This window comes from Notamacropus eugenii, chromosome 2 (assembly GCF_028372415.1).
Source record: "Notamacropus eugenii isolate mMacEug1 chromosome 2, mMacEug1.pri_v2, whole genome shotgun sequence".
NCBI classification, from domain to species: Eukaryota; Metazoa; Chordata; class Mammalia; order Diprotodontia; family Macropodidae; genus Notamacropus; species Notamacropus eugenii.
Genome location: NC_092873.1, coordinates 342685421 through 342829599, shown reverse-complemented (window position 1 = coordinate 342829599; position 144179 = coordinate 342685421). Strand labels below are relative to the sequence as shown.

General features: G+C 41.2%; 3 protein-coding genes and 1 long non-coding RNA gene across 8 annotated transcripts; 2 read left to right on the top strand and 2 right to left on the bottom strand.

Moving 5' to 3' along the window:
- The first annotated feature begins 36289 nt into the window (after positions 1-36289).
- On the top strand, positions 36290-75417 carry PRPSAP1 (phosphoribosyl pyrophosphate synthetase associated protein 1). Of its 2 annotated transcripts, none has more exons than XM_072645795.1 (10): positions 36290-38019; positions 45539-45591; positions 48718-48784; positions 55559-55731; positions 56830-56945; positions 57434-57489; positions 58079-58224; positions 71403-71473; positions 72535-72681; positions 73649-75417. In XM_072645795.1, the coding sequence occupies exons 1-10, from the start codon at positions 37850-37852 to the stop codon at positions 73805-73807; spliced, it is 1158 nt and encodes a 385-aa protein (XP_072501896.1). In that variant the 5' UTR covers positions 36290-37849; the 3' UTR covers positions 73808-75417. The 2 variants fall into 2 exon arrangements, with proteins under 2 accessions (XP_072501896.1, XP_072501897.1); XM_072645796.1 differs by having other exon boundaries at positions 38017-38101.
- Positions 75418-77086: 1669 nt separating this feature from the next.
- On the top strand, positions 77087-105790 carry QRICH2 (glutamine rich 2). Of its 2 annotated transcripts, XM_072645789.1 has the most exons (20): positions 77087-77909; positions 80120-80209; positions 83604-83693; positions 84034-84135; positions 84510-86787; positions 87985-88070; positions 88407-88504; positions 89144-89258; positions 90214-90462; positions 92542-92664; positions 93004-93078; positions 93313-93477; positions 93794-93915; positions 95521-95586; positions 96310-96411; positions 100115-100315; positions 101282-101432; positions 102010-102094; positions 103757-103858; positions 105557-105790. In XM_072645789.1, exons 1-20 carry the CDS (start codon positions 77361-77363, stop codon positions 105661-105663), a joined length of 4956 nt encoding a protein of 1651 aa, XP_072501890.1. In that variant the 5' UTR covers positions 77087-77360; the 3' UTR covers positions 105664-105790. The 2 variants fall into 2 exon arrangements, with proteins under 2 accessions (XP_072501890.1, XP_072501891.1); XM_072645790.1 differs by lacking the exons at positions 102010-102094; positions 103757-103858; positions 105557-105790 and having other exon boundaries at positions 100115-100220; positions 101282-101423.
- Positions 82036-92571, bottom strand: LOC140528191 (uncharacterized). The gene is made up of 3 exons (XR_011975104.1): positions 92484-92571; positions 87926-88036; positions 82036-84657 (listed from the first exon to the last, which is right to left on the bottom strand). It is a non-coding gene; the product is annotated as an uncharacterized lncRNA (long non-coding RNA).
- An 11875-nt stretch (positions 105791-117665) lies between the features above and the next one.
- UBALD2 (UBA like domain containing 2) lies at positions 117666-129463 on the bottom strand. Of its 3 annotated transcripts, none has more exons than XM_072645792.1 (3): positions 128743-129418; positions 127907-127969; positions 117666-118997 (listed from the first exon to the last, which is right to left on the bottom strand). In XM_072645792.1, the coding sequence occupies exons 1-3, from the start codon at positions 129043-129045 to the stop codon at positions 118680-118682; spliced, it is 684 nt and encodes a 227-aa protein (XP_072501893.1). In that variant the 5' UTR covers positions 129046-129418; the 3' UTR covers positions 117666-118679. The 3 variants fall into 3 exon arrangements, with proteins under 3 accessions (XP_072501893.1, XP_072501894.1, XP_072501895.1); XM_072645793.1 differs by having other exon boundaries at positions 128926-129389; XM_072645794.1 differs by lacking the exon at positions 117666-118997 and adding an exon at positions 119004-121622 and having other exon boundaries at positions 128743-129463.
- Between the last annotated feature and the right edge of the window lie 14716 nt (positions 129464-144179).

Genomic DNA, 144179 nt, shown 5'->3' with positions numbered 1-144179 from the left:
AAAAACACAGAGACAGAAGATAGAGCAGAATATGATGAAAAGACAAGTAGGTGTTGCAGTAGATAGAGTGCCAAGTCAGGTGTCAGAAAGACCTGAGTTCAAATTTTGCCTCAGATTCTTACCAGCTATGTGACCTTAAAAAAGTTACTTAACCCTATTTGCCCCCTTTTCTTCATCTGTACAATGAGTTGGAGAAGGAAATGGCAAAAGACTCCAGTATCTTTGCCAAGAAAACCCCAAATTGGGTCATAAAGAGTTGGACCCGACCAAAACATCACTGAACAAGAAGGACACTTTGGATGGATTATAGCTTATGTGAAAAGGAGTAATGTGTAGCAAGGTTGGGAAGGTCAGGTGGGGCCAGGTTATGAAGGATTTTGCATGACAAAGAGGAATTTATGTTCAATCCTAGAGGCAAAAAGGAGCCACTGGAATTTATTGAGAAGGGAAATGACAGGATTAAACCTGTGCTTTAGGAATATTACTTTGATAGCTTCACAGAGCAGTGGCATCAAACTCAAATAGAAACAGAAGCCATTAATCCATAGATGGCAGCTACATGTTGACTTACTTTTAAACTATGATATTATCCATATTTTCTTGTGTTTGTATTTTGTTAAATATTTCCCAATTACATTTTAATCTGATTTTAGCCTGGGGAAAGGTTACTCACTCAGAAGTGTTGCACAGACATGTTTGAGAGAGTATGGATTGGAGAAGAGAGAGATGTTTGAGGTAGGGAACCTTATTAGGAGTCTACTGCTCTAGGCCAGGCAAGTGGTGACAAAGGCCTGAATGAGGTGGGTGGCCAAGGGAGTGGAAAGAAAGAGACAGATGTGAGAGAGGCGGTGGTGGCAAAACTGGTAAGACTTAACAACTGATTAGATGTGTGGGATCAGGGAATCAAGAAGGACTGCAAAGTGGCCAACCTGGGTGACTAGAAGGATGAGTGATATCCTAGACAGTGATTGAGAAGTCCAAAAGATAAGTAGGTTTAGCATGAAAAGATAAAGAGTTTTGTATGGAAATAAGGAGTTCAAGATGCCAGTTGGATATTCAATTTGAAATGTATGATGGGCAATTGTCAATGAGGAACTGGAGCTTAGAAATTTTTTTTTTATTGAGGGGGATGGCAAGGCAAGGGTTAAGTGATTTGCCCAAGGTCACACAGCTGGTAAGTGTGTCAAGTATCTGAAGCTGGGTTTGAATTCAGGTCCTCCTGACTCCAAGGCAGAGGCTCTACTCACTGCACCACCTATCTGCCCTCCCAATTTTTTTAATTAAAAAAAAAAAGAACTGAAACTTAGGAGAGAAACTAGAACTAGATATATGGTTCTGAGAATCATCCACTTCAAGTACATAATTGAATATATAAGAACTGACAAGGTCACAGAGAGACAGAGATATACACAGAGAGATAGAGGAGAGAGAGAGAGAAAGAGAGAGAGAGAGAGAGAGAAAGAAGAGAGAGAGAAGATAGCTAAGAAGAGATCCTTGGCATATACTCATATATTCCCACAGTTGGCATTCCCACAGTTGAGATGAAGGATATGGAGAGGATCTGGACAGAAGTCCCCACCAGTCCCTATTATGTGCCAAGCACTGAGGATATAAATACAAGCCAAAAGAAGTCAAGGAACTTACATTCTAATGGGGGGAAGACAGTATGTAAAAGAGCACTGAAAAAGAAGAAAGGGAGGGAGAAGATACTGCAGGGAGTATGGTGGTAAAGTCCAGAAGAGTTAGAAGCCTAAATAGGAGAGGAATGAAGCATGGCCACCATGGACTGGTCCCCAAAATAGAACTACTCACCAATGAGAAGAGAGGGCAAAAAGGAGACTAGGGAGTGGTCAGACAGGTAGAAGCAGAACCGAAAGGGAGCAGTGTCATAAAAAGTAAAAGAGATCCAGAAAGAAATGATGGTCAACAGTGGCAAAGGTAGCAAAGAAGTCAAGAAGGGTGAGGACTGAGAAAAGACCATTGAATCTGGAAATTAAGAGTTAACTGAGGACTTCCAGGTCACATGAGCAACAACATGGCACACTAGACATTTTCTCCGATCTCTATGACCTCTCAAACCTTCTTAAAAAGAGTTTGTTGATAATTTTGGAAAGAGAAATTTCATCTGTGATGTTGTTGAAAGCCAGATTACAGAATGAGAGGAGAGGAAGGAGAGGCATGTTACAGTGGGAAAAGAAACCAAGTAGTTACCTCCACACAACAATTTATTTAGCAATTCATGTGGCTGCAAAACAAACTGGGTCCAAGATTCTTGGTAGTCAAGAACCCCAGAGCCTGGATTCTACAGAGGTAATATGAAATTTGGAGAGAGTAAAAAACAGAATACTACAGGGATTGAAACATCTGGTTTCTTATTGCTGGAGGGAATCAGAAGATATTGAGGTGAGAGGGAGAGGGGACACTTTTGTGACTTTCCTTAAGTTGGGTGATCTTTGGGAGGGGGAGTAACCTTATGACGTCTCCAAATCAGTCAACTTATAAGAAGCTAAAATTTAGCTTCACAAAATGGTTGATAAGAGCAAAATAGAAGCACTAATGCTACTTTTTTAACCTAACAAGGAAAGAGTGGAGGCAACTTTTTCTAGGTTCAGATTCTTGCTCTGCCCATTAAAAGCACTGTAATTAAGGACAAGGTACTTAGCTCAGTTTCCTCATCTGTAAAATGGGAATAATACTAGAACTACCTATCTTATAGAGTTGTTTGGACAAAAGCCCTTTGTCAATCTTAAAGTGCTATAATAATGTATGCGGCGGGGAGGCCTCATACTGTGCTTGAGAGAGTGGTAGACTTAGAGTCAGAAGAGACCTGACTTCAAGTCTCACTCTTGATACTTACTAATTATAAGGGAAAAATCAATTCATCTCTCTGAATCTCAGTTTCATCATCTGAAAAATGGAAATAATATCTCCAAGGGATTGTTGTAAGGCTCAAATGAGAGGGATATAAAGCACTTTGCATACCTTAAAATGCTATATAGAAATGTCAGCTATTAATTATTACAACTATATTTGTTTTTAGTACAACTTAGAAAAAATTGCTACTGTTAGACCTACATATTGGAAAAGCTAAGCAGATTCTAACACTTCTGATTAAATGAGAGTTATCAGATGGGGGTAGGGGAGGTCAGGACTTTGAACCTCAGGGCATGATATCTGAGGAAGCACTCCATTAATTCTAGCAGCATCTTGGTTTGTCCTTCATTATCTGTCTTGATGACAGTCACATCTGTGCCACAGAGTATAAAATTGGGACAGCATTCTTTTCAACGAGATTTCTGACTTTGCTTTTGCAAGCTACAAGGTTAAGAAAGACAGATAAATGTCTTCCTCTCTTGTGCATTGAAAGGAATAAGTTGACTTCCAAATACCCACAGTTATTCCCAGAAAAGGTAAGTTTCTTCCTTAAGTTTTTCCCCATCCCCATACCTTGTACCCTTTTGTAGGCCTATCTTTCCCCACCTCCAACCCCTAAAGGAGTGAGGGTCAGGCTCTCCTCTCCCAATTGGACTATTTCCATGGTTACACTGCCCTTTGCCCTGCTGCTATCACCAGTCAATTGTTTTTGCCCTAGGTAAAAAAAATATATATAGTTACTGCTCAACCATATGCCAACATCCACAACTCCCTGAATTACTATTCAATTTGCAGAGACAGAACTTGAAGCTTTTAGGAAGAAAAATCCCTCAACAAATGCAAAATGTGTTTAGCAAAGTATTGTCTGGGCTCCTTCTTGTCTTTTGGCAGGCACAAGTGTTAATGCAAAGATGATCTCAATATTGAATTTTCACAGCTCCATAAGTAACTCCTATTTGCAGCCATTATCAGTGCAGAAGCCAGTCTGATTCTTGGAAAGCTGTGCAAGGCTTCCAGTGTCTTATATGTTAATAATTGTAACAATAGCAAACCATAGAGTACATACATCTTCTTTTGTGTGCATCTCCTATTCTGCAGCATATTAATATTGTGAGAGGTCCCAAGGCCAGCAAGAGTGTCCAGTTCTAGGTCTTATCCAGAAACTAGCACCTTGTTGGTTAATAAAATAACAATACAATAAAATTAAATAGTAACAAATTACTTTATTAATTATTATTGAAATAAAAACCTTAATTAAAAGGAGAAGCACAAAGCAATGCAACCTGGCCCTAGAGGAAAGCATCTATATCCTTGAGGAATTAAAAGAAATTTGATGTGTTAAGGAAAAAATTCAACAATAAAAGGTTCAGACCACTTTGGTCTGACCATAATTTCTAGCCTTGGAGAAGTAATTGAAATTCTGATTTATCTAAGAAAGGACAGTGTTCTCAGTCTCCATATCAGACTATCACATAATCAAGTTTTTCAAATTAATATTGGGTCAAATGTCTAGGAGTCAAGGCCTTGGGTAGCACATTCAGAGACACTAACTCTCAAGGATATTCTTTTAAGGAGCCAGTACCAGAGATGGGTGCAGTATGGAGCCATAACTAAGACTGGGTGATTGAGACTTTGTCCTAGGGTGCAGAAATTTAAAGGATACTGATAAGCATCCTCCAACAGCCTAGGAACTTAGCACCATACTTAGTAAAGATAATTAGTTAAGATAGGAAGGTAGGATAGTCAGCTGGAGTTGCCCCTCAGATAAAACACATCGGAGTTTTATGCCACTTGCCCAAGGTATTTTTCGTGTTATTTGCCTTAGATGCAAGAATTATGATGCAATCCCACCCACAAAGCATTGTGGTAGGGGATTGGGATGCAAAGACAGAACCCAAAAAACATTCCCTGCTTTCAAGAAACTCATGCTGTCCTGTAAATGCTAGACGCTCTGATTCAAATGATTTAGGAGATTTACCTGAGTAGGATGGCAGGGTGGGGGAAAGTTTCTTGCTTGTCTCAGTAAGTAGTGTTACATTTGGAAGCATTAAAAATACACCCTTAGAGTTTATAAAATGATTGGGAGTCAGAAATGCAAAGAACAAAGGGCATTTGGGGCTGGTCTGTAGGTATCTCTTTAGAGAGATGAGAATTCTAGCTTGGATGAGGTAATAGGCAGCAAGAGCATATCAAATGTGTCTTTAAAGGATCCAGTCTGATTCTAGGACCTATTGTTTAGCACCAGAGGAGGCTCTGTTTTCTGTTTTCTAGGCAGGCTACAAAATCGAGGAAAGCCTTTCGGCTATAAAAGGCTCATTTTCTTTAAATAGCATCAAATATTCGTATCACTGCAGTGTAATTGTCCCAGAGGCTTTTTGGAAGTGAATCAGACTGATTTAGCAAGCAATGACAGATATTATTGACATTCAGTCCCTCACCACCACATTCTCTTTAAGACACGGGAGAATGGTAGAACTCGTGACACACTGGCTGAAACCTTGGCTGGATCTCTTCCACGGAAGAGAATTCAGGCAGCTGCTAGAGCTCCCATGAACCCCAGCACATGGCCTCCACCTCAAAGAGCACCGGGCAGACCTGATTTTAAGTCATAGTTTGGTTCTTGAAAAGTGTAATGTCAGTTTCTGTAAATTAAATCACAAGTACTGACAATTTCAGAGATGACCGATTGATGATTGTTTAGCAAGGGAGGCTAACCTTTTAGATTTAAGTTTTCTGTTTCTCTGTACGATCTTGGAAAAATCAATCAGTTCCTTAGGATCTCATTTTCCCCACCGTTAAAATGAAAAAGAGGCATTAGATGAGTTCTAAAGCGCCAGATGATTCTATGCATTCTCACACAGGCCAAATGAAATTCCAAAGAATTGACCAAGCTTTTTAAAAATTGTATTATGATCCTGGTTTGAAATTTCTGAGAATCCAGCTTGTGTCAAGCATTCATTAAATGAGAATAGCATTATCAAAGAGGAGGACAAATAGAAGAAAAAGGGTAGAAGAGGAAAGGAAACTTATTTTTTGGGTTTTTTTGGGGGGAAGCAGGGAGGCAATGTGGTTAAGTGACTTGTCCAGGGTTACATAGCCAGTAAGTTTCTGAGGCTGGATTTTAACTCAGGTCTTCCTGACTCCAAGGCCAGTACTCTATCTACTGCACTACCTACCTGCTCCCAGACTTATTATTGTTGCATTATTATTATTATTAATTAAATACTTGAATTTTATATTTTTGTGTAGAACTCCCTAGGAGGGATTCTACAACTCCTCCAACTTGGCACTCAAAAAAATTGCAGTTTGGGTCCCCAGGGGGTTGGTTCTTCCCAAGTTTAAGGTTCAAAGGATACCCTATAGGTCTATACTTTTAAAACTATAACACTGAAGGCCCACTGGGCTGGGGAGGTTACCCATTTCTATTATTAAAGAATAGTCAGCTAACAATGAACTCAAAGCAAAGATAGCTTCTAAGATAAAATAGTAAGAACAGTACCTATAAAATATTCCCTCTTCCCCCATAAAGGTTACTATACTATTTCACAAACTTATATCCTGATTTTGAAACACAGATGTAGGGAATATATGTATCCAAAGAAAATCACATTTTTAACACTACAGAGCCCCTGAGGTCCTGTCTTTTCTCCTGGAACATTTGTGCTGTTAGAGTCTCTGTTTGGCAGGTCATTCTTCTAGAATCCTTGGGTCTGCCCTTCCCTGGAGGTCAGTTCTCAACTGCCAGGGCTAATTATCCTTGAATCCATCTTTGGTACTCTTCTCTGCTGCCAGAAGCCATGCTCTTTAAAGCTGTTTCCTGTCCTCAATTCTCTGTGACTGTGTCTCCCTTCAGGTCCTGAGGTCCCTGCTGGATATGATATCTTGTTCTGGGCAGGAAGCTCTGTTATAGGACACTACTGCTGCTAGGAAAGAGAAAAAAAATCCTCTCCCAAACCCACTGTCTGGTAGAGATACAGGAACCACAATCCACCAAGGTGGTCCCTACCTCAAACCTTGACTGCCAGACTGTCTCCAGCACCTGGCAGGTTTAGCTTTTTTTTAAAAAAAAAAAGAAAAAAAAACTCCAGGGCCATGGCCAATTGTTAGCTAATCAAGATCCCATTCCAATTCAATCAGAGAATCTTTTTCCAACTTTGAAAAGGACAACAGTGCATCGGTACATAACTCATTAACACACCAGTACCTAGTTACTATCTGTCCCTTATTTTCTGTGATTACATCCACTGAGCTGGGGCAGAGGGGCAGGGTGAGTGGGTGGGACCAGACATCCCCCCCTCAATAATATTGCTTGAAATATGCATTGGCATGGAAGGGAAGCTGGCTTCCTCTCCACACAGTCCTATTCCAACATGTGACAGTATGGAGTGACCCTGGTTTTTTGAAGTCAATGCCAGTGGATATGAAAAGTAGTGGTACGTTCTAGAATGCTGGAAAAGCTTCATGACATATAATATTAAATGTAGATTTTATACCTCACTTGGGAAAAAGAACTGATGTCAATGACTTTCTCTTCGTTTTCATATGTGTGATTCTCACAGATGCTTTTTGCCCCACTCTGGGTAATTGAACTGCAAAATATTGGCTCTTTGAACATCATTTAATTTTTCCACACTTTTAAATTTGCCTTTGATTTGTAGGCTATTGGAACTGTACCATTTTTATTACTTTCTAAGGGATAGAGACTGACTAAAAGTCTAATTTGTTTAGTTACTCTTGGTTTACCTGGTTTGTGGACTTTTCACAGGCTAAGCATTACTTGGGGAATTTTCAATTTCTAAACTTAGGTAAATTATGTTTAGTACCCAAGATATACTACTGTAACTGAAGGTTCATCATCATAGAAATTGTTAACTGGTTTTTGTTTTTTTTTTATGATTCCAGTGAACAAAATGCCTGCAAAAGTGATTTATTATTTAGGAAACTGGAGAAAACATGGTTATTATGTTACTTGGGTTACAAGATAATTGAAGATTTTCAGGGAAATTCTTTCTGCCTCATTTTCAGATATGCTTTATATTCACATAAAGTTCATATTTAGATTAGATTCTTGAATTATAATGTTGGGCTGCTGCTTTTTAGAATTAATTTTAAAATTTTAAATGAAAAGTTAATTACCATTGGATGGGAAAAAGTGAGGATGACAGAGAAAGAATTATGGAATTGGATCGCAGAATGAGGCAGAATATTTTCTCTTGTGTTATTTTTGCTTTGTTATGGTTTTCCTCATGGTTTCTCCCATTCATTTTAATTCTTCTATGCAACATGATCAATGTGAAAGTGTGTTTAATAAGAATGTATGTGTAGAACCCACATAAGATTGCACGCCATCTTGGGGAGGGAAGGGAAGAAAATCTAAGACTTATGGAAGTGATTGTAGAAAACTGGAAACAAATACATTAATAACAAAAAAAAAGAAAATAGAAAAGTTGAGGATGAGGAGAAATACAAGGGTGATATGGCACAGAATCTTTATGCCTTTATATCACAAACACTTTCTTTGAGAACAGAATTGGTAGGTAATGGATATTAGGAGTGCAAGATGATGACATAAAAATGAAATAGATTATATTTTAACAGACTTGTTATCGATGTGGGAATTATCACTGAGTCAGCTGATTGTGTAGTTGACTCATTGACCCGTCAAAGATAAGAATAAAATTAGTTTTATTTTAAAAAGTCCAAGAAGGAAGAATAATATTGAGAAAAAGATATAGTATACACTTTAAAAATTTAATCTTAAACTATTTAAACAAGTAATTTGCCATCAAAATGGGAAATGGACAACAAAAATTACATTAATGTCAATTAAAACATTTTTTTTCCTGAGGTTTAATCAATGGAAATTAATTTCCACAACAAGGAGTCCAAAGAGCTCTGAAAGTGCCTTACTCAGCAAGCATCTGACAATTTTATGGTTAGAAGATAAACTTGTTTAAAAAATCTTACAAAGAGCAGGGCAATATCCGATACCATATCACAAAACAAGAAGAATGAGGAAAGGATAAAATTAAAGAAAGCTTGTTATCTGTCTCCTGACACAATAGTGATGGACTCCAAGTGCAAAATGAGGCACGACATTTTTAGAGGTGGCTAATGTATGGATTTGCTTTGTGTAGTTGTGCTCACTTGTTACAAGGGGTTTGTTTTTAAATTTTTCAGTGTGGGCAGTGGTGGTGGGAGAGAGACTTGGAGGGAAGGGAGTTAATGAGAGTATTATCAAAACTAAAAAGAAAAGAGGGGCATTGAAACTTTTTTTTAAAATGCCCAAAAGAAACAGAAGGAGATTCAGAAGGAAAGACAACCAGGACATCTTTGAAAATGACTGTTCAATTTCTTACATACTTTTTAAAGAAGTAAGCTGTATATAATAGCAGTTTATACATTCACATATGTAAAACTGACTTTCACCCAGGTGAGGTAGGTGCTGGGACACTGGGACAGCCCTGCACTAAGGGAAATGAGACACTTGACTGGCTGAGAGAATGCCAAACACAACCTGGAGTACCTCTATTGCTGGATATTGTTGGAAGACAGGGAGAAGAGACAGGTGGAGAGAGAGGCAAGGCATGAATTTTTCTATGGCTAACATGAAACTCCAGTGCTGCACATATATGGGGAAGCCAGCCCCCGTTCTATCTCTTGACTCCCTCTGCTTATAAACCTAGATAGAAGAGACAGTTCCCTCTCTTCCTTGGTTGCACTGAAGTGTTTTATCTTGGTCCCAGTGAAAGGGTTCCTTTACCATTGTGTATTCTTTGATCTATTCTAATTTGTCTAACTTCTCTGACTTCTGTTTGTAATTTTGCTTGGATAAGTGAATTTACTCATTATTTGCTATTCATGATTGTCTTTTGTTTAGCCAGTTTTGGTGAGAAGAAGCTAAGGTTGCAATATTAAGCTAACTAGCATCTTTCATTTGAGAGTGATCATGGAAAGTGGTATATATCCTGGACCTCCCCCTCTCCCTAGTGTTGTACCTCTAGATTTACAGAGATTGAGGTGCAGTGGATAAATATAATTCTAATGAAATTCTATTCTCACCTTGAAGACAGGCAAGAGAAAGCACAAGCATCTATTACTATCCTCCTGCTCCCCTAAAAAGAAGAAATCACAGTCATCCTTGAAGAGGCATGGGCCAGCTTCCAGATCAGATCTTTATCAATGTCATGTGGGAGCCAGCCATCTTTATCTGTTTACACAGCATACATATTTCTAGTACACATATAATCTTTCTATTCTTCTTTATAGGGCAATGTTCTTATTATTTGATATTTGTTAAGTTCAAATAAAAACAAAAGTATTTTTTTAAAAAAGGAAAACTTTACAAGATATCCAACTATCTAAAATCATCCCAAGGTCAGTTAAGGAGAAAAATGGGAAAAGGACAACAAACAGCACAAAAAGAGAAAAGATTTGCAGACATCCATATCACAAACTTTCTCTATCAAGGACTATGGAGTTCTTGGACCCTAACATTGAAGTCCTTGTAGATGTGTTTATGGAGAAGGTAGAAATGGTACTAAAGAGAACAAAGCAATATTCAGTCATTTTTCAGTCATGTCTGACTTTTCCTGATCTCATTTAGGGTTTTCTTGGCAGATATGGGTGTGGTTTGTCGTTTCCTTCTCCAGCTCATTTTACAGATGAGGAAACTGGGGCAAAGAGGATTAAGTGATTTGCCCAGGATCACACAGCTAGGAAGTTTCTGAGACTGAGAAAAATGAGTACTTCCTGCCTCGAGGCCCAGAACTCACTCAGCCACCTAGCTGCCTAAAAAAAGCAATGGTATTAGACCAAATATAGAGAGAAAAGATGCATGCTGGAGATAACACAATTGTGAGGGCATTGAGGGACTTATATATCAGGTACCTAAAAAAGGGGAAAATACTAAAGATATGGAAAAAAACTCATGGACCTTAATGATGAAAAAAGGTAATGGAGATGATAGTGGTAACTTCTGACCACATGCTACTTCTCCCACCTACTCAAAATTTTTATAAGAATCACCTATGTATTCAACATGGATATCTTCAATGAGGGCATTAGTAGGGAGCAAGTAAACTTTTGTAAGTGGTATTCAACAACTCACAATTAACTGGTAAATATAGAGAATATGAGATCTCATTGTACTTATTCCTTGTTGATTACAAAAACGCTCTTGATTTGGTATGACAAAATCCTACCTTCATAAAAGTTTCTTTTACAAAAAGATTTTTCCAATTCATACCACTCCCATCAAAATCTTTCAAACTTCCTTTAAAGACACAACATGACCCTCTGACCCTAAACATTGGGTAGACAGAACACAGGAAGATATAGGCTTAAAAGTTATTCCCCTACGCTGTGATCCACCACAGAGTCCAATCTGAAGATTCTCCGTGAATGGTGAAGTTTTCCAGATGTTTCTGTTTAGGGGTGACATCATGCTGATTGTAATATGTATGTATATCAAGCCCCAAACCACTGCAGAGCCTCCCAGAAGAAATCTGTAATTATTCAAAGGAATTTTCCCTGACCATTAATGTAGGAAAGACGAGGTAGATGACTAATGTCTGTAGCCCATATTTCAAGACATGTTTGGATGGACAACCTATACAACTTGTACATCAGTATGTGTATCTAGAATAGATGGTATTATAGATGGACAATTAGTTGGGCCCATACTGGAACCAGGAGAGTGGTCTGTTGTCTTCCGGAAACTGCAAAGTTCTTTAACTGACCCCAAGCTCCTCATGAAAACAAAGCTTCATCTTTTTAATTATTGACGTTCCACTAAATGATAGTGAAACATGCAATCCACCTTTAAAAAATTCAAAACAAATATCACACAGACAATATCATATAACCAGTGAGGAACTCTGAAGAAAAACAAGAGTAAAAAATGTCATCCAATGCTTGTATGGTAGAAGAGGGTGGTGAGAGTGAGGGATGACAAATAGACAGCCAAAGTACTATTCTAGTTAACCCTTCCTAGCATGTGGCATGGTCTCCCTGTGGTAAATTTATGATAGAACATGGTTAAGAGTAAGTCAAAGAACTATTCGTTGCTATTGTGCTCACTATGTCATTTCAGGAGATGATTTTAATTGAGTTAATTGTAGCTTCACCAGAGACAAGGTAAACACATGAGTTGGGGTTCATTCACTATAGTGTTAGAAGTGCTGACCTACCTTGAAGTTGGGATAACTGTTTCTTGGAGAAATCAACCTGTGAGTACAAGTTAGATGGAAGGCAGTATCATACACATACTTATAACTTTTTTTGTGTTGTAAGCATTTTTAGTAGTAGAGGAAATAAACTGTAGCTTTGTACTTCATCTCTACGTACATTGGGTACTTTCCTGCTACCAACATTTTCTATTACCTATGTATTCCATACATTCTATTTCCTACATTCTGTTACCTATTATTTATTTTCATTACCTACATTTTATTACCTAGGCATGAACCCTACCTGAATTTTCCTTCAGAGATTTCCCAAGAGTGAATCCGGACTGACAATGGGTCAGACAGAGACTGAGAGAGGCCTGTCCCTATCTCTACCTCTACCCCTTGGGGAGCAGGAATTGCCATCACCCCCTACCCACTAGGATGAATCTGGATCTGGGTGAGTCCAGAGCCCAAGCTATTTGTAGGAAGTCCCCGAGTCACATATCACCGAAAGATCTCAGGCTCATTTGAATATTTCATGGTGTGTAAATCATCAGTTTGGGCTTTAAAAATCTTTTTGTTATACAATAACAATACACACACATATAGGATTTGTTGTTTAAAATAATGAAGACTTTAAATAGTAGTAATAAATAAAATCAAAATAATTTCAGTATCTAAATCTTCTATGGCCACCTCCAGTTTACCAGGCATGGAGACTTTTCTAGATAATTCTGGATATACTCTCACTCCTTGCAAGAAGAAATGTGGTACCATAAAAACAGCCCTGAATTTGGACCTTGGACAAAACTCCGTCCTAATCTTTAAGATAAAGGGATAGGACTAGATAATCTCTAACATTCTGTGATTCTGAAAATCACCACTGGCTTACTTCCCAGGACTCTGTATAACTATAAAAATATAGATATAAAATATATTACTCTATATAACTCTATAAAGGTAAGGGTAAATTTCAAAAAACTTTGTGGATACTTTTAAATGACTTTCGATGCCATTTTTTCTGTATATTCACTGTATAAAAGCATATGAAAATGAAAATATCTGCAGAAAGTTCAACCTTAAAGAACAAGTCTGAAACATGACTGTAGGTCAATGGTTTGAAAGTTCTTAGAAAAGTCCAACAAGGAAAACCCACAAGGTTAATTCTCCCTCTCTTTTTAAGCTGACATTCATGTAGCGCTCACTATGTGCCGGGCATGGTGCCAAGTGCCTCACTTGATCCTCGTAACAGCCCTGGGAGGTTGGTGCTGTTATTTTGCAGGTGAAGAAAATGAGGCAGACAGGTTAAGTGACTTGAAATGCCTACGGCTGATCTTCCTGCTCTGTGCACAATGGCACCACCTAGCTGCCGTACTGCTGAGGATGTTGGTTAATTGCTATAAGAGCAAGACAGGAGAGAATACATACCTATGTATTCGCTCATTCGACAGACTCCAATGATTCTGTATTGCTTTTAACATTAAATAAAACTCCCAAAAAGGGCATTAGAGATGTTAGCAGGGTTTTAGGCAGCAAAACTCCTCAGAAACCTCCTCCAGACAGATCTAGAAAATGTTCCAGGTCAATATGTTTAATATGATTGCACATGTGTAACCTATATCAGATTGTTTTGCTGTCTTGGGGAGGGGACAGAGAAGAATAAAGCTTAGAACTCAAAATCTTATAAAAGTGAATGTTAAAAAAAATTTTCCACCAATTTGATTCAATAAATATCAACCAAATGCTTTAAAAAAAGGAGAAAGAAAATATTCCAGATCAAATCCTGATGAGGAAATCCAGGGAAGAAAAAAGTTACAGTGAGTCATTTGTCTAGCCCACATCCACCAGGCCTGTGAACTCTGGGAAGGCAGTCAAGCCAGGAACATGTTCCAGGCAAATTCCCCAGGGCCCAGAGAGAGAAACAGCATGAGGGGCTGAGGAGGTCCCAGAACCGTATCAGGGCAGCACCAGACCCATACTGGGGCACTGTGATGGGAACAAGTGCTGACAGCTTTATTAGTCACTTCCCAGTTCCAGGTTTTAGATCCAAGGTGGAATGAGGAGTATGTGTATGGAGTTGGTAGGGAGGTCTTGGGAGATATATCTTTTTGATCTATTTTGAGAAAATTCAGAAGCCAGCAGCAGCAGTGGTGTGGTTTATACCCTGGGCACAAAACAGGGTGTCATTTCTAGCACCTAGCCCGACCTGAAGAGGAATAAGCAGGGCAGAAATCTCAGACCAAAGAAGAGCCCACAATTCTGCAACTGTAAACCAACAGAACTTTCCACCTAACTGACAGGGGCTGAGTCCAGTAGGCATCTATTGATGCTCAGGCCCAAACCCATTCAGAAATTTGCAGAGCTCAGACAGGAGTGCAGCGATTGGACTTTGTTCTGGACTAGACCACTCTGGGAGCACTAAAAGCTTGCAGGTTCCCAGTCTGTCCCTGAGATCCTGAAATAACACAACACTCAATATCCCAAGAAAACAGCTATGGGAATATAATCCTTTGTTACCTTCAATTGCACTTTTTTTACCCAGCCCAGCATTAACATCAAATCCAAAGACAGGAAGAATGAGTCAACAAAAAAGAACCCTACCACAAAGATCTATTATGGTCCAGGGAAGCACAAGACACAATCTCATAAAAAAAGAATGATTCCAAAATATCTATAAGTAATACCTCAGAGAAAAACACAGCTTGGGTGCAAAGTCAGCGAGAATCCTTCGAGGAGAGAAGCAAGAGTTGGGGTTTTTAAAAGAGCTTTAAATGTTTTTATAAAGGAAATGAAAGCACTTGGATGAAGATAATTGGGGGGAAAAAAGAGAGTTATGGGAGAAAGAATTGGAAGAGGAATTAACAGCTTGGTGTAAGGGGTACACAACCTTGCCCAAGCAACAAACTCCCTGAAAATTCGGATTAATGAAGTAGAAGCCAATGACTCCATAAAGCAACAAGAAATACTAAAACAAAACTAAAAACTAAACTAAAAAACTAAAAACTAAACTAAAACTAACTAAAAACTAAGAAAACTAAAAAAAAAATAGAAAAAATTATAAGCTATCTTATATAAAAAACGACTGACCTGGGAAACAATTCAAGAAGAAAAAAGTGTAAGAATCATTGGACTAGCTGAATATCATGACTAAAAAGAGAACATAGACATCGTGTTTCAAGAAACCTTCGAAGAAAACTACCCAGATCTCTTAGAATTGGAGGGCAAAATGGAAATGGAAATCCATCTGTCACCTCCTGAAAGAAACAACGAAATGAAAACTCCTAGGAACATAACAGCCAAAATTTATGGTTTCCAGGTCAAAGCAAAAATTACTGCAAGCAGCCAAAAAGAAAGAACTCAAGTACTAAGGAGCCGCAGTCAGGAACACACTCGATTTAGCAGCTTCCGCCATAAAGGACAGAAAACTTAGAATACAATGTTCTAGAAAGTAAAGAATATGCCAAGAATAATTTACCCACCAAAAGTGAGTATAATGCTACTGGAGAGGGTTAGGAATGAATTTTTAAAGAAATAGAGGACCTCTAAGTTTTCCTAATGAAAAGATCAGAACTGTGGAGAAATTTTGAAGTTCAAACAAAAGAATGAAGAGAAAAATAAAAAGATAATCATATCTAAACAATGATAAGGGATTAAATGAGGATAAATGGCTTACCATAAAATATGGAGAGAGGATAAATATGCCCCCTCTGAATTCTGCCATCATCAGGGTTCATTTCTATTAGACAAGGTCTGAAAATAGTACTGTTGTATCTTTTTTTATTTCCTCCAAATTAATTAATTAATTATTTTCAGTAATCACTTCCATAAGTTTCAGATTTTTATGTTAAGTCTTGATGACCTTAAAAGAAGGGAAAGAAAGGGGAAGAGGATTACTCAGCAAAGGTGGAGGGTTGCAGTTTGGGTGCGATTAAGGATGGAAGATCAGGGAAAATTGTCTTCCATAGTTAGGGTACACACATGTAGACTTCTGTACAAATGAGAAGGTGAAGGTGAGGGAAGTAGCTGATATTTAACTTCACTCTTATCTGGTCCAAAAAAGGAAGAATACACACTCTGACAGAACTGGAAACTCTGTGTGTACATTTCAATCTACAGGGAAATAGAGAAAGAGGAGAAAGAGGAGAGGGAAAGAGGGAGGGTAGATTGAGGCAGGGATTCATCCTAAACAAAGCAAACTTTAAGGATGGAAAAAAAGCATTTGTAGTTCATTGTGAGGCATCAAAGAATGGGAATCTGAGGGGATGCCCCAAATTAGGAAATAGATAAACAAGGTATGCTATAATTATTAACATAATGACTAACCAGAATTCCAGAGTACTAATGAGGAATCATGATATTCCCCTTCTGATATGAAGGTGAAGGACTCAGTATGCAGAATGAGACAAACATTTCCTAGCACATGGCTGTTGTGGAAATTTGCTTTGATTGACTATACATGTTTATCATGGGTTGTGTGTGTGTGTATATGTGTGTGTGTTTGTTCTAAATTGGGTTTGTGTGGGAGGAAGGGTAGATTTTGGCTGATTAAAACAAACAAAATATTAAAAAAGACTATAAGCTCCTCTGTTTGGCTTTTAAAATTTTTCCTAAGTTGGCCCCACACTATCTTTACAACTTTGTTATACATTAATTTCCTTCCTGTACTGGTCTCTTGCTGTTTTTCAGATATTACACCATCTCCCATCTCTCTGCCTTTTCACTTGCCAGGAATATGCTCTTTCCTCACTTCAACCTCTTATAATTCCTTGTTACCTTCAAAATTCAACTAAAACCTCATCTTTTACATGATGTCTTTATTAATCTCCTTAGATGATCTTCCTCCAAATTACATTGTACTTAATTTACATACATTTTGCATATATCTTATATGTGTAGTCTTTCCTAGCCAGATCATAAATTTCTGGAGGTCAGGGACAAAAATGATACTAGTCACTTCCCAGCTTGACCACTGGGGAACGCACTGCTGGTAAAGTGACTGATTCTATTTGAAGATGATGGTCAAAAACCTCCTGTTATATCATATTATGTTATGTTATGCTATGCTATGTTATATTGTATTGTATTATATTATGTTACATTATACTATATTATATATTGTATTGTGTGTGTGTTCGTCCTTCGTTGCCGAAGAAGACCATGCTATCAGAGAAATAATGACATGACTTGCACTTGACTTAGTTTTGAGTGAGGGAGGGCTGTGCAGGTCACCAGCCTCACTTCTCCTCCAGAGCCATCTGAATCCAGGGACCAGATATTCATCAGGATGACTGGAGATGACCCAGGATGGGGCAATTGGGGTTAAGTGACTTGCTCAAGGTCACACAGCTAGCGAATGTCAAGTGTCTGAGGTAAGATTTGAACTCAGGTCCTCCTGACTCCTGCACTGGTACTCTATCCACTGCATCATCTAGCTGCCCCAAACATATTGTATCTTATTATAGTATAGCGTAGTATTATATTATATTACATTACGTTACCTTAAATTGCCATGTTATGTTATGTCATATCATGTCATGTTGTCATGTTGTGTTGATCATATTATATTATGCTATATTTTGTTACGCTATGTTATATTGTATTATACATTACATTACATCACATTATTTTATTTGATTGGGCCCTATCAGTAAGTGAGAAGGAGCAATTTGCTTTTTATTTTGTAAACTTCTGGAATGCACCACTAAATAGCTGAAACCAGCCTGGCACGAGGCTTTGAACAGGCTGAGATCCTGGTTCGTCACAGATTGTCAAGAATACCTGAAGCCAAATCTGCTTTGAAAAAAAGCAGAGCTATCTCTGATACCCTGAAACACCAAGCAGAGTCCCCTAGCCTAGAGACTACCAGCAACCAAATGAGTTAATTCAGACTCCTTGCCATCCAAAGAGCTCATTGTGAAATTTATAGCAATTGTTAGGGGGTCAAGCTCTTTTAGATGTGCCAGCAGCATTCCTCCACCAGTCTCCTTGCTGTGTCGGGGTTAGGGTCACTCCTAGGGTTTTTAGTTCTGTTTGCCCAGTTTTTGCTCCTCTCCCCAGCATGGTTTCTGGTATCCTGTAGGGAGAATGGATCTGAACATCCAAGTTAATGTTATTTTTAGAAACAAAGATCATGCAAACCCAGCTTGCTGCATGGGAATGAAATCTGGGGGGAAAAGACCACATTTTTATTGAGTCCAATCCAGGGTAGCACTGAGTGATTCCTGAATCACTGTCAGACCCCTTCTCTCCATGTTGCCAAGACTGACCTTGGCTTGAAGATGGAGATGGCAATTCCCTAATACATCTTCCCTTTGTCTGATCCTTCCCTATTTGTGCAATGATTAACTTGATTTCTGAATTTTCTCCATCCTCTGTTCTCTAGATCATCAAACAACTGAGATTGTATTTCCATAATTCATGCTGAGCTTACAGACCAGCAAGCAACAGGGTCATTTTTTATAATGCGAACATTGGAAATAGGCTAGATACAGGGTACATTTAAAATGTCACCTTGTAGCCAGTTGAACTAAATTTACTTCTGCTAAGAGAACTGCCACAGCAGCACGATCTATCCCACGCAAGGTGAGGATAGTTTTGGGGTTTTTTCCCCTTTGGCAACATCATGGTCTAAGGTATAAGACCTAGTATCAGGAAGACCTTATTTGAATCCTACCTCTGAGACTCACTAGCTGCGTGACCCTGGGCAAGCAACTTAAAGTCTCTGAGACTCAGTTTCCTTAAATGTATTGACAGCTAAGTGATACAATGGTTAGAGCTCTGGACTTGAACTCAGGAAGATCAGAGCTTATGTCTCTCCTCAGATACTACTAGCTAGGTGAACTGAGCAAATCATCTAACCTCTCAGCTTCAGTTTTCTCATCCAAAAAAATGAGAAAGTTGGTCTTGGTGTCTTTGACAACCTTTTACAGCTGTAGATGCATGCTTCTATGATCCATAATAATATTAACAGTTGTTGGTGTAGTTTAATCATTTCAGTCATGTCAGACTCTTGATCTGACACGATCCCTTCATGATCCCTTTTTAGGGGTTTTCTTGGCAGAGATACTGGAGTGATTAATTTCCTTCTCTAGCTCATTTTACAGATAAGGAAACTGAAGCAAACAGGGTTAAGTGACTTGCCCAGGGTCACACAGCTAATAAGGATCTGAGACTGGATTTGAACTCATGAAGATGAGACTGATTCCTGATTCCAAGTCCAGTGCTCTATCTACTGTGCCACCTAACTACCTGATGGTAATAATAATAGTTAATGTGTATATCACACTTGCTGTGTGCCAAGTACTATGCCAACTGCTTTATAATTAATATCTTATTCAATTTTCACAACCTCTCTGAGAGGCAGGTGCTATTCTTGTCCCTGAAACTAAGGCAAATTGAAATTAAGTGACTTGCCCAGGGTCACACAGACAGGAAGTGTCTGAAGCTAGATTGGAACTCAAGTCTTACTGACTCAAAGACCAGTGTACTATGACACCAACTGGCTGCCCCAGAGGTACTGAACTCATCCTTGAGATGTCACTGCAAAGGGCTAAGTAAGGCTCAAGGCACTGATTGGCACAGCTTCCTGGAAGCCACATTAGAGAAAGAATCACTGAATTCTCAGACCTGATCCTTGCCTCTGACCAAGGCCAATTACAAGACAGCAAAGTTGCACTTGACCAAACCAAAGGTGTATTGTCGGAACATACTATCACTAATTAAACCTCCTTTTGTTAACAATTAATAGAGTACAACTGTTTCATTTTGCTCTGTTCTTATCCCTGAATTCCAGGTAGATAACAGAAATCACCAAACCTGGAACCCTCAGGATAAGCAAATTGTCTTTTGGTGTGAGAAAGATAGGAAAGTCTAGAGTGAATTAAGAAAAGTCAGAAATCACCCAAGTAAAAATGGACTCTCTATGTGGGAGGTGGGAGTAGCTAGGTGGCACTGCAGTAGATAGAGAGCCAGGCCTAGTGCCAGGAGCATTTATCTTCCTGAGTTCTAATCCGGCCTCAGACACTTACTAATTGTGTGACCCAGGCCAGTCACTTAACCCTGTTTGCCTCAGTTTCCTTTCTGACACCACTGAATAACAATGTAGGAATTGAGTTTCCCTATAAACTTAGAGGGTGCTGAGTCTTTGTGTCTCATCGATTAGGGTTGAATCAAATTACTGTAAATCAGAGCCATTCCTTCCAGCTGGTCTACATGCAAAACAATCTGGGTTTCTTAAAACCCCACCTTTATGTATTAAAAAAAAAGGCGGGTTCAATTACAAAGTCAGCCTTTTCCCTTTTCTGAAGACAGACCTCAGAACTGCAGAACTCAGAACAGAACTAGGTCCCTGACAGGGTGGGAACAGAGTGCATGTCCATAGTCTCCCCTACACCAGTTAGGAGGAGCTGCCAAGGTTGCCTTGTGGGTTGTTATGTACCCTCATCCTCATGGCCCAAGAGGACAGTTCCTGAACTCCAAACTCTGAAATCCAATGTTTTAGAATGAGGAGAGGGAATTCTGAACAGCACCAGCTCTAACAACCCCTCTCTAGCAACCCCAAGTTTAAGAGTTTATGGATCCATCTTTCTAAAGGGGAAGGTGGAAGGTTTCTTAATAGTATTAACCCTTTAAAAGAAGAAGGACACATATTTGAGGCTGCAGCTGGAGGAGCTTCTTAGAACTAAGCAATAATATAAAGAAAAGCAAGAGACTTGTCCTGCAACTCTTACTGTGAGTTTATTCAGACAGGGTAGATACAATGGGAAGAGAATGGTAGTACTACTGATGGAGCTGCTCTAACTACCCCAGGATTGTTTTCCTTTCAAAGAAGTTCCAGCCCCACATAAGGCTGGAGGCCTATATGCATTGTTAGGGTGATGTTGGGGGCAAGAAGGGTTGCTTTTCTAGGAATGATCAATTGACTTCCCTTCTAAGGGGAGCACAAATCACTGGGTAGTGCTATGAGGAAAAGGTGGAATTTAATAGACAGGGAGAATTGTAGTGACTGCTTACAGGTTACTGCGAATCTTTAATGTATATTCTGCATTTTCTATGGAGGCAAATAAAGGCTCTTCTTTATCCAATTACATCCTGTACCCTGTTATCCTGGGTACTTGTACAGGATCTGAAAATCCTTTTCGTCACATTTGTAGAAGACCTTGAAGGGCACCATATTCACTTTATAATCAGAGATTTCCCAGAAGCTGACAAGCTAAAGAGATATCTGGTTTCCCTCAAGATTAGATTTGTTCCTTGTGACCCCAAAACTGAAAACCAACAGTTATAATGATTTTACAAGGCAGATATTGAACTTACTACTCTTGTTCTTAGACTAGTGGAAATTCAAACCAGGAAGCCACAGTATATGTAAAATTATAAAACCTAGAATATAAGGGAGGTATGATGTAGTAGAAAAAGCTCCAAACCAGGATTCAGGAGACTGGAGTTCAAATTCTGGTCTCTGCTAAAAACTAGATTTATAACCTGAGGTAAGTTGTCTCCATTCCCATGGCCTCCATTTTCTTGGCAGTAAAATGAGGAAATTGAACTATGTGCTTTCTGAGTTCTAACATTTTATGACTAACAAAAACTGCTTGTCTTTAAGTGGACTTTTTTTTTTTGTATTTTAAAATTTTTATTCATTTTGAACTTAAGTATAAAAAGACCAAAAAAGAATATTTCCGTGTACACAGCACAACATAAAACAAAATTCAATATAAAACCATGAATTTCCATTTCACAGTTTACTTTTGAAAAATTATGTAATAAGTACTACAAAAAATTTTCAAAGCTCCCCTGCTCTTCTGTGCTTCCTTCTAAGTTTTTTCTTGTTCTCTGTTATGCACTTTTTTCTCCCTCCTTCCCCATCCTACCCTAAAGAAGGCTACCATTAAACACAAATAAGCATGTATATATGTAAAACCATCTTAGACATATTTCTACGTGTCAGTTCTTCCTCTGGATGTAGATAACATCTTCCTTCATAGGTTTTAAATGGACTTTCTATAAGTAGACTTTACTTTCTATAGTGCTTATAGAAAATGTCAATCAGATCATTTAAAAATACTTGAATTTATGTAGTTTGTAGTTTTTTGAGAGAAAAAGGAAAAAAAGTAGAGAAAGAGAGAACATAATCACTTGATTTAGCCACTAAGAACAAGGAATGTTTTTTAACAAATATGTTAAATTACCTCTCAATACCACATTTTTACTAGATTTAGGGGGAAGAAAGAAAAAGAAAAAAAGGGGGAAATGGAGAGAGACAGAAGAGAAGAAAGAAAGCAGTAAAAGACCAGCAAAGGTAAAAGGGGGAAAAGAAGGATGGATTAAACTGAGAAATAATCAGAGGGGGAAGAGTGAGACACAGAGTGGTGGAGAGATACACGAGAAGATAGAAGAAGAAAAGGAAAAGGTAGGGGGGCAGAGAGACCCCTAGACTAAGAGGAAGATGATATGGCCATTAGTCCTGGCTCTGTCCCTTACAAGCTATGACACTTTTGGCAAATCACTTAACCAATCTTGCCTTCATTTTCCTTTTCTGCAAAATAATTATCTTATTTGACCACCATATTATCTCCTTTCTAACTCTAACATTCTAGGATGCTGTTGCATGTGCTATAATATGGGTCTCTTGGGACTGCATGCATCAGTGGATTTCACTGTCTCTATTAAGGCATTCACGATGCCAAACAGAAGTGCTGCAACTAAATTTAACATCTGCTCTAGGGACCTAATTCCCCTTCCGGCTGCACTGAGAAATAACAGGGCATCTGCAGAGCCTTCTCATCACCTTGGAATGTTTTCCTCTGCACTGCTGCTTGTGTGGAGTTGGGGGAAGGGAGGACTTTGAGGGAAATGATTTGGTAGAGCAGTAATAATAGCTCCCATTTATATAACATTTTTAGGTTTTAAGAAAGTATTTTTTAAACATAGCATTCAACTATATATGAAATCCATGCATAGAGTCCTAGGTTGACTAGGTTGAATTTGTTTTGTTTTGTTTTGTTTACAAAATTATATCTTTGGTTCATGCCTCTGTCCCAAATTCTGGAAGCCTCAAAATTTATATCATTTTAGTCCAACCCAGGTTTTTTCCCAAAAATATCAAATTCTTGTTGATTAATATTACAGTTTAGTTCCAGGTGAGCTCTTGAATTAACTGTACATATCAGATAGGAAACAGTCTTTATTTCACCCCCTCCTAATTAAGAAAGCCAAAAAAAAAAACCCCAAAACCCTACAAATGACTGATAGGAGCCCAATAAACATGTAAAACATCCCTTTCTGCAGGGGATCTAGCAATACATTACCCTGTGATCAAAAATCCCCTGGAAGAGAAATGGATTTGGGATTGCCAAAGAAGCCAACCTTTTCCCATCAGACATGTGCCATCTGAATAATTTACAGCTGTTGGAAACTTAACTCAATACTTTGTCTTAGCAACTTAATCAAGACAGTCTTTATTACTTACAGCTGTAAGGGAGGAAGCATTTAAAACACAGACTTCTGAAGAAGGGGAATCCTCCCTCAGAATTAGAGCAAGGCTGGACTTTTATAAACTTTGAGAAGATTTTTAAAAATCAAATGGGGGTGGCATAAAGTTAGCTGGAAGGGAGGGATACAAAATTAGGGGACTGATGAGTGTAGATGATGCTGGGTCAGTCAATGAGGCTTGGCAGCTAAGTGGGGATCTAACAGCCCTTGGGGCTGCTCCCCAAACTTGCACTCATAATCTCAGGTTGGGTTAGGGTGGTGACTGCTCTTCGGTTCTTTAGGCAACTTTATGGGTGGCTACTCCTAACAATACAACTCCTGAGCCCCGACTGATATATAATTGATATAGAGTGAAGTGAGCAGAACCAGGAAAAGAATTTATACAATAACAAAAATGTAAAAAGAAAAACAACTTTGAAACACTCGAGAACGTGAAGACTTCAGAACTCTGATCAATGCAATGAACAAGTCATGATTCCAGAATAGCAATGGTGGAGTATGCTACCAACCTCCTGGCATAGAGGTGATGTTCTCAAGATGCAGAATAAGTCATAAGCTTCTGGACATGGCCAAGGTGGGAATTTATTTTGCATGATAATACATATTTGTCAAAAGAGTTTTGATCTTTTCCTTTTAGGGGTCCAGGCCCCTAAAATGATTAACCCATCATTTCCAGTTAAGAGTTTGAGGAGGGGGTGGAGATAACTTCCTACCACAAACAAGGGTTTACAATGTGTGATGATGAAGAGTCCCCTAATAGCTTCTTAAACTGGAAGAACTAATGGCTTTTTATAAAAGATAGATACTGGGCTTTTGTAGTTCTCTCTCTTTTCAGCTATGGACTATGGAAGTATGTGAACTATTTTGAAGTAGTTCCGAGACTTAGGTGGGTGTCACAGCCCATTTTCCTATATAACCTCTATAAAACTATGGGCATACAACCACCTCTGCTCCTTTGATATTTGTTTTTTCTTGATCTTGGACAAATAAATATCCCACGGTGAATGTGTCCAGAACTGGTAATGACCCTGTGTGTTCCAAAGGGTCCAATGGTCCTGGGAGGTCTTTAAGACAGTGGCTGATGACAAAGGAAGATACAAACTAAGAACAGGTATCGATGCAGAAAGACCGTCACTAGAGGAAGGAGGAGTTTTGGAGATCATTATCTCTTATGGCAGAGAGAAGTGTTAACTCTAACCTCAAAAAAGAAGCATATCCAATGGCCCATCCACAAGAGAGCTACATCCCAGGAGAGCAGTGTAAGAATTCTATCAAGGGAGAAGGAACTTCCAATACCAGAAGTTGTGAGTTATCCCTTGCCACACATATTCACTATATCTGTCCTCACTATCAGACTAAGTTCTATACTATAAGTTTTAGTCCACTTTTTCTGTGAAGAGAATGTTTTATAGTAACTATTCTTACTGTACCATCTTAGTAAATGCCTTTGCTAAAAAACCAAGTCTACAGGCTGATTAGTAATTTATTTTCAAGTTTTTGAACTAAACAAACACCAAACAAAATGAGTATTTATTTATATATAATAAAATAGAAGAAGGAGTGGCTAGGTGGTGCAATGGATGGAGTACCAGGCCTGAACTCAGACAGACAAGTTCAGATCTGTACACATTGTAAACCCTTGTTCATGGTAGAGACCCTCCTTGAGCTCCCCTTGAATCTTCCCACTTAATTTGGTCTTTCTTACTCAAATCCAATCTTCCCATTTGTTCCAGCAGTCTCAGGAAGCCCATGGGCTCTTCTTTACCACTGCGTCTCTGTGGCACCCCCCACCCTTGATCCCATCAAAAGCTCATTTCCCCAGGTTGCTGACCACTCCCATCAAGATCTGTATTCATTCCCATACCACACCTATCAAGATCTCTGGATTGCCCCACCTACTTCCCACCCAGGCCCTCCATTGTCTGATATCTCCTGATTGCCTCCTGCTGTTTCCAACCCTAGACCAGTCTTGACTCCTTTAGACCCTCCCTATACCCCTCCTTCCATCACCCTAGACTATCAGACCACCCCAGATCCCTCCTATAGTCTTTTCTGTATTTAGTTCCATTTTGCTTCCATGCAGTTGCTCAGATTCAATCCAGCTCAGACTCTGTCTAGCTGGGATTCTATCTGGACCACTTGTGAATACAAGTGTGACATGCTTAGGCTCCTCAAGAGCCAACCCAAGATGGCGAATCTTTAATAAACTTTGTTTTCTTTGGATTTAAGAAAGATTGAGTCGAATTCATTCGAGCAGTACCCGGACTGTCAGTATTTTGGAGTCCCCAGCACCCCTAAACCTCATCATCTCTACCCCTCTTTTCAAGCTCTTAACTAGAAATAATGGGTTAATGGGGCCTGGACTCTTAAAAGGAAAAGGCTGCCTTTGAAAGCAACCCAGTTCCTGAATTTTCCCATACATTTCAGTAGTCCAGATCACTAACACCTTGGCTCAAGGCATCTGGCCCACCCCAGCCCACCTAGATCTCTTAATAAGCTTACTTGACAGCTGCTTCACTGTTGCTCTCAGCCCACCCCAGACAACTTAATATTCCTTTCACTACTGCACCTGGCCTGCCCCAGACTACTTACCATTTCTTAATCTCATCCAGATAGGGAACATATACAGATTATCCAGGGAATAGCCTGGAAAGATTAGCTCACTTATAATATGGATATTTTGGAATGTTTTAAAAAGGGAAAATATGAGTGAGGATTACAGCAAATCGAGCAAATGCTTTTCCATTTTTCTACTTACAGATGGCAAGGTTTTCATGAGAAATTTTTCTCATCCCATAGGCTTTTTCAATAATTTTGAACTCTCTACAGGAGTAGCATTTTGATTCCATAGAGGATTAACAAAGGGTTAGCATTTTGATTCCCCAAAGGGTAAATTAAGGCGTTAATATTCAGCATCATTGCTCTTTCTTGAAGAGGACCAATGACACCAGAGGGGGATAGCTTGAGTTGTGATGACTTGACTTGTGTGTGATTTGGATTTAAATGAGGCAAAGCTTCAGTCCTCAGCCTCATTCTCTCTGCCAGAGTCATCAAAGGAAGTCAATATTCCATTACATTCGTATGACACAATTTATTCAGTCATTCCCCAATTGATGGGCACTTGCCCCACTTTTATAGTTGTTTTCATTTCATTTCAATCCATACCCCTGTCCCTTCCCCCTTAAGGATTATAAAAGTTTTTTCGTCTGAGGTTATGCCTTCCCTGGTATTATTCTCCTTCACTTTCTCCTCCCTCTCTGTGAAGGGCAGAAGGAAGGATTCACTATTATATATGCCCACTTGTTTCTCTACTGTGTTATGGATTTCTATATCAAACTATGTGTTTTCAACTCTCTTATCCATTTCGAGTAAGAATGGGGTCTGTCTGACACCACTCTCCAGACTTCTTTCTCTCTGTTTGTATACTTTTCTTCTAACACAACCTAATTATGAGAAATAACAAGTTCCACACCCTTATTCCTCCTTTCTTTACCACTGTTTTTCTCCTTTTACTCTCCTCTTCTCCCTCTCAAAATTTTCAGAACAGAATTATATCTTCCACCTCTAGATCTTCTTCAATAGAGTTTGAAGATGTTAAGGTTCTAAGTCTGTATCTGAGGTTGCTTCTTCCCCAACTATTAGAAAGGTGACACTGCATTATCATTCAGTCCTTTCCCAGTTCAAATAAGTTTTCCTTTCTAGGTTTCTCTAGACTCTTGTGTTTGTTTTTCAAAGTTACTGCCGAACCCTTATTCAAAATAAAACTAGCCTCAGCCAGTGAGATTCATTCTATTAAAAGGATAAGATCCAGGGATCACAGATCATTGAGTTGTCTGGCACCCAGGACAGGGCAACATGAGGACACTGCAAGAAGAGGAAGTACATAGGGCTCTGCAGTACCAAAGGTCAGAATAGCCTTGGCCACACCTGTTTCCTACATGTTTGCCTCACTCCCATTATATTCTTAAATTTGTCTTTACTCTTCCTACTGAAGCTATGTGTATTTTTGGGAGAGTGTGCCCCAGGTTTGTAGCAGAAAAGTTTTTTAGCTACTGTTCTTATTATACCAACTTAGTAAATGCCTTTATTTTGAGTTAATTGTGTCTTCTAGATTGCTATTAAAACTAAGTTTACCACTAGGGGCTTGTAAGTAATAATTTTAGGACAGGGTATGTGCAGAATACACTTTGAAGGTAGGAGTAAATATCTCCTTAGGGACCCAAACTGAAAACCTCTGAGTGCTGAGTTGAGGAAGTAGAAGAGAGGTTGCTACAAACAAAGACATCAAAATTGAATGCTATGAAATTATTATAGATAAACTTGGCACCTAAGAAGGGTTATAAAAATGTATATTCTTCCTTTCTTTGCAGCAGTTGGGGATTGGGGAGCACATAGTAATGCCTATAATGTCTGACTTGGTTGGTGTGCTGTGTAGTGTTGATACATGGAGGGTTTTTTTTTCTCCTTTTTTTGGAGTTGGGTATAAGGAATGACTCTTTGGGAAGGGATATGAATGTGATAAGTCAGTGAAGACTTCTCAGAGACCTAAGTCTAAAGTAAAGCAGACATAATGCCTGAGTTTCAAGTTATCAAAAAATCATATGATATGGGGAAACTTGAAGTTGTGAAACTGTCTGTCACCCCTCTCCCCAGTTTTGCTGACTCCCATTTCCCTGTTTCTGAAATAGAGACTGCTAGCTCAGGCTGCTGAGTCCCATTTCCTTATTTCTGAAAATAAAGACTGCTCACTCAGGCTCTTGACCAAAAGGGTAAGGGGGGATTTTGTGGTTTTCTGCTATATAACTTTGCATCTGCTTCTGTAAAATGCTTCTCCTCCAATCTGCTTGGAGGAGGGTAAAGTCTGGTTCTTGCAAGAACTGAATAAAGGACTTTATGTTTGTACTTTGAGATACCTCTGAGTAGTCAATTTGAGTAGGGCTCTGCCATCCCACACAGATATAAATGATGTAAACACAAAAGACATCAACAACATTTACAATAATTTACAATTATATTATCATCTGTTTAATATAGCAGTACTGAAGGGAATAGGTTCCCTGAGACATAAATGGAGAGTAAGAAAGCCTAAAAGGTAGCAGCAGTGGAGTCTTTGACCCTTTGTTTTTGCTATTGAAGGAAAAAATTTGGTAGTAGTCTATGTCTAAAATAAAACTAGACTTCTAAAGTAGTCTAAAAGTGCCTAAAACAATATGGTTTCTTTCATCTCTCTCACCTTCAATACTGATTAAAATATTGAACATTTATTAAACGACTAATATGTGCATGATGCTGTTCTCAGAAAGTGATTATATAAAGGCCATTATATTAAGGAGCATTTTAGTCACCTTAGTTGCCTAATTTCAAATCATTTTGTAGAAAGGTTGTTCCATTTCATAGCTCCACCAACAATATATGAGTGTGCCTATCATTCTATAACCCATTGACTACTGACATTTTTTCAGTTATTTTTGCCAATATTCAGGATGTAAGATGAAAGCTCAGGGTTGTTTTGATTTACATTTTTTATTGTTACTAATTTAGAGTACATTTTCATGTGGCTTTAAATACTTTGCAATTCTTTTTAAAAATAATGTATTTATTTTTTGTTTCAACATTCACTTCCATAAGATTTTGAGTTTTAAATTTTTTCTGTTCCCTTTCCTCCCCACTGCAACAGCAAGCACCCCTGCACACTCAGGATGGCCTGCTAGCCCAGGTTCTTTGATCTGCTTTTCTTAAAGGTAAGGCAACTTTTAAAGGGCTCAACAATCTACTTTAATCACATTCATTAGTTCAGGGGAAAGGTTAACACCCTGAAAGTAGAGAAAATCCTCATGCCCCAGCCCTTAATTGGAAACTCCCTGTATCCCACAGCTTGATTAGCTCTGAGCCAGAGCTCAATGTGCCTATTAATGGGCAGGAAACATCTTCAAATTCCCTTAACATTACACCCCCTTCCCAAGATGGTGTGTAATCTGATACAGGCTCTACTTATCCATTCATATTTTTACATTAGTCATGATGTAAAGAAAAATTAGAACTAATGGGAGGAAACACAAGAAAGAACAAAGCAAAATGACAAAAGAAAAAGAGAGCAAAGAGTGTGCTTCCATCTGCATTCAGACTCCAAAGCTCTTTCTCTGGATATGGGTAGCATTTTCTATCATTAGTCTTTTGGAATTGTCTTAGATCCTTGCATTGCTGAGAAGAGTTAAGTCATCAAAGTCAGTCATTGAACCATGTGACTATTACTGTGTACTGTCTTCTCCTGGTTCTGCTCATTTCACTCAGCATCAATTCATGTAAGTCTTTCTAGGTTTTTTTTGAAGTCCACCTGCTCATCATTCCTTTTTTTTTTTTCTTGAAATCAGAAAAGCTTTTATTAATCATTGCTTCCATTCCCCCTGAATGGTCAGGTAGCCTCCCCAGTAAGGTTACAGGATGACTACAACACATGCAGAAAGATGGGGTTTCTTATGCTGTTTTCCTAACTTTGTATCTCCTGCAATACCATCCCCTGTCCATGTGACACCATGTTCTCCTCTCTGATAGGCCCTTCCTCACACAGCTCCTGGGCCTGTATATTAGTTTCTGACCTCTAACCTGTCCATGCTAGGTCACAACCCTTATCACCTAGGAATGTGGACAACAGAACTTTCTTGCCTGCCACAAAATCCCCTCGTTTTTTCTTTATTAAATTTCTGTTTCCATACCTAAATCCAATCAATACTTCCTCACATTCTTTCCCCTATGAATTCTTCCCTTCAGCTCTCTCCCCTTTATATGAATATGGGAAGGGAGCAAAGTTGACCAATGCATTGACAAATTACAAGGGGGCAGTCCCCTGTCATAAGTACAAATACAGAGATTCAAAATACAAAAGTAAATCAATGAATTGTCCATTCGGAGATTCCATCTCATACAGCAGTCTGGGGAGGAACATCATCTGATGCAGCTTTCTGGTCTGGATGCTCATCATTTCTTATAGCACAATAGTATTCCATTTCATTCATACATCACAATTTGTTCAGCCATTCATAGGCATCTCCTCAATTTCCAATTCTTGGCCACCACAAAAAGAGCAGTACTATAAATATTTTTGTACATGTGAGTCCTTTTCTCATTTTTATGATCTTTTTGGGATATAGACCTAAAAGCAGTATTTCTGGGTCAAAGGGCATACAGTTTTATAGTCCTTTGGGCATAGTTCCAATTTTTCTCCAGAATGGTTGGATCAGTTCACAGTTCCACCAACAAAGCATTAATGTTCTAATTTTCCCACATCTTCTCTTACATTTATCATTTTCCTGCTTTGTCTTGTTAGCCAATCTGATAGGAGTGAGGTGGTGCCTCAGAGTTGTTTTGATTTGCATTTCTCTAATCAGTAGTGACTTAGAGCATTTTTTATATGATTATAGATAGTTTTAATTTTTTCCTCTGGAAACTTCCTGTTACTATTAATTGGGGAATGACTTGTATTCTTATAAATTTGCCTCAGTTCTCTATGTATTTTAGAAATGAAGCCTTCATCAGAGACACTGGTTGTAAAAATTGTTTCCCAGCTTTCTGCTTCCCTTCTAATCCTGGTTGTGTTGACTTTGTGCAAAACTTTTTCAATTTAATGTAATCAAAATTATCCATTTTGCATTTCATAGTGTTCTCTGTCTCTTGTTTGGTCATAAATTCTTCCCTTATCCATAAATCTGACAGGTAAACTATTCCTTGCTCTGCTAGTTTGATTATAGTATCAGCCTTTCTATCTAAGTCATGTACCCATTTTGACTTTATCTTGGTATAGGGTGTAAGATGTTGGTCTGTGCCTAGTTTTTGCCATACTATTTTTCAGTTTTCTGAGCAGTTTTTGTTAAATAGTGAGTTTTTATCCCAGAAGTTGGAGTCTTTGGATTTATCAAATATTACTATAGTCATTGACTACTGTGTCTTGCATTCCTAACCTATTCCACTGATCCACCACTCTATATCTTAGCCAGGACCAAGTAGCTTCAATGATTGCTGCTTTATAATACAGTTTAATATCTGGTACAAGTAGGCCACCTTCCCTTGCATTTCTTTTCATTAATTCCCTTCATATTCTGGACCTTTTGATCTTCCAGATGAACTTTGTTGTTTTTTCTACCTCTATAAAATAATTTTTGGTAGTTTGATTGGAATGGCACTGAATAAGTAAATTAATTTAGTTAGAATTATCATTTTTATTATATTAGCTCAGCCTGCCAATGAACAACTGCTATTTTTCCAATTATTTAGATTTGACTTTATTTGTGTGAAAAGTGTTTGCAATTGTGTTCATGTAGAACTGGGTAGACTACTTAATATTTTATCATATCTACAGAAACTTTAAATGAGATTTTCCTTTCTATTGGACTTTGTTATACTTTGCAATTCTTTTGAGAAATGTTTGTTCATACTCTTTGATCACTTATCTATTAGAAAATGGCTATTTGTATGAATGTTTTATTAGCCTATTTATTAATTTTTATATATCTTAGATACCAAACCCTTATCAGAGACATGAAACTAAGATTTTTTTTCCCATTTGACCACTTCCCTTCTTATCCTAGGTGCATTAATTTTGTTTGTGCAGAAGCTTTTCAGTTTCAAGTAATCAGTTATATTTTTTATCTTTTAAAATTGCCTCTATCTCTTGTTTGTTTAAGAATCTGTCTCCTACCTATAGCTGAGAGTTGTGTATGATCTGTTTCTCTTTTAATTTTTTAAATGGTGCTGTTGTTTGCCCTTCTTTTTCTAAGGGGGCCAATTATATCACAGGGTGATTTCTTGACTCTTGCTCGAATTGGATTTAAGGAAGGCAAAATTGCACAAAGTTGCATTCACTTTTCCAGAGTCATCAGAGTCCAGGATAAGACAAAAGTGAGGAAAAATGCAAATGGCCTGGAATGCAGTATATGACCTGGCATCTTCTAAGTCTGACTAAGCTCTAAGCTCTTCACAGTACCTGCTTCAGTCGCTTTCATGGCCCTTGGAATAAATTGTTCTCATCTACCCATTGCGGGGGATGGGGAAGGGGAAAGAGTCTTCACATCATTAAGGGTAGACATTCCCTTAACTTACCCATGGATTTCAGGAGTGTTGGTTACCATCCATCTGGTTTAGCCCATCACCGAGACGGTTTTACAGGTATGGTCACTGCACATGCTACAACTTCTTGGAGCTGCAGGTGAGAGTTGGGTGACTGGTTGGACAAAAAAAGTGGATGAGAAGTCCTGAAAACGGTTTGGCAAGCCCTCCCACCAGAAGTGTAGGCCTCCCTTAACAATCTATACACCTCATTTTAAAAAATATATTTTTTAATATTACTGTATTATAGAATATGGTATAAAGTGCTGGTCTAAGCCTATTTTCTACCACACTACTTTCCAGTTTTTTCTAGTATTTTTTGTCAGTTAAGGAGTTTTCCTAGGTAATTTATATTTTCCACTTTATCAATTACTGGGCAATGGATTTCTATTGTTTCTGAATCTTCCTTGTCTGGTCTATTCCATGGATCTATCTTTGTATTTTTCAAAAAATCAATACTATTTGATGATTTCTTCTTTATAATATAGTTTAAGATCTGGAAGTACTATTCCCCTTCATCTTTTCATCATTTTCCTTGATATTCTAGATCTTTTGTTTTTCAAAATGAATTTTGTTATTATTTCATCAAGTTCTATAAAGTATCCCCTTGGAAATTTAAGTGGTATAGCACTAAAAGTATATATTATATATAGTATATGACATATACTATATATAATATATACATATATAAGTATATTTGGCAGTATAGTAATTATTAGGCTATGAATATTCCTCCAGCTATTTAAATTGCTCTTATTTCTTCAAGATGCACTTTGTAATTGAATCTACACAAGTCTTTTGTGTGCTTCAGTAGGTTGGTCCCCAAGTATTTGATGCATTTTGTTGTTATATGGAATGAGATTTTTCCTTTTTTGTTGTTATTATATAAAAATTCTGTTGGTTTTTGAGGATTCTTTTGTTGTCTGCAACTTTACCAAAGCTATTATTTCATTTAGTTCAACGTTGTCCTATATCTGAGAGTTGAATTGTTACCTTAAGTGACTGTGTAGAAACTGAGGGCTCCTCTTACTCACATCTATGGAGTACTAGTCAATTATATTTGGAGATTTTTTCCGGAGTAAACTCTGAGCGGCATAATATGAGCCAAAGTATAGTTGACTTCGGGGCCAGCCCCAGGACCTCATGAGTACACAGTTTGCAGGGTACTGAGTAACAGTATATATATATACACACATATACACAAATACCTATGGTATATGGGAGGGTGTAATAATGACAAAAGAAAGACCCAAAGTGCTATGAAAATTTTAACAAGAGATTGCTAACTTTTAGTTATGGGGTAGTGAAGGTATTTTGGGAAAATGTCTGAAGGATTTGTTGTCATCTAAATTAGGCTTTGAAGGAGGGATTTCCATACTGGTAGGGGAATGAAAAAGAGTCCATTCAAGAAATGAATGAAGGATTAAGCAAAGGCAGGGATGAAAAGAAAACCAAGATTAAAAACCAGGAAAGGATCGTAGACCGATTTAATTAAAATGAAGAATATGGGAAAAGAAGTGATAGGAGTCAAGAATAGAGAGATTGAAGTTAGATTATAGAGGACCTTGAATCTCAAGCTCAAGAGTTTATACTTTGATAGGTAGGCAAAGGTAAACCACTGAAGGTTTTTTTTGAGTTCATATAGCAGGCACTTGCTATTTGTTGAAATGGAATCAAATGACCTGGGTTCAAATCCTGCCTCTGACACTAATTGTGTGATTTTGGATAAGTCACTACAATTCTCTAGGCTTGTTTCTTCATATGTAAAATGAGGGAGTTGGACTAGATTGTCTTTAAGGTCCTTTCCAGATCTAAATCTATGAGTATTTGTGCTGGAATCTAAAGAATAGATTGTAAGGGAAACAGAAGGCTGACTAGGAAATTATAACAATCCTCAAAAGAGGAAAGATGAGGATCTAAATTAATGTAGAAATGGAAAAGAATGAATTAAAAAACATATTTGTCTAGTGTGGAGATTGAATGGACTGAACATGGCACTTCTATTTCTCATACCTTGTTATATTATTTATTAATTTGCATCATCTTTTAAATAAACCTATTTAGAAAACAAACTACACTGTTGTATTCCGGTGTGTAGAAAACATAATGACAAGGAAGAAAGAGAGAACTGGATTATAGGAGAGCATTCAGATAAAGTAGCAAAGATGAATAGAAGGTGGATAATGAATGAATGAATGAGAAAGCATTTAGTCAATAGTAAAGAAACGTGCATTATGCACCAACTACATGCTAATGTTAACAATGCTAAGTCCTAAAGGCACCAAAACAAAAGTGAACTGCCTTGAAGGAGCTTAAGTTCTAAGTGTATGCAAACCAACAGCTGCACATATGATTATATGCAGAATATATTCACATTTTCTTCTATTTTTGTTCTTTTGACTTTGTTTTATTGTTTCTTGAAGTCTTATGGAGCTTCTACTTGTCCAATTCTAATTTTTAAGGAATTACTTTCTTCTATGAGATTTTGTACCTGTTTTTCCATTTGGTCAATTCTGTTTTTAAAGAAGTTCTTTTCCACAGTGAATTTTTGTACCTCTTTTACCATTAGGTCAATTCTGTCTTTTAAAGTGTTATTTTCTTTAGTATTTTTTGTGTGTGTGCCTCTGTTAATTCTCTTTTCATAACTTTCTCACATTACTCTCATTTTTTTTCTCCAAATTTTTTGTCTACCACTCTTATCTCTTTAATTCTTGGACTTGGATCCAATTAACATTTTTCTTTGAGGCTTTGGTTGTTGCTGTTTTCACGTTGTTATCTTCTTTTGAGTTTATATCTTTGTCTTCCCTGCCACCAAAGTAACCTTTTATGGTCAAATTCTTTTTTGTTGTTGCTTGCTCATTTTTCCATACTATTTCTTGACTTTGAACTTATGTTACAGTTAGGCACCTTGGAGTGAGGAGGCATTGTCTCAAACTTCAGGGTTTTTGAGCTTCTCTTTTCAGAAGTAGTGCTGGGTGTCTGAAAGTTTTTGGTGCTTTAAAGATGGTGTTATCCTGAGAGGTGTGGTCACTGCTCTCCTGTTCTGAACTGTGGTCTCTGCCCAGGAAAGGTTCATGTTCCCCTCCAGCCACAACCTCTCTTGGCCTTGGAACAGCAATCAGGGCCCCTGCTTCCAATGTTTTTCTCTACACTGGAATTTTGATTCAGAATTGCATATAGGCAAGAGTTGTCAGTACCAGCAAAGGGTCCCCCGTAATCTCTTTTTGGCCAGTTGTCTTACCCCTGTACCACTGATGCTGTGAACTTTGTTGCTGCAGCTGTTTTGTGTGCATGTGTATGTGAAGGGGTTTGCCTCTGGACAGGCTTCCACCTTGTGTGACAAACTTCGCCTCCTGACCTCCTAAGTTTTCTTAGGCTGGGAAAATGTCTCACTTTGACCTTTTGTTGGCTCTGTCTCTCCAAAATTTGATTTGAGGCATTATTTTAAAGTAATTTAGAGCAGAGTGTTGAGACAGTTCAGTTGGTTTGTCTCTAATTCACCATCTTTATACAGAACATATTCAAAATAAATGCAAGGTAGTTTGGGGGTGTGGATGTGTTTATGTGTGGGTGGGTGCCCTAGCAGCTCATGAGGAAGGTGGCACTTAAGCTGAGTTTTGAAGGAAACCAAGAATTCTAAGTGTTGGAGTCAGTCAATAAACATTTATTATGTGCCAATATATACCAGGAAGTGTGCTAAACACTGACATACAAAAGAGGCAAAAGACAGCCCTCGTCCTTGAGGAAGTTATATACAAACTGCAATAGAAATAAACAAGGGAGGGCGGACTCTAGAGTTAAAGGGGTTAAGAAAGGCTTCCTTGAGAGCAGCGGACTTGCAGATTAGGAGAGAAGTGTATTCTAGGCATGAGAGAAAGCATTGCAAGAAAAGGGCAGTGAATTTGGGGATTCATCCCTTTGGTCCAGGACAGGACAGCTGCGTGACCTTGGGCAAGTCAGAAAGTCCTCCGTGTCAGTTGCCCAGTTTCTGGAGCTGGGACAATGTTTTGCTGCCCTGATGAAATCAGTTTCTAAGCCTCAAAAGGGTTTTGAAACCCAAGTTTTTATGATGCTTTGGAAAGAACATCTCCCAGGGAACCAAGGAGCAGAAAACCAAGGCAAGGGGCTGGGCTGGAACGTCACCTAGAGTCCAATCCCGCTCAGGCACTTCTGTGCCCTTTGGCGAATCACTTCACCTGCTGGGGCCCCAGTGTCCTCACCTGTTAAATGGGTGGGACAACCGCAGAGCCAGCTCCAAGTGGAGCCCAATGTTAAATTTCCAGGGGAGCGCTTAGACCTCGGAAATCCTATAAATCGGAGCTTGATTTAGCGTTCTGTTGACTGGATGGAGAAAATGCTAAGGACGCAGATCAAAATTAAAAGTGTGTCCTCCCTCCCCACAAGCCGGACGTTAAATATGAACCAGCATGCCTCTGCTCCAAGGTCCCTCGTAGCTGTAAACCTACATTCCTATGACTACGCCTAGGACAACACCCGTGGGGTCTGTTAGTCAAGGAGCCTACTCCGGATTTTTAATCTATTCCCGGAGGTTCCGAGGGCACGGTAGGATGCTCAGCCAATCGGCTCACCGCCTTCCCCGCAGGCAAACGCGCATGCGCCAAGGCCCGCCGCGGGGTGGGACACGTATCCTGAAGAAAGTTCCCGGATCTACTCTCTCCCTCCAGTTCCCTCTATACAGCTAGTGTCCTAAGCTAGAATCTAAGAACTTTTATTGTTTTGGAACTCAGCCGCTGCAGTTTTTAAAACACAGTGGCCCTGGGCGTCGGCCATCTTGGGTGGGGGCAGAAGCGTTAACCATGGGACCGCTGCGCACAGCGCCGCCCGAAGCCCCGAGAAGGAAAGAGTCCCCCTGGTGGCCGGAAGTGGAAACGATGAGGCCCGGGCCACTTTCCATAGAGAATCCGCCTCGGACAGACCGTCGGAGGAGGAGGAGGAGACTGAGTGGACTGGGAACGACGCTCTGGCCGGCGCCTCTCCGACTCTAAAAGGGGGCTAGGCCCAGCTCCTTCCCAGGAGCTGGAGGAAGCGGGGCGGGCGGTCACCGCCTGAGGGCTTCGGAAGGAGACCCTCGGACTCCTCCCTTCCTGTTCCGACTTCGTCCCCTCCCCCCGGTCGCGTGAGCTCCCCGGGTGGATGCGGCCCGGACCTCGGCCTCAGTAGTTCTTCCTGCCTCCCCTGCGCTGGGCCGGACGATGCCCAAGAAGCTGTTGCTGCTGCCCCCGCTGTCCGTGTCCTCGACCTTTCGCGCCCTTCGCGCCCGACCCGCCGCCTTCCCCACCATGAACGCCGCCCGGACGGGATACCGGGTGTTCTCGGCCAACTCCACCGCCGCCTGCACCGAGCTGGCCAAGCGCATCACCGAGTAAGCGGGCGGGGGCGCGCATGCGCGGCGGCGGGGCGGCCGGGGCTGGTTTGGAGTATCTGGAGACGGGTTCCAATCCTGCGTGAGTTATCTCTCCGGCTGTGGGCCTCCGTTTCCCCATCTGTAAAAGAGAGGCTCTACTAAAGGGTGTCAGAGCCATTTTCCAGCTCTAAGTTCGGTATTCCAGCCTTGCGTTTGGGCTTGAGAGGGGAGGCAGATTTGCAAAAGGAGGAAGAACAGGTGCAAGGCCTACTTTGCTCGGACCCCCCGCAGTGTCTGGCTTTGGGTCTTTTTTTTTATCAGTTTTGCATGGTGACCTTTGAGGAAAGAAGGGGTTGTGTCCGCTCCGGCTGTTTCTTAGTTGGTAAACAAACGGACAAAAACCCAGGACCGACAGGAGATAGGGTGTCTGGGTACCCCGGTCAGCACCCCATTACTGTTGTTTACAGACTTTCCCTCAGCTTTTTCTTCCCCTTAGTGCTATTCCAATTCATCAAGCTGATCCAGATTCCAGTGACTCTGATTCGTAGCTCTGTTATTTTCTTAATTTCTCTGTTCTTCCCCTAAATTCTTAGTGAGGTCAGTGCCCTCAAGCTTACAATTCTATGGGGATGATTGGATCTGTGAAATGGGGACACACTGGACAAGGAAATGGCAAGCCACTCCATTATCTTTTCCAAGAAAATCCCATGGACAAAGCTCTTGGGGTTACATAGCATCAGACACAGCTGAACAACAAAGTTAATTCTCTATTCCATTCCTCCTCGTTGGGAGGAATCAGGCTGTTCCAGAGGTTGCCCTTCTCTTATCTAAGAATCTTTGATCTCACCCCTTTTCAAGCATATGGTTCCCACTATCTGCTTTCAAACACACCAAGTCTTCTTTAGATACCACCCTCCCAGCTAACTGGCATCCCATCTGGTGTTTCTACTTTATCTCCTCAGTCTCCTCTTAAGCCCATGTAATCTGACTTCCGTCACTCACCTGAGACTACTCTCTCCAGAGTTATCAATTGTCTCTTGACTTTTTCTCAGTCCTCAGTCTCCTTGATTGCCTAAACATTTGAGGTTGTTTACTGCCTTCTTTTTGTACTCTTATCTTATTTTTGTTAATACTACTCTTTCCTGGTTCACCTTCTCCCTGAGTCTCCTTTGATGATCTGTCATCCATGACACACTCCCTAACTGTGGGTGTGTACCAAGGCCTGACTTTTCTCTAGATGTGCGCCCTCACTTGATGATTTTATCAACTTCCATCAATTCTCTCATCTCTGTGCCAGTAACTCCCAAGTCCATATATCTAGCCCTAATCTCTGTCCTTAACTCCATGTACTCATAACAGACTGTCAGAATATCCCATAGGCACGTGAGTATCAGTGTGGGAGTCAAGATGGTAGGATGACAGGAAGCAGTGTATTTGGGCTTCCCTCCACAAATTCCTCCAGACAAATATAGACTGGATCTTTGTTGGGGAAATCCAGAAAAAGTCAACAGGTCATTTGTCTAGTTTATCTCCAGACATGGAGACAGGAAGATCAAGTCTATTCAGGGGCCTGTGGAGCACTCCAGCCCCTAAGGAGAGGCTGTGCACCAAGTCAAGAGGAGATCCCAACCCTATACTGAGGGAGGCACTGCATGCAGCAGGATAGGTACAAACTGGAAGCTTTGTTGCCTGCTCCCCATTTCTGAGTCACAGATTAAGGGTGGGCAGACTGAGAAAGGGACCTATGCAGGAGAGTGGCATCCCTGGGGAAGGAAGCCCTGGACTGTATCAGGGAGGGGGAGCAGGTAGAGAAAGGAAGTTCAGAAGCTGGCAGCAGCAGTGGTCTGGCTCGTACCCCAAGCTCAGAGCAGCATCTTACCTTAGTTTGCAGAGGAGTAACCAGGGCAGGAAACACACCAAAGGGGAGCCCACAATTCTTCCACTCTGAAACAGTAGAACTTTTCATCTGGCTGATAAGAGTGGAGTTCAGGAGCATACTTACTGCTCAGGACCAAATCCAGGTCAGGAACTTGCAGGGCTTAGACTAGAGTGTCCAGCAATCAGAATTTGCCCTGGATTGTACCACTTTAAAAGCCTTGAAAGCTTGCAGGTCCCTAGCCTGTCCCTCAGATCCTGGAATAAAACAGCATTCAATATCCAAGAAAACATCAACAGAATCAGGCCAGGTCTTGCTCCAGAAGTGCCTCCAAACCCAGTCTTAACATCTAGAGTGAGCAAGGAAGAATGAGAAAACTAAAAAAAAAAATCCCACCACAAAGAACTGTTATGGTGGCCAGAAACTCAGGACAGACTCAGAAGAAGAGAATGATTCAAACACAGCTTGGGCACATATCTAGAATTCCTAAAAGAAATTTAACAAGTGTTTTTTTAAAAAAAAAAGTTTAAAATATTTTTGTAAATGGAAGAAGAGCACTTGAGGAAAAAATTGGAAAAGAAATGAGAGCTATGGAAGAAAGAATTGAAAGGGGAATTAGTAGCTCTGTACAAGAAGTATAAAAATCTTTCCCAACCAGCAAGCTCCTTGAAAATGATATAAATGTGATGGAATCCTATTGTACTGAAATCTTGTCAATGTGTTGACCAATCAGGATTCTAGAGATCTAATGATATCCATCTGATAGAGGTTAAGGACAGAGAATGCAGAATGCAGCAAAAAAAAAAAGTATTCGATATATGGCCAATGCAAAAATTTGTTTTGATTAACCATACATATTTGTAATGTGTTTTGTTTTTCTTGTGTTCTCAGTTGGGGGAGGAGGAAAGTTGTAGGAGGAAAAGTAGATATTAAAGCAGATCAAAATTTTTTTTAAAACATTGTTAAATATTTTTAAACTTAAAATATTTATAAGCAAAACTCAACTTATCCCAAAAATCTACTTCCCTTTTTCTGCCAAGATCATCATCTACTTGTTGCTGAGGTTTAAAATCCTCATGTAATCCTCAACTCTATCTCACATCACAGATTCAATCCCTTGGTGAATCTTATTTGTATCTATCTCCACAACATCTTTAAAGGTCTCTTTCTCTTCACTTATAGGTACTCTGCTAATTTTGGCTCTCATCTCCTTTTACATGTACTATTCGATTAATCTGACTGGGCTCAAATCTCTTCTGTCTTCAGTCCATCTTCCACAAGGCAGCCAAATTTTCCAAAAGTGAAGGTCTTGTCCTCAATAAACTCCAGTGATTCTTTCATGTCCGTAGAGTCAGACTCCTGTTTGACTTTTAAATCCTTTTGCAACCTGTTCCCTTCTTACCTTTCCAGTTTGTAATTCAGCCATGTTGGCATACAGGACACTGTATCTACCATCTCTTGGCATTGACCATCCTCCATACCTGAAATGTGCTCCCTTCTCACCTCTTAGAATACAGCTTTCTTTCAAGGCTCAGCTCACCTTCTATGTGAAGCCTTTCTCTATCCAACTCCCTCTTAGTACCTTCTCTCCCATAACTATCTTGTATTTCATTTATATTTATACGTAAACTTGTGTTCTCTACTAAAATGGAAGCTCTTTAAGGTCAGCGATGATTTCACCTTTGGTATTTGTCTTTGTGGGTTGCCTGTGCCTGGCATATATATCCTTATAAATGTTTGTTGATTGTTGAATTGATTTGGAATAGTTGAATGATTTATAGAGTATCAGAATTAAAAGGGAACTTAGAAATAATCTAGCCCAATCCTTTCACTTTATAGAAAAGAACTGAAACTGTTGCAAGGTCATAGATCTAGGTAGGTTCCAGTCCAAGTCTTCTGACTCCCTTTTAGTTCAATTTGTTTAGCCTGCTACATGAAGGGTATTCCATTTAGGTGTTGTAGGAGGTACAGAAGTGAACAAGATAAGATCTTGCCTTCCTGGAGGAGCTGTCTGCATAAAATAAAACATAAATGCTTAAGAAAACATTTTTACTTAGTTTTTGCCTAATGTTATCTTGACCCCAGATTCTCTTAATTTTAGAGGTGAAATGGATTTTAGAGTCTAATCTAACTTTCATTTTACTTGATTGGGGAAGTGCTGACAGTAGTAGTACTGACCCTTTCTGACCTTTAAATTTTATTTTCAAAGATCAGGCTTCTCTTCCTCTTCCCACCCTATCTTTAGAAAGCAAGATAAACAAAACCCCTATCACAAACAAGTCAAGCAAAAGAAATTTTTACGTGGTCATAGATTTAAAAAAAAAAGTCATAATCTGCATTCTAAACTCTATTAGTTCTGTCAGTAATTAGCATGCTTCATTACGAGTCCTTAAGAGTTGTGATTGGTGATTTTATTGATCAGAGTGCATTGAGAAGACAAGAAAAATAAAACCCATTACAAACATGTGTAGTTCATCTAAAACAAATTTCCAGATTGATCATGTCCTAAAAAATATTAGTCTTATTTTGAATCTTTCACTTCTATCAAAGGTGGGTAGCATATTTCATCATTAGTCATCTAGAAATCATGTTTAGTCATTATGTTGATAAGATTTCAACTCAGTAGCATTCTCTCACATTTACTATAAGACATAACTTGTTTATCCATCTCCTGATTTACGGACATCCTCCAAGATTCCCATTCTTTGTCACTTTTCTTCGACAAGAAATGTAAATATTTTTCTATATCCTTAGAATTTGTTTTGTTTAGGACTTAATCTACCTTCCCCTGCCTTTCCTCTGATTTCCCTGTTGAGCGAAGTATATTTCTGTACATGTGTATTTGTATTCTTTCTTTTGACCAGTTCAGATGAGAGTGAGGTTTAAGTGTGGAGCTGCTCTCCTCATCCACTCTTTGCTATTATGTGAGGCAACATTCCCTTTCTTTACTTTGCTTTCCTCCTACCCCCTTCCCCAGTGTATTCTTTTTCCCTTCTCTTTCCATTTTTTTCTTAAGGACATCACAGCAGAAAGCTTGATTATTTTATTTTACCCTCCCATACATCAAATGGGAAAATGCTGTTGGACATTATGTCCAATTCATGTTAAGTTGTCTTTAACTTTTGGATATGACATCAAAATTATGACTTTATATTGTTCTAGCTCAGGCTGTAGGGCAATCAGGTTGGAGCATAAAAGGCTATCTAGTCTTACCCTATCATTTACAGATAAGGGATTAAGACTCAAAGAGTGCCCATGGTCACACAGCCAACGTAGGTCAAAGGTTGGATTTGACCACATGTCTTCCTGATGCTAAAGCCTGCTTTTTATCCACTGTGTTTCACGGGAATAACCATATAGTTTCTCATTTTTAGCCCTGTTTTTCAACTTATTTGGAAATTCTAGTGTCTTACTGAAAGACCTTACTTCCACCTCATAGAATCTATGTACCAATGAAATCACAGGCCATGATCCTTCTTCCCCCTCCAAAAGAAAACCAAAATTAAAGTTTCAGAATACGTTTTCTGATGTGTTTAAAGTTAAAGGGCAGACTTGTGATTGTGAGTGCAGTGAGAGGTAGTGTTAATGATCAGGTCTGTAGCGTTAGGCATGATGTGTGACCCTTAGCCTTTCCTTTCCTCACTTGAAAAATATGGGGTCAAACTTTCTCTTCTTTTGTTTCTTCTCTCTTATTGTGAGGCTTTTACAATATTGTAAAGCTCAAATTCTGACTGAAAGACTTCTTTCTGGAATGTGGGATAAAGCAGTTGGTGACCATTATGCCACTCATTAGGGTGTTTAGGCGGTGGAGCTGAAGAGATGTTGGATAGGGCTTTTGTGCCATCCAGACCCTCATGTCTGTTTTACCCTCATGTTTGTTTTCTTTGAGAATGGCTTGTGTCCACTCCATGAACAGTAATAGTTCCCTGTGTCCACTTTAGTAGAAGAACTACTTCACTACATCATTAAAACAAAAACAAAACCATGGATATCAACCACACCTGTAGTTAAGTGGTCAGTCTCTACAGCAAAGTAGCCAATCTTCACTTATCAATTGGAGGCCCCTTTAAATATAATTAGTTATAGAATTCATATATGAAATATATTCAGTTTCTGTGTATAAAGATGTGTCTGTATACACACATATTCTACTATAGTATACAGCCCTCTCCTAGCAACAGAATATCTTAACTATTGAATCTTTGGTGTTAGAAAGTAGTGATACTAATAGTGACCATTTTTTATAAGTATGGTTACCAAAAATATAAAACAAGAATCATTACACTGGTATATGGAGAATCTCATATTTCCTGACCATATGAGCCTTAAAGTAAATATGTGTGTGTGTGTGTGCGCGCGCGCGTGCGTGCGTGTGTGTGTGTGTGTGTGTGTGTGTGTGAGACAGAGAGCAGGAGTGCACGAGCACACATGCGAATGAGCACAGGTGAGGGTTATAAATTTCTATATTCATGTGTTCTCATTTGTAGTAATGGGTACTATACCTGTATCCTTTTTATAAATTGTTTTTAGGTTAAAAAAATATCCCTCTTCCATGTAACTTATATAGATTTTTATTACTAATCCAGTATATATTTAGTGTAGATATTGAACCAAATAACACTAAACCTTGGTTTTAGATTAGAATAATAGTAGAATAATAGTTTTATTAAAATATAGTAAGGCTTTTGATTGAGATGGAATCTCAGTTACCTGTAAATTTAGTTCTTAAATTGATTACTTTTGAGGAAAGCAATAGTCTCCATTTTAACTGGATGATATTTGGTATTCTTTACTTGTATGCCTTTTATATTACGTAAAAAACTAGTTGCTCATGAAACAAAAGCTTTTACATCAACAGGAAGAATACATTTTTGTAATAAAGAAAACTGGTGATGGGGGGGATCTTTTCATAAAATATCTCTAATATATCCAAAACATGTAGGAAATTAACTTAAATATGTAATATACCTAGGGCCATTTCCCAATGTGGTCAAAGGATATGAATAAATAATTCTCATAATAGTTGTAAACTAGTAACCAATCATATGAAAGATTGCTTCAGATCATTAATAGAAAAATGTTCATCAAAATAGCCCTGTGGTTTTACCTCACAACCCTACAAATTGGTAAAAATGGCAATAATGTTGAATGTACTCCAGAAAGAATGGCATACTGACAGTATAGCTGTGAATTAATTCAGCCTTATTTGGAAATACGCTTTCTTTAAAAAGTGCCTAAATTGTCTATACTCTGTGACCCAGAAATATTTCTCATACCCCAAGTTAGTTAAAGATAGAAATAAAACTCACATATATGCCAGAATACTCATAGTAGCTCTTTAGTGATAGCAAAAAACTAGAAACAAAGTAGATACTAATTGATTGGGGAATGATGTAACAAATGGTGGTACAAAAATGTAGTGGAATACTATTGTACCATACTAAGCCATAAATTATGAAAGATTCAGAGAAGCATAGAAAGACATGAATTGATGTAAAGTAATTAGGACTAGAAAAACAATGTCTTCAGTAAGTAACAATGTAAATGAAAAGCACACAAAAAAAGAAATGAATGTAGTATAACTATAATGACCACACAACTCTATAGAAGAATAAAAAGAATTAAGAAAAAATATTAATCTTCATTTTTTTCTTCCTGCAGGCGTCTTGGTGCTGAGTTGGGAAAGTCTGTTGTATACCAGGAGACAAATGGAGGTGAGAATTGTGCCTTTATTCACTAACTTAGCTTAGTTTAGGTAAGTTTGGTTAATCTAACATTTTTTAGAAGCCTTTCAGAGTCTTTTGCATACAGAGTTTTTCTTCTTTGATAATAGGGTTATCCTAGATGCTATATAGATTTATAGGATCATAGATTTAGAGCTGGAAGAGACTCTCAAGGCCAGTCCCCTCCTCATTTTAAAATTGAGGAAATTGGGTCTAGAGAGGTGAAATCTCTTATTCAAGGTCATAGACATATAAGTGGCAGAGCCTGGATTTTAGTTCTATGCTCACCTCTTGTCCTTTATGTTCTCTTTTTCCCAGTGTGTATCACTAGCCACCACTATCCAGGATCCCAGAAATATTTGCGTTTAGAAAATGTTAGCCTTTTATCGTTAATTCAACAAGCAGTTAAAAGCTGACTGTTTGATCCAATGTGCTGTGGACAGAAAGATGAAAAAAATGATACAGCTCTTGGCCTTCAAAGAGCCTTCAGTAGTGTACTCATGGTTTAAAAAAAAAATCTGGTGCATCCCACATGGGAGGAGGTTGTTTCAGTGTTACCGATTTTTATTTGAGTACCGTGTATTTCCAATGTAACAAAACTACTTTTCTTTTTTTCAGTAGAAGAAAAGCAAGCTATCAGTAACGATATGAAAAAAATACCCCAAATATCTAATTACAAATGAAACATAAGTTAATACAGCTTCAAGGTTATACCTCCCATCAAATTGTCAAAGATGACAAAAGAGAAATACAGAAGCGAAGCAATGTTTATTTTTTTATTTTTACATCACCCATATTTCCTAAGGCGTTCCACTCTCCTTTCACCCCAGAGAGCAGTCCCTGATAACAAAGGGAAAAAATAGTTCCACAAAACTAACCAATATATCAGAAAAGTCTGCCTTGATGGATCTACAGTACCCTCTTCCCCAGACAAAGAAGTGGGAGGAGACACCTTTTCGTATCCCTGAAGTCACTGTCACTTCACAGTATTCAGTTCCAATCGCTTGTTCAAATTGATGTTTCAGTTATTGTGTACATTGTTTTTTTATTTGACTGCTTCTCTGAAGTCTTCCCGTGCTCTATATTCATTGTATTCATTGTTTCTTAAACTGTAGTGATAAGCCGTTACATCCATTTTACCGCAGTTTGTTTAACCATTCCTCAGGAAATGGGTATACTTTGTTTCTAGTTCTTTTATCATTACAGAAAATGCTGCTGTAAAGAAACTAGACGTTTTGTCAGGAGTTTTGAGAGAAGAGGTACATTAGTGCTCTATTGTTGATAGAGCTCCAAATTTAATTATTCTGAATGAGTTTGGAACTATGCCCTAATGTCAGTAAACACACTACATGGCCTTTGAACTTCTGTCAGTCGTACACTCCAAGGAAGTCAAGGACAGGTAGAAAAATGATTATGTTCAAAAATATAGTTGTGTCAGAACAAAATAGATTTGTATCATTTGGAGAATAACAACAAATTGTATTATGATTTTTGTCAGAAAGGATTACATTCAAAATTATGAATGATGGGTTCAGAGAAACCTTTGTGACTTGTTTGAACTGCAACAGAGTGAAATGATCAGGCTCAGAAATTAGTTCATACCTTGAGTTCTTTATTATTGTGAAGGAAGAGAACTTTAAAAGACTGCAGAACTCTGATCAAAGTGAATTAAAAAAAATAAAAAACAGTGAACGATAGTGAATTCAGAAAGACTTGATAAAACATACTTCCTCCTTCTTTGGCAGAGGAGTGATAGGCTAGATATTTAGAATGAAATATGCCTCCTCTGTGGCCAATGTATTAATTTGTTTTGCTGAACTCTACATACTTGTTACAAGTGAGGGTTTCTATTCAGGAGAATAATGGGCATCATAGGTTAGTAGATAGTGATAGATAATATAAAAAAGCATCAATGAAACTTTTTTACTACAGAGAGGGAAAGTGTGAAAGGTATCATAAATGGCGACTTTGTTTCTACCTAATTTTAATGTATAGTTTTAAAAACCATGTAATACAAGTTCACAATGTTTTATTCAGTGCTTTCTTGTTCTTTGTATGTTGAAATATTTGTATTTGTTGACAATTAAGTTCACAATAGAAGAGGAAAAAATGAAAAAGGAATTAAAAAGAAGCAGAATAATGGATACCTACCTGCTTACCTTTCCTTTTTCTGTAGAGGCAGCACTATCCTCCCAGTCCCTCATGTCCGCCACCTAGGAGTCATCCTGAATTCATCACTGTCTCTTCCCCCCCATATCCAAGCTGTTGCTAAGGCCTGTTCACCTTTGTAACCTGTTTCAAATACATCTCCTTCTCTTCTGTGACCCTGCCACCACTGAAGTGCAGGCCCTCATCACCTCACACTTGGACTATTGTAATAGGCTACTTGTGGGTCCAACTGCCTCAGTGTCTCCCCAATTTAATCCATCCTCCATTTAGTACCTAAAGTGATTTTCCTAAAACATAGGTCTCATCATGTCACCCTCCTACTCAGTAAATTCCAGTGGCTTCCTCTTGCCTCCAAGAGCAAGTAAAAATGCTCCATTTGGCATTCAAAGCCCTTTCTTTATAACCTCCCTTCCCCCCGCCCCCTGCTATTTCAGCTTTCTTACACTTTACTCCCCAACATGTCCTCTTCAATCCAGTGATATTGGTCTTCTGGCTGTTCCAAAAACAAGACACTCATCTCTCATCTCTGAGCATTTTCTCTGGTTGTCCTCCATGCCTGGAATGCTCTCCCTCCTCTGCTCCAGTAACTGACCTCTTTGGCTTCTTAGTAAGTCTCAACTAAAATCCCATCTTCTAGAGAAAGCCTTTCCCAATCGTTCTTAATTCTAGTGCCTTCCCTCTGTAATTATTTCCTATTCATCCTGTATATAGCTTGTTTTTTATGTATTTGTTGCATGTTGTTTTCCCCATTATATTGTAAGCTCTGTGAGGACAGGGACTCTTTTGCCTCTTTTTATATCCCTGGCACATAACCACAGAACCAGGAACATAGTAGGCACTTTATAAATGTTTATTGACAAGAAAACTGCTTTTTTTAATACACTTTCAGCTATGTTATTTGAGCTACATCCTATCTGAGTTTAAAATCTTTTTTCCCTTGCTTTTCAGAAACAAGAGTTGAAATAAAAGAATCTGTTCGTGGTCAAGATATCTTCATCATACAGACAATACCAAGGTTAGAGCTCACTAATATGTCATTTTCCTTTCAAGGAACTTATGTGTAGTATTGTATAAATACTTCTTCCAAAATAGAATTTTTAGGTTCATGCAACTCTGTGTGCCCATTAATGCAAAATCTACTTCCCTGAGCAGTTCCTTCTGGTTGTAGGAATTCTGCTGTGGGGCTTTCTTGTTAAACACTGTGCCCATTTATGTATCCCCCTCTTATCAGTGGATCTCCATTTTCTCAGAACTAGCAAAACAATGCCACTTCTTCTGCCTCTCTCTTACTCCAGATCAATCCTTCTCTTCTATACCACTGAAGACAAGTGCAAGGTACAAGTGTGTGTGAATTTACATGCTGGGGATGACAACATTCCTATTGCCATTCAGGGTCATATCTCCATACTGTCTAGTGTTTTAATTTTTATTTACCCTGGAAGGCAGCATTTTCTGTAATACTATCACCAGTTGTTTAAATTTTAAAAAATTTTAAATTATAAATAAAAGTCAATAAGAAGAAATTCAGTTTAATTCAAACATTTATTAAACACTTCTTATGTATGAGGGGCTAGGAATACAAATACAACATAAAGGAGAGACAGCACCTTCTCTGAGGCAGGGGTTCTTAACCTGCAGTAAAGGAACTTGTTTTTGAAAATACTTTAATATCTGTATTTCAGAATATTTGATTCCATTGTAATCCTGTTTTATGCATTTATAAATATCATTCAGAGGGGACCGTGAAACACAAGAAAGGTTAAGAATGCATGGGCAAGATAGCAGCTGACATTTAAATAGTGATTTAGAAGACCAGACTAGATCACCTCTAACATCCCCCCCTTGCTCTGACGATTTTGATCTGTGATGCAGAGGTTATCTCTAGCTTTTTCATTTTATATACTTGTAATCAATATGTATATAGTTCTTGTTTTGCTGAGTATCTCTTCATATGTCTTTCCATGTTTCTTTCATATTTTCATTACATTAGTAATAGTAATGATGGTAACAATAGTCGCTAACATTTGTTTTGCTTACTATACGCAAGGCACTGTGCTAAACACTTCACAAATATTATCTCATTTGATCCTTACAACAACCCTGGAAGGTAAATGCTGTTATCACCCCAATTTTATAGATGAGGAAACTGAGGCAAACAGGGGTTAAGTGACTTACCCTCTGGGTAAGTGTTTGAGGGTGGATTTGAACTCAGGCCTTTCTAACTCCAGTCCCATTGCTCTTCTGTCTGCTGTACTACCAATTGTTGTGCTAAGCCTTGGTGGAGATATAAGAGATAAATACAGTCTCATAGATCTCAGTCTCTAGAGACCTTTTTTCTCCGAATGACCTTGATCAGGTTATACATTTCAGGAATATTTAATTCTTTGCCAACATGGCACCTCAGTATATTCTTTAACCAGACTACATTCCTCTGGTGGTTGAATTTGAGTGAAATGGAATTCATGCAATTGAAGGTTTCTTTACCTCATTGACCTCCCAGCTGATTGATATTCAAAGCCTTTATCATGTTTTGATTTGGTTTAAATAAATTTAAGCAGTTTTAATGCACTTACCCCCAAAACTGTACTATTTACATTAGCTATATATTATTGTTGTAATTGACATGTACAAACCTGACAACAAAACTTCTTTCCATGAACCAACCTCTTTAAATACAAGAGAAGCTCATCATCAGTAGGCTGGCCATTTGGTGATAAACTCTTGAGCCTCTACAACCCAGGGAACAAGGAACAATATAAACAGTCAGTCCTGTTCTCCAACCTTTCTTCCATTCCCACAGTGACAGTCAGTTGTGGTTGGAAAAGGGATGGAGTGTGCCAAGAATCTCACCATTTCTAGCGTCATTCACTTCCCTGTTGATACTTTAAATAGGAGATTCTTGTTCAGTGACCTTCAAGGAGATAGTGACTCAGCCATCTTGACCTTGTTGTAAAGTAAGCAAGTATAAGAAGTGATAGAGAAGATGTCATCAAAGAAATGTATGACCAGAAAAAAAAAAGAGAACCCTTAGTGAGAACATGAGATAATGAATCAGTGGACAGAACACAAGACAGAGAGTACCTGTGAAATAGGAAGAGGATACAAGGAAAGACTTTTTAATAGTTATATGAAGATGTTCTGTCATATTAACTAACATGTTACTTTGCTTAGCCACTCCCCTATTTAACTATGTATGAGGTGTTTCCAAATTTTCCACTGTTAGCATTACTGTGAATATTTTTGTATAAATTGTGTTTTTTCTTTTAGCAGCTGATATTGAGATCCAGTTTAACAAAATATTTCTCACTTTTAAGTGTACCAGATGCTGTTGAGGACTCAGAGGCTATCTCTCACTCAAAAGTTTCTTCATCTGGTCTAAAAAGTGGCAGTTAGGTAGCTCAGTGTAGAGAGCTCTGGGCCTGGAGTCAGGAAGATCTGATTTCAAATACAGTCTGACACTTAATAGCTGTGTGACCCTGGGCAAATCACTTAACCTCTATTTGCCTTAATCCATTGGAGAAGGCAATTGAAAATCACTCCAGTAATCCTTTGCCAAGAAAACCTCAAAATGGGTTCTCAAAGTCAGACATCACTCAACAACAACATAAATCCTGTAAGATTCCTAACTTTAACTGTAATTTCAGGAATATTTTGCTATTCCCAAACTGTTGAGCACCTAACAAGAGCCTTGATGACTAGATGTCAGAGACAAAATCCATCAGTGGCATTCATGGTGGGCTAGAATTTGTTTCCAACATTTTAATGCATTCTTTATTGTGCTATAATTTAACTGATTTGCCTCTTGTCACCGTTTTAAGATTTTGTCTTTTATGTATCATGATTTATTGATTCATCTGTATTCAACAAACCTTTGAATGTTTACTACATGTGAAGCACAGAATATACTATAATTCAATTAGCAGTGTGTCCCTTGGGCAATTCATTTAACTCCTCAATTTCTTTACCTGTTTGAGAGTGTGGCCTTGATAATTTCATAGTCCCTTTTTTCTCTGAAATTCTGTGATATTCATAAGGCTGCTTACTTTTATATACTAAATGGTCCCAAACTGCTTCAGTTTTTGAATTCTTAGTCTGGGTTTTTGTTTGTGGTTTACTGGTGCCTCTTGTCTTTACATCAGTTATTTCCCATTTTAGATTGAACCGTCTTGTGAGAAAAACAAAATAAGCAACAACATCTAAAAGAGTGACTATTTTTGACATCCCTCACCAACAGAATGTCAACTCTGAGTTGAGGGCAGGAACTTTTTTACTTTTGTCTTTGTTTCTGCAAGTCTTAACACATGGGTGCTTGATTTTTTTTGATTGTTTTTTAATGTTGAATGGCTCTTGCACATCTGGTATGAACCTAACTTTGTTTTGCTGAATTTGTTTTCTAAATATGTCTCTCTAGTCTTTAGTGTTTTAATTCTTTTTACATCAGTGTTCATTAGTGAATTCTATAATTTTCTTTCTCAACTTTGTTTCTCCTTGTTTTGAGTAGCAAGACTATTATTTGCCTCATAAAAGAGTTTGGTAGAATGCCTTCTGCCTCTGAAAATATTTGAAAAAAATTCACTTGCCCATGAATTTCTTTTCCTTTGGCAATTTATAGCTTGATCTTCTCTCCACCCCGCCATACACACTCCCTCCACCTCCACCCCCACCCCCAGATTGAGCTATTTAAGGTTTCTCTCAATTTTTTTAGTTTGGGTTTTTAAACTTCTATAAATACTCATCATTTTCTTTTGAATTGTGTTGTGCTGCTTCATAATTGGCTAATTGTTTCTAATCTTTCTTTTTTATTCCTTGCATTTGGGGCTTATATATATTTTTTATACTTTCCTTCTTTAATGGATGTTGTGGTTGTGCTGCTTCTGGTAGAAACATAATCTTCCTATAGGTCTTCTGCTTGTTGCTTCTAACACCCTTTAAGCTGGGAAATCAAGAAAAATAACATTTTAAACTTATATGGCAATGTAAGATTTACAAAAAATTTCTATCAACCTGTTGAGGTAGTGTAAAAAGTATAATAATTCTCACTATATAAAATAGAAAATAATAATAACTAGCTTTCTTATAGCACTTTTAGGTTTACAAAACCCTTTTATGTCTACTGTCTCAGACTCAGAGTTTGACAGCTATTTTGTATTCATAGTTTTCATGATTTTTTTTTTTGTACGTATTTGTATATGTACCTGTCTTCTCCATTGGAATGTAAGTTCTTTTCTAGTAGGGATTGTTTTATTCTTTGTCTTTTTAACTCCAGTGCCTATATTTTCTTTTCCTCCTTTGTTCATACTGTCCCCCTTGGCTGAAATGTTTTCTTTCCCTCTTTTTATCTCATGAATTCATACCCACAAGACCTCCTCTGGTCTTCCACCTGTGTTAATAACCCCTCTCCTCTTGAGTTTCACATAGTACTTTGTTTTATAGCTCTCTAAGGCATTTTGTTGTTCAGTCACTTCAGTTGTGTCTGACTCTTTATGACCCCATTTGGGGTTTTTTTTGGGCAAAGATACTACAGTAGTTTGCTCTTTCCTTCTCCAACTTGTTTTACAGATGAGGAAACTGAGACAAAGAGGGTGAAGTGAGTTTCCAGGGTCACGTAGTTAGTAAGTGTCTGAGGCCAAATTTGAACTCAGGTCTTTCTGACTTGAGACCTGGTGCTTTGTCCCCTGGACCACCTGATTGCCCCAGTGCACTTACTAATTAGTAATTAGTACCCCTAATGCACTTACCATGTAATATTGTATATGTTTGAGTCTTATCCCTCTCCTGTTACTTATGTAAATTCTATGAGTGCAAGGACTTAGTCTAGAATTAGATCTTCTGTAGCATCTTCCCCAGTAATTTACATAGAGGAGGAACAGATAATAAATATTTTTTGAATTTGATTGCTCTGGAAAGAGGGCAGTCTCATACCAACTAAAAAAGGCAGTGTCCAAAGGAAGAGGCAAAAATATATTACCAGTAGAGAAGAGGAATATGCCAAAGGGTCCCCATTCTGTTTTTCCCCTTTGAACATGAAACCAATTACAGTTGTGGTCAGCTCCTGCAGGGAGTAGCAGTCCAGAATCATTGTTAACAGGATATAAATTTCTTTGTTATCTTTGGTCTATTTTTTTCTTTTGAGAACAGATCAAAATGTATATGAAGTGACAGGGCAGATCTGAGAACTTTCTCATTCAGGACAACAGTGCAATTGGAGTTTCCCCCTGGTGGAAGCTCTGGGGGTGGCAGCTAAAGTAATGCAGTGTGGCTTGGAGAATGCCTAAACAAATTGTGGTGTGTGAATGGAATGAAATACATTCACATATATGAAATACAATGTTAGCAGTAAACAGATGGCATTCAGAGAAACATAGGAAGATCTGTATGAGCTGATAATAGAATGAGGCAAGCCAAACCAGAAGAACAGTATATACAATAACTCATTTGTATAGATGAAAACATTAGTATGTGGCAACTGAATTTTGATTCGTAACAATGTTCAATCTTAGTTCGAGAGAACTGATGATAAATCAGATCTCTCAATAAAGAGGTGGGGGACTATGGGCACAGAATTTTGCATGTGCTATCTGACTTGGTCTCTGCATCATCTGGTTTAGTGTTTCTTGTTTGTTTTTCTTAAAAGTTGGAATATGTATCAAGAAATGAAAGCTGTATAAGAAAAAAACAGATCATATTTTTCCCTTGAATTCAGAAATACACACACATACACACACACATATTTATATATATAAATGATATAGAAAGTAAGAGCTGTGCTTGACCCCAAAGGATATGTGATCATCCAGTTGGAGGCTGACTGTTCCCCCATTGTTTTGATAACCAATCATGGTTCTTATTTCCAATATAACCATACCTGTCCTTATCCCCAACACTCCCCAACTCTATGCCCACTTCTTAGCTGAATATGTACAGGTATTATTGGGCAAAATTTGTCCCTACCTCCTGTCTCCCGTATTATAATCTTTGTGGCTGCAGAGGGTATGTTTTGTGTTTGAGGACAGTGACCATTGAGTGAAGGCCCTGCTGTCCTCTTTTCATATGAGATAGGATAGGATGAGTCAAATGAATTATGGTCTGGATCACAAATGTCATTACATCCCCCAAAAACAAAACCCACTTTCAACCTTCCCATGTTAGTGTTGAGGGCACTACCATCCTTCCAGTCACCATGGTTCTCAAACCTTGTTTCTGATTCCTTATTTTCTCTTATTCCCAAACCATATATCCAGTCAGTTGCCAGGTCTTTGTTCTCCTTCCCATCTCATACATCTTATCACTTCTCTCTTTTCTTCCAGCAGTCCAAACTTTTACCATCTGAGTGTTAGAAATAAAAAAGTAAAGCTTATCCCTTAGAGAAACAGCTCTTTGAGTTCAACTGTGATAGTATTTTCCTTTTTCTTTTTGACAATTTTTTTTTTGTCCTTGGTAAAAGTAGTTCAGGTGCTATAAGATCTGAGGATTCTACAAGCAGGTGACTGTTGGTGTCACATTATAGTGACCACAGAGACTAGTGGTTGGGGTCTGAAATGATCCTCACAGTTAGATATATAAGTGCCAGAGACTGTTGGTTGTGTTGTGATGTCAAATATTCGGAAATACTTAACATGAACTGCTAGGTGGGTGGGACTGGTAAATCTTCCCTAGAAGATTTCCAAATAAACAGAAGAATTCTCATGTAATAGCTTAGCACCTGGATGCTTTGATTGGTCAGGAATTGTAATGTCTTTCAGGATTAAAAAATGAAAACTATTCTAATGGTTAGATTTTAATGTTTTAGGGATGTGAACACAGCTGTTATGGAGTTATTGATCATGGCCTATGCACTGAAGACGGCCTGTGCCAGAAATATTATTGGAGTCATCCCTTACTTTCCCTACAGCAAACAAAGCAAAATGAGAAAGAGAGGTTCCATTGTATGCAAGCTCCTAGCTTCCATGTTAGCCAAAGCAGGTAAGTACAAGCAAAAATAAAAGAATTTTATATTCCTTCATTTTGGCACACTCATTATTGAAGGTGGATCAAAAGGCAGGTATTTGGATGTGAATCTTTGGATGTTCCTCACTAACTTGTGGGTATGTGTGTCTCTCTGTCTGTAAATAAAGGAATGAATAGATAAATGAATAAAGAGAATAAAAGAAAGTGAGTTTTGCTGATCATTTGCATAGTATATCAGTCCTTTGCTGGGTTTCTGTAGAATTTGTATAGGGCTCTAGTGATAATTTTGGCACAAACTCTTCTTTTTTCTCTCCACCAATATTTCTCTTGCATAAGTCTTTAGATATTAGTCTTGTTATTCTACTAGTTTTTTTATCTTTTAGTCTGGCTGTGTATTTCTTAATTTGCTAATTCAGTTCCTGTTCAAATTGTCTTTCTTTTAATAGTTATATGACTGAACTAAAAAAAACAAAAACAGAGATGTCTTTCATTCCATATATTCCGTATTTCTGGTGTTTCTGATTCTTTTTACCAAGGTAGTTTTTTTTCCCAGCATTAATTTGGTTTCATGTTTATCAGTTAGCTTTTCTTCTATATCAGACAATCAGGAATAACAGAATTCGTGGTTAAACCTATAAATCACTTTGCTTTTGATGTTTTCACTTTGCTGTTTTATTTCCCCAGTTTGCTATTCATTCTGGCACTGCTTCACGTTCTTTCTAATTATCTTTTAGTCAAACTGTTGTCATCTACATCTCTTAGTATTTCAGTATATATTGACTCATTATTTAAATTTCTTCTTTTATCTTCTCTGTTCTTTGCTGAGTTTTCAGGAACAAGTTCAAACAAACCCTAAGTAGGAACAAACTTATTTTGCTTCTCAGTTCGGCCTGGTGCATCCTTGTGTCAGTAATTCTCATTGAGGTGTGATGTTTAAAGGACCTGTGTGTAACTGACTTGTTGAAGCCACCTTTGTTGAGCTGCCAGCATCACTCGGCCACTCTTTATGTGGATAAAGAGATCTCAGGGATCCTTAGTTAGACCAAAGGATGTTGTCCAGTGTATCGCTATTTGTAGGTGAGAACATTTTAATTTTTTGTTTTAAAATTTCAGGTTTAACACACATTATAACTATGGATCTTCATCAAAAGGAAATACAAGGCTTTTTCAGCTTTCCTGTGGACAACCTTAGAGCATCACCTTTCCTACTTCAGTATATCCAAGAAGAAGTGAGAAAATTCTCCTCTTATGCCAACAATCAAAAACATAGTAGTCCTCTTTAAAATGTTATTTTTTTTTTCTTTTTCTGGTGTAGGAGTTGAGCATCTAAAAGGCAGAACAGATAATGTTTCTCACAGAGGTGTCTTCTAATTATTTGAGTAAGGCATAAGCTATCTCAGCCTCCCTGTCAACAAGCCATGTGTGTAGCATTATGTTATTTGTAAGACAAAAAGGATTGCCTTTTCATTTCATTTGGCTATCTTTTTACTCTTTCCAAACATGAAGATTCAGAATTTTATTATTTTTATCTCAAGTGATATAATTGCAGTTTTTTTTGCTGCTTTTAAATGACCAACATGTTTTAAAAGTTCTTTAGTTGTCCTACTATGTTGCTCTCTTTTGTTTCACATGATTTTTACATCTGATTTTTTATTAAATGCTGCGACTGGTAATTTCCAGTAATATTTTTAAGATTATTTTTTTATTCCCAATTCAGATTCCAAACTACAGAAATGCAGTCATTGTGGCCAAGTCTCCTGATGCTGCCAAAAGGTAAATAAGTCAGAAATGTTTGGGGTATCTCTGTTGCTCCTTTTATCATATCTAACTATAATAGAATTCAGTGGCTCTTGTACTATAGTCAGTCAAGTTTTCAAATTGGCACCTGCTATTTCCACCCTTTAAAGAGATCATTATCTATGTGCTTTTGAGAGAGCGTTAAGTTCTTCAAAATTCTCAGAAAAAGGAAAGCAGCTGGAACAATAAGCATTTTTCTGACTTGTTTTCAGGACACTTCTGGTTGCCCACCTCTTTCCCCTGGGGGTGGTTATTGTATCATAATATTGAACAGAAATTGACAACATTACAGTTAGTGTAAGCAGAATTCGTTTAAGCATACTTTATTGAACCCACAACACTTATGTTGATATGGTTTTCCTATGCAGTACCAAAAGAATCCACCATTTTCATAAAATATGTTAAAATTGAGGGCTAGCCAGGCCATTTATTTTTGGAAGTATTGACTATGTTGGTACTTAATGTGGTGGTAAAATTCATGGGAATGTTTTCTTCATGACAAATAAATATTGATGAAGTGATTCTTAGGGTTCTTTTTCATGAATATTCTTGGATTTTCTCCTAGGGCCCAGTCATACGCTGAGAGACTTCGCCTGGGTTTAGCTGTAATACATGGAGAAGCTCAGTGTACGGAGCTCGATATGGATGATGGACGTCATTCTCCTCCAATGGTCAAAAATGCCACTGTACACCCTGGTCTTGAGTTGCCTTGTAAGATTATCTTTGTTTTTACATGTTTTGAAGGGCAGTAAAGGGTACTAAACCAAGACAGTGGGGGGCTTTAGTTGTTACTTTCCCTTGCTGGGCCTTAGTTTCCTCTTCAGTGATTTGAGAGGGTTCTGATCACTTTCCAGTTGTGTGGTTTTATCACAATGAATAGCCCTATAGTGGGAAACAGTAGCCTTCGGTTAACATGAATGCAGCCTCAATTTTACCACTATTTAATGTACATTTGAAGGAAGCATAATGACAAATGAGCCAATATAGACAGCATTTAGCACCTTAAGGGCAATATATTCAAAACTTTAAGATGAAATAATATGAGTTAGTTTTTTATTTCAGTAAAATGGGCAGTTTTTAAAAGAAGGGGAAAAATGAAATCGAAACTATGGTCTAGTGATCTGGTGACTTTTTCCTACCCCTACTTTAGTCTCTGGAAATTAGTGAATAGGTGCATGTTGCATGGTGTCCAACTAATACCTTAATATCAGTCAGCAAATAGTGACTTTGTTTCACAACTAGGTCCTAATTATTGAGACTAAGCAATCCCATGGAGTGATCATCTCATTGGAGTTCACACTATTCAAAATTGTTATTATTTACATATCAGCTTTGGTCATTAGTTTCAACCCAGGAAAAATTTGCAATAACATCAAACAAAAAGAAAAAAATGTATTTCTTCAAGTTTATTACAAAGTTATTAGAGTAATTAGAGAAAGCACAATTTTTAAAAAATTCCTCAGTATTGTACTGAAGGATGTCTGCATTGGATTGTTTGAAATATATAGCTACATAGACAAACTTGTCTTCTCTAAATTTTCATATGTATGCTGGTAGATGCAGAGAGCTTTATCTACATCTTGGCTATTTGTTCTCATGTTCTCACAAGATAGCCAGGTGTAATTGGATGACCTAGGGCATTATCTAAAATCATGAATGCTTTTCACCAATAAAGAACTGGAAGCAACCAATGAGAGCAAATGTATTTCCAGACCCTTAAGTATTCATTTTAATTTAAAATCCCCTTCAATGTTACTTCCTAATAAAAGTGTTAGGAGGTCTTTAGGCACTTTAAATCTACGTTGAACTTTTTCTTTCTTAGAAATGTAAGTTCTAGAAGGCATCCTTTCCCAGAATAAACCTGTTTTATTCATGTTAAAATGTGTTGATCAATATATCCACCTTCATTTATTTTCTTCAAAACAGTGTGGGTATTTTGCAGCTATATCCTCATCTGTGTTGGCTGCATCTCTAGGAATTTTAGCATTATTCAGTCAAAATCAACCAACCAACCAAAATAAACCAACCATAATTTAATAGTAAAAGTTTCTTCACCATCCACCTCATTTCCATTTTCTTGCACTTATTTAAATGAACTTGAAGATAAGTCTGAAGGATTGTACAACTAAGAGAAATGTATTTTTTATTGCAACCTTCAGTTACAGCTGAAAAACTGGTTGTTTGCAAACCACAAAAAAGCTGATGGATCTTTTGACCTTTTCTTTTATTACTCCTTTATGTTTTATAGTATTCCATGCTATAGATTTGAGCATTTTGATACCTTGTCCTATTTTAAAGTTACTGTGACCACATTCATGCCATTCATTTAAATCACATTTTTTGTTCTATTGTGATATGTATTCATCCGAAGTGTTCTTTTTTTGTCCATTTTGATAGGAGTTCCTTTAAAAAAAAATTAATATAACTGTTGTAAATATGATCCACAGCAGCATATTACATCTGCACAAGACTGTAGGCAGGTGTGCACTATACATTAATCATGGCCTAGCTATAGTCTTTGTCTTTTTGGAGAATGCTTAGGTAGTTCAAGTACTGATCCTAGAACATATGTGCTTTAGTAAGTACTAGCCCAAAAACCCCTACAAAAAGCCAACCAACTACATGGGAAAGAAAAACCCCAAACCAGGTAGACTTTCACTCTCAATGATACTGTTCTGCAGATCTCTGTAAAAAAAGAAGAGATAGGAAGAGAGCCAGATAGCAAGGGGGGTGGGCTGCACAGGATTCAAGGACAGTGTTAAGCACAAGTAAAACAGCTGAACAGGCAGGTGGGTGGAAGAGACAAAGTTCTCCCAGGAAGTCTCAAGCCATACTGCAGTCCGCATCCAGCAGCAGCCATCTCTCTGCTCTTCTGCTTTCACTTGAAGGGATTTTTTTTAGTTTTGTATTTTGGTGAGGGGGTGGGAGGCTGCAAGCAGAGGGGCACAAGAGCAGAGAGATAACACACAGTACTGTACAGTCAAGTTAACATAGGTGTTTTTTTTGGATTGCGGATTTCTTTCGGAATTTTCCATCTGAAGTCAGGTTGGGCTAATGCAACTTTGTAAATCGAGAATTGTCTATAGACTTTTTAGTCAAGTCTACTTAAGGTAGTTTAATAACTAGTCAGAAAAACAGGAACATAAGGAATACCCACCATCCTAATATTTTTGCCATGTAGAATTGCTTTGCCTTGACACATTCTCCACCTGGGAGAAATCTTTCATGGAAGTATAAATGAATTCATTTATAGGAAGCAAAGTTCATAGTGGTGATGGTAATAACTTTCTCCTCCTTAAAGTGACATGATTTATTACCAGGGTTATTACACATGATGGAATTTTGTTTTGACTGGGTTATTCAGGTACCAGCTTTCCAGAGCATATCATAGCTTAAAGGTGATTCTTTTTTACACATTTGCACAAATTGAAAAGGTTCCAAAAAACATTAACTTTGCAACATGTGGAATTATGCTTTCCAAAATTAAGTATGTTTCAATACCAGTTGTTATTTGGGGTGTTTCAGTGAGATGAGTTTTAATAACCAATGTATTTATTGTGATACTCCTCCCTGCGAGAAGGCAGATGATTGAAATAGTGTATGTGACATTTAGTGACAGTCACACAGTGGTTTTATCCTATTTCTTCCTACATCTGTAGACCTACCTAAGACATCACCATAGAAAAGCACTTTATTTGGAGTCAGGACTTCAAATTCAGAGACCCTTATTTTAAATCCTATTTTATGTTTTTTTTTTATTGTTGAAATGTTAAAGGCTCTGAGTCTGTGTCAGAATTATCACACGGAAAGATATTCAGCTGAGAGCTTTGTGATTACCTTTAGGTTTCTTCCATATTCCCAACCTTAATAAATCTACATTGGTAATGAGATCAGCCATTAGTTTGGCTCTAGAAAGGTTTTTTGATTCAGTGTTAAATAAATTCACCTGAAAATTTCTCTCTTCCTCCTCCCCCTCTTCTTCATTTTTTTCATTTTTTTTTTTATTTAGCTTTTAACATTCATTTTCACAAAATTTTGGGTTACAAATTTTCTCCCCTTTTCTCCCCTCCCCCCCCAAACGCCAAGCATTCTAATTGCCCCTATGACCAATCTGCTCTCTCTTCTATCATCCCTCTCTGCCCTTGTCTCTGTCTTCTCTTTTGTCCTGTAGGGCCAGATAGTTTTCTATACCCCTTTACCTGTATTTCTTATTTCCTAGTGGTAAGAACATTACAGTTAATCCTAACACTTTGAGTTCCAACTTCTTTAGCTCCCTCCCTCTCCACCCCTTCCCTTTGGAAGGCAAGCAATTCAATATAGGCCAAATCTGTGTAGTTTTGCAAATGACTTCCATAATAGTTGTGTTGTATAGGACTAACTATATTTCCCTCCATCCTATCCTGTCCCCCATTACTTCTATTCTCTTTTGATCCTATCCCTCCCCATGAGTGTTGACCTCAAATTGCACTCTCCTCCCCATGCCCTCCCTTCTATCATCCCCCCCCACTCTGCTTATCCCCTTATCCTCCACTTTCCTGTATTGTAAGATAGGTTTTCATACCAAAATGAGTAGGCATTTTATTCTTTCCTTTAGTGGAATGTGATGAGAGTAGACTTCATGTTTTTCTCTCACCTCCCCTCTTTATCCCTCCACTAATGAGTCTTTTGCTTGCCTCTTTTATGAGAGATAATTTGCCCCATTCAATTCTCCCTTTCTCCTCCCAATATCTTTCTCTCTCACTGCTTGATTTCATTTTTTTTTAAGATATGATCCCATCCTCTTCAATTCACTCTGTGCACTCTGTCTCTATGTGTGTGGGCATGTGTGCATGTGTGTGTGTGTAATCCCACCCAGTACCCAGATACTGAAATGTTTCAAGAGTTACAAATATTGTCTTTCCATGTAGGAATGCAAACAGTTCAACTTTAGTAAGTCCCTTATGACTTCTCTTTGCTGTTCACCTTTTCATGGTTCTCTTCATTCTTGTGTTTGGAAGTCAAATTTTCTTTTCAGCTCTGGTCTTTTCATCAAGAATGCTTGAAAATCCTCTATTTCATTGAAAGACCAATTTTTCCCCTGAAGTATTAGACTCAGTTTTGCTGGGTAGGTGATTCTTGGTTTTAGTCCTAGTTCCTTTGACTTCTGGAATATCCTATTCCATGCCCTTCGATCCCTTAATGTAGAAGCTGCTAGATCTTGTGTTATCCTGATTGTATTTCCACAATACTTGAATTGTTTCTTTCTAGCTGCTTGCAATATTTTCTCTTTCACCTGGGAGTTCTGGAATTTGGCCACAATGTTCCTAGGAGTTTCTCTTTTTGGATCTCTTTCATGCGGTGTTCTGTGGATTCCTTGAATATTTATTTTGCCCTCTGGTTCTAGAATCTCAGGGCAGTTTTCATTGATAATTTCATGAAAGATGATGTCTAGGCTCTTCTTCTGATCATGGCTTTCAGGTAGTCCCATAATTTTTAAATTGTCTCTCCTGGATCTATTTTCAAGGTCAGTTGTTTTTCCAATGAGATATTTCACATTATCTTCCATTTTTCCATTCCTCTGGCTTTGTTCTGTGATTTCTTGCTTTCTCATAAAGTCCTTAGCCTCCATCTGTGCCATTCTAATTTTGAAAGAACTATTTTCTTCAGTGAGCTTTTGAATCTCCTTTTCCATTTGGCTAATTCTGCTTTTGAAAGCATTCTTCTCCTCATTGGCTTTTTGAACCTCTTTTGCCAATTGAGTTAGGCTAGTTTTCAAGGTGTTATTTTCTTCAACATTTTTTTGGGTCTCCTTTAGCAGGGAGCTGATTTGCTGTTCATGCTTTGACTTCATGTCTCTCATTTCTCTTCCCAGCTTTTCCTCCACCTCTCTAACTTGATTTTCAAAATTCTTTTTAAGCTCTTCCATGGCCTGAGCCCATTGAGTGGGCTGGGACACAGAAGCCTTGATTTCTGTGTCTTTGCCTGATGGTAAGCATTGTTCTTCCTCATCAGAAAGGAAGGGAGGAAATGCCTGTTCACCAAGAAAGTAACCTTCTATAGTCTTATTTCTTTTCCCTTTTCTGGGCATTTTCCCAGCCAGTGACTTGACCTCTGAATATTTTCCTCACACCCACCTCACCTCCTGATCCTCCCAGCCAGTGTTTGGGGTCTGAGATTCAAATGCTGCTTCCAGCCTCAGGGCTTTGGGCGGGGGCAGGGCTGCTATTCAGTGTGAGATTAAATTCAGATGCTCAGGTGAGGGCAGGGCTGCCTCTCAGGCTCAGTTCCCTCAGGGAGTTTATGCACAGACCTTCAACAATGGATCCAGGCTCCTGCCTGCTTGGAGAGCCCTGGTCTGCCGCTGTCCCTCAGCTTCTGTCTCCCGAGGGGGCCCGAGCCATGAGGGCACCCCACTCCCCCCTCGACCCGCCAAAGGGACTCTCTCACCGACCCCCGTCACCTGTGGGTGGAGGTACTTGTGCGGCCGCTGGAGATCCCGTCCCTGAAGCCCGCTCGGATCTGTTCCTCTCGGTGCCGCGGCCACGGCAGGGCTGTACTCAGCTCCCAGTCCCGGCGCCCAGTCCGCAGCACGAAGGACCTTTTACGAGAGGTTTGCAGGTCTCTCCGGAACAGAAATCTCCCTCGCTCCAATGTTCTGTGGCCTCTGGGTGCAGAATTCGCCATGAGTTACTTCTTTGTAGTTGTTCTATGGGTTGTGGGTTCGGAGCTATGTGTATGTGCGTCTTTCTACTATGCCATCTTGGCTCCGCCCCTCTCCCCCTCTTCTTATTTGTTGTTTTCCCCCTCTCTTCCCCTCTTCTCCCCCTGTCCCTCTTGGGTTCTTATCATTGAACTTAAGAGAGTCATCTTTTGCTTTTGGAAGCTTTAAACTCACTGTGATCTTTTATTCTCTTAAAGAGTTAGTTGCCCCAAACTATGCTATAGTAAAAGGCTTCCAATCTTTCTGTTATTTGATGTATATACAGTCACTGGAAAAGATAGGTTATATGGCAGGCTATTCTCATCTTTGTAAACAACATTGTTGGATTATGTTTATTAATCCATTCTGGTATCTGCCTCCGTTTTATGGGAGAGTTCATCCCATTCACATTCACAGTCATGATTACTATCTGTATCTTTCTTTCCATCCTATTCTCTCCCCCCCCCTCCATTTATGCTTTTATTTCTCCCTTCTCCCTTCCCTTCCTCAAAAGAAGTTTGCTTTTGACTACCGCCTCCCCCAGTTTTCCCTCCTTTCTGTAAACCCCTTTTCTTTCCCCTCCTACTGCCTGTAGGGCAAGTTATATTTCTATACTTAACAAAGTATGTTATTCCCACCTTGAATCAAATCCGATGAGAGGAAAGCTCAAGCAGTGCTCATTTCCGTCCCTTTCCCACTACCATAATATGTTTTTGTGCTTCTTCATGTAGTGTATTTTATCCTTTTCTGCCTCCTCCTTCCCTCTTCTCCTATTACAATCTCTTTGTACCTCTTATTTAGGTTTTTTTATCATCACATCTGTTAATTTATGCCCACCCCCTCTGTCTATGTATGTCTTTAAATGACCTGATAAATACATCATTCTCACGATTAACAAGTATCATCCTCCCATATAGGGATGTAAACAGTTTGCCCTTGTTAAATAACAAGGGTTTTTTTCCCCCTATTTACCTTTTTATGCCTTTCTTGAATGTTGTATTTGAAGATCAGATTTTCCATTGAGCTCTGACCTTTTCATCAGGAAGGTCTGCAAGTTCCTTATTTCATTGAATGTCCATCTCCTTGCTTGAAAGATTATGCTCAGTTTTGCTGGGTAGTTGATCCTTGATTGTAATCCAGCCTCCTTTGCTTTTTGGAATATCATATTCCCATCCCTCTGATCTTTTAATGTAGAAGCTACAAGGTCCTGTGTGATCCTGACTGTAGTTCAGCTATATTTGAATTGTTTCTTTCTGGTTGCTTGCAGTATTTTCTCCTTGACCTGATAATTCTGGAATTTGGCTACAATATTCCTTGGAGTTTTCAGTTTAGGATCTCTTTCTGGAGGTGATCTGTGGATTCTTTAAGTGATTATTTTACCCTCTGGTTCTAGGACTTACGGGCATTTTCCTTGATGATTTCTTGGAAGATACTGTCCAGGTTTTTTTCATCATGGCTTTTGGGTAGATCAATAATTCTTTATCGCTTCTGGTTGTATTTAAAGATTTGTTTTCTTTGGTGAATTTTTTTTCCATTTTGTCCATTTTGTTTTTAAAAGAATTGGCCACTTTTTCTTCTGCCTCTTTTTGACTTTTAAAATCCTCCTTGAGCTCTTCTTCCAAGAATACCTTTTGGGCTTGAGACCTGAGTTCATATTCCCTTTTGAGGTTTCAGATGTGAGTATAGTGTCAATGCTGTCCTCTTCTGAATTTGTATTTTGTTCTTTCCTTTCCCTGTAGTAAGATTCTATGGTCTTTGCCTTTCTAGTTTGCTTCTTGTTCATTGTGATTATCTTTTTCATGGCTTTTAAAGTGGATCTTCACATCTGAAGCATGGGATCTCTGTCCCATGCTTCTTGTGCTCATGGCTGTGGGCCTGGTTACTGGCTTTGTGTGCTGTGGCCTAGAAGCAATATAATGCTGCAGCTTACCTGGTGCTGAATTGGAGCTAGCTGGTGTGTGCCACGGCCAAGGCCAGGTGAAGTTTTTCTGAAGTTTTCCCAGGGTTATATCGAAGCTCTCAGCCTGAGGTGTGGGGGAGGGGTGGTCTGCCTGCTGGAGGTCTTCTCCTTTTTCCTAGAGCACAGTCACTGGTGGAAAATGGTCCCCTTGTTTCTGCCAGATTCCTCAGTTATGCTGGTGTTGGTACTTGCTGGCTTTATGCCCCCCACCCCCGCCCCAGGGCTCAGGATCTCCTGCTGGTCCTCTAAGATGGAGCTTGCTAGACGCCTCTGGGCTTGCCCTGGTCCCCTTCAGCCACAGCAGGAGGGACCCTTCCCTTCAGTTTCCCTAGCTTCTCAAGCTAGAAGATTACTGAACTTCTTCTGCTGGCTCCACTATTCCAGAATTTTTCCTGGGGTAATATTCTCTGGGTGTTTCAAGGTCAATAAGGGGGAATGAGAGCATTTATGGTTTCCTCCGCCATCTTGACTCCTGGAAGTTCAAGTTGTTATTGTTGTGTTTGTGGGACCATGACATCAAGATGATGACATAACTTGCAGTTGACTTTGATTTGAGTGAGGGAAGGCTGTACAAGGTCACTAACCTCACTTTCTTATCCTGTGCCATCTGGGTCCATTGGCCTGATATACATCAGGATGACTGGAGGTGGCCCAGGATGCAGTGTGAGACCCTGGCCTTTTCAGGCTAAAGTCTTATAGCATTCTCACTTTAAGTGAGATACATCCATTCAATGAATAAGCTTCTTTAAGTAGTTGCTCAAGGGATGGCCCATTTAATTAAAAAAAAAAAATCAAACTGGGAGAAGACCCTCAGGGTTCCTGGGTAAAAGAGAAACAATAACTATTAAATATTTAAGTATCAAGTGGGTGACTTTCAAACAAACATTTAATCTGGGCAGAATAGCCCCAGGAGTAGCTGCTGCAGCTGCCATGGGCAGCTCACCTAGCTCTGCCAGAATCTCGTCCTGTGCTGAGAGGTTTGGGAATTGTCAGTGCACTAGTGATGCAGTCTGCCAGGACTAGCTCCAGTATAGTTGGGTGTAAACCTGCAGTGCTTTGCACTTTACCAGGCCAGATTCTCTTGGGCTGGAAACCTGCCACATTCTGTCTCCTAGTGGGTTCTGCCAATCTCAGATTTGTTCAGATTCACTTTTATCTGAAGGAATCTGAGAGAGCCCAGTTGTGTCCCTGCTTTCACTCTGCCATCTTGGCTCCACCTTCACGCTATTCTCATCCTAAAAAGATGACTTGTTCCAAAATCTGCTTCTCAGATATTGTCATGCCTTCTTGCCACCGTGACTCCCAATTTTGTATGTAGCACATATTCGGTACAAAATTTGCTTGAAATGTTTTGCTTTATAAGCAGTCTTAACAGTGCAACTACTACTTATGTGTAACAATAGTTCCTATCAAAGAGAATAAGAAATGTAAGCATTTCACCATTAATATGGATCAGTCTCAAATATATGGCAGTCATTGATTGGAAAGGCACTGCTTAGCTTTAGAACATTGTTTTGTTCAGAAAAGTTACTATTCTAGTAGCAAGTTCTGCCTAAAGAATGAATTTTTAGGTAATGGTGTGTTCATGTTTATAGAAATAGTGTCACCTCCACTTATTCCAGTTGCTTTATTCCTTTAGCATGACAGCCTTTAAAAAAATTTTTTATTGAGCATAAGTGAGACTGGAGGTCATTTCTGATTTTAAGAAAACTAAACTTGCTGTGGACTGGTCTAGTTATTATATACATACAGTGGTAAATTTTAGTTTACAGAAGGGATGATAGCTATCATTGGGGCCCATGTTTTCTGGGTTCATATATATTTTGCCTTCTTTGTCTGAAGCTATGGCTGGTTCTTTCTTCTTTTCTTTTTTTATATATTAATTACATTTTCAGTGTTCTGCAGTCACTACCATATAACTTAGATTTTTTTTCCCCGTCTCTCCCCCCTCCCTTCTCCCTGCCCCCCAGAGACAGCATACAATTTTATATAGGTTCTACACATACATTCCTATTAAATACATTTTCACCATAGTCATGCTGCGTAGAAGAATTAAAATGAATGGGAGAGATCATATAACAAGCCAAAACGTAATGCAATAGAAAATGGTCTGCTGCATTCTGCAGTTGAATTCCATAGTTCTTTCTCTGGATGTGGAAGGCATTTTGCTTCAAAAGACCATTGGGAATTTTTTTAAGTCTTTGCATTGCAATGAAGTTCCAAGTCTATCAGAAAAAACTCTTGCACACCGTGGTCATTGCTGTGCACAAAGTTCTTCTGGTTCTGCTCCTTTCATCATCAGATCATATAAGTCTTTCCAGGCCTCTCTGAAGTCTTCGTGTTCATCATTCCTTATAGCGCAATAGTATTCCATTACATTCATATACCATAATTTATTCAGCCATTCCCCAATTAATGGGCATCTCCTTGATTTCCAGTTTTTGGCCACCACAAAGAGAGCTGCTATAAATGTTTTTGTACATGTGGGACCCTTTCCCATTTTTATGGTCTCCAGAAGCAATATTGCAGGGTCAAAGGGTATGCATATTTTTGTTGTGGCTGGTTCTTGACCTGTCTGTGTTTTATCTTACTTAGCATCAGACTTTTGTTGGGTATAGTTGTCTATTAAACTATAAATGCACCAAGCTTTTCCTGTCATCTTTTAGTACACGGCTGTGCTGGTATTTCAATCAAGTTCAGTCTAATCCAACAGGCATTTATTTTGCTCTAATGAAGGAGTTGTGAATGGGTTGTTAGAGTTCTTGATCCTCTGGGTGGCTAAGTTACCCATCTGTGACTGTTACATTTTCTTGGAGTCTGGCTTACAAGTACTACCTTAAACTCTTCTAAAGAACGTTGTAGCCACTTCTGCTTATTGACTTAGTTTTAACGGTAGTTTTTGGTCAAAAATGAACCTTCAGAATTAGCTTTGTTCCTTAAAAAGCCTTGTTTTTCTGAATGAAATGGCAGGCTAGAAGAAAGCCTTAAAATAAGAGCTTCTGGTGGTTTAGTATTTTTTTGCTCATGGCATTTCTTTAATCCTATACCTTTAAAAAAACCATTAATGTCTATTTCGGTTATTAAGGAGAATTGTTTTTTAATGTGAAATGTCTATTGGTTCCCTTTTCTTTATTTCTTTTTACATTGATGCCTTTTATTTTATGCCTTTTAACAGTTATTCTTCTACCCTTTTCTAAAGGTTATTTTGAATAGTTCTTAGAATTGTCCTAACCAATTTTGTCCAGTGTTTTCTTTTAAACCATAGATGAATTGTGCTTTTGGGAAGAAGCCATTTGTTCACAGGCTTTTTCTTTATTTTGTTTCCCACTCTATTATTGAATTTCAAAAAATATATTGGGGGAAGAAGAAAAGAATATTTTTTTAGTAGAAAATTGACCACACAGTTGACTGTCATGTTTTCTGCATTACAGTGGAACAAAGTTTCACTTCTGCTGGCATTTGATGTGGTTATGGGTAGATTTTGGCCTGGAATTTCTTTTTTTTTGCAGAGAAAAAAATGGTCAAGAAAAGGGATCACATCTCTTTTAAGAAGTTGGTGGGTCAGCATAACCCCTATCTACCTGTGGTTTATCTTAAACACAGAATTAAAGGAAAGACAGTTTAACTGCTTCCTTTGATAGCTTTTCCCCTTTGAAAATAACTTTAATGTACTCTAGAACACAGGAAATAAAATTACTCTTGGCAATTTTTTCTTCCTATAAGTTGGGAAATATCTTAAATTTACCAGTAAAATGCTCATTTCTTTTCGGCTTATTTACCATCTGAGTTCAAAAGACTGAATTGTAGATTAAAATAGGCTTAGATTCAACTGTTATAATCTCTTTGGTAGTAAAAGCAGACCTCCAAAGTTTAATGACTTGTGACTATAGTAAAAATATTTCACTTAACTTTGAAATCAAAGGATTTTTCTGTCAATCTTTATGTTTTATGCAAGGTCAGAACTTATTTTAAATTTCTACACTCTTTAATTTCTATTCTAGTTATTGTTAGCCTAAGTGGAACTGATTCCTTCTCGGGGAGAACTTCAAATTCTGTTACTTGATTGACCCTTATGAGAAATCTTTTTAAAGGGTGGTAGTGTAGTTCTTATGGACTGTGACTGTGTGATTGGGAGCATGGTCATTGCCTCAAAGATGCAGTCAGGGACAATCACGTTAGTCCTTCTCCTGGCTTGTCTTCTTATTAATTTTCTGGCTTTATGTTCAAAGACAGTTTGTATATATGGTAATATTCTCAATAAATTCTCAAATTTTCAGAAATTCTTTCTCTGATGAGCTTAACCTCCCCCAGGGATAAAACCTAGAACAGGTTTCCCACCTCTGAAGAAGATACCTTCTCCTATGGGGTGCAGTTTTTTATTTCTCAGACTCAGATCATGAGTTTACAGGGTTAGTTAGAATCATTGCTAATGTCTATATAGTTTATTATTGAGGGAGGCGAGGTGGCATAATAGATAGCTGATCTCACAATACATAACTGACAGTCACTTTATCTCTCAGTGCTCCCGACAGCTCTCAGATGGGAGTTTCAGAGAAGATGGTCAGCTTTCCTGTTAGGTGAAGTTCCTCACCAGGAGCTCCCTACATTACATGCATGAAATCCCAGGGCCTTTAAAAATAATTTATGAATTGCATCAAGTAACTTAGAAATTCAGACCAGGTACAGGAGGCCACAGTGATACTTAGCTTTCTCTGCTACATTCTCCTCCCTGCTTGTCTGAGGCAAGGCTTTCAAAAACGGGGGGTAGAGATTTAAGCTCTGAGGAAAAGAGTATTGTCTGGTCTTCACTCAGCCTGGTCTCTGCTCTGTCTCCTCCTGCTGTGCACCTTGTTGTCTCATCTCTTGTTCTACGGTCTGCCCTCATAATCCATTTTTGTCTTGACCCAGGCCTCTCTGCTTCCCATATGCAGCACTACAAAACTTAGGCACTGTTCCTTTCTTTAAAGCTCTACAACCCCAGAACAAACCAAGCTCTACTGAAGGGTGGAGACCGGATTCTTTTTTCATCCTGAGAAGTCTTCCAGAGCCTCTGAACACAGGGGGGATCTTCTGAGTTTTTCTGGGTCTTAGCAGCCTGGGGCCACACTAGGTTTGACAGTGAGGAAACTTTGAGAATCTTCTTAGTGGCAAAACCATTTTATGAAGTGAATGAATTATATACGTATGTATGTATGTATGTATATTCCTTTTCTGATGTATAAATGCTAACCAAATTTTGTTTTTTCCTAGTGATGATGGCCAAAGAAAAACCACCAATCACTGTAGTTGGAGATGTTGGAGGAAGGATTGCCATCATAGTGGTATGGAATCCTCCTTATTCACAGCAAAAACATTATAAACACTTGAACTTTAAAATGTAGTTACTGCAAGATGGCATGGCTACAACATACGGGTTCATGCTTTTGATCTTCATATAATGATAAACACAGACACAAAATCTGTGTGTTGAGGTAGTCAGGGTTAAGTGACTTAATCCAGGGTCACACAGCTAGTAAGTATCAAGTATCTGAGGCCAGATCCCCTGCTCCAGGGCCTGTGCTCTATGCACTTTGCCATCTAGCTGCCCCAGGTTGATAATATTTGAAACAGTGCCTCCACTTCTTTCACCCAGTACCTCTGTTGTCCAGTAGAACAGTTTCTGAGATAATTGTCAGGGCCAGAGTGTAAACTCTACTGATGAAATGAAACAAAAAATTAAAAAAAGCTCAAAATAACCTTCAAACCCGTAATTTGTCACTGTGTTCTTAAGTACCTGAACTCACTGGCCAGAGATCCTAGCAGCACGGTGCTGAATAACAGATGTTGCCTTTATCGGAAAAATTAAGGAAGGCAGGGTCCTGAGTTCAGATTCCTCTTAGCCTTTGGATAGTGTGTTTATTTCACTTGTGCATTCACCCACGGCTCTACTTAGAATTTATTAGCTGGAGCACAGAGTCTTATTTCCTTACTGAGGATTTCTTCTGGTGTTATTCCAATGAAACTTGATTTTCAAGAGCTTGAATGAGAGATTCATAGCTACAGGTATATATAAGCTACAGCTTCTGGTACTTGGGCTAGTAAGACAGCCACATACAAGACTGTACTCACATTGTTAACTATTTCTACATGTTCATCCTTGGCTTAGGGTTGTTTTTAGTTGGAGTAGCCAGAACAGTTGTAAACTCAAATAATATACACTGTGAAGCAGTCTTCAAATAGAAATTAAAAAAAAAAACACATTTTATTCCCTTAAAAAAAAAAAAAAAGCAAAGGCTACCAACAGGAGTTAAATTGTCTTTTAATTCTGTGTTTAAGGTAAACCATAGGAGTAGGTTAAGACTGTGGGCAGCAGCTCTCTGATTCTGTTCTGTTCTCCCCCCAGGATGACATCATTGATGATGTGGAAAGTTTTGTTGCTGCTGCTGAGATTCTCAAAGAGCGAGGTGCCTACAAGATTTATGTCATGGCCACTCATGGCATCTTGTCTGCAGATGCACCCCGCCTAATTGAGGAATCATCCATTGATGAAGTATGTCTGTTCTTAAAGAGCTTGGGGCACCCTTCTTTATTTCTGAACTGGCTCAAGTCATTGCTCATTTCTCCTCTTTTCTGTGAATAGCAGAACCCACAAACCCAGTACTTAAAAGCACAAAGAATTAGAGAATACTAGAGCTAGAAAAAAGCTACAAGTTCAGCCCCTTGATTTTACAGGTAAGGAAACTGGATCCCACAGAAGTGAAGTGATTTGCCTAGGGTCACAAAGTTGTTGGGAGGATAGGTCCGGTACTAGAATCCTGGAGTTGCCTGTTTATAAGAAAATCATGTAGGTATATTTATAGTGTTGTATAGTGCAAAATGTTTCATTCACAGAAGCCCTACAGGTTGTTATTGCAAGCATGAAATTATGAATTTCCCATTTCAAACATTAGGGAAACGGAGGAGTGGGGAGGTGAAACAGTTTGCCCAAGGTCAAACAGTAAGAGATTCCCACTGGGTCTTAGTGATTCTTTCTAGGACACTAAACAGGTAGCTTTTTCTTGGTAACAGCAAGGTCAAGAATGTGTTTTGGAATAAGTGAATGATCATCAAGAGCATTAGAAAATACCAGCATGAAAGAGAACCTTAGCTTTATGAACACCTCCAGGTGTTTACTTATACATCTTTGGGAAAGTTATTTTCCCAGTTCAGGTTCTCCAGGGTAGATCAAAAACTAGCAGAATGTTTAATTAGTCAGTTTATATCAGTATTCCAGTGCTCAGACTCAAAATAATTTATATTTAGAAATGGTTTAAATACATGAGAAACAGCAGAATAACCTTTAAATCTGACATCTTCTCCACCATCTTTTTTGTTTTCTAAATTGCCATCCAGCTTTGTGTTCTCATTTCTGCTGTAGAAATTAAAATCTTTAAAGTGAAGTTTCTTTGAAGGGGACTGTGGAGAATGATTCCAAAACCTGATGACACCATTTCTTTTCTTTTACCGTGTGACTGCAGGTGGTGGTGACCAACACTGTTCCTCATGAAGTGCAGAAGCTGCAGTGTCCTAAGATAAAGACTGTTGATATCAGTTTGATTCTTTCAGAAGCAATACGGAGAATCCACAATGGGGAATCTATGGCTTACCTATTTAGAAACATTACTGTAGATGACTAGAATCTACACTTGGTTTTGTTCTGGGGCTTTCGAGAAAAAAAGGCATGGCTATCAGTTATGTACATCAAATGTTTCTTTCTGGGGAGGAGAGTGCTGGAGGTTTCTTGGAGTGATGGTGGAGAAGCAAAAAAAAATTAAATTGAGCAGTGTTTTTACCAGAAACTTTATTTTGCCACATGGAGAAGCAGCATTGTGACAGAGATGGTAGCCTGAACAATCTCCTACCAATCCATTTCTTTTTATAAAAGCTATTAAGTCCCATGCTTAAAATGAATCCATTTCAAAGTAATAAGTCTTTGTTTCATAACCCAACTAATGGATTTATTTCTTAGAAAATGGATTTGTTAAATTGAAATTGCTTCTACAAAAAGAATGCTTATCTGTAATGTTTATTAATCAAGTGTCTGTTTCCTTAAGAAAGGAGTAAGCATTCTGCCACTTAAGCAATAATGTGAGATTTCCTGGGACTAAATAAAGTTTGTCTATGGGATAAGAAGTGGTACAGTGATAGCTAGATTGGGCTGTCCAACCTGTGAATCTGGCTACCTATATACGCAGGTTTTTCTTAAGTTGCAAATTAAATAACTTAATCTTTACCTAACCCCACTATACTGAAGAAGCCCATAGTATGTGCCAAAACCCCCACCCCCACACCCCCTACACACTCTCCCCCCCCCCCCATCCCATCTAATGTCTTTTCCTATCCTACTACATGAGCAAGGAGTGTGTATGATGAGTACTTGGGACTAAAGTGATAAATTACAGCATGGCAATGTGAGATTAAAATCCCTCTTTATTAGTTCACAATAGTGGGTGCTATGTGAAACAATAGATGCATGCTTCTGCCTGTACTAACTAATCTCATCTCTTCCAATTAAAGGCCAGTCATCTGTGGGAGATGAGAGTGTGGCTTTCCTCCTAAGCAATGAACGTCACTGACCTAGAACTCATTCTATTCATGTTTGAGGTTGTTAAAAAACACAAATGGACTACTGTGCAATTGCATTTCTTTCTCCCATCGTGAAGGTTTTCTTCTCTCTTCAATAAGTTGCTTACTCTCCAGATAAAATGTTTTAGTCACTTTAATTTCATTCTTCCCAGAGCTGCCTTATACTACTGATCCCCATTGCCCTGGATAGGTAGATGAGACCCTAAGGATTTAGGAAAAGCCATACAGTTTGGGTGGAGCCCTAGATCAGGTAGGCCTTTAAAGGTCATTGTTTTATCCTTTGGGACAGATCATGCCTGCACTGTAAGACAGGAAGGTATGGTCTGGGGTTAATTCAGTTTCTAGAATCTGTTGGCCTCTTTACCACTTAAAAAATTTTGCATTTGATTCTAATACTATGTGATAAATATATTCTGTATTGAAGTACAAAATTCCCTTGTGGCCAAAATGTATTATTTCTCCACTCTTGTCAAAGTTTGATCTAGAGGGCTGGTTTCACTAATTCTGGAGAAAAATAATCAAACCATGGTTCTCCAAAGGTTATGAATGACCTGAGTTTTGTGATGCTTGCTGTCATGAATCTGCTAGGATGTAGAGTTAGTTTTGTTTTGTTTTTTTTTTTAAGTTTAAATGAATAAAACGGCAGTGGAGCACCTGTTCACTCAGTTTTCATTGACCTTTCAATTCAAGTGTGTCAGAAGTTAGCTGAGTTACCTACCATTCCTTTTTTATCATCGCTAACCTCATTTTAATGAAGTCAGCATAAAAACCTGCTCATCTGTGCCATGTTGAATAAAGAGAACTAGCTTTCATTTTACATGTTCTGAATCACCAAAGTAGTGCAAAGTTCCTTTGAGCTCTAGCTACACGTAAAGCAGAATGGATTTTTTTTTTCTGCAACTGAATTTAGCAATATCTTATAAAACTGGATTTGGAGTTTAAAAAAAAAAAAAACTTGGATTCTAATCCCACCTACCACAACTTGTTTGACCCTCAAGCAAGTCACAATTTTGCCTTGAGTCTTAGTTTTCTCATTTGCGAAGTGAAGGGATTGGGCTGGATTTTTAAGAACCTTTATCCAGGTATCATTCAGTTAAACATTGCACATGGTTAAGCTTGAAATACCAAGTTTCATCTTTCTAATTAGTAGCAGAATTGAGACTTGGCTACAAAGTGCATCTTTGATTATAGGCATTTACCACTTGTCTACCTCCATAGTGAAACACCCTCCCCACTCCCCGTGTTTGTTTTTTTTTTTTTTTTTCAACAGGAATTCCCTAACCTTTTTTGTGCCATGGCCCCCTCTGGCAGTCTGAAGACCACCGGGTGGGGGGGAGCCTTAGAATAATGTTTCTAAATTTATAAAGCAGAAACAGGATTGCAAAATAAAATAATTATGAAATACAATTGTCAAAGTATTTTTAAAATAAGTTTGGGAGCCCCAGGGTAGAGGGCTGGATCTGGAATCAGACCGGACTTAAAATCTGATTCTATACACTAGTTGTGTTACCCCTGGAGTTGTCATTTACTGCCCCGGGCTTCAGTCTCATCATCTGTAAAATGAGCATAATTATGGTACGTGCCTCCCTGGTTATTGTGAGGATAAAGTTGAGTGCTCTTGAGTGTGTAAATAAACGTATCTTGTCCTCCATGGAAGGACCTCGGCAAATGCACTCCACTGCTCTCTGTCCAGGTAAGCTGCCAGAGAGGCATTCTGAGGGGAAACCCTCTGGCAGTGGACAAGTGGGCTGTGAAGTGGGAATCTGGACATTTGGACAACAATCGTAACCGTCACGAACTAGCTCGGTGACAATCCCTCCGACCATTCTTTGGAAAGGACCAATTCCTGGAGTCAGATGGCAGTCCCAGACCAAGCTTTGCTTGTTCAGTTGCTGGGCCCGCGGGTTGATGGCATCGATAGAAAACCCTTTCGCTGCCCTGGCCAGCTCCGGGCGCGAGTAGCCAGCTTCGCCATCCCCAGCCTTTCCTCCCTAATCTGGGGAGCACCTCAGGACTGTCCTCTGAACGGCCCATTCTTCCGTAGAACTCGTAGCGAGCTGTTACCAAGCAACCACAAATACTAAAAAAATTCCCCTTCGAAGAAAACAGAACAGGTGGCACGCCGGGCATTTCGAACGTCCGAGAGAACGTGCCGAATTGGCGGAGAGCCAATGGGAGGGAGCGGGCGGGACGTCCGGGCTGGAAGACTTAGAGGTTAGATTTAGTTATTTGGCGGAGGTCTAGCAGGCAACCTAGGAATAAAGCTTTGAGACTCGCTAAATCGACGGTGGGAAGTGGGAGGGAGGGTGGGAGGGGTGGGGAGGGAGGTCTGCACGGGCAGGACTTCCAAGAGAAAAGCGAGGAGTCCTTTGCCACCTGGGCACTCGTATACCTGGACTGTATCCTTAGATTCGTGCAGGTGGGACATCGATCTGTCAGGCAGGGCTGGCCTCGGGCGCCAAGGCAGCTGGAAGCCATTGACAGGAGTTCGCCAAAGCCGCCCGCGGGGAGGGTGAGGGGGAGAGAACTGGCTTCCTTTCTGTCGAGGGAGTCCATTCCGATCCTGACCCGTTTGAATGTTGAACTGATCCAAGCGGACTCATCATGCCTACCAAAGTCACCCTGGGGGAGCTGGTGGACCTTTCAATTGGCACGCCGGAGATTGGCGCCGTCAACTTCAATGCCCTCCACACCTTGCTCCTTGCCATGCTCAAACATCTAAACCTGCAGGATGTCAAAATTGAGTTGCCACCCCAGGTCACCGAGCAGAGCCGCAGCATAGAGTCTGTCCGGTCGTCCACAGGTGGGAGCCTGAGCAAGGAAAAGAGAAAGGTCAGCATCAGCAGGCAACCTTCTTCAGGGCGACCTGCACCCCATGCAATGGAGGCTCAGATGAAGGACCTGGGGGGACAGGTACAGGATTTAGGCAAACAAGTCCAAGCCATTGGGAGTCAGGTCCAAGGAATTGAGAGCCACGTACAGGACATTGGCTCCCAGGTTGATGTGTTTGGGGAGCAAATAGCTGCTTTGGACAAGCTGCCATCCGGTACCGACCTGCTAGACAAGACTCCGAGTGGCTCTCGTGTATCAGACATGTGGCAAATGATGCAGTTGAAAAAGAAAGTGGAAGCCAACGAGGACGGCATTTCCAAGGTGAGGCAGCTTCCCTGGGGGCTGGGGGGCTGATTGTCTTCCCCGGGACTTTCCCCATGGAGTGCTTTTCAGGTTTGGTCAATAGGTCTCTCCTGTCGTTAACGGGCAGGTTCTGAGCTAGCAGATGTATTCTGGGTTCGTAGAAAGGAAGGAGCTAGCCCTCGGTGGGAGTGTATCCCTTAGCTCTAAGTATCGGGGCGGCTGAGCTTTGTGTTTCCATTCGGAGACATCGGTATTCATCAATCGAAGCAGAAGTAGAAACTTAGGGCCCTAGAAAAAGCAGGAGGTGCGACAACACTGGAAAGTAAAGGCAGATAAGGACTCTGAATGGCCAAGGGGACGTGTTAGACGGTCCAAAATTTAGGAACTAACACTCTGGTTCAAACTTCACACCTCTGCAGTCCTCATCTAGGAGATGTTGGAATAGTATCTAAGAGATCAATTAGCCAAACCACCTCATTATACGGACAGGGAAACAGGCACAAAAAAGTGAAGTCACTTGCCCCAAATCATATAGCTAAAGTTATTGGAATAGCTGGAATTAGAAACTCACTTCCCGATTCTTAGACCAGTGGCTCTTTCCAATACTGAGCTATAATCTTTTTTTTAATTTTATTTTTTTATTTTTATTTTTAATGTTCTACAATCACTACCATAAAACTTAGATTTTTCCCCCCTACCTACCCCCCACTACCCCCCTCCCTCCCCAAGATGGCACACAATTCTATATAGGATCTACACATTGAATCCTTTTGAATACGTTTTCACTATAGTCATGCTGTGTAGACGAACTAAAATATATGGAAGAAATCCTATAACAAATCAAAACATAATACACACACACACACGATCTGCTACATTCTGCGAATGAATTCCAACTTGTTTCTCTGAGTGTGGAAGGCATTTTGCCTTAGAAGACCATTGGGAATTTTTTTTTTTTAAGTTCTTGCCTTATTATGAAGTTCCAGGTCTACCAGAAAAAACTCTCGCACACTGTGGTCGTTGCTGTGCACAAAGTTCTCCTGGTTCTGCTCCTTTCACTCAGCATCAGATCATATAAGTCCTTCCAGGCCTCTCTGAAGTCTTCTTGTTCATCATTTCTTATGGCGCAATAGTACTCCATTACATTTATATACCATAATTTATTCAGCCATTTCCCAATTGGTGGGCATCCCCTTGACTTCCAGTTTTTGGCAACTACAAAGAGAGTGCTGCTATAAATATTTTTGTACATGTGGGACCCTTTCCCATTTTTATGATCTCTTGGGGATATAGTCCTAGTAGCGATATTGCTAGGTCAAAGGGTATGCGTATTTTTGTAGCCCTTCCAGCATAGTTCCAAACCGCTCTCCAGAATGGTTGGATGAACTCACACTGAGCTAGAGCTTGCCACAGAAATCTCCGGTAACATTTTCCTTTTTGAAATTACAGTATTTTGAACAGGTTACTAACAAAAACAATTCACAAAAACAATAATAGTTACAAGAACCCAAAAGAACTTTTAGGTGGTGGTGGTAAATATTAAATTTTGATCATTCCAATAGTAAAAACAATTTGACATCTTCCAATCAAGCAAGCTACACCCACACACACACCCACACACACCCACCCACCCACACACACACCCCCCCACCCACCCACACACACACCCCACACACACATACACCCACACCCTGATAAGTGGAACATCAAGCTGGCAGTTCGGAGTTCCCTGAGCACTTTCCAGTCCCAGATCGAGAGTATTCTTTGTGGCTGACTGAAGGATCCCACATAAGAGGTGATGCTAGGACTTAGGCATCCCTCATTGGCCATACAACCACTCACTCTTGTACGCAAGGGAGAAGGAGGCTAACAAGATCAAGATAACAGAGCTTTTCCCCAGCCTAAGGAAACTACCCCACTGGGTCCCAGGTAGGAGTGTACTGGTAAATGTTTAACAAGTGGATCTCAGAAAAAAAGTGTGCTCACGACATACACTTTAAAAAAAACTTCCAAGTTTAATCTACATTATTAGCATTTCCCCATCACTTTCTCATATTCAGACAATCAGTAAAACAATACATCCAACCCCGCTTTGTATTATTTGTCGATTTCCCAAGGTGCATATGTTTACACTGAAATTTTAACAGTTAGTTCCAGTGGGTTCAAGCTGGCTTCAACACACCCCTAGCCAGGTATATCATCCTTACTTCTGTTGGTTTTTCCTGCAGGCCATGGGATTGATCCAGGATGTTATGAATGAACTCAAAGAATTTAAGGCAGATCAAGAGAAGGGGCTTCTTCCAAAAGAGATTCCCCAGGTGAGAGGGAGTCTTCTCGATTATTTTCCAGGTCCCAAACATGCCAAGTGTCTCCAGGATCCCTCCCTCCAGTACACCTCAGCTGAGGCTGATACAGACTTCCAAATCTTAGCAGTGAGAAGCAAGGCTCAGGCTGGTTTGGTTCTCAAAAATCAGGGAACCATTTGGACCCTTACCTTCAGAAGCAAACGGATTTCTAGACCTTCATTACTCTGGCAACTACAGCAGTTTCCTCTGGTCCGTTGGCTACAGAGACACTGCCCAAGCTTGAAAGATTTCCACTCGTTTGGAAAACTCCATACTAGTAGGGAATATGGAGACATTCTCCAAGTTTAATTTTAACAGTTACTTTTAAGATAAAATTCCAGGAATAAGTAGATTTTGGAGGACAGAGGGCAATGTCAAGAAAAAAAAATTGAAATAACTTGAGGCAAAGACCTGAGGATGGGATTCAGCACATTCTACCCTACCCCACTGCCATAGACACATCTCCTCTGGGAACACAAGGGGGCAGTAGAGAGCAAGGATTAGACCAGAAAGCGGAAGGGGGGTCGGGGAGAACCTTTTGTTCCTGGCTTGTTCAACAAAAGCTACTGTACATATATATATATCTCCATGTTGAACCACTGAGGAAAAGCAATTTTTAATCTGGTGTGGATTTGCTTGATTTTTTTTTCCTTTTTAAAGAGAGAAGTATATATTGCTGTCACCCATTTTTTAAATGAAGAAAACAGATGTAAAATAATCATCAGTTGCATATTTTTGTAAGGAAATCCAGGGAGAGTAGGAGAAAGAGAGGCACAGAGAGGCTGGGAGATAATTATGTTTCTGGCACCTTCTCAAAAATTGACACGTATTAGGGCATAAAAACTTCACAAATGCTGAAAAGCATGTGCATTAAAAGGACCATTTGTGGGCCATAATGCAATAAAAATTATATTCAATAAAGGTTTTGGAAGCATAGATTAAAAATTAGCTGGAAAGTAAATAATCTAATTCTAAAGAATGAGAACAAATCATAGAAACCATCAACAATTTCAGTAAAGATGACAACAATGAGACAACATACCAAAATTTGTGGGATGTGGCCAAAGCAGAACTTAGAGGAAATGCTATACCTTTAAATACTTACATCACTGAGACAGAGACACAGAGAGAGAAAAAGAAAGAGATAAGATAAGATCAATGAATTGGGTCTGAAACTTAAAAACTAGAAAGAGAGAAAATTAAAAATCTCCAATTAATCATCAAAATAGAAATCCTAGAAATCAAAGGAGAAATAGATAAAACTGAAAGTTTAAAAAACTGAACCAATAAGTAAAACTACAAGCTTGTTTTATGATGGGGAAAATAGATAGACCATTGGTTAATTTGATTTAAAAAAGAAATAAGAAACGATTTTGTCTCCTTATGTCCTACTGTTCACCTGGATTTCAGGCTAAGTATTTGACAGTTTACCTAAGATTCAGAGAAGTTATAACTTATCCATGGTCCCAGAAAGAGTAAATGTCAGAGACAGGATAGTAAAACTCAGGTCCTTCTGAATTTAAGACATCTACTGGTTTTGAATTGTACCAAGGGCATATTGAGAAATTCTCCAATTAATCTCAAGATTAATTGCAACAATCATTTTACTTCTAAAAAGTAAAATTCCAGACATAAGCACATTTCTAAGGAAGTTGGGGAAAGTTAGCAATGGAAAAAAATGCCTCAAATGGCTGAGGGACTCTGTCTACTATATTGTATTTCTAAACCTAAAGTGTACATCTGAAATAAGATGTTATTTTCTCTGAGGAGTTCTGAAGGTTTTGCAGGTGAGTTGAAACTTCAGCAAAAATTTATTTATTTATTTGTCTTCAATTTTCAACAATCACTTCATAAGTTTTAAATTTTCTCCACCTCCCTCCCCCGCTTCCTAAGATGGCATACAATCTTATATGGGTTCTACACATTCTTTCCTATTAAACACATTTTCACATTAGTCATGGTGCACAGAAAAATTAAAATGAATAGGAGAAACCATAAGAAAAACAAAACAAAACAAAGGAGAAAAGAGTCTGCTTCATTCTGCATTTCAACTCCACAGTTCTTTCTCTGGATATGGATTGCATTTTGCATCATGAATACTTTGAAAATGTTTTAGGTCCTTGCACTGCTGAGAGGGGCTAAGTCTATCAGAAACAGTTCTTGCACACTGTGGCTGTTACTGTGTATAATGTTGTCCTGGTTCTGCTCATTTCACTCAGCATCAGTTCATATAAATCTTTCCAGCTTTTTCTGAAGTCCGACTGTTCATCATTTCTTATGGCACAATAGTATTCCATTACATTCATGTACCACATCTTGTTCAGCTATTCCCCAATTGATGAGCATTCCCTTGATTTCCAGTTCTTGGCCACCACAAAAAGAGCTGCTATAAATATTTTTGTACATGTGGGTCTTTTTCCCATTTTTATGATCTCTTTGGGATACAGACTTAGAAGTGGTGTATTGCTGGGTCAAAGGGAATGCACATTTTTGTAGCCCTTTCGGCATAGTTTCAAATTGCAGGCACTGGATATTAGGTACTAGAGATAAAAAGACAAAAACTGAAGTCTCTTGCCCTCAAGGAAGTTTTAGTCGAATGACAGAAAACAACTGAAATTCAATGTACACAGATCAGTAAACACACAACATATAGAAAGTAGCTAGGCAGTAAAGCAGATAGAGTGCTATTTCTGGAGTCAGGAAGACTCATCTTCCTGAGTTCAAATCTAACCTCAGATACTTACTGACTGTGTGACCCTGAAGAAATCACTTAAGCCTGTTTGCCTTAGTTTCCTCATCTGTAAAATGCTCTAGAGAAGGAAACAGCAAACCACTCCAGTATCTTTTTCAAGAAAATCCCAAATGGGGATTTGAATGGACAAAATGGATATGAATGAACAAAATTTGTTAGGAGGGAATAACATTTTTTCTTTGGATCAACAGAGATATGTATCCATTTAAATACTTGAGTTATCAACTAAAAAGAACATTTGGTACCTTAAAGCTCTTAATTGCCTGCTTAAGTTCCTGGAAAGATTAGGGTCTTCTCATTCCAAGAGGCTTTGAAAGTGTTGGTTGATTGATTGGTTTGGGGGCTGTATGAAGCCAAGGCCAGGGTGGAGGCAATAAACTGAAAAGATGTTCTGGATTTGCCCTTGCCTCTGAAGGCTCTCCTCTAGACACCTGCCTCTGAAACTAACAGAGAACAGCAGGAACTTGGTTGCCATTTTTTTGTTTGTTTGTTAGCTAGGACCCTTGGCCTCTTGGTCCCATATCTTAACACAATTCTCTTGATTCTGGTCCTTGTCCTAGAGACAGTAGGAGAGTGGGAGCTTGTATCAGTATGTCCTTTCATTCTTTGTTGCAGGCATTGAAAGACTACAAATCAGTGATTACAGATATGGAAGAACGGATTGCAGATTTGGAGAAGCTAGTCAATAATCAAGAAACTAGTCTGGTAACATTCTGCCCAATGCAGGAAAAAGGGACCATTGAACTGAGGAGATTATCCCAAATCCAGCTCTGCCTTTAGAGGTCCACTCAGGTTCCTCTCTGCAGTTTACTCATAACAGGAGTAGCAGTACCCTCTGCATTCTGGGTCTTCATCCTGGGACCCAAAGGAATGCTTTCTAAGGTGTCACTCCTTACTCCAACTTCCTGATTCTAATTCAAGGTGGAGGGTTAAGACCTATACCTGCTACAAAGAAGGGAGCTCTTTGGAGCTTGCCTGACATTTGGGGCAAGAACAGTTTGTGGGAAAACACAAGCTTACATGGATGTGACCATTTTCTCACCAGGATGCTGTAACTAGAAGGATGAGTTCGTACCCAGAAGACACTTCCATCGTTACCTGGGAGGACTTGGAGCAGGCACTAGTGTCTGGTCGAAGAAGCTCTTTGGTGATTTGGGGAAACTGGGAAAGGACTTAGGGTGGGTTCCTCTCAAAGTCAATGGAGTAGTGCAACATGTGCCTGTGCATTTTTTGAGGGGGCGTGTTCCATTTCTGAAGGAATCCTAGTCTATCTACAATCCCTGGATAATTTATCTAGTGGCCTGATATGATAGGGGTTAAACTCTTCTGTTTTATTAGATATTATATTCCACCCTGGAAATTTCCATTAAATCCTATGTAGGGGACCCACAGAGATCTGGTTCCAAAGATTCTCTCTTGACCAGTGCTCTAAATTAACATGATTAGATCTCCCCCAACACACAACCTGGGATCAGTAGAGTTGACTTTGATCACATGCTTCTGTCTTCCTCCTCTAACTAGCCAGCGGATATGCCTTCAGTTCCGGAGACAGCTCTAACCAGCGAAGATATGGCTCCTGACAAGGTGTCTGAAGACTTGAAGAAAATAAGTTCACAGAAGATGCCATCTGGCATAGAGATTCCACCCACACCTCAGGAAGCTGCTGGACCTAGGCAGATTGGCACAGAACAACATCCATTGCCCTTTGGCGGTCCACAGCAAGCCCCTCTAACTTTAGTTAGCGGCATACCCCCTTCTACACCCCTAGACATTTTCCAGTTTCCTCCAGTAGCCCCAGGCTTAGGTCAGGTACCCCCTGGGGTAGGTCAGGCACCCCCTGGGATAGGTCAGGCACTCCCTGGGGTAGGTCAGCTAGTCCCTGGAATAGGACAACCACCCCCTGGGGTAGGTCAGCCAGTCCCTGGGATAGGACAACCACCCCCTGGGGTAGGTCAGCCAGTCCCTGGGATAGGACAACCACCCCCTGGGGTAGGTCAGCCAGCCCCTGGGATAGGTCAGCCAGTCCCTGGGGTAGGTCAGCCAGTCTCTGGGGTAGGTCAGCCACCCCCTGGGGTAGGTCAGCCACCCCCTGGGGGAGGTCGGCCAGCCCCTGGAGGAGGTCAGCCAGCCCCTGGGGGAGGTCAGCCAGCCCCTGGGGGAGGTCGACCAGCCCCTGGGGTAGGTCGGCCAGCCCCTGGGGTAGGTCGGCCAGCCCCTGGGGTTGGTCAGCCATCCACTGTAGCTCCAGGAACAGGTCAGACAGATGCTGTAACCTCAGGAACAGATCAGCAAGTACCAACAGCCCTAGGTCAACCAGTTCCTGGAATCCCACCCACCTATCCTCTAGTACCTGGAACCTCACCTCAATCTGTTCCTGGAACCCCACCTACCTATCAGCCAGAACCCAGAGCTCCAGTGGCCTACCCTGGTGCTTATCCTGGAGCTCCTGGCACCTACCCTGGAGCCCCTGGAGCCTACCCTGGAGGCCCTGGTGCCTACCCTGGAGGCCCTGGAGCCCCTGGAGCCCCTGGAGCCTACCCTGGAGGCCCTGGAGCCTACCCTGGAGCCCCTGGAGCCTACCCTGGAGCCCCTGGAGCCTACCCTGGAGGCCCTGGAGCCTACCCTGGAGCCCCTGGAGCCTACCCTGGAGCCCCTGGAGCCTACCCTGGAGGCCCTGGCGCCTATCCTGGAGCCCCTGGTGCCTACCCTGGAGGCCTTGGTGCCTACCCTGGAGTCCCAGCCACCTACCGTGGAATCCCAGTCACCTACCGAGTCCCAGTCGTTTATCAGCCAAGAGCCAGACAAGTTCCAGGAACTTCACCCACCACTCAGCCAGAGCCTGGAGCCCCACCCACCACTCAGCCAGAGCCTGGAGCCCCACCCACCACTCAGCCAGAGCCTGGAGCCCCACCCACCACTCAGCCAGAGCCTGGAACCCCATCCACTTACCCACAAGTTCATGAAACCCCACCCACCTTTCAACCTGTTTCTGGAACCCCATCCACCTATCACCCGGTTCCTGAAGCCCCACCCCCTTATCTGCCAGGTCCTGGAGTCCCAAGCGCAGATCAGGCAATCCCTATTGATCCAGTTACTGGTCGGCCAATGTTGGTAGCCCCAGGTGTAGGCCAGCCAGCCCCTCCAGGTCAGCTGATCTATGGCGTCCCCCCAACATATGTGCCAGAGCCCGGAGCTCCACCTATGTATCGACCATTCCCTGGAGCCCCAGGCCAATATCCACCAAGTCCTATGCCCCCATTCATGCATCCATTTCCTGTAGCCCCAGAAACAGGTTCTCCACCTGAGATGGCCCCAACAGCTGCTCCTGGACAAAGTCAAAGATCATTTCAACCTGGAGGTGTACCCCTAACCCATGTCATTCCAGGCGATGATCAGTCTGGCTTCGTTACCTTAGGCACCACAGCAAGTGATGAACAACTTGTGGGCCAAGCTGGCACTCAGACCGAATTGACTTCTGATACCCAGCCCGGTTTTGTGCCATCCTATCCCCCCTACATGCCACCCCAGCCTCCCTACACATCCGCACATCCGCACATATGGTCGGCCCCACCGTATATGTACCCTGCACATCCATACCAGTATCGTCGAACTCCAAGCCAAAGAGACAAAGGCTCATTAGAGAGAGATAGTTTCAGCTTCCCCTTTGCCTTAGAGACTCTGCGTTTGATGGGGGAGCTTACTAACTACTACCTGATTCTGAAAGAGCAGATGGGGGCACTGGATGAGGATGCTGGCCGCTCTGACCTGGAGAAGCTACAATTCCTGATAGGGAAATTAAGTAGGTAACATTTGCCTTTGCCATCTTTCGAAAAAAGGGAATTTCTTATCTCTCTGCCTTCTGCTTTCCAGTCTCAGCTTCTAGGTCTTGAACCATTCATCCTCCCCTAAGTACCACTACTTATACACATCTGACCAAACCATCTTCCTCACTCCCTAAAACTGGGTGTCTCCTGTTCCTCTTGGAAGTACCTTCCTCCAGGGCTCTCCAGTTGTAATTTGTATTTCTGCATAGGAGGCATGAAAGGCTAGGGAGGCAACCACCAGAGGAAGTAGCAGGCTGTAGGCAGAAAGAGAAACTGGCCTGTCCTCTGCTGGCTTCCAACATATTTTAAAATATGTTTGTTTGTTTTGGCAATTTCCTCTTTTAACAATTCTTGCTAACAAGGTGTTAAGTTCACTTTCTATCTGGTAAAGAAATGGAAGAGCTTTTAGTGCCCTCTAAATTTCAGCATCCTGGGATAAAGCTCCAATCACCCTACCCTAATTATAGCTCTATAGGGCCTTTATGCCTGATTAGGTGGATAGACTGGGAGAATCAGCAAGATCTCAGGGTTGAGGCCAATGACCCAGGAGGGCAGTGAGAAGTTTCCATACCATTGTCAAGCACCCAAGTTAAGGAGCTTGATAAGGAAATTGAGAAGAGGAAAAAAAGATAGTATAGATAGTATGGAGTTGGGGTTAAATTCACTCTTCCTTCATCTATGGCTTTATAGGGTCTTGGGCCCTAAGATTTGAGGTGGGTAGGATGGACACCTCCCCAAAGCAAGTTGGGAAAATTCTCATGAGAGCTGTTTAGGAAGAATTTCTGGAGACTTAGAACAATGGTAAAGTAGAGTGTTTTTCACATGAAGGGAGGGGATTGTGGAAGCAGGTAGGCAAGAAGAATTTATTAAACTCTGGACAGTCATGGAGCTAAGTGCCAGAGACGTAAATAGAAACAAAGACAGCCCCTGCCTTCAAGGAACTTATAATTGGGAAAGATGGTCAACCAAAGGGAGATGAAAAGAGTTAGGGGAAGAGGGCTTCATGTGGGTGTGGCAGGAAAGTTGAGAGAATCCAAAGCAGAACCTACAAGGGAAGAAAGGATAACCTAACTTAGGCCCCTCCCCAAAATGGAGGCCCAGGGAGGAACTCACCAATCAGAGATAGGAGAGGTGTTTAGACCTTGACAATTTTGATTTTTCTTCTTCCATAGCCAGTAAGACCATCCCAGATGACATGCTGGAACAGCTCCGTGGTCTTAAAGCCTTAACCAAAGAAATTCAAGAGGAGAGGGAAAAAGTAAGTGGGTAAAGGGACATCCAACTTGTCCTGAAATCCACAGACAACTCACCATTCTAAGGGGATAGTCAAAAGCATTTCAGAACAAAGTCCTTGGGCTAGGTTCATGGGAGGGAGGAGAGGTAGGCAGCTAGGGGACACAGTGGATAGAGCCATCCTGCCTTAGACACTCACTAACTGTGTGATCTCAGTCAAATCTCTTAGCCTCAGTTTCCCCACCTATAAAACTGACCCTTATCTCCCGGCTATTATTATCATTATTAAGTGAGAAGCCTGGGCCAGGCTTCCAGGAGGGGGAGACTCAGACCTGAAACTGTTGAACCATTGGGATTACAGATGAAGTTAATGCAACGAATTCTGGAAGGAGAGGAGGAAGATGCTGAAGAGGAGAGAGAAAGGTCTGGCCAGCTGAGTCTGCAGCTAAGTATTCTCAGGTAAAAGCTAGACTCTCGAGGAGCTCAAGACCATTTGATGTTTGGATATATAGGAAACGGGCAAGATTGGAGGGGAAGAGATCAGTCTTCTAGGATCTTGTGCTGGTAGCCAAGGAGTTAATAATGAACGAGGCCATTCCTGGACTGATCTTCTCTTCACATCTCCATCTGTCTGGGCTGTGGGCTCTGTCTCATGCCCTGGAAGCAACGTTGCCATAGCTAATCCATAAGGCTAGGTAGCTTCAAAATGAACTTGCAAACCAAGATCCCCTAGAAGACAATGCCCAGGGGATATGAGAGAAAAGCCTCTTAGATCCTAGCCTAAATAAAGAAGCAGGGAGGTATCCATGATACTCTGTCTCTTTCAGTTCCCAGTCCTAGCAGGCTGGAGGTATCACAAGCTTGTTAGGCGTTTGTCCCAGGCATCACATTGACCAACCCAGGAGACAGTTTGATTTTCCCTACAAGTATACCAGAACTGGAGCTGGAATTTTTTAGAGGGGAGAGAAAATAAAGATACCTCCCCCAAACCTTAACTGGTTTCTGTACCCTTTGAGTAAAGCTGAGTGTTGATGCCTAGGGCTCAAGTCCCTTGGGGGGCTGCCAGTAAGTAACCCACCTCTTGGTTCTGTGGCCCAGAGTGAATGTGAATGACATAGAGAAGGAGCTGGCCCTCCTGAGGGAACGACAGGAGCAGGGCAAGGCCATCGTGGAACAGTCAGTGACCGAAGCCACACTTTATCTACAGGAACAGGTGAGGGTCCTGGGCTCTTGGCCCAGGAATGGACCAGAGAGAGGGAGAGCAGTCCTCCTTCCTGCTAAGCACCAGAGACCAAGTCTCTATTTCTCCACTATCCTTCCTGGAGAAGCCACATCTATGGGTCCTCTGGCATCTAGTTATAAGACCACCCATCTCTGGTCATGCCCCTACATCTTCTTACTGACCATAGGGCCTTCCCTAGCTTGGTCTTGTACTGACCAGCCTAGGATACAGCATCCACCCAGTGCCGGTTGTCCACTCTGCCTAGAACCTGTCATAAGCACAGTCTTGAGCTAAAGAGAGACTGTACAAAGAAAAGTTCCTTCATCAGTCATATAGGATATATGGGTTAGTGTGGTATAGGGACTGACTGGTATGTGAATGGATCTTCAGGGCCTGTTTTAAAATGGAGGGTACATTCTCCTCCAGTACCTTGGGTGATGGTCAAATAACTCACGGAAAGATTTGTCCAGTGGGGAGAGACCCTATGGAACAAGGGTACTTCTTGTGTAGCCTCCTTTCTCTGGAACAGTTGGGGGAAGTATCTGGGTGAAAGGAGGCAATTCCATTTTTACTGCCCTCCGATACCTCCCACCTCTACTGAGGCTTGTAAACCTAGACTCTCAGTTCTATTCTCAGATTTTCTAGGGTAATGAGACTCTGGAGCTCTGTCTGAAATTACCATTTATTCCCCAATAGGATCATGTGACACCTGTATGCCCTAATCCGAGAGTCTAATTCAGAATTTAGAGACCTTTCTGAGTCACAGGTTGGGCACAAAGCATTGACATGTGTCAGGAGGGCCAGTGTCTGAGTATAAAACCTAAGTGAAGAAAGTAGAGTCCACCAGCCAGCAGAGAAGGCCTGGACCCCTATAGTAAAGAACTCCACTGATTTATTTCACACCACCCTGAAAATTCTTTCTGATCTGCTTTCCTTTGATATATAGTTAGATAAGCTCAGGATGATCATAGAAAGCATGCTGACCTCATCATCCACACTATTGTCTATGAGCATGGTGCCATCTAAGACTCCGGTTCCATTGGAACCAATTGACCCACACAGCACCTGTCCGGCATGCAGCCTAGATCTGAGTCAGCAAGTCAGCAGGCTAGTACAGCGCTATGAGCAACTCCAGGATATGGTCAACAACCTGATGGTGTCTCGACCCTCGAAGAAGTATCAGCTCCCAAACCAGGTAAGTCTGGCTGGGCTACCTCCTGTACTGGGATAGGTTTGCTAGGGCGTGAGGGTCCAGGGCTGCAAATTTCAGTCCCCCAGTTTGAACTCCACAAAACTTCACCTCACCCCCTAGGGGGGAATCCAAGAAGTAGGTATCACCTAAGACTAACTGGACCATGGCTCTCCTTCCCCCCTACTCCTCAAAGGACAGGGACTGTTATTTTATTTTTTGGAAAGAGTGGAAGGTTAGCAGGGGTTTGAGAAGGAGACCCAAGATCTAGATCACCAATTGCCTGTTGGACAACATCAATGGGAACAGACATCTCAAACTCAATATGGGGGGTAGTTATGGCGTAGTGGATAGAATGCCAGCCATGGAGTCAAGAAGACTTACATTCAAATCTTGCCCCAGGCATTAGCTATGTGACCCTGGACAAGTCACTGAATCCCTCAAAAAAATAATAAAAAGAGTCAAACTCAATAAGAACTCATTATCCACCCTCCCAAAACACCCTCTTCCTAAATTGCCTATAATCTGTCAAGAACATCACCATGCTTTTAATCACTCAGGTTCAAAACCTGGAATACAGCCTCAATTCTTCACTCACCATTTTACCTCCATATTTCTTGTATCCATACCTTTCTCTCCATCCACATGGCCACCACCCTAGTTCAGACCCTCACTGAGTTCATCCCCAGACTAGTGCCACAGCTTCCCAATCGTCCTCCCTGTGTCCAGTCTTTCCCCCAGCAATGCTCCTCAACACAAATGCCAAATTAACATTTTTCAAGCACAGTTCTGACCATGTCACTACTCAACTCAAGGAGATCCAAGGGCTCCCTATTACCTCTAGGATAATAATACAAACTTTTCTGCTTGGCATTTCAATCCCTTCACAATCTAGTTCTAGACTATTTCCAGGCTTATTACACATTACTCCCTTTTATGTACTCTATGGTACAGCTAAACTGGCCTGTTCGCTGGTCTTCACACATACCATCTCCCATTTCCATTCCTTTGAGCTGTCCCTCATACCTGAAATTCAGTTCTTCTTCACCTATGCCTCTCAGAATCACTGCTTCCAAAGACAAAGCTGGAAGGGACTTCAGAGACCATTGAGTCCTACTGTCTCATTTTATAGATTTGGAAACTGAGACCATTTGGGTTCTGAGACTTGCTTAAGGTCACGCAGCTAATACACATCACAGCAGGGATTTGGACCCAAGTCCTCTGCCTCAAAAGCTAGTACTCTTTCCACTGTATGGTCTCACCACAAGGATCCTAGAAGAGGCCTATCCTGATCCTCTCAGTTATTAGGAATTCCCTCTACCCATATTACTTGATATTGACTCTGCAAATATGTTTAAAAAAAATTTTTTTTTAATTTTTGCAAGGCAATTGGGGTTAAGTGACTCGCCCAGGGTCACACAGCTAGTAAGTATGGAGTATACAAGGTCGGATTTGAATTCAAGTCCTGATTACAGGGCAGGTGCTCTATCCACTGTGCCTTCTAGCTGCCCAGCAGACATATTGTATATACTTATCTAACATGTTGTTTCCACTTATGGCAGAATATAAACATTCTGAGGGCAGGGACAATTTAATGAATACTTGTTAAATGAATGAATGAGTTGAATGAATGAATGAACTGGCACTTCCCACACCTCTCCTGCTACATTATCTGCACCGATTAATTCAGAAACCTGAGATTACATGCAATAAACAGAGCTGGTGGTAACCTACCCTCCCACCTGTAGGATACCCATTTCCATAGTGCTAGGTCGTTAGGTGGAGATAATGCCTACCTGGGGTAACTCTAGATGGGGGGGGAGATAGCGCTAAAGAAGAGCAAGGTTCATCCCCCCCAAATTACAGCAGGAAAGTACAGCCATTCAGTGTGTCTTCAGTCTATTCCCTGGGGTCACTCAGTCTTTGTAAGGATCTTATCCATTTTATATGACTTGGCTTGAGACTTTGACATATCCTGGAAGAAGGGCCTATGGATTTGTGAGGAGGGGAAGAGTCATGCCACCAACCTCTAAATGGCTTCCTTTTGTCCTCCTTTTCCTTCCCCTCTTTCTCCTCTTGCCTCAGGATGAAGAGCTACTAGGTCATATCCAGGCCACTATCCTTCAGGTGCAAGGTGACTGTGAGAAGCTTAACATCACCACAGGCAGTCTCATTGAGGATCACAGGAGAAAGCAGAAAGACATTGATGTGAGATTTGGGCTGTGTTGAGAGGAAGAGGCAGGAATGAGAAGGGGAAAAGGGTAGAAATGCATGATGTCTGCAAACCCAAGCCTGGCCCATCTGGTTCCTGGTGATGTGGGAGGAGATCTCATCTTAACCACCTTCAAAATGGCATCCGGAGTTCTCCACCTTCACCCACCACCCTGCTTCACAGTCAGACCGAGGGGTATCTTGCCTGTAGGAAAGGAGGTCTTTGTCCTAGGCCCAAACTTAACACTATTCTTGACATAGCCTCCCCTCCCCAATTTATTCCACTACATCCAAAGCTTTTATTTCTGTCTCCTTCCTTCTCAACCTCCTACCTAGATGCTGTACCAGTCCCTAGAGAAGCTAGAAAAGGAGAAAGCCAACAGGGAGCATCTGGAGATGGAGATTGATGTGGTGAGAGGTTATGCACATACAAGATACATTTGTGTTGTACCAGCTAATTCTATGAAATGCATTTGGGGTGGAGGTAGGAAGACATATGGGAGAAATATGGATCAAAGAGATGTTGGTTGGTGCCAGGGATGGTTATCAGATGGCCAGTTGGGATGGAGGAGGTTCCCAGAGAGACAAATTCAACGAACGATGCCTCCATTACCTTATCCCTATTCCTCATCTCTCCTGAGACAGAAAGCAGATAAGACTGCTCTTGCTGCCAAGGTGAGCCGAATCCAGTTTGATGCCACTACAGAGCAGCTGAACCAAATGATGCAGGAGCTGCTGACGAAGATGAGTGGACAAGAGAAGGACTGGAAGAAAGTACTGGACAAACTCCTAGTAGAGATGGATACCAAGGTGAGGGACCTTCTCTTGGGACTGGCACACTTGGATACCTACTCCTTGAGGGTACTTGGGTACTAAAAGAGATGAAGATGGTGGGGCCTCGGGAGCCCGTCCATCTTTAGATGACTTGAGGGGAAAACAAACTGGAAAAAACAATTGTGCCTAGATAGATAGGTTGTAGAGCCTTCCTCTCCATGCCAAGGTGGGGTATTATCGTATTACTGTTCCCCCACTCCTTCCCTTTTCCTTCAGGGCTAGTTACTTGTTTCTCTATTTCCTCAGACATCCCCACCTTCCTAACCATGAATCTTTGTTCTCCCCGAGTAAGCTAAATCGCCTAGAGTTAGATCCCGTGAAGAAACTGCTGGAGGAAAGGTGGAAGGCTTTACGCAAGCAGCTGAAGGAACAGTCCCCCCTGTATCAGTCTGACGAAGCTGCCGCCATGCGGAGGTGAACTGGGCGGGCACACACTGTGAGATCACACTTGGGTGGGTGGGGGGCGTGGGGGAGAGCTGGAATGACCTGGCACAAATGAAGGTAAAGAGGCCCCAGAAGAACACCCAGTCAGTGGCAAGACCACACGATGGAACAACCAACCCTGAGAGGTCAGTGGACTCCTTTGCTCTGGGGAAAGAGAGGGAGGCCATCCAACCCTGCCTTTCAGACTCCTTACCCTGTAAAACCTCTGTAAGGGTTCAGGAGAGGCCCTTCTATAAGAATAGGAGAGTTAAGACATCCAGAACCATCAAAGGCTTGGTAATATGGGGGCACAGTTCTACTTCCCTGCATCAATGGGGTTGAAGTGATAGTCTGAGAGACTATCATTTTTCCAAATCATGAATGTGATGTAGCAGAGCCCAGGTCCAGTTTCTGTATTGGAACACTAGAGGGCACTAGCAAATCACCTGTGAATCTATAGATACCCTAGGTAACCACGGTTCCCAAATATCCAGAGGGCACCTTAGGACCCAGTTGGGATGGATGAGCTAGAGCAGGACCTCTCCTATGTCAGTCTTCTTTTCCTCCTGGGAGAGAATATGTATCAATGAGAAATAAGAATTATTAGATTACCATGATCAAAGAATCTAGACATCATCTTTCAAGAAATTATAAAGGAAAACTGCCCTAATATCCTAGAACCAAAAGGTAAAATAGAAATTGAAAGAATCCACTGAAAGAAGATGCAGTACCTGCAGAGAAAAATCTGACATGTGTACATATATGAATGGAAATTTACTGGAGGGCGTAGTTGTTTATGGATATGAGAGAAATTATTATTTCTTTCTTATATTAATGACTAATTAATGAATCAGGACCAAGGTTTTCCCCCCTTTCTACTTCCTCATCCAGAAATCAAAAAGTGTGGGGAATCTTTCTCAAAGAAATTCTAAATTTGGGCTAATGGAAGGTTTCCTGCTCATTGTATTTACAAGGACATGTCTAGGGAAATGTGGCTCCTCCCTTTTGTCAGACAGGTGATATGGAAATCAATAAGTCTTTCCGACCAAGACTTGGGTGATTCAAGTCATGTAGCCCAAGACCCTCATTGGAATATAGCCTATGTTTCATTATAATATTCATTTTTTCATCAGTTGCTAACCAATCAGAATTGATTGCCCCCCTCAGGAACACCCACTCTTCTAAGGGCATATAAACTGTGAGCTTATCATCATTAGGTGTTTTTGGCATTCGAAAGTGCCACTGACCTAACTTTATTAATAAACAAGCTAGCCTTATTTTTAAAATGAGTAAATTACCCAGAAACTATGCCTTTTAGACTTTTTAAATGTCATGGATATGTGTGTACACATTTGTGTATGTGACCATCTTGTGTATGAGCAGATGCCACCTACCCTGATCCCTAGCATGTCCTCTAGGTCCTGGATCAGGGTTATTCTTATACGGATTTTATTTCCAGCTTGTCTGCTCCCTGCTTTCTTGTCCCAGGGTTCAGCACTGTTCTTGGAGTATGGATAGGAAATCCCACCAGCATTTTTTTGTCTTTCATATAATGTGATATGCAAAAGGATTTACCCTCAGCTTCTATCCCAACAGGCAGCTTTTGGCACATTTTCATTGTCTGTCATGTGACCGGCCTTTGGAAACAGCTGTACCTGGACCGTAAGTACCCGTAGACCACCACGCTTTTAGAGACTTCATTTGAGGGAAAGAGGCAGCATCTTCTCACTTCCTTAACTCTCCCTTACTCTCTTGTCTTCATTCTCTCCTGTCTCCTGGTTCTCCTTCCAACTCTCACACTGAGATAAAATATTTGTAAAGTACCTTGTAGACCTTAAAGCTCTATACAAATTACTGTCATCATTATTATTTGCCCATTTAGGTACTTGGTATAAAGACCATCTCTTCCCCTGTTCCTGGGAGGTACATTAAATAGATGGACGATGGGTATAGGGAAGGAATGACGTAGGGGATGCCAGGGTTTGTTTCTTTTTTTTAATGAAATAGGAGCTTTACTGGATATTTGTTCAAGTTCTTAGGCCAGGCCCAAATCATAAGTAACATCTCTGAGGTGGGTTATTTAGCCACTCTTACTACCATAAAATGGACAGGACAAGAAGGGAGCAGAGTGGTAAAGGCCAACTGTGCCACCATCCAAGATGGCTCTCAAGGCAGAGATGGTACCCCATTGCAGGTTAGGTTTCAGTCCCTGATCAGAAAAGACATGGCCTTTACCCATCACTATAGGCTACAAATTGTCTAGAAGAATAGATGATAGAGTTCTCACTAGCCCCCCCTCCAAGTGAACTTGCAGGGGTTGTGGGAACCATTAGTGGATTTTAGGTCATCTGGATTTCTCATGTTGTTCCCATTCTGCATGGACAGGATCATCCCCTCAGTGCCTAGTGGCCCAGGACTGCGAGCACATCGTTCTAACCGTCCTTACACCATCTATGAATTGGAGCAAGTCCGTCAGCAAAGCCGCAAGTACGGACCTCAGGCTCTGCCTGAAGAAGCAGCTTTGAACAGGGATATCAGAAATAGGGTCATTTCGAGATTGCTGAAGGAGAGTGAAGTATCTGGAATTGGGCCAAAGGATTTGTTGCTTTGTGGGGATGAGGCTTGGAGAACCAGAAATGATTGAATCATTAAATCTATTAATCCAGCTCCTACCCAGGGTTCTAGCTACAGGTCCTAATCCCAGCCTCTCTTTGTGGTCCATTCTCTGCTAAGGCTAAGTCCTACCTAGGATTCTCACACATACTCATCTGTACCCTTCAGACAACTCACCTTGAGTTAACAGAGCAAGGAATAAAACCCAGCATTTGGGGCAAGAGAGTTATGGGGAGGAAAGGAGAAATGGAGGATGGGGCAGGAGAGGTAAACAAGTATTTATAGGGATCAATTAACAAGCATTTATTAAGTACTTACTATGTGCCAAGCACTGTGCTAAGCAGTGGGTTTACAAAGAAAGGCAAAACATGATCCCTGCCCTCAAGATGTTCATATTATGTACATACATACATAGAAGACACAGGCAGTCTAAAGGACCAGGAAAGGCCTCTTGGAATAGGTATATCTTGAAGGAAGCCAGGGAAGCCATGTGAGAAGGTAGAGAGTGTTCTAGGCCTAGGCATGGAGCCCACTGGGAGATGAAATGCCACCAGTGTTAGAGGGTCACATTTTATTTTTTAGCAAGGCACTTGGGGTTAAGTGACTTGTCCAAGGTCACACAGCTAGGGAGAGTCAAGTGTCTGAAGCTAGATTTGAATGCAGGTCCTCCTGACTCCAGGGCCACTGCTCTGTCCATTGAGTCACCTAGCTACCCTTGGGTCACATGTTTTTTTCAGTCATTTTTCAGTCATGTCTGACTCTTTGTGACCCTATTTTTTTTTTTTTTGCAAAGATACTGGAGTGGTTTGTCATTTCCTTCTTTGGCTCATTATACAAATGAAAAAACTGAGAAAAAATGGTTAAGTGACTCGTCCAGGGTCACACAACTAATAAATGCTTGAGGTAGGATTTGAACTCAGGAAAATGAGCCTGGTGCTCTCTCTATTGTACCACCTAGCTGATCCTACTGGGTCACAGAGGTGTAGAGATGTAGGAAGGGGCTGGATTATGAAAGGCTTTAAAAGCCAAACAAAAGATATAAAATCAAAATAAAATTTGAACTTGGAGGTCATGGGGAGCCATCATCTCTTGTGTGGGGCCTCTGGGGCTCTATTAAAAGGTATGCTAGTCCCAGGGCTTATAACTTGGTCCCCCCCACTTCCAGAAATAAAACTAGATTGGGAGTCAGTAGGGTTAGTAGTTGGGGCTCAGTTCACAGAATTAAAATTCTGGTTAAGAAGTCACCCTTAAGTTAGCTATTGACAAGTTGAGGTAGGCTTATCCTAAGGTATGTGGAGTTTGACCATAGTCATTGACTAAACAAGGGGGGAGTAAGGAAGATTGCTAGTCATGACTAAGGCTGAAGGCTTTAAAAGATTCAGTTTAGGAGCAGCTAGATGGCATAGTAGATAGGGTAGTAGCCCCGGAATCAGGAGGATTTGGGTTCAAACCCAACTTTGGACACTTGACACTTATTAGCTGTGTGACCCTGGGCAAGTCACTTAACCCCAATTGCCTAAAAAAAAAAATTCAATCTAGTTCACACAACAGTTATTAAGTTCCTATAGGTTATTCTGTCATTGTGCTAGGTGTTCTTAGAAATTGTGGAAGTATAACACATCATCCTTCACGTCAACTTCTAATCAGCTTAGGAAAACAAAGGCACACACACACACACACACACACACACACTGAAATAATAATATTAAGTGTGATATTGAATGGTAAGGACAAAGAGAACAGAGGGGTCGTTCCTCTTGGTAAGTGATCAGGGAAGGCTTTATGGAAGAGGTGAGCCTTCATCAGAAGGAGCTGGATAAACTGAAGGGGGACAGCACACTCAGGTGAGATAGCACAAGCAAAGGTAGGGAAGACAGAGTTTTGGGGATGACGAGGAGACAATTCCAGCTGGAGTACAAAGTTGCCATTGGGAAATCTCCGTATCTCCAGCCAACACCAATCTCTCCCTCTCTGGACTCCCCAGAGCATTAATTATTTAATCATTATTACCTCACTTCATCTGTTAAATAGGTGAGAAGGATGGGTGGAATTTGGAGCAGGGTTATCAAGTTCCTTTCAGATCTAACAATCAGTAATGGTACATTAGGTTATTTGATTCCTCACAAGAATGCTATGTGAAGAAGGAAGAGTAGGTATTATTATCCCCACTTTACAGATAAGAAAACTGAGGCCCACAAAGGTAAAGTGACCATCTCAAGGTCACATAAGTGCCTTTTTTGCAGAATATACAGTGGACCTCAGTGTATTGCTTTTTTACCTTGTCTAAATCATACATACAGTCAGTTTGTTCATTCATAAACATTTATAGAATGCTCCCTATCTGCTGTGATATCTCCATGACATTAAATTTATTTTTTAAATGAAATTAAATGGTTTTTGATGAACAAAAAAAAAAAATCTATTTTCCTACTTTCATTTCCCCATTGAAAAAAGAAAGAAAGAAAGAAAGTAAAGAAAAACGTAACAAAAAAGACAAGCAAAACAATTCCTGAATTGGCCATGTCCAAAAAAATATGTTTCTTTGTCTTGAGTGTCACCTCTCTGTTAGGAAGCAAGTAGTGTGGTTCCTCCTTGGTCTTCTGGACCAGTTACATTAAATTAAGCATCCTATGGTAAGCTGTCTTGTACTATGCCCTCTCCTCTTTCTTTTGATGACAGTAAAAGTGGAAAATTGATCCCCTGCCCCATCAAATGAAGAAAATACAAGAAAGACTTCTAGGACAATGGGCAGACCTTCTACAGAGGGCTGATGGGGAAATGAGAACCAGAAATGCCCAGGAAGAGAAGTCATAGCTGAAGCAGAGGAGGATTGTCAGTGAGGCAGTAACACATCTTTCCATGTTTCAATATGTATCAGTGTCCAGCTATTTCTTCTCCAACAGAGAATATTCGAATATTGAACTAATAGCTACAACAACTCAATTTCCCTTGCATTTTAGAGAACAAAACTCTTTCCTGCATTAGCTCATTCAATCCTCACAACCATCCTGGAAGATAGTAGGAACTACCTCCTGCACTGGGTTTTGTAGGGAGGACACTTGGTAAGGAGAACCTGAAAACAGTGGAGAAATGTGAACTATTATCCTCCCTTTACCAATAAAAAAGTAGGCCCAGAAGAAGTTAAAAAGCTTTGTCCAGGGTCACACAACTGGAACCAGAGTCTTCTGCCCTTGTATGCAAAGTTCTTTCCACTCTACCATAGTGACTTTTGAGGCCACTTGTATTTCTTTTGTCTCTCTTATACTGCCAACTACAGTGCCCGGCACACGGTAGGTCTCCAATAAAGAGAATGCAATAGAATTGAATAGAGGGCTTCTGACAGAGGTTAGTTCTGTTGTCTAGAGGAACTATCTCCCTGTTCTGGGGTCTGAGTAAAATTTCAGGGAGCTGAACTAGGAAAGTGGAGTATCCAGGAATGCAACCCTATCCGAGGCTCAGAAATCACTCCCCTGGTTCCAAGTTCAGGTTAGGGATAGGGGGAAGAGACTGGACCATGTCCCACAGCTTGCATTAGAACAAAAGCTAACAACCCCTCTCTCTTCTCTACCACCCCCAGCATGAGGTTGGGCACTGCCTTCCAAAGAATGGAACTGGGACAGCTGGAACGGAGTGTGGGTCGCCTGCATTCCATGCACACCAAGATGCTGATGGACATAGAGAAGGTACAGATCCATTTTGGAGGCTCAGTCAAGGCCAGCAGCCAGATGATCAGGGAGCTGATCCAGGCCCAGTGCCTTGGTTCCTCCTACTACAAACGGTATGATGGATGATGGGAGGGCAGTGTCCCTCCCCACCTCAAGCTCTGTACGATGAGGAGCTGGGTTTAGGAAGGAGAGTGCTTAGAGATGAGACAGAAGTCCTTGTATAACTCTTACCATTGTGATAAAGTGTTTGGAATGTTCCAGACACCACAAGGGTTCTTATTCAGCCTGTGATCCCCCAGGGTTCTGCTGTTGAGTAGATGTCCAGACACACATGGTCTTACGCTGGTCACTGTGGCCTTGTTATGGCTTTCAACAATCAGGACCTCCTGCTCCCTACCATGCTGCTGGGGAAAAAATGAAAGAGGAAAAGCTGTCTATCCAGAATAACAGGGAAGATGAGAGGGATCTAGTCAGTTTTCTTTGCTCATTTTTTTCTCGTATACTGTGTGTGTGTGTGTATATGTGTGTGTATGTGTGTGTGTGTGTGTGTGTGTGTGTGTGTGTAGTTTGAATTTTTTTTGTTTGGGGTGTGTGTCACTCAACCAATTAACATTAAACACCTACGTGCCAGGCACTGTACTAAGTGTAGAAGATACAAAGAAAGTAAAAAAAAATACACACATATACATACATACATTTACACACACACACATACATGTGTATATATATATATGTATACATATACATATATATACACACATACATGTGTATATATATGTATATGTATACATATATATGTATATATACAAATAGTGTGTGTGTCCCCAGTTCGCAGTGTTTCTTGACCACAGCTCTCCTGACTGGGATATGACCCTTGTTATGCCATACGCTTGCCAATTCATGAGCCACCCCCTCCTTCCTTCTATGGAGAAGGGAGCATAGAGTAGCCATCAGTCTCCTGACTCCCCGAAGAGAGCTGTTCAACTCCTCTCTTACCACCTGTGCAGGGCAAACAGTTCATCCTGCTCCATCACTCTGGTTACGGTTCCCTTGTGACCCATGGCTGGTATCTTTTGCAGGATTCAAGATATGCCAGATTACTCCTATGTGTCAGTGCCACGTCGTTGTGGTGGTAGTCATACACTTACCTTCCCCTACCGCCGCTATGCCCGCTTGCAGCACTTGGCTCAATGTGTCTTCCCTACAGAAGATGTACAGGCCTCCTTGAAGGTACGAGGGTACTAGCTGGGCAGAACTGCACAGGAAGGGGGCAAGGGGAGACAGGACTTAACTGCCTTAGAACCACAAACCTTAAGGTATGGAAAGCACTTGTGTCTCTCAGGCTTCACTCACATTTCCCTTGTTCTCATTTCCCTTGTCACTCTGTCTTTCTAAAGCTATGTAGATGATTTTGTTCATGCAGCGGGTAGGAAGGGCGAGGAGAGAGTTGTAGGGACGTCCCTACAGTCCCTCTACCTTTCCTCTAGTCCAGGGGTTCTTAACCTAGGATCCATGAACTTATTAAAAAAAATTTATAACTATATATCACTGTTAATTAATTCCTTTGTAATCCTGTGTATTTTGTTTTGTGCACATGAAAACATTATTCCATAGAGTTTTTTGTCCATGACACAAAAATGGTTAAGAACTCCTGATGTAGATATGGATGGCTGATGTAAGGGGTCCACAGGGTTTTTTTTATATGACACAAGAATGGTTAAGTAGATGTGAGTGACTGATGCAAGTTGGCAGTGTGAGGATGGGAAATCTTAGGTACCACCATGGTAATGAAGGTATGTCTTTGCAGCATGAGGTAGACATCTTGGGCCTGGACGGACATATCTACAAGGGACGTTTGGATACAAGGTTGCCTGAAATAACAAACAAGGAAAGTGAGTATCCAGGTGGCACAGAATCACACTGTAGAGTGGGCAATCAATCACTGGGTGTAGTGTTTCTTGACCACAGCTCTTCTACTAGGAAGATTAGGCAGTACCGCGGAACACCAGATCTCTGGGAAATCAATTATTAAGCAACTACTATGTGCCAGGTACTATGCCAAGCACTAAGGATACAAAAAGAGGCAAAAGACAGTCCCTGCCCATAAGGAACTTACAATCTAACGGGGGAGACAACATGCAAACAAATGATATATGTGAGCAAGCTATATACAGAATAAATAGGAAGTAACAGAGAGAAGGCACTGGGATTAAGAGGAGTTAGGGAAAGTTTCCAGTAAAAGGTGGGAGTTTATTGGGACTTAAAGGAAGCCAAGGACGTCAGTCGTTGGAGCAAAGGAGGGAGAATGTTCCAGGCATGGGGGAACAGCCAGAGAAAATACCCAGAGCTGAGAGAGGGAGTGTCTTGTTCATAGAATAGCTAGGAGGCCAGTGTTCCTAGATGGAAGAGTACGTCAGCGAGTAAGGTGTAAGAGGACTGGGAAGGTAGGAAGGGCTTTGAATGCCAAACACAGCAATTTGCAGAGTCCTAGAAGTGATAGCTATTGGAATTTACTGGATAGGGAAATGGTGCAAGAGTTACACGAGCATATCTGCATTTAGGAAAAATCACTTTTGTGGCTGAACAGAAGATAGATTGGAGTGAGCAGGTAGACTTGAGGCAGGCCGACCCACCAGCAGCCTCTTGCATTAGGGGTGACTCTGTGAGAGGAGAGAAAGGGGTGTATTGGAGAGATGTTGTAGAAGAGAAATTGACAGAACTTGGCTTTGTCTCCTACTGCCCAGAATTATCCTCTCTCTACCCCAAACTCACACTCTCAACATACAAAAAGCGCAGATTTCCCATGGCGCAAGCACAGAGATTAATTAATAGGGACAGATCATGAAACCTCTACCTCTCCGCAAATATGGGGAAAGGCTCATATGCTGGTTTTCCATCATACAAAGTTTAGACAGTAGTACAAGTAGTACAAGAGTCAAGACTTTGAGTTGGGAGTTCAAATCCTAGTTCTGTTATGTACTAGCTGGATGACCTGGAGCAAGTCACTTCCTTGCTCAGCCTGTTTCCTTCTCTGTAAAAGGAAGTAAATGGACTAGATCTTCTCTAAGAGCCCTTCCAACTCTAAATTTATGATCCTGAGAGCCATATTCTTTGCCCTTGGGGTTACTGTCTAATGGGGCAGCTAGGTGGCATGGTGGATAAAGTGCTAGGTCTAGAGTCAGGAAGACTCATCTTCCTGAGTTCAAATCTGACCTCTGACACTTAATAGCTGTATGACCCTGGGCAAGTCACTTAACCCTGTTTGTCTCAGTTTCCTTATGTGTAAAAGGAGCTGGAGAAGGAAATGGCAAACCACTCCAGTATCTTTGCCAAGAAAACCTCAGATAAGGTCACAAAGAGTCAGACATGACTGAAAGACAACTTGTAAAAGCAATTACTAACAGGAAACAAGACAGCAGGCCCATATTCATCCGCTTCATAGCTGTCCCCTTCACCCATGGATCCCTACAGGTTACCACGCCTACCTTCATGCTTAGCCCTGACCCTCTCTTCCCTACTGCGTGTCTTCCTCATACCCTTCCTGCTACATCCAGGTCCTCTGAAGAACAAACCAAAGAATCTGTGTCCTGTTGGGCAAAGCAGGCAATCCCCTTCAAGACCGCAGAGCGCTCAGATGCTGGTGGCTTCCATGACAAGTAATTCTTTGGCTGATCCTCCTGAATTCCTTCTCCTTCTCATCCCCAGCCCTGGGCCCCTTGAGTCTGGCTCCTCCCCATGGACTCTGGCACCTTGGGGAGGGAGGGAGGCAAGGCAGGCAATGGACACTGGAAAAAGAGAGTGTTCAAGAGCTGGAGGGTCAAGATTGGGCTTGATTGGGGTAATTCCTGGTCCTGGATTCTGTAGACAATGTGCCAAATTTTGCCTCAGGACAGTTTTTTTTTTTTTTGGAGCTTGGTTGGTATAAGCTTTAAGTGGTGGTTGAGATGTGGGGATGGGGAGGGGGAATGGAGGGGTTATGGTTCCTTCCACAAGCCCCAAAACAACAAGGCACTTCCTTGTCCATAAGATTTCCCAAGAGCTTTCAGGAGCAGTGTTGTCCAGAGTAACTAAGAGTAAAGTCCAGAATTAAGAGAAAAGGAGGTGTGTGTGTGGGAGGAGGATTACAGAGGCAAACTGAGGTTTGATATAAGGAAAAACTTCCTGATTGAGTTATACCAAAGTGGAATTAACTAGCTGCCTGGAGAGGTGGTAAGTTTCTCTAACTGGAAGTGTTAACTGTAATAGGTTATGAGGGGGATTCTTACCCAGTTACAGGCTGGCTGAGAAGATTTCTGAGATCCTTTGAACTCCAAGGTTCTGAGATTCTGGGACCCAGGTGGCCCTTAAAGGAGACTCTTCCAGAAATACAGAGAGTAGTGAAAAGAACACTGGACTGGGGAACAGGGTCCCTGCATCTGCTCTGATACGAATTAGCTGTGTGTCCTTAGATGAGTTAATTCCCTTCTAGGTAAATTGAGAATGTTGGGCTAGATGAGAGAAAATGTCCTGCGGCTAGAAGTTGGGGATTGAGCAGGCCCAGTGGAGCCCACAGCCTGGGACATCTGGAGAAAGGGAATAGTAACTGACAGATGGTCAGTCATATTCCTAATTCCCAGGTCTCTAACACGGCTTTAGGCTGTGCTGATCCTCCCTAGGGAAGGTATATTTAAGGAAGAACCCTCGTGGTAGCTCAGTCATCTTCATACCCACTGGAGGTTTGTTTTTTTGTTGGGCTTTTTTGGGGGGTCAATTGGGGTTAAGTGATAGGATCACACAACTAGTAAGTGCCTGAGGCTGGATTTGAACTCAGGTCCTCCTGACTCCAGAGCTGGTGCTTTATCTACTTTGTCACCTAGCTGCCCCTCTACTGGAGTTTTAAACAACATTTAGTGGAATAGATAAAAATAAGTGAAAATAGGGCTCCACAGAAATTCCTATACCGACTAGTATAAGTTTTACCCAAAAAGAGATCTCTAAAAGAGTTGTTAGGGTCCACTGATTTTGTATTTCACAATGGATAAAGAGGTCCGTTTGACTTTTTTGTTTAAGTTAGGTAGGGGGGCTCAGAACTTAAAACTTGTACCACCATAAACAATGACTTTATCTTTACCCTAACTTTGCCTTAACCTTGAGGTTTGCCATACAACCCTGTGCTCATTTCTTCGGTCAGTATGGCCTTGGTGAGACTACTAGACAAACCAAAGTCCCTGCCCCACTGGGCCTACTAAACGGGGAATTCCTTAGCATGTGTTTCTAGTGTAATTCTTCCGGACTATGCCCCCTCTCAGAGATTAACTAGGTAGTATAGAGAAGGCGTCAGCAATCTTAACCCCTGTTGTTTCTTGTCTCTCTAGACCAGCAAACAAAGGGCAGACCCGTCTCCTCTCAGGGGCGCCTCACACAGTTTAATGCCACACATCCACCAAGCCCCACAACTGTTAACCCCAGTAACCTCCCCTAACAGTTTAGAGGATGTTTACTGAGGTGTAGATGGATCTCCTCTACTCTGCCCTGGAAGAAGATCAAGCAGTGATACCCTGGGCACATACCTTCATGCACGGTACTTGCCAATAAATGTTTGCGAAGAAGATGGCTGAGTGTTTATGTTCAGCCACAAAGGGTGGGGGATGGATGAATATATGGTAAAGGTCAAGATGGCACTTCCTTAATTCAGATAACACAAAACTATTCTGCAATCACCAGAAACCACAGAACAGAATGGTATAATAATGTATTCTGAAAAGCAAAGGAGTTCATGATGCAACCCAAAGAAATGTAGTTTGCAAACTTGAGTCTAATCAACAATAAAATAGGATGGATATTCATTAAAAAGATATCAGAAGCATCCCTACAAAAGAAAATGTAGAAATGGGCAGATTATTGGCTTTTCAAGCACATTAAAAACAGAATCAAAAAACAGCAAACAAATGTAGCAGCCAAGGGAAACACAAGAAACAAAATAAATTACTCCTGAAAAAAAGAAGGAAAATAGAAAAAAGATACCTAAGGGATTAAAAAAAAACAAACCCAAATTCTACAATACGGAAAGAAAGACTATTAAGAGATTTTTTTTTTCTTTTATTTGAGGCAATAGGGTTAGGTGACTTTCCCAAGGTCACACAGCTTGTAAGTGTCTGAGGCTGGATTTGCATTCAGGTCCTCCTGATTCCTGGGCTGGTGCTCTATCCACTGCACCACTGTCCCTATTTCTTTCTAAAAAATGCAAAGGAGACAAGAATGAAAGTGGATCCTAAATAGAAGTGATGGTAGAGGAAGAGGACTGAAACACCATAGATTAAACCTTGCCAAAAATAAAAAAATAAAGATGGCACTTCCTTGCTGCTACTCTAGCCTGAAAGTTCTAAATTTATAGTCTCTTTGAGATAGACTATCGAACCCTGAGATACATTCCTAGACAAATGCAGGGTGAGGTTCTTCGTAATGGTGGTGATAAGACGTGCCCAACCCACTTTGCACATTTCCATGTTATGGTGACCTAAATCATACTACCTAATGACCTGCAGTTATTGGAATTTGAAGTTCTTCCAGTGTGCTCAGGGTTCCCTACCTAGGAATCTATGGGTCCTAGTTCCAAGCTGGAAAGGACCTCAGAAACCATCTCATCCCTGGGTTATTTGCCCTGGTTCTAATCTTCCATTTCCATTGGGGGTGCTGACTTCCTCAAGTTGAATGAGATGGACAAGGGCAGACCCAATGTTGTGCTGCTTGTGGGCAAGATGCTGAGTGGAAGGGGAAAGAGGGCAGCTGCTGGCACTTTACTGACCATCAGCTTAGGGCCACTCAAAGCATGTGTTGATTTCCAAATTCCAAAAGTACTTGGAAGCTGCTCTCACTCTCTGCCCCTAAGTACTCTGCTCATAGGTACAGCCTACTCTGGAAGGGTATCTGGAAGGGTACCAGGTCTATTTCCCCCACAGCTCCAGCAGAGGGGCCTTAGGCTTACATTTTTAGCCTGCACTTTCTCCTCTCTGCCCTCCTCACTGTTTGTTCTCTCTACCCCTACAGCCCAGCCCTGGGTCAGAAGGAAACATTTAGGAGTGTGAACATTCCTGTCTGGACACTTCCCTTGCCCCTCACCTCCTCCCCAAAACACCTCCACTGGGACGGTGGCAGGGAGGGGCTCATAGAGTTTGTCTGACATTCACATTTCTTGGCTCCCTTGGGTCACCTTCCAGCCTCCTACCTAACAGACCTTCCATACCATGGCTGAGGAACCGCCCAGGTTAGGGGGCCATGATGAAGGATCAACTGAGTTCCATTAGATTTAATGGAGAGAGGATTCCCAAAAGAGCTGTTCCCATGAGAGGGGACTGAGGTCCTAGGCCATGACAAACTACTGTATGCGCAAGGTACCCTGCTAGATGCTGGGGATGTACAAAACTAAAACAAAATACCCTAAAGGAGAAAACACGTCCATGTAAAATGTAAGGCCATTTGAAGAAGAAACATCAGGGAAGGCTTCACAGACCCCTTTTCACCTCCAGTTATCTCCTACCATGCTGCAACTAGAGCACAGCCCACTCTATCCAGCTCTTGCTCTGAGGTGTATTCAAAATCAACTCTGCAAGGGTCTTGTCAATGACAATATGGCTCCACTCACTATCCCTGGAACTCCCAGACCAAAACACCCTTCCTTGGCCACCACCCCTCTATATGCTGTCCTCTTCCTGCTCCCCCATTAGAATGTAAGTCTCTAAGGGCAGACAGGATCGCTCTTGTACGCAGTACTCAGCACATAGTAAGTATTTTGTTGTTGTTCAGTCTTTTCAGTCATGTCTGACTCTTTGTGACCCCATTTGGAATTTTCTTGGCAAAGATACTGGAGTGGTTTGCCATTTCCTTCTTCAGCTCACTTTTACAGATAAGGAAACTGAAGCAAACTTGCTCAGGGTCACATATCTAATAAGTACCTAAGGCCAGATCTGAACTCTGGTTATGCTTCATAAATGCTTTTTATCCATTAACTAGTTTATTCATGCATAGAGGAAATGGGGATCTAGGAGCAGTTAAGTGAAAGGTAGACTCGGAGTCAGGAAGACCTGAGTTGGATCTGGACTCAAGACACTTTATGAGCTGTGTGACCTTGGGTAAATCACTTAACCTCTGTCTGTCTCTGTTTCCTTATCTGTAAAATGGGAGTACTTCAAGAGGGTTGTAAAGATCAAATGAAGTTGTCGGCATAGAGCATTTTACAAACCTTGGAGCTATGTTAATGCTAGCTATTGTTTTTCTTTTCATCTGACCTAGTCTCGGAACTAAGCATTAAAAGAAAACAAGGATTGGAGAAGCATATGTGAATTCCAGTCACTGGGACATCCTATGGAGATACGTGGCACTGGGAGACAGGGTGTAGATTCCAGGTAACTGCTGATAGCTCAGTTTGGTTGACGCAGAGTTTATGAAGGATAATTAGGAGCCAGGTAGTTAAAGGCCTTAAATTCCCAGCTGAGGAGTTTGTGGTTTATTCTAGAACCACTGGGAGCTACTGAAGACTTTTGAGCAGAATGACACCATGACCTGTTCCTTAGGAAGAGTATCTTGGCAGCTGTTTGGAGGCTAGATTAGAAAGGGTAGGTATTGGGTACATACAGAGATCCACTTGTAGATTCCTGCAATACTTCATGTGAGACATGAGTATCTGAATTAAGGGAAAAACATAGTTAAGTAGAGACAAGGGGACAGAAGTGAAGACGTAGAAGTATTACCAAGACTTGACAGTGACACAGTGAAGGAGAAAAAAGAATAGGATGAGTCAGGGGTTATGAATCTGGATGAATGGAAGCATGGTGAAGCCTCAACAGAAATAAGGAAGTTTGGAAAATGGGTAGGAGGGGGAGTTGCTTACTCCTGAAACATACTGAGTTTGAATTGCTGACAAGAAGTAACAATGAAAGGCAGCTAGGTTGCTCAATGGATAGAGTGCTGGCCCTGGAGTCAGGACAGACAAATTCAGCCTCAGACACTTACTAGCTGTGTGACCCTGGGCAAGCCACTTAATCCCATTAGGAAGAAAGAGGGAGGAAGGGGGAGAGGAAGGGGGAGGGGGAAGAGGAGGGAGAGGGGGAGAGAGAGAGAGAGAAAGAGAGGAAGGGAGGGAGGGAGGAAGAGAAATAACATTCAGTTAACAATGCAAGACTGGAGTACAGAAGAGAGCTAAGGGTGGGATGGCTGCTAAGTGGCACAGCCAATGTTTGATTTCTCATTTTCCTGGCCTCAGACATTTACTAGCTGTGTTACCCTGGGCAGCTCACTTAACCCTGTTTGACTCAGGTTTTTATTTTTCATTCTCAAGTTAAGAAATAAAATACACATTTCCAAAACAAAATAGAATGTTAAAAAAAAAAAAGGATTTCACATGAAACTGAAAATCTATTATGTACAACTTGCTTTTCCTTTTAAATATCTTTGCCAAGAAAACTCCAGATGGAGTCACAGAGTTGGACACTACTGAACCACAACAAAGGTGGGATATATAGGTGGGAGAGTCATCTACATAGAACTGATCATTGAATCCATGGGAGTTCAGAAGATTACCATGGGGAAGGCACATGTAGAGAAAAGGAAATCCCATAACACTCATACTAAGGGAACTGGAGGAAGAGAGGGCAGATGGATGATGATTAATAAGGGGAATGAGACAGAGCAGAGGGACAGATGGGGCGGAGGACCAGGAGACAGCAATGCCATGGAAGCCAAGAGAGGGAGGGTGGTAGAGATCTTTCAGGAGAAGGTAAACAATAGCACTGAAAACTGCAGAGAGACCGAGGAAGAGGAGCACTGAGAAAAGGTCATTGGATTTAGCAGGATCATTGGTTACCTTGGAGAGAGCTGTTTCAGTGGAGGGTTGGCTCAGCAGTCAGAATGTAATTGATGGAGAAGTGAGTGGGGGATGAAGCCTCTTTGAGGCTTGGGCCTTCCATACTTTCCCCTCCTCAGCAAAGGACCTCACCTCAAAACTTCACTGAGAAAACTGAGGTGATTGTTTGGTCAGCATCTCCCCCAAACTCCGTGACATCATCCCTCACTCTCTTCTTTTTTTCCTCAGTTTCTGACAATGTGGGGGCCCTTCTTCTTGCCAGCCAAACACCTCTCTGCCTTGCTCTTGACCTCATCCTCTCTGGCAAATTGCATCCTTAAATCATCCCTTTTCCTGTCTAATTTTCAGTCTCTCTCCAAGTTCCTCCCTTGTTGCCTACCAGGGCAAGGAACAAGCAGTTACTGTGCTTTACAAATATTATCTCGATTCTCTCAACTCTGGGAGGTACTTGCTATTATCCTCATTTCACAGTTAAGGAAACTGAGATTAACGGACTTGTCCAGGATCACACTGTCAGGTCTTCCTGACTTCAGCCTTAGTGTTCTATCCTCTGGGCCAGTCAGCTGCCTCGAAAAACAAATCTTTTCCACCTTTAAAAAACTTCACTAGACCCTTCAGAGCAAACTCTCTTCCTATGTCTCTGATCTCTTTTTCAGCCAAACTCTTAGAAAAAAAGCTATTTACAGTTATCCCTTCCACATCTTGACTTTCTCAATCATGGTTTCCATATAGTGTGGATCAGCATAAGAAATCAAATGGAAATTTTTTGGGAGTTTTGTGGAAGCCACAGATGACACAGAACCTATGACCAAAATACTTAACACAAATTTTACTGTACTGTAAACAGTACATAAAAGAAAAAGTAAAAATTCAGATTTCTCTGGTATGAAGGGAAGGCCAAAAAATTTTATGGGGATTTTCCAGATCTTGGGGGCACTGTGCCCTTGACCCCTACGATGTGTAAGGGATAACTGTACTTTCACTGCTCCTACTTCCTCTCCTCACTCACTTCTCAGTCTTTTGATTTTGGCTTCCCACCTCTTCATTCCTCAGAAACAGCTCTCCGAAAAGTTACAAATCACTTAACTGCTAAATCTAATCGTCTTCTCTCAGTCTCATATTTCCTGATCACTGTTTCTTCCTGGATACTCTTGCTTTATCCCATTCGATGGCCCCATCAACTCACATGGGTTTAATTATGTCTGTACACATAATACCCACATCTATATGTCCAATACCAGTCTCTCCCCTGAGCACCAATCTCACATTTATTGTTCTTCATTTGTTTCAGTCTTGTCCCCCTTTGATCTTCATGATCCCATTTGAGGTTTTCTTGGTAAACCATTTCCTTTTCTAGCTCTTTTTACAAATGAGGAAACTGAGGTAAACAGGGTTGCCTAGGGCCACACAGCCAGTAAGTGTCTGAGGTCACATTTGAACTCGGGTCTTCCTGACTCCAGGCCCAGCACTTTATCCACTGCATCATGACTATCCCCCAAACTAGCTAGCTTCCCATTATATTACCTTACATTTTTCAATAGGTACCCAATAGACATCTCAGTCTCAACATATCTAAAACAGAACTCATTATCTTCCCCTCATACTCATCCCTCTATTGAACTTTGCTATTCTATCAAGGGCACTGTCATCCTTTCAGTCTCCCAGGTTTATAACCTGAGGGTAATCCTCACTTTTTCCCCTGCTCATGCCACATAGACAATCAGCTACACGATTTCTTACTATTTCTACCTTCACATCTCTGGCAAGTATCTCCTCACTACTCATACAGCTACCACCTTCGTCTAGGTCCCCAACACCCCAGGTGGTCTTCATGCTTCAATTCTTTCCCTGCTCCAATCTATCCTTCAAGCAGCTGCCAAAGCAATTCTCCTAAAGCAGGAGTCTGATCATAATACACCCCCTCCATTTCCATGACACATTCAAGAAATTCCAATTCAATAACCTCTAGGACTAAGTATCTATTCCTCTTTTTTGGCTTTTAAACATTTTCCCAATCTGACTCCATTCAATCTTTCCACACTCATTCTACATTATTCCCCTCCAAACAGCCTAGGCATGATCCAGACAAAATGACCTTTTCCTATTCCCCAACTATGGCATTCCAACTTGCTGCCTTTTCACCAGCTATCTCCCATGTACTCCCTTTTCACCTGTGATTCATAAAATTCTTCCCTTCCTTAAAAGGCAGCTCACGTGTCACCTCTTACAGGAACTCTTCTTTAATCATCCTTCCAACGACTGGATCCTCCCTACCTTACATTTGCTGTTATTGTCAGTCATTTCAATCTTGTCTGAGTCTTTGTGACCCCATTTGAGGTTTTCTTTCTTCTTAATAATTAATTTATTTTAGTTTTCAACATTCATTTCCATAAGATTTTGAGTTTTAAATTTTCTCCCCCTTTTCCTCTTCTCCCCTCCCCAAGATGGCATGCAATCTGATATAGGCTCTACTTATATATTCATATTAAACGGAACACATTACAATGAATAAGAGGAATCATTTGGAGTTTTCTTGACAAAGATACTGGAGTAGTTTGCCATTTCCTTCTCCAGGTCATTTTACAGATGAGGAAACTCAGGCAAACAGGGTTAAAGGACTTGCCCAGGGTCACACAGATGTGTGTGCGCCTGTTGCTGGATTTGAATTCAGGCCCTCCTGATTCCAGGCCTGGTGCTTTATCCACTGTACCACCTAACTGCTCCTACCTTATATTCAACCACCATTTATTTTGCTTTCAGACTTGCATAGTCTCACTCAGGGAAGATAAACAGAGTGGAGGCAGTTCTATTGCTTTTAGCCTAGCCCAGAGCCTGGAATATATTAAAAATTAATAAACGCTTGTTGATCAATTGATTTCTAGGAGTCAGAAAATGAAAGGGAAAGATGTAGGACAGTAACCTGAGGGGATGTCAGGATTGAGGGTTGGTTTTTTTGTTTTTAAGGATGGGGGTAAACCTGAGCATATAATCATTGATTTACAGCTATAAGGAACCTCAGAAGGCAACCCATCCAAACCCTCTCATTTTGCAGATGAGGAAACTGAGGCCCAGGAAAGATAAAGTGACTAAGATCTCACAGGTAGATAAGCAGAGCCAGAATCCAAATCCATACCCTCAGATGCTATACCCAACAATACTCCTTCCACTGTCCCATCTTCCTGAATGTTGTAGGCCTCTGGGAAGAAACCAGTAGAAATGGAATGGTTGAAGAGGAATAAAAGAATCCCAGGGAAGATCTCAGAGGAGAAGGGAGAGAATGGGGATGGGAGAACAGAGCAACTGGCTTTTGAAAGGAAGAAAGGTGAAGACACAAATGAAGGGTTTTGAGGTAAGGCAATAAGACAGACAGCTGAGAACACATGGTCTTGGTTTTTTCAAAGGAGTCAAAGATATGTTCTTCTGAGGTAGCAAAGGTGATGCAGTAGAGTGCTGGGCTCGAGTTAGGAAAGCCTGCGTTCAAATTCTGCTTCAGACACTAGCTATGTTACCCTGGACAGGTCACTTAATGTGTTCCCTTATAAGTAAACTTTGTGCAACTCTGCCTCACTTAAATTCAATCCTTGGGCAAGTCAAGAAATCACTCCATGATGTCAGTTGCCCTCTTCAAAGACCAAAGTCTGAACAACAAAAGTAACAGTTCCCTACCTCCTTGGATTTTTGCAAAATGAGCTAATGTATGTACAGTGAATGAAAATAACAGATTTTCATGTGGATATGAAATATGGAAAAAAATGTGGATTTGAGGAAAGAAGTTTGGAATAATCCCCAAAGAATAGGTGAGAGAGAATCAGAGGTGTCGTTGCAAGTAAGAATCGCTAACAAATATTCATAACGGAGATAATTAACATGGTTGCCTGACTTTCTCCAATAGTACTTGGCAAATTAGGAATAAGACCAGTTGATGGTGTGGCAATAACCTTGGATTGAGAATTGAGCAAGAGTCATGGGTAAAGACCCTTGCATCGTTGAACTGGCTAACCACAGAGTCCCCGGAGGAAAGTCAGACCTGCTACGGAGATTCTAAAAGCTAAAAAGGAAGAGATGAATGTGGGCCACATGATCTTAGCCCTCTTCCCCTCTGGGAGCTGAGTATGGTCCCTACCACTTTGGTGACCTTTATTCAAGGAAGAAACACATCAGTCAAAAGCAGTGAAGGAAATCAAAACCCTGGGTTTTTCTGATCTAATTCTCATTTTTTGCTGCGAGAGACAGGTGCCTGGAACCCAAGATAGGGAGTCCCCCACCCACTCTAAACTCAGTCCCTCACATTCTCTTGGGCCTACCTTAACCCACACTTGGTGGGGCAAGAAGCCTGGGGACAACAGAAGAGTTCTTGAAAGGAAAAAGGCAATGGTTCCTAGAAGCCTCTTCTCCCTTCTACCACCCAGTGTGGGTGTTAGGAAGGGATGGGGTTGAGCTATACTATGGGTGGGCAGCAAGGTGGTGCAGTGGATAGAGTGCCAGGACTTAAGTCAGAAAGACTTAGCTCCCTGAGTTAAAACCTGGCTAAGATCCTTACTAGCCGTGTGACCCTGGGCAAATCATATAACCCCTATTGCTTCAGTTGCCATATCTGTAAAATGAGCTGGAGAAGAAAATGGTGAACCCCTGCAGTACCTCTGCTAAGAAAACCCCAAATGGTGAAACAGAGAGTCGGCCACGACTGATAATGACTGAAGAACAAAAACACAATAGGTGACAATGTGTAGTGATGTTTATCTTGATGGGTCTTCTGGGAAGTATGTAGTCCTGGGGTGTGGAAGGAGTTTTTCCCCTTCCTCTGTGATGGACCTGACAAGGTCTTAGAGCCTAGGCCAAGTTCACCTCAAGGGTCATCTTCTTGCTTAACCAGCTATGGTTTGTTCTCAATGACAGCACCAGGGGTCAAAGCAAACACACCTTCTCCTGTTCTCATTTCCCTCAGCTTCTGCCCATTCCATCAAAGGATCAAGCCAGGCCAACCTCTCCTTTTTCTGAAATCCAAATTCAAGTTCTATAGGGAAAGCAGGGATGTTGCAAATGGATAGAGGGCCTGACCTGGAGTCAAGAAGATTCATCTTCCTGAGTTCAAATCTGATCCCAGTCACTTAGACTGAACCTAGGCAAGTCACTTTACCCTGTTTGCTTTATCTGTAAAACAAGTTGGGAGAAGGAAATGGCAAATCACTCCAGTAACTTTGCCAAGAAAACCCTAAATAGGGTTACAAACTTCCATCAAGACCCAACAAGGTTAAGTAGTTGGTTTTTTCCTCATGTACCATAACCTCCCACTTAGAATGATAGGCACCCCCAAAGTTGAGCAGATTTCCAGTCACTAGAATGTAGGGATTCAGGCAGATGCTTTCTATCTTCATCACCCAGAAAAACATCAAAGCTTCAGGTTACCCTAACAAGTACTGTTCTCTGGAGGAGGTTCAGCCATTCCACTCACATATCTGACCTGGTTTGTCTTCACTACAGGGACACAATTTTTCTCACACAAAAGGGACTCTCCCTTCGACGCAGGGGAAAAGAAGAGGTGTGTGGGAGGAGCAGGTTCAATATCTTAGATCCAAAAGGGCCCAATCCCTTCATATTAGAGATGAGGTCAGAGGAAGTTAAGCGATTTAATTCAGGTTATACAGGTAGTACATGTTAGAAATGGAATTTGAACCCAGGTCTTATGACTCCAAGAGATAATGTTGTTCCACTGTACTGCATGTGGGCACCTCCTCATGAGGTATCTGGCTATCCAGGGACATCTGAGGAAACAAAACTGAAAGAGGAAAGTTGAGCATGTGAAATGTGTGTGGGAGGAGTCACATTTTCTACTCTAATTTGGTTGGGGTTACCCCTCATGTAAATATCTCTGAGGAAACTCACAGGTGAGAAAAGTTGTAGCAGGGGAAAATACTTGAATGACCTCCAAGCTCTGAATTAGAAACCAGGAAGACCTCACCTATTTGGTTTAGCTTTTTCACATGATCTTAACCTAGGCCCCTCTGTCATTTTCCAGCAAGTTTCCCCTTGACCAGAATTTTGCTTTTGGGGTTGTCATTTTAGAGGGAGTTTAGGTGGCAGTAGATATGAGTGCTGGAGTTAGTCAGACCTGAGTTCAAATCCTACGTTGCTAAGCCATTGTGTGATCCTGGGCAAATCACAAAAAAGTCCCATCTGCTTCAGTTTCATCTCTAAAATGGGGCTAATAAAGCACCTACCTCCCCAGGGTTGCTTTGAGAATTAAAAGCAAAGCACTCTGCAAACTTTGTATTATATTATAGTATTTGTATCATACAAATGCTATTGTCATTCTGCCTATTTTAGCTATCTGTAGACTTTTAAAATCTCCACTACTAAACTTAAGCTTCTGGAGATCCAGGAATTAAGTTTTGCTCATTTCAAATTCTGGTCAACATCTAGCACCTTGCCTCAGCAGGACTGGGTTTGAACAGGAGAAAAGGCTATGAAGTTATGCCAAAACTCCCAAGGAAACAAGGGTAACAGGAGTTGAGAAGACACAATACACTTATCTACACCAGCTCCCTCCTTTAGCTCTCAAGAACCTTCAGTTTCTCTTATATCCTTTCCAAAAAAAAGGTCTTTCTTGATCTTTCCCCTCTTACCCCCACATACATTATCTAGTATTTACTTGGCATCTAATCTGTGTGCCTCACACACAGGAGGTAATTCATAAATGTTCGTTGATTTAAGTTCTTCTTCATTCATTTCTCAAACTAAGCATGAGTTCTTTCTCTAGGAAACACAGATTACGAGCTCAGCTCCCCTAAGGACAACAGGGGTGTACCTAGAGAATCCAGTGAGTGGAAATAAATTCTAAGATTCTTTTATTAATAAACAGTAGGTCCACCTGTGCTCACCAATATACACAGACCCCCTCACTCCCTTCTTAGGGACCCCAGTGTTTTAACCCAGCTCTCACAATGTACACTTGCTATTCCTGGGATGCTGGATTGGGAAGGACTGAAAATAAGCCTTTACTTTGCTGACAAAACTCCCAGAAAAGCCTGGCTAGCCCCTAGAAGCTGCTACTTCAGAGTTTGGCAGATACTGAAGCTAAGTGGCAGGAAAAGTTGTGGGGTGGGATCTTGGGCAGGTACAGAGGGAAAAACCATCTAACTAAGGAGTCAGGCTTCCTATTAGATCAGATGACTCTCTCAAAGCTATTTCCTCACCCCAGCATTCACTTTGACCAGGAGTTTGCTCCCCCCTCTCCCTTGGGAGCCTAAAGACTGTAATTTGAAGGGACAAAGATCATGAAAGGATGGGAGGTGAAGGGAAGGATAAACAACTCAGGCCTCAACCTCGATTCCATCCCACCCCCTTCAACTACAATCTACACAGGAAAAAAAATGACTATCCAATAGGTCACTTAGGGGGACAGGGGATAACAAATCACTTAGATGAGTTACTGTGACCCCAAACAAGTTACTTCCTTCTCAACTCTACAAATTCATGTTTCAAGGCCCCTCACCTTTCCCCACCCAAACTCCCCTACCTCATTCAACTCAGTCTGCTTCCAGTCCCACCCCCACATCTGAGGACACTGGAGAACAGGGCAGGTTTGTTTCCAAGTAGGAAAGAGCAGTACCACAAGACACAGCAGGTTAGAAAATTCATTTTTTAAAAAAATTTTAAATTAATTAAAAAAAAACCTCAAGCTGGCATGAGCAAGATTCTGATTTAGGAACTAAACCAAGAGTTCTTGGTTGCAAACTCGTCCTGTCCCGCTCAACCAACCTTGCCACCCCCACCACTCCTGGCTCTGGTGGGAAAGGCTTAATGTCCTCCCCACCCCCATCCCTCATGTACAATAGTGCCAGGGCCCCAGCCCTGGAAGGGGGAGGAGATAAATCTTATCTGGAGGTGGGCCACCCCACCAGGGTGGAGACCCTGGGAGCATCAGCAAAAAGAGCAGTTACAGCCTCCAGGGTCTAAGCAGCAGTGATTGGGGGTGGGGGAGAAGATACCATCCAGTCTGAGCTCAGAGGAATCAGCACTTCAGAGGCAGGGTCCAGATGGGAAGGGTGCAAAGTCCTCATCGCCCCTCAAATCCGTTTTTCTGTTGCCTCTAATTCTGGGGAGTCTTAAGGAGAGAGCCTGGCTTCTTCTCTGGCCACTGCCACCATCCAGGTTCACAGCCTCAGCAATGCAGAAAATGGGGTGCACCGCCTCTTCCTATCCTCCGCTGTTACAGCTGCTCTAGACCCTCTCAGGTCATCCGAACTTGTTACCCAGAGATCTATCTGTTATTAGCCAAACACTCCACTGTGGCATAAGTGAAGCAGGGGAGAGGGGGCAGAAAAATGTTCTCCATTTTCCCCTTTCTCCAAGGCTGGCCCCATTCTCCTATACATTAGATATATCTGTATATTTATATATATTATAGTTATATATTAAAAAGAGAAAAAGACCAGTTATTGACTTTCCTGAAGAGAAATCCCCCCTGAAGGCCTCAGGAAGTTTAAAAAAAAATTATAAAATTTTCCAGTGCAATCTTCAGGAAAAACCCCACCCCAACCCACCCTACCCTTCCCTAACCTGTCCTTCTCTGCACCCACCCCTACCCCAAGCACTTCTAGCCCCTGCACCCCCAGCCCGGGCTCTAGCAGCACAAAGTCTTATCTCTGCCCATCCATTGCAGCCACAGCTTTCTGCTGGGAACCCCCCTGTTGTGCCCCGGGGGGCCACGTGGGCTGAGGATGGTGGAGATGGTGCAGACTGTGAGTTGTGGGGGAAGAGGGTGGGATCCAGGCTGCCTGATGGCTGGGTGGAGAGGAGGCCCAAAAAGGGCTGAAGTTTGCAGGGGGGGAGCAAGCCATGGCTGTCATGGGGCTGTTACTGCTCTGCAGGGTCTCCGAGGCCCGTAGCTTGGAGAACATGGCCAACGCATCCGGGAAATTGGGTGGCGTAGCAGGTGTGTTGCTAGGTGTGCACATCTGTAGAGAGAGAAAATCCAGGGTGGTGTTCAAGCCAAGCTCCGACCCAAAATAGGGACCCACATTAGCTCCCACCAACACCCCCACAAGCTTAGCAAATACCTCCTCCTTTCTCACAAAAGATTTGTGGCACCTAGCTTTTAAGAATCAGCTTTCCCAGATCATTTTCCCAACCTTGGATCACTCCCTACCTCCAGGGCTGTTCTTCAGCCCCAGAGCAACAGCAGCTGGACAAAACATAAACCACTCACCCCATCCCCTCAGGCCTGAAACAATCGAGAGAAATGAGGACAAAATCAAAGGTGGTTTCACCAGAATTCCAGCAGAGCAATGGCACTGCTTTGGTGGGAATTATCTTCACCCAACATCCACAAAAGGAGACCCTGTGGGTATTTATAACCACCATCTCACAGGTGAGAAAATGGAGGCCCAAGAGGTGATTCAGGTACTGCCCAAGGTCTCATCTGCCCCACTATCAACTCAATGTTCCACAACCCATCTTCTTTCGGGAAATCTTCCCCTTTGCTTGGGAAGGTTCTCGGAAGGAAGGGATCGATTCAGGCAAAATCTAAAACAAGCCACTGTCAAATGCACAAAAGGAAAACCATTTGTAGAGACCTCAGACCCAGTCCTGAGCAAAGGTTTTGCTATTTGCTAGCTAGTGAGTCTCTGTACAGGTTAAAGAGCTCATCTCTCCAGGCCTTAGGCTAGATAATCTCAGTGTTGAAAGGACCTTTAACATCTAACCTCAGATTAGTTCTGGAGGAATTAGGTGGCTTTTCCCCTCTAGCTTGGCACTCAGGAGGGGAAAAGTGAAGACAGCCAAGCAATAAGAATGAAGGCTCCTCCATTTCTATGGTGTTTTTATAGTTACAAAGGGCTTTCACAAACAAAATCTTAATAGATACTCATAAATGGCCCTGTGTGATATAGGGATTATAATCTCCATTTTACAGAAAAGGAAAACTGAGGATCAGTGGGGTGGTTAAGTGACTTTGCTCCAGGTCATATAACTACTTGGATATAGAGCAGCTAGCAAGGACAGGGACTCACTCGGTCAGAAGACCCACTTCTACTATCCTGGATTCAGTGAGGTGGGTTTAATAGAGAAAATGCCAGATTTGGACTCCAAGGATCTGAGCTCAAATTTAACCACTTAATTTACTACCTGTGACCTGGGGCTAGTTTAGGGGTGGGGAACCTTCTGCCTCCAGATCCTCAATCCGAACTTTTGGATTCTGTCAAAGGGCCACACTGGAAGACCTAGAGGCAAAAGGTTCCTCACCCCTGGGCTTGTCACTTAACTTCAGTAGGACGTCAAAGTAGACGACCCCTCCCCCAAAGGCCTCCTTCTAAACTTCACATCTCTGAACCGGAGACCTAGGCAAAACACCCGAACTTAGCCACACTATGGGTACTCCCTGCTCAAGGACTATTTCTATGTTTACCAGATACTAAGTATTCTAAAGGAGCTGTTCCTGGGTCCCCCTGGTCTTCTGGTCCCTTTGTGGGGCTAGAAAGAGGTTCAATGACGGGAATGAGGGAGCAAAGAGAAGAATCCAGGTCAATGAAATCTGGTCACCTTAGCAGCTTCTCCCTTTCCTCCTGGAACCTTCATTCTCTGAATGTCTCCTAATTTTAGCTGCAGCAGTGGTCCCTCCCTAGGACTCACCCCAGGAATGTGGGGAAAGGGAAGAGGAGATGGTTCTAGAAATCTATGACTCCTGATTAACTTTCCATCGCTTTCTAGTGGGAGTGAGGTCTGGCCTGAGAACAATCTTCCCCTCCCCTTTCCAAGGACAGTCCAATGTGCTTATTCAGTAAGAAGAAGGTTAAAATCTGGAGGGAACAGATCTGGTTTCAAATGCTGACTCTGTTACTTACCACCTGTGTGATGGGTAGCAAGTCACTGAACTTCTCTGGGCCTCAGTTTCCTCAACTGTATAAATGACCTCAAAGGTCCTTTCCATTTCTAAATCTATGACTGAAGAACACTCTCACATCGGCATCCCCGGGATTACAAAACTGCCCCCATCTGCATACCCAATCTAGAAGAAGGCACATTACTGGCCTCCCCAACCCAGGACTCTCCTCACCACACCCCACTTTACCCACAGCAACAAATAATACACAGGAGGAGAAAGGGGAAGGTCAGTGAATCCTATCAACAAGGATCAAATCAAACCCTCCAGTCAGGCCTAGCTCCTTCAGAAGGAATCTGGTTAAAGTCATTTCTACAAAACACCTATCTGCTGAAGCACAATGGCCACTGCATTAAATTGTTCCACTAAAATGTGGCACCGGAGTACACAGAGTGCTGGGCCTGGAGTCAGGAAGACCTGAGTTCAGACTCTTACTAGCTGTGTGACCCTGGGCAAGTCACTTTCTCTTTCTTTACTTCAGTTTCTTCAACTGTAAAATGGGATAATAAGAGTACCTACCTCCCAGGGTTGTTGTGAGGATCAAATGAGGTAACAATTATAAAGTGGTTAGCACAGTGCCTGGCACAGAGTATGTGCTATAGAAATGCTTACTCCCTTATTCCCCCACTTGGGGCTTCAGTTTCCTCATCTGCAATAAGAGGGAGTTGAACTAGGTGAGATGATCTCTTCCAGCTCTGACAGTCTGAGAAACAGGAGAAATAACAGAAGGGCTCTATATTTACATAGTCTGTATCAATCTACAGTTATCTTCATTTGTCTACTCACTATTCCCTCTCACATATTCGTAGCAGTTGACGTTTAACGCTGTCCTTTAAGGTTTATACTTTACAGGAATTTTTTTCACCAGATGCTCACAAAATACAGCCCTATGAGTATTATAAAACCCATTTCACAAATGAGCCAATGGAGATTCAAGAGTTTCAGGGACTGCCCAAAGTCTCCCTTTGACTCCAAGTTTGGCTCTACCATACCAGCTCAATGTTCCTCAACTCATCTTCTCCTTTGCTGAATTTCTCCTCTTGGTCACACACCCTCTTCTTCACTTTTCTTTCTTTTGATAATCCAATCCCAAACCATCCTTTGATGGCTCAAATCACAATCCTTCCGTCTATAGCAACCCAGTGAACTTACTGTCCTCTCAAGTCTTGCAGCATTTGTCTATACTAATGGTTTTCAAATTTTTTGGTCTCAGGACTCTTAATTACTGAAAATTCCCCCACTACCAAAGAGTTTTTATATTACTAGGTCTCTATCCATATTTGGCTTATTAGAAAATAAAATGTATTCGTATTATGAAAAATGTTTTACCTTAAGGGTAAAGAACCTGTGGTTTATACCATTCACTCAATTATCAAGTGACCATTATGTGCAAGATACTAGAAATATGAAAATGAAAAACACAGCCTTTACTCTCAAAGGGCCTGTAATCTAATTATGGAGCCAGGGGATATAATGCACACAAATAAATATAAAGCAATATCAATTATAAGGTAAAGGATTGATTCTCCAGATAAAATTTTCCAAAGAAAATTTCAAGGAAAAGCATTTTTTTGATGGAGTGATCAAGGAAGACTGCCCAGAGGAAGGGGCATCTGAGATGGGCCTTGATTGAAGAAGATTATCCACAGGCAGACAGATGTGAAGGGGGTATGTTTTACACAAAGGAAGCAGAGGGCAGCAGGACACAACTGGGAAACAGCTGGCAGTCCATTATGCCTGAAATAGGTGAAAGGGTTCGAAGGGAAGCAAGAGTGGAAAGGGCGGGTCACAGTAGGAAGGCTGAAGAGTTTTCATCTTATCCCAAGGGCCAGCAGTTTCCCAAATGGGTAGGGAGGTACAAAGGACAATTCAAACTGAGGAAGTGTGAAGATATCAAGAGTTATACGTGTTCTTTTTTTCCCATTTAAAAACAAAAGTAAGCTTCGCCATATAATATTGACTACACAGACAGACTTGGGTGTCCTCACTCACTACAGGCAGAGGGTGAAACATCCTGAGCAGAAGGCTCAAGTTCCCTAAAATGGTGGCCATCATTCTACATGCTTGCTTAATTAGATTTTACAGATCTCATCTCAACTAGCTTAAACTAAACTAACCAGCCCCAAATGGACAACTGGTATAGAGAGTCCTCTGTAGAAACCTCAGAATGAAAATAATACTAAGAGTATAAACAAGAGAATAAGAAAATGACAGAAATCACTGTTCTACTTCCACTAGGAGCTCTTCCATCATCCATGCTACAAGGTAAAAACAGGGCACTAATTAGACCCAAGTGGACCCAAAAAATTTATAAATGTTCAAGACTTTTTGAAATACAAATTCACACCCACCAGCATTAACAAAGAACCTCTTCTAAAGGAAATATCTTGCTGTGAGATCAGCTAATGATAGTATGAAGCCATCACTTTTAGCCAGACACTTAAAAAAAGCCTAAAAAATATAAACACCAACCCCTTACATACCTTACTCTGAAAACTAGAAAAAGAAATTCTTGTAAAATGCTTTAAAAAAATTCTCCCAAACAAGCGTGTCAGTGGGTTTTGAACACATTTGTTAAAAAGACATTAAAATGTTAAAACCTTGCAATTAGCATGTAAAAACTAATTTACTAGTCGAATTTCTACAAACACGTTTGTCATGATTGGTGGATGGCATCAATGAGGATGATTCAACAGGCCCAGCCAACAAAGTATTTCTTCCATTTGGACCTACTCGTCTTTTTATCATTTCCAGACATGATAACTGTTAAAATCTTTAGCATCAGAGGAAAGTGAATTTCAATCAAGACCTTTAAAAACTGCTTATATCACGAGGGGTTAGACCCAAATTTTTAAAAAGTATCTTCTACCCTGTTAATTTTTAGAGGAGCAGAAAGGTTTTGTGTACTGTTAATAAAATTATTTTATAAAGACCTAATTTCAAATCTGGCCTCTGACTCTTGCTGGGTGACTCATCACAAGTCACTTAACCCCTTTTGCCTCAGTTTCCTCATCTGTAAAATAAGCTCCAGAAGGAAATGGCAACCACTCCATTATCTTTGCCAAGAAAATCCCAAATAGGCCAAAGAGTTGGGCAGGAATAAACCGACTGAACAAAGCCATTTTTACCAATTCGGACCTGAAGCCCAAGGTCAAAGGAGAGTTAAATAGCAGCAATATGTTTGAACTCCCAGTCCTCTGATACCAAATCTAGCACTTTCCCCATTGTCAACATGTTGCCTCTGTGTTGTCTCATTTCTTGCACTGCTACACTTAAAATGCTTAGGGATCTCTTGGGACTCCCAACTCCCTTCTCCCATTTGGTTTTTTATTTCTTTAACATTTTAAACTCTTTGAGGACGAGGAATGTGCTTCATCCTACTTTATATTAGCTTGTTTGATGTTCCCTGAAAAGGGCATGTCTGTCTCTGTGGATTTTGCATGGGCTGTCCATGAGGGCTACCACTTATCTCTACCTGACTCTCTGCCTACATTCAAGACTGAGTTCATGTCACCTTCTGTGGGAAACTTAATGGACCTCCCCCCACACGTTTCCCAGCTATCACTGCTCTCCTTCCTTAAATTATATTGAATATACTTGTGTAAATATCCTTCTGCACACCTAGATTGTAACTTGCCATGCATACAGAAGGCATTTAAATGTGTATTAGATAGCATAACCTCCAGAAGTACAAGGTCATGTGTCTAATTTGAACTCCCCAGGAGGAGAGGCACCACTTCTCATTCATGCTGCCTGGCACATAGTAGGACTCATTTCACCTGAACTTTGTATCCTGAGTGCTAGTACAGGTCACTAAACTGAAATCAGCTGATTGGTATTCTTATGTGTATATATTTCAGTAGTTTGTCTTTTTGGAGAAAACTTGGCAAATGTTATTTACAATGCCAAAAGGTACATTCACTTAGCAAGGGTCAAGATCTTAGCTGGTCCTACCTTGCCTAGTGGTACAAGGAATCAGGCAGCTACTAGATAAACTTAAGAGTCTACTTCACACAGACCTGCCCTCCTCCCTTCCCTAACTGGGACACTCTACTCCCTCCCTACAGTGGGGCACAGTAGGAAAAAAAAAATGTAGTTGGGGCTGCCATGGCAGTAGGTGGCTTCCACTTGGGAGAATAATAGCTAGCATTTATATATGGCTTTAAGATTTGCAAGGTGCTTTGCATGTTTATCTCATCTGATACCTGCAAAAATCCTGAAAAGTGTTGTCTCCTTATTAAGGAAAGTGAGGCTAAAGAGGTTAATGTAGGGTCTCACAGCCAGCATATGTCAGAGGGGAGATTTGAATTCAGGCTTTTCTGGCTCCAAGGCCAACTCCACATTCATTATTACCACCTAGCTGCCTTAGACATTAAGAGAAGGGCAAGATAAAAAACAGGAACAGGTCAATTTACAGTTCCTTTCTTAAGACACACCTCCCTTATTTTATTCCAGCACACTTGCTACACTAACACAGCCATGTAAGGAGTCTCAGAATGGACACACTGAATCAAAGACAAAGGCAGTCTCAAACCCATTCTGGCCCAGCTCTTGCTTGGGGGTGGGGGAGGGGAAAGAATGCAAAGTTATCTTTTCCTGAGGACTCCACCAAAGATTACAGCCAACAAACAGTAAACACCAAAGTTGAGTTTCTGAGAAATGGGTCATCAGCAGGTCCCCAGGCTAGGGAGGGAACTGGTGAGGAAGGAGGCATGAGATAGCATCCATCTCCCTGATACCAGCATTCAAACACAAGCCTCATTTTAAAGCAGGAGTTGTTTGTGGGGGTTTTATTTAACTTTTAAATTTTTGTCATGGACCCCTTTGACAAGTCTGGTGAAGCCTAAGGATCTTTTTTTCTCAATTTTTTAAAATTTTAAATAAAATTAATCAGATCACAAAAGAAACCAATTACACTGAAATACAGTTATCAAAATATTTTTAAAAACATGTTCACAGATCCCAGCTTGAGAATCTATCCCTCTTTGTAAAAAAAAAAAAAAAAAAAAAAAAAAAACATAAAAAACTTTCAGAAGGATTTTTGAGCTCATAGTGGACAAAATTAAGAGACTAGGAAGGCTAGAATGTTATCCACTTCCCCTTAGCGCCCTACATCTCTCCACCTTCTGGGGCCTATCAGAAGATTTCTTCTTTGGAGAAAAGCAGACAGGCAGATAGACTGTTCTGCTAATTTAGACACCTAACACCTGGTCAGTAAACCTGGGGCAGGTGTTGCTGTCAGTAGCCTGTCCATTTTATTCCAAATTATTATTTTTTTAAGTCTCAGCAATTCTAAGAGAGAAGGAAGGACTTCCATTTTGTAAAGTACAATTTCAAAGCAAAGCAGATTAGGGAGAATTATTATTTTTTAAAAGTCTCAGCAATTCTAAGAGAGAAGGACTTCCATTTTCTAAAGCACAATTTAAAAGAAATTCCCATTTCTCCTTGATGACTAGATGGAATGGGAGAGCAAAGTAGATTAGGAAGATTGAATACAAAGTATTTCTTCCAGCAAACATCTGTAGATAATGTAGGGGGAAGGGAAGGCCAAGGATATAAACACTTGTGAAAAAGTTACTTCAGAAGGTAGTCAAGAGTAGATATCCAGGAGAATAACATTTGACAAGGTGGAGTCACTAGGGCATTCTCCCAACAACCCACCCTAACACACAGAGACAGACAGACATAGACACAGTCACGCAGTCACACACACACCCCCTTAGCTAATAGGTAACTAGCTAGAAAAACAGGGAAAGAATAGGCAGTTGGTGCTGGGACACCGTATTGATCAATGAAGGCTCCAGAGAAACAATGGGAAAAAAACCAAGCCTTCTTCCTTTCACCGCACAAGAGGTGGACTATGGGTGTGGAATAGAACATATGCTGTCAGACAAGGACAACATGTGGTTGGTTTTGCTAAATTATTTGTCACTTAAAAGTCTTTGTTTTAGGAGAAGGCTTACTGGGAAGGTGAGAGTGAAACAGAGGAGGTATGTAATGAAACTAATTCGATGTAAAAACACAGAAGTACAACAAAAAACAAAAGCTTTGAAGGAATTTTTCTGTCTGGATGGGGTAGAGGTACCCCTTAACCAAGAGAACAAAAGGTTCTAGAATGGGGCAGGGGCTCTAAAGGGAAGCTTTAGGGGAATGTATTATTCTGGGTCGATTATAAATACTAAGATACCCAATGCTGCAGAACGATTAAGGGGGATTCTGTGCCTCATCTTATCCCCCAATCAGGGTCAAACCTGCCCGGTTGCCAACCCTAAGTGGGCTAGGTGAGAGGGGCACACACATTGGAGGATATCACTCAATTCTCCCATTCTATGCCCATTTCCTCTGGCAGAGGGCTCATAAGAATGGATTATTCCACCCCCCCCCTTTTGTTTCCCCCTAATTCATGGCCCCCCAGAGCAGCACCAAAAAGGGACTAGGAGGTCCACTTTCAGCAACCTTCAAACCTCCATCTCTCCAGCTTCCAAGGCTTAACTATCTCTTGCACTCTATATCTCCCAGCTCCCCTCCTTCCCAGGAAGCTCAGCCAACAGGGGTGGGGAGTGGGGAGGACTCAGGCCCTAGGTCATGGTCAAGCAGCTCAGGGTCCAGGGTCACCAAGTTTGCTCTGGGCCTGTCTGAGCAGTTCTTTCCTGGAAGACATTTTGGCTTTGTTTACATTTGCAGGCAAGGCGCTCGCTCCAAGGCAACATGGCTGTCACCGGCCTAGCTCGCTGACAGCAAGCCCCCCACCTCCAGCCCCGCTAGCATCCCTGGCACCTAGACCCGGGGGGCAGCCCCCACCAAGCGCTGTCTGCTGCGGGTGGGGGGGTGGGGGGAGGCTCTGGCTCTTCCCGCCACACTAGAGGCCCCACTTCCGCACTGGCTTGCTTGCATAAGTCTAAAATCTTCGGGGATGGGGGGGGGGGGTGTAGGATTAGGTCTGTCTACTTCCTCCCCTCAACCTTCCCACCCCCCACCATAACTTACCATCTGGTGGTGATGGTGGCTGTTGGGAATGTTTGTTTCTTGGAAAAACGTGCTCAGGGCGGTCTGTGGGCAAACAGAGAGTGGCAGTTAGCCAAGCCGGGGTGGGGGAAGCAGAACCCCAACAGAAGCTGGGGCCGGCCGGGATGGCACCACTCCCGGCCTCCACCTCCAATACCCCCCCCCCCCCGGCTTGGCAACTAGGGCAGCTCCCCCTTTTCTTCCAATGGCCAGATCACCCTACCCGTCCTGCACCGAGCCCGGTGTCACTCCAGTTAAAAGTCGCCGCCGGTTCCCACGTGGAGAAATAAGCAGTAGGGCCACGGGGGGGGGGGGGGGGGGGGGCTGGGCGCGACGTGGGGGAGAAGCTAGACACTTCCGCAACCCCCACTCCTGGCTATCTCCCTTACAACTGCTCTCCCCCAGGACCACTCCCCCTCCTGCCAGGAGAGGAACCGCGTCCCTCCACTACAGCCGCCCACCCCCCTTCAGGAAGAGGGAGGCCCAGCTCCCGGAGCCTGAAGCTCGGGAGCTCCACACGCCTCCGCGATCTTGGGGGACCACGGGCTCGCCTTCTCCGGGCCCGGACACCCATAGCCACCCCTCCCCAGTCACCACGACGCGGAAAGGGGGAGGACAGGGTTTCACGCGCCCTTCTTTCCTTGGGGTCTGGGAACTCATGGGTCGGTAGCCTCCCCCCTTCCCCTAATAAACTTGGGGCGCAGACGGGGGACCGGGAAGAGGGGGGTGTGTGCGTGTGTGCGTATTCGTGGGAGCTGAACTCGCCGCTACCCACTCGTGGCCTGGTCTGGCCCCGTGGGTTATTTAAAGATACACACACTATTCTTGGATCGAGTCCGGCAGGGATAGAAATAGATGAGGTGAAGCGCAGGGGAGGCAGCGGCGTGCAGTGGAGGAGGGGGCCCGCCCGGGCCATAACGGGAAGCGTGAGCCAAGCCCCGTCCGTCCGTCAGTCTGTCCGTCCGTCCCTCCTCCCGGCGGCCGGAAAAGCACGAACGCACCTCGAACTGCCAGTGGGCCGCCTGCAGCAGCTGCTTCGCCTGGTCGGCCGCGCAGCCCGCGGCCAGCACGAACTGGTTGATCATGACCTGGTGCCTGAGCTCCTCCATATTCACCGACATGGCCGGAAGAAGCGAAGCCGGCCCCAGTCGCCCGGCGGGGAAGGAGAGTCCGAGGCTCGAGGCGCTGAGGGGAGCCGGGAGGCGTCCGCCGAGGCTGGGCTTGCTCCTTCTCTCTCGCCTTTCTCCCCGGCCTGCGCCCGCCGGCCTCCTTCCCAACCCCCAGCAGCCGCCTCCTGCGCTCCCTCCCCTCCCTTCGGCCCAAGCAGCCTGCTTCAGTCGGCCCCGACCGGACGAATGTTGTGGTTCGCCCGCTCTCCCTCCTCCCGGGGAGAACACCACAAACAACAGCGCGGGGCGGGGCCTGGGAGGGCCCCAACGTTCGAGGCCCCGCGTTCCGCGGCCTCTGATTGGACGGCGCGCCTCTCCGCCAGAGCCCCGGCGCATGTATGGATGTTCGATTCGAATCCCAGAGTCGCCGAGGCTGTTACTGTTGCTCTCTTTTTTTTTTTTTTTTTCCCTTGCCCCTCCCCCCACCCTGGCCTAGTCCATTGGAGGAGGCTTGAGCTGTCGGGCTCCCTGGGCATTGGCTGTTTGCTGTGTTTTGGCTTCTGAGGCCGGTGATTGGCTGCAATCTACCAGTCGGGGAGGAACCGCCGGTGCTGATTGGCCATTCGTGCTCCTGTTTGAACTCAAGTTGAAAACCTTGAGTGTTTGCTGATTGGCTGAGGCCCTTCTGTTTTCTGTTGTAGGAATGGGGCTGGTGTAGCCAAGTTCATTCATTACTTCATTGAAACTGAACATGCTCAGCTGGAAAAGCAAGCCTGAGTGGGTTTGACTCATTTCCTTTCGAAGATGTGGTCATCTCAAGAAACAGAATTATCAAAATAGAAAACAGACAGGGTTGTTGCAGCTGCTCAAATCACAGTTGTATAACTTTCAAGACCCCTCACTTTTTTTTTTTTTGTGCAAAATTTTGGAACTTTGGTCTCTGAAAATGTAAAACAATAAGAGTTTATAATGAATACTGTAAGCATTCCACTGATGCAGAGGAAAAAAATATATATTTCTCAGTCTTTAGAGCTGAAGTTTGTTTTGTTTTTTCTTTTCCTGGACATACTGAAGCTTTAATTTCCTTTACAAAAAAAAAAAAAACCAAAACACAGAGCAAGTTAGGTTGTGTTTGTCCTTCGTTCTCAAAGAGGACCGTGACATCAAGATGATGACATGACTTGCAGTTGACTTTGATTTGAGTCTGTGCAAGGTCACCAACCTCACTTTCTCCTTCAGAGCCATCTGAGTCTAGCGGCCTGATATTTATCAGGACAATTGGAGACGGCCCAGGATGCAGTGGGAGACCCTGGCCCTTTCGGGCTAAGTCTTATCACATTCTCACTTTGAGGGAGAAACACCCATTCAATGAATAGGCTTCTTTAAGTTACTCAAGGGATGGGTCCTTTAATCAAAAAAAAAAAAAACAAAACAAAGAAAAACAAAGAAAGAAAAGAAATCAAACTAGGAGGGGAAGACCCTCAGGGTTCCTGGGTAAAAGAGAAACAATTACGATTTAGTTATTACATTCTCACTTTGAGTGAGTAACTGTTATCCTAGCTCATTAAAAACAAAAACAAAATGAAATCCATTTGATCTTAAGGACTTTGTGTTTGGGAGTTTCTGGGCTGTCGGGAAAAGGAAAAGGAGTGTGATTACATATGTTTATTTGGTCAATAGGGGCTGGAGCCCTACCAGTATGCTCACACAGAACTGGATTCTGTCTGATCTCTAAAAAGAGGAGATCAGGTTATTCTAGCTCTCTGACTCATTCTAGCTCTCCAGAATTCCGGAGACAATTTCTCAGTTTACATTTGGCTCATTTCCAGTGTCTCACAAAGAGAAGATACTAAATGGATGAAGTGGCAGATATGAAGTATGGGATAGGTATTTATCTTCTATCACAAAAGAAATGCTTAAAACACAAAACACTCTTAAGCTGAAATTGACAAATACTTAAAACATGAAACTAGGAATGCTGGGACACTCTTCAATCAGGTGAGAAAGACCAAATGGGATAATTTAAGGTTCAGATAGCGGAAGGGAGCCCATACACATAGAAATATATTACCTATTATAATCTCCTAGGAAGTGAAAACTCCTAGGAGACCTGGGAGACTGCTGAACAGGTTTGATTTTCCTCTCCTTCTGTGCTATCTAAAGCAGCAACTCAAGGTCTAGATCTTCTAATGCATGGGTCATTTTCTTGGTGATGATCTTCTTTAAGAAGGCTGTAGTTGTAGAAAGCTGCTGCTAATCAACTTATAGGAATTCCCAACCTCCTGTCCTTATGAAGTAGCAGCCAAGGCTAGAAAGATCTATCTCAGTATTGCTGTTCACTTACATGTGTTCAGAAGAAATAAAAAGCAGAACAGGCAGCTAAGTACTAGAGATCCAGCCTCAGACTCACCCAAGCAAGTATATGTGAAGTCACTGGTATGCAGATATAGTTGCCAGACAAGGAAGAGCTTGTTGGAATCTCAACCTGTGGTAGAGCATTCCGAGCTCATATTGGTCTGATCAGCCACAGTCGGACACACTGAAATTTCACTTTATCAAATGATGTCATTTTGGTCCTCTGAGAACAAAGGAGAACAACCAACTAATTCAAAAGAAAAAAGAGAGCAGGAGTGGAAGTTGTTTCTCCCATTAAAATGGGAAGCTCTTTCTGCTCAGCCTTCTTCAACATTAACCCCTGGTGATGAGGACCAACCAGGGATGGGTCTCTGGTCATGTGTGTTTTTTTATGTGGATCTGAGTATGAGGCCTATCTCTGAGGGACCAGAATACAGGCTCAACTCCATGGAAAGTATCCAAATCTAGCAAAACATGGTGACTTCTCTGATTATATTTAGAGAAGTTATATACGGAGAGAGTCCTGGTGTGTTGTAGGAAGACGGAGAAGGAGGTGGAGAGAAAGGTATAGAGAAAAGCAGGCCTAGAGAACAGAAGACTATTGAAAGCATTTAGGTCTAGTCTAGTAGAAGGGTACTTAGATCATTTAGTCTAGCTCTTTCACTTTACAAATAAGAAAACTGATTCCCAGAGAAGTTCAGTGATTTTTCTTTAGGTAAGGTTTTTTACCTACAGTTTGTGAACTTATGTGTGTGTGTGTATATTTAAAATGTTTTATTACATTAGCTGTTTTTCAATATAATTCATTTCCTTTGTACTGTTACATATTTTATTTTATGCATTTAAAAGCATTCTGAAAAGAAATGCATCGACTTCCCCAGACAAGTGAAAAGAGAAGGGTACATGCTACAAAAAAAATTTCACAACTCCAACTCCCAGTAAATAGTAGAGCCCATATTCTGATCTGGTTCCAAACCCAGGGTTCTTTCTATTACATTCTTTAGGACTAATGTTTACAATATATGGTCTGGCCAGTCAGGTCTGTAGGGAGGGAACAAGGTGTAGTGGAGTGACCTAGATTCTAATCTGATATACTGACTAGGTGTAGGATTTTGGGGAAGCCACTTAACTTTTGAGTCTCAGTTTCCTCATCTGTTAATCAGGATAAGCAGAGGTTCCCAAATTTATTTGTCTTACCTTTTCAAAAAAAAAAAATTACTCACCTCCCCTCTCCTCAGCTGGAAATTTACTTTCTTTTAAGCCTTTAACGGTTATTTTTTAATCTGCATCATTTAAAAAATAATTTTTTTTAAAAAAATGACACATCTTAAATTTAATAATTTATTTTAAATTTGTATTTTTTTCCCCAAGATTCAAATTTACATGATGCAATATTGTGTCATGTAACTGTATAGTATTGTATTGTAAATAGGTCATTACATGAACATATTTCTTCAGATGCACTTCCTGACAATGCATGACATGCTCCCCTGACAATACTTGTTTGTTAAGACCTGTCAGTGGACTTGACCACTTGACCACTGATGGGTTATAATTTATATTTTGTGTATTTATTTGGAAAATAATGTAATCACTATGACTTTAACTATTGCACAACAGATGAAAAATGTATAAAGCGTTTTTCAAAATTTTCTTCTCTTCTTTCCTTATGCTTTCACCTCCCCCTTATTTTTATTCAGTGCCCCCCAATTGCACCAAGACTACTACTGCCCCCTTCCCATCATTCCAGCACCCCCCCGGGGGGTGGTATCACCCACTTTGGGAACCTCTGACAATAATAATACCTTTAGTAACAAATGGGAGAGATGTAAAGTGATTTTTAGACCTTAAAGTGTTATATAAAGGCCATTATTATAACAAGAGAAAAATCCATAGTCTTCTTTTGTCTCTCTCTGTCCACACACTTATCTGTGGAAATATAGCACTCTGATGAAATGATCATAGTAGACAGGATTTTCATTGTTCTGTTGTCTTTCTGTTTAGGAGAGGGATAGAACCTGTGATTTCATTGTCATTGGGAACTTCCTGCTCAGGGCAACTCCCTCGTACCATTGTACTTGGCACCTTTTCTGTCATGTATGATCTTAGAGAGTTGCTGGCAGACTTAGGGCTGAAAGACTGAATGATTTGCCCAGGAGTTACACACCTAGTACGTGTGAGACACAAGACTTGAACCCAGGTGTGTTACTTCCCATGTTTCAGGGTTGCCCTCCATCTTGCTATCTTCATTTCTTTTTAAAGGGATTGAATTTGGCTTCTCTGTTGCTGAAACTTGTGTTTCTCTGGCAGCAAACAGATTTCAGAAGCCCTGAGACACCAAGTGGGCAGGAGCACCCGAAACATAGCTGTCCTCTTCCTGTAACTGTAGGGTGAAAACAAAAGTGAGCAATTTCCAGCTTCTATTACGGAGGAACTCAGACAACCAGTGGGCAGAAGAACAAGGAAGTGTGGTAATTGAGTGAATCTAAGCTCCAGAAGAACAAGTAAACAATAAAAACACAAACGCAACGTGATCCTGCCGCCTAAGACAGGCAGTTTCAGAGGGGAAGGTGGCATTGTCCCTCCTCCCAAATAAAGAGCCCTCCAAATCTCACTCAAGATAATTTAATTTAAAAACTCCGAGAGGGGAGAGTCTGGAAAACACAAAAATCACAGGGTCGATTGTTTGCTAGGTAGCAATTGTTGCTGTTGTCTGGTCCAGCTCTTTGTGACCCTGTGGACCATCCATGGGTTTTTCTTGACAAAGATACTGGAATGATTTGCCATTTGTTTCTCTGGTGGTGGACAGAGTTAAGTGACTTGGACAAGGTCACACAGGAAGTTTCTGAAGAATTTGAAGTCAGGTCTTCTTGACACCAAGCCCAGCACTCTATCCACTGTGCCACTTAACTGCCCCAGTAGGTAGAAAGGCAGTTCAGAATTACTCAGATATGCCCAATTGTTTTAGGCCCTGAAAGGATAAGGATAGAAACTGAACCTTTGATTCCATTTATACAGGGAACTCTTTACCGAAGCAGGTTTGGATACCTTCTCTGTAATTTATAGGGTTATCTAGAGTAGTTAAGTTGTTTTTCAGTCATGTCTGACTCTCCTTGATCCCATTTGGGGGTCAAGAGATATTGGAGTGATTTTGCCATTTCCTTCTCCAGCTCATTTTACAGATGAGGAAACTGAGGCAAGCAGGGTTAAAGTGATTTGCCCACGATCCCATTGCTATTATACACACACAATAAGTGTTTGAAGCCATATTTGAACTCAGGGAGGGAGGCACTCTATCCACTGTACCACTCAGCTGCCCATTTACCTGGAGCACTGAGAATTTAAGGTATTTTTTCAGGATGACACATGGAGCATGTTATGTGCCAGAGGCAATACTTCAACCCAGGTCTTGTGGTCTTGAAGGCTTGCTTTCAGTCCAGAAGACACCTTTTCCTGATCTAGAGGACTTCACAATTTAATTGCAATCTGTGCATAATGTCACTTACTGATTCAAAAGTTTATTTATGAACTGTGTTTGCGGAAGTTTTGATCTTTTTGACTTGAGACTTTGTCCTAGGCAGTCAGAGCCACAGCAGGATTTCCCAGAAGGAGAGAGTAAGAGTGGTCTTTCTCAAAGGAGTGTTTTGAGAATGAATGATCTAATGTTTGTAGAGAACCTAGAATTATTTGGTTGGAAACAACTCCCCAAGTAGAAGGCATTATTAAATCGAGTCATTATTATTTTAATCTGAAAGGGTAATATGTGGCAGGCATAAAACAGTAATAAAAGCGTGGGCACTGATAATAAATAATAACACACCAGCAAGTCACAGAAAGAAAAACCCTCATTACATTAATGACTTTGTATGATATGTGAGGCAGCAACCTGAGGGAAGAGAGGTAGAAAGAATATTACCTTGTATTTCCTCTATGTGAGATAATAAGGGAAGTCATGAATATGAGTAATTGTCTGAATTCTGAAACAAGCACATGTTAACTGGGTATGGAATATTTGCCATCTTAGCACATCCTAAAGGAGGATGGGCCTGTTTCAAATAAGCACCATTCTATGCTATACTCCATGAGGAATATTTGAAATGAGGAAGCCTGAAAAAAAGGAAAGAAGAAAGGGTCCAGGGAAGTCTGGGCATTTTTGTCACTTCTTTCTTCCACTCTCAAAATAAGTCCAGCTGCTGTTCTATGGCACTTCAGAATTCAACAATTCAACAAACAACCTCCAGCAGCACAATGTGTATTGTCCTCCCCCAGCCTCGCTTCCGGGAGACCACAGTCTAGTAGATTTAGGAGTACACGCATAATAATCAACATGTACTCCCTATACAAATCATAACAGAAGCAGTGCTTTTAAAAAGTCTAAATAAAGTGTTGAGAGATCTGCTGAGTGAATTACTTACGCCTAGCCCTTAAGTGTCACAGAGTAATAAGAGATGGAATGAAGAAGGGAGAAGTAAGAAATTTCAAAAGGATAAAGAGAAGAGGAATATGCACTGGGAAGTGGGAGTTAAGATGAGACTGTGCCTCTTCTTAAAGACAAATAGAGGGATGAATTAAGTGAAGACTGAAAGACACCCAAAAGGGAGATGAAATCAGCTATGCAATTTGGGTCCAGTCTCGATCCCAAAGACAGATGGTAGAATTTACTTCCCTCTTCTTGGTAGAGAGAAGTAGGGATACCAGGGGTGCAAAATGTTGCATATGCCATCACAAAAAGTTGCTTTTTGGGTCAGTTTGATTTAAATGTTTTCTTCCTCTTATAGGGGTGGGATATATTGGAAAAATGTTGCTGTTTAGTCGTTTTTCAGTTGTGTCCAACTCTTTGTGACATCATTTGGGGTTTTCTTGGCAAAGATACTGAAATGGTTTGTCATTTTCCTCTCTACCTCATTTTACAGATGAGGCAACTGAGGCAAACAAGGTTAAGTGATTTTCCCAGGGTCACACAGCTAGTAAGTGTCAGAGGCTGAATTTGAGCTCAGGAGGTAGAGTCTTCCTGACTCCAGACCTGGTGTGCTGTCCACTGCACCAAGTTGCCCCAGGGTTGGTGTATGGCCAGGGCAAAGATAAAGTTGGTAGACAGAGGGTGATGTGAGGAATAGTCACAAATAAGTAAATGTGATATGGTTGGAATAATGTATAATAAAACTGGAAAGGTAGGATGAGACCAGGCTGTGAAGAGCTTTAAATACCAAACAGAGGAGTTTATATTTGGTTCTAGAGGTTCTAAGGAGCCATGGGAGCTTATTGAGCAGTGATGTGACATGGTCAGGCTTACAGTTTAGGAAAATCACTTTGCTAGCTGTGTGAAAGATGGTTTGGAGTAGGATTAAGTGGATTAAGAAGCAATTGCATTAATCCAGGTGAGAGGCAGTGAGGTACTGAAATCAGGTAGTGGCTGTGTGAGTGGAAAGAAGGGAACATAGATGAGGCATATGGAGAAAGAAATAACAAGATCTGGCAACTAACAATATGTGGGATGAGGGTGTGTGAAGGTGAGGAGTCAGGGATTGTGAATCTGATAACTGGAAGGATGGTGATGAACTTGATAGAAGTAAGGAAGTTCAGAAGAAAAGGAACTTTGGGGTAGGGGGAATAGAGTATTCTGTTTTAGACATACTGAATTTGAGATACTTATGGGACATATAGGGGCAACTAGATGGTATAGTGGATAGAGTGCCGGGTCTGGAGTTTGAAAGACCTAAGTTCAAATCTGGCTGTAGACACTTACTAGCTGTGTGACCCTGGGCAAGTAGTCCTTTAACCCTGTTTGCCTCAGTTTCCTCATCTGTAAAATGATACAGAGAAGGAATGGCAAACCACTCATCTTTGCCAAGTAAACCCCAAATGGGGTCAAGAAGATTCAATGCTGAAATGACTCAACAGTAACATGAAACATACAATTCAAAATGCCCCACAGACAGTTGGTGATGTAGAACTGTAGCTCAGGAGAAATACTGGGGCTGGATTCATAACTCTGGGAGTTACTTGCACAGAAATGATCATCAAATCTATGGGAGCTGATTTGACTACCAAGTGATAGTGTAGAGAGAAAAGAGGGTACGAGATAGGGCCTGGAGGAGTTAAGAGAAATGAAATGGACAGTGAGCCAACAAATCACTCTGAGAAGAATTAGTCAGATATGTAAGATTAGAACAGAGAGAGAGAGAGAGAGAGCAGTGTCATGAAAATCCAGAAAAGAGAGTGTATACAGAAGAGGGTAGACAACAGCAAAACAATATTATTGAGAGGTCAAGAAGAATGAAGATCAGTAAAATTAAGAAACTGTCAATTAAGAAATCATTGATAATTTCTGGAGAGCAATTTCAGCTCAGCAATCAAGTCTGAAAACAGACTGCAGAGTTTAGAAGAGAGGGAAAAGACAGTAAGTAGAGACGATACATGTAAATCGCTTTTTAAGAACTTTTAAAAATTGCGAAAAGGGGTAGATATAAAACCATAGCAGGCAGAGATGCAATGTAATGAATTATTTTTAAGGATAGAGAAAACTTGGATATATTTGTAGGTAGCAGGAGAGAAGCCAGTAAATAAAGGGAGATTGAAAATAAGAGGGAGGGATGATAATTCAATGGAAAAGACAGGAGGGTATGAAATTGAAGGTACAAGTAAAGGGGTTGGACTTGTAAAATGAAGGGTCTTCTCTTTATCAGAGAATGGAGTAAAGGAGGAACTCATAGGAGATGTCAAGGGGTTGGTTAATGAGAAGAGAAGGAGCTTGAAGTGAATAATCTCAATTTTCTCAATAAAGTATGAGGCAATGTCTTCAGTTTAGTGGGTGAGGATGGGAGTATCCCTGGAATCTTGAAGAAAGAAGGGGCAGCTGCTGTGGTGAGTAGCACAGAAAATAATTTAGAGAGGAGCAAAAGGACTGCCTTGATATGTGAAGGGTCCAGTAGAGAATAGATCATACAAATTTCTGGAGAACATTTGAATAAAGCCAACAGACACATTATATGATTCCAACAGTGTATACAACATTCCACATGAATATCTGGCCACTGGACCCAGATGGCTCAGGAGAACAAAGTGAGATTGGTGACCTTGCACAGCCCTCCCTCACTCAGATCAAAGTCAACTGCAAGTAGTGTCATCATCTTGATGTCATAGTCTTCTTTGAGAAGGATGGACAGACACAACAACAACAACAACAACAACGTTCCACAGCTGTAGTATCCCACTTTTCTACCAAAAGCTTCCTTTACTCCTACTATCTCCGTCCATTATCTCCCTAACTGGAATTTATATTATCTAAAACCTGACTTTGGGAGGGGCAGAAAGGTGATCTAATCGGAAGATTTATCTGTCTCACAAAGGACAAAGATTACACCATTCCTATCTCAGGTTATTGGTCCTTTTCCTGAAGGAGCCCTTGTTGCTTTGTACACTCTGTTCTGTACATGCCAACACAGTGATAAAGGGAAACCACACTTTTTGTTACTAGTTTATGTTCTGGTAGGTGAGGCTTTGGCAGTTATTTCAAAGAGAGGCTCAAGGTTACTGTCCAAATTGTGGTGCACAAACTGAAGGGCATCTTTCCAAAAGAAAGAACTTGTTTCTTTGGAGTCTTCAGGATCATTTTCTAGAACTTCCAAGAGAATTATTCTCTAGCAGCTTCTAGTTGGTGGAATGGGAAAGTAGCATGCCTTGTCAATCAATCAGTCAAAAAAACATTTATTAAGCACCTATTTTGAGCCAGGCATTGCTAAGCCCTGGGGATATAAAAAGACAAAAAAGAGTCCTTGCTCTCCAGGAGCTTACAATCCATTCAATGAGACAACATGAAAACAAATATACAAAGAAAGAAAGCAGTGGAATTAAGAGAGAGGAGTTAGGGAAAGTTTAGAGTAAAAGGTGAGAATTTATTGGGACTTATAGAAAGCCAGAGAGGTCAGTAGTTGGAACAGAAGAAGGAGAATGTTCTAGTCATGGGGAACAGCCAGAGAAGATGCCCAGAGCTGAAACAGGGAGTATATTGTTCATGAAACAGCTAGGGAGTCAATGTCCCTGGATTGAAGAGTACATATTGGAGAGCAAGGTGTAAGAAGACTGGAGAGTTAGGAAGGGGCTAGGTTATGAAAGGCTTTGAATGTCAAACAGAGCATTTTGTATTCCATCCTAGAGGTGATAGGGATATTGTAGGTGGCCTTTCCAACAAATTTTGCTACAAAGGGCAGAAGAGTTATAGGATGATAGATAGCAGGGATGGAAGGATCAAGTGAGGATTTTTTCAGGACAGGGAAGTATAGATAAATTTGTAGGCAGTAGAGAGAAATTGAAAATAAATGAAAGTGGAGATAGTAGCGGAGAAGATGGGATGAAAGGGGACCACCTGAACAAGTAGAGAGGTTGTCCTTGGTCAGGGTCAGGTTACTTCATCATGTGAAACAAGAATGAAGGAGAAAGTGGTAGAAGGCACTTGAGTGATGAAAGAAGAGGAAGAAGGAAGAAGGGAATTCATGATGAATGACTTCAATTTTTCCTGCAAAGTATGAGGCAAAGTTCTCTGCTTGGGGGTTGGGGAGGGGGAGAGGGAGCCACAAGAGGTTTGAGGAAGGATGAAAAAATTTAGAAGAGCTACTGTGAATAATGGGATAGGGAATTAATAAGGGAAGTACAGTAGTATTGCCTAGTGGCAGTGAGGGACTAGTAGAGGTTGTATAACATAAATTTGTAGTGGACTCAGTTGTGAGATTTTCTCCACCTTCATTCATCAGCACACATATAGACACAAAGGTAAGGAATGGTGGGAGTGATCTAAGACTAAGTCTTGGCTAAGTGTAATTGGTGATATGATAAAGGACTAAGGGATTCAAGAGAGGAGGACTGGGTAGAGTTACATTAGTTCACCAGGGAGCTAATATAGGGAGAAGAGGAGAAAGTGGCTACTGCGGGGGAAATGGCCTGACAAAGAACTGAGAGGTCAAGAAATTGACCTCTATATAGAGGATAATAGATTATCTCCACCTAAGGGGATTTCAGAATTCTTAAACATGGAGGTGGTATATTTGTGGGTGATGGCAAGATCAATAGTATGACTCTCTTTGTGTGTGTCTGAGATGGAGCAGGTCATGGGAGGTGAGTAGGTTGAGGAACTGGTTAGAGTATTTGTGGGATAATTAATGTGTATGTTGATGTCCTCTTGTATGAGGACAGGAGTTGAAAAGGAGAGAAAAATTGCAAGCCAGGAATCAAACTCATTGAGGAAGGAAGGGAAATGACCCAACAACTACCAGGATTTTAATTGGGTGGTACATATGAATAGCATGAATCTCAAAGGAAGAAAGATTACTGAGTGATAGAGGAAGGAAAAGAATCTGGAAGTAGCAATGGGGAGCAAGGAGTATTCCAAAACTCCCACCTGGACATGAGCTGAGGAGGAGAATAAGTCAAGGTACAGACTATACTGAAAAGGGTAGCCAGGGAGGCTGTGTCATCAGAAAGAAACCAGGTTCCTTTCTTTCTTTTTTAATTTAATTAATTTATTTGTTTTCAATAATGACTTCCATAAGTCTTAAATTTTCTCCCCCTCCCTCTCCTCTCCTTCCCCACGATGGTATGCAATCTTATATGGGTCCTACACATACATTCTTATTAAACACATTTTCACCTTAGTTATGTTGCATAGAATTAAAACAAATGGGAGAAACCATCAGAAAGCCAGACCAAACCAAAACATAACACAAGAGAAAATAGTCTGCTTCATTTTGTGTTCTGACTTCATAGTTCTTTCTCTGGATGTGGATGGCATTTTGCCTCGAGTCCTTTGGGAACGTTTGAGGTCCTTGCATTGCTTGAAGGGCTAAGTCTACCAGAAACAGTCCTTGCACACTATGGTTGTCACTGTGTACAATGTTCTCTTGGTTCTGCTCATTTCACTCATATAAGTTCATATTAAGTCTTTCCAGGTTTTTCTGAAGTAGGACTGTTTGTTATTTCTTATAGCACAATAGTATTCCACTACATTCATATGCCACAACTTGCTCAGCCTTTCCCTAATTGATGGGCATTCCCTTGATTTCCAGTTCTTGGCCACAAGAGTTATTAGAAATATTTTTGCACATGTGGGACCTTTTCCCATTTTTATGATCTCTCTAGGATGTAGCCCTAGAAGTGATATTGCTGGGTCAAAGGGTATGCACATTTTTGTAGCCCTTTGGACATAGTTCCAAATTGTTCTCCGGATTGGTTGGATCAGCTCACAGCTCCACCAACAATGAATTAGTGTTCCAACTCCCCCACATCTTCTCCAACATTTATCATTTTCCTGTTTTGTCAAGTTAGCCAATTTGAGAGGTGTAATGTAGTACCTCAGGCTTGTTTTGACTTGCATCTCTCTAATCAATAGTGATTTAGAGTATTTTTTTGTATGACCATAGATAATTTTAATTTCTTCCTCTGAAAACTCCAAGGTGCAATTCTTAATAAACCCAACAATTAGCTAATACCTAAGTGACACCCTTAACCCCCTCTGGGGAATACTAGAACCTTTAGTGGGAGATATAGCTTACTTGGCTCTGTGGTAGGGCTGGACCACACTCTCTCCTTACTCCCATTTTAGACATTTTATGTCTAAATAGTCAGTTAGATCATTTGCTTGGGTTACTGTGCTAGGAAGCTCAAACCCAACTTTAAGGCTGGATCTATTATTACTCATGGATTCAATTCAATCCAAGAAATTGTTTATTAAACTCCTACTATGCTGATTGCTTGGTTGGTTGGTTGTTGTCCTTTATTCTCAAAGAGGACTCAAATAACATCACCATGATAAAGTGAAATTTCAGTGTTTCTGACTGTGGCTGCTCAGAACAATACGAGCTTGGAATGCTCTACCACAGGTTGGGCACAGATAGTCCTCTGAATATTTGGGGTGGATATTCCAAATTTGCACATCCTGTGTTTACTTTGTGCTGACTCAATTCTGCTTTGCCCATAGAGCACAGCAGCCTTTATGATGTCGGCACGCCATGCTGAGCAGTCCTGGGCCAGTGTCTTCCATGTTGCACAGTCAAATCCAAAGTTCTTGAGAGAGACCTTGAGAGTGTCCTAGTGTCACTTCTTCTGACCACCATGTGATCGCCTGCCCTATGTGAGTTTTCCATAAAATAGTCTTTTTGGCAATTGTACATTTTGCATTCAAACAATGTGGACAGCCCATTGGAGTTGCACTCTCTGAAGCACAGTTTGAATACTTGGCAGTTCAGCTCGAGCAAGTACTTCAGTGTCTGGTATCTTATCCTGCCAGGGGATTCTTAGAATCTTCCTAAGATAGTTCAAATGGAAGAGATTCAGTTTCCTGGCATGGTGCTGGTAGACTGTCCATGTTTCACAGGCATAAAACAATGAGGTCAACACAATGACTCTGTAGACCTTCAGTTTGGTAGTCAGTCTAATACCTCTTCTCTCCCAAATTTGTCCCCAGACTCTCCCAAACGCTGAGTTAGCTCTGGCAGTGTGTGCATCAACCTCATTGTCAATGTGTACATCTCTGGAAAGTATACTACCAAGGCAAGTGAACTTATCCACAACATTCAAAACTTCTTCATTTGTTGTTACCAGTGGTTCCACATATGGATGGTGTGGTGGTGGCTGATGGAGCACCTGTGTTTTTTAGCTGTTAATTATTAGGTCAAAATTAGCACAGGCAACAGAAAATTGATCCGTACTTTGTTGCATGTCAGCTTTAGAGACTGCATTGAGTGTACAATCGTGGGGTGTGTTCAGGGAGGACCAGTAGGAGGGCTGCCGAGCCCTTTTCAGGGCTCTTTCCACCTTTGGTGTTCACTTGTTCCACCCAACTCTCACCTGTGGCTCCAAGAAACTGCAGCATGTGCAGTGGCCACATCCTGGTAAACTGTTTCAGCAGATGGGCCAAACGAGGTTGAGGGTAACCAAGGGTTCTCAAATCCTTGGTTTGTTAACCCAAGCATGTGAAGACTTCCTTTGGTGGAATGAGCAGATGAGAACAATTTATTCCAACAGCCATGAAGGCAGATGAAGCAGGCAACGTGGAGTGCTTAGAGCTTAGTTAGACACCAAAGACACCAAGATTATCCACTGCATCCTGAGTCATCACCAGTCATCTTGACTCTGTCCTGCCACTGGACTGTGATGACTCAGGAGGAGAGAGTGAGGCTGATGACATCATACAACTCTGCCTCACTTAAATCCAATTTGTGCATGAATCAAAAGACATCACCCATACCTACTATGCTAGGTGAAGGTACAAAGACAAAAACGAATGAAACTTTGACCTGAAGAAGGTGACATTTTACTATATTGGGGGATACACATGTTCACAGATAAGAAAATAAAAATTTTTTGTGTGTTTTTAATATTTTTATAGACAGCCTTTATTTTCACATCCTAGATTTCTTCACATACCCCTCTTCTTCTTCCCAGAAAGTCATTTCTTATGTCAAAGAATTTTTTAAAAAGGAAAGAAAAAAACTCAGTCAAACCAATCAGTGTATCAAAAATATGACATCATATACAATATTCCATACCTGTGAAACCCCCTTCCCACCCATGCAAAGGAATGGGATGGGGTGAGACATCTTCTCATACGACTTCTTTGGATCCAGGCTTGTTCTTTGTAATTTCGCAACATTCATTTTCCATTTTTTTTTTTTGTGGTTGTGGTCCTTTGCATTTACATTGTTGCTTTCATTGTGGATGTTGTTTTCTTGGTTCCACTCATTTCACCTTCATGTTAGGTTTTTCCATGCTTTTCTTATATTTCTTCTCATATGAATGAT

Coding starts and splice junctions, on each gene's coding strand:
- UBALD2 (XM_072645794.1), bottom strand. CDS start 129,429: ATGCGCCGGGGCTCTGGCGGAGAGGCGCGCCGTCCAATCAGAGGCCGC. Junction 127,970..128,742: donor GGACTCGATCCAAGAATAGT/GTGTGTATCTTT, acceptor GTTTGCCCACAG/ACCGCCCTGAGCACGTTTTT. Junction 121,623..127,906: donor GCCACCATCACCACCAGATG/GTAAGTTATGGT, acceptor CCTGTTTCTCAG/ACTGTCAGAGCTGGAAGAGA.
- QRICH2 (XM_072645789.1), top strand. CDS start 77,361: ATGCCTACCAAAGTCACCCTGGGGGAGCTGGTGGACCTTTCAATTGGC. Junction 80,210..83,603: donor TTCCAAAAGAGATTCCCCAG/GTGAGAGGGAGT, acceptor TCTTTGTTGCAG/GCATTGAAAGACTACAAATC. Junction 88,505..89,143: donor CTGCAGCTAAGTATTCTCAG/GTAAAAGCTAGA, acceptor TCTGTGGCCCAG/AGTGAATGTGAATGACATAG.
- PRPSAP1 (XM_072645795.1), top strand. CDS start 37,850: ATGCCCAAGAAGCTGTTGCTGCTGCCCCCGCTGTCCGTGTCCTCGACC. Junction 38,020..45,538: donor CTGGCCAAGCGCATCACCGA/GTAAGCGGGCGG, acceptor TTCTTCCTGCAG/GCGTCTTGGTGCTGAGTTGG. Junction 57,490..58,078: donor TCTCCTGATGCTGCCAAAAG/GTAAATAAGTCA, acceptor ATTTTCTCCTAG/GGCCCAGTCATACGCTGAGA.